Source organism: Rhyacophila brunnea, unplaced genomic scaffold (assembly GCF_057557595.1).
Source record: "Rhyacophila brunnea isolate RB1 unplaced genomic scaffold, BYU_Rbru_1.0 scaffold_6, whole genome shotgun sequence".
Lineage (NCBI taxonomy): Eukaryota > Metazoa > Arthropoda > Insecta > Trichoptera > Rhyacophilidae > Rhyacophila > Rhyacophila brunnea.
In genome coordinates, this window is record NW_028233276.1 from 14,759,072 (window position 1) to 14,903,250 (window position 144,179).

At 34.3% G+C, this 144,179-nt stretch overlaps 4 protein-coding genes across 12 annotated transcripts; 1 reads left to right on the plus strand and 3 right to left on the minus strand.

Moving 5' to 3' along the window:
* The first annotated feature begins 2,275 nt into the window (after positions 1-2,275).
* Positions 2,276-36,685, plus strand: LOC147065257 (multidrug resistance protein homolog 49-like). Of its 4 annotated transcripts, none has more exons than XM_085956357.1 (26): positions 2,276-3,331; positions 3,585-3,766; positions 6,094-6,287; positions 8,042-8,186; positions 10,296-10,396; positions 12,506-12,677; positions 14,135-14,259; positions 14,690-14,885; positions 15,679-15,903; positions 16,657-16,843; positions 18,829-18,971; positions 19,061-19,269; positions 20,582-20,826; positions 21,532-21,689; positions 22,203-22,346; positions 23,018-23,200; positions 24,072-24,155; positions 24,693-24,812; positions 25,346-25,475; positions 26,236-26,431; positions 27,458-27,620; positions 27,872-28,066; positions 29,973-30,182; positions 32,033-32,179; positions 32,733-32,841; positions 36,416-36,685. In XM_085956357.1, exons 2-26 carry the CDS (start codon positions 3,707-3,709, stop codon positions 36,535-36,537), a joined length of 3,963 nt encoding a protein of 1,320 aa, XP_085812483.1. In that variant the 5' UTR covers positions 2,276-3,331; positions 3,585-3,706; the 3' UTR covers positions 36,538-36,685. The 4 variants fall into 4 exon arrangements, with proteins under 4 accessions (XP_085812483.1, XP_085812485.1, XP_085812484.1 ...); XM_085956359.1 differs by having other exon boundaries at positions 2,276-2,402; positions 3,542-3,766; XM_085956358.1 differs by having other exon boundaries at positions 2,276-2,402; positions 3,649-3,766.
* A 4,552-nt stretch (positions 36,686-41,237) lies between these two features.
* LOC147065258 (choline/ethanolamine kinase) lies at positions 41,238-97,057 on the minus strand. Of its 3 annotated transcripts, none has more exons than XM_085956372.1 (10): positions 96,910-97,057; positions 58,279-58,400; positions 55,864-56,044; positions 52,145-52,297; positions 50,280-50,459; positions 48,697-48,826; positions 48,082-48,289; positions 46,737-47,082; positions 42,034-42,228; positions 41,238-41,490 (listed from the first exon to the last, which is right to left on the minus strand). In XM_085956372.1, exons 1-10 carry the CDS (start codon positions 96,916-96,918, stop codon positions 41,380-41,382), a joined length of 1,635 nt encoding a protein of 544 aa, XP_085812498.1. In that variant the 5' UTR covers positions 96,919-97,057; the 3' UTR covers positions 41,238-41,379. The 3 variants fall into 3 exon arrangements, with proteins under 3 accessions (XP_085812498.1, XP_085812497.1, XP_085812499.1); XM_085956371.1 differs by lacking the exon at positions 96,910-97,057 and adding an exon at positions 69,384-69,507; XM_085956373.1 differs by lacking the exons at positions 41,238-41,490; positions 42,034-42,228; positions 96,910-97,057 and adding exons at positions 45,280-45,414; positions 69,384-69,509.
* Positions 97,058-121,911: 24,854 nt separating this feature from the next.
* edl (ETS-domain lacking) lies at positions 121,912-134,484 on the minus strand. 4 transcript variants are annotated; one of them, XM_085956397.1, is made up of 3 exons: positions 128,237-128,380; positions 125,900-126,128; positions 121,912-123,127 (listed from the first exon to the last, which is right to left on the minus strand). In XM_085956397.1, the coding sequence occupies exons 2-3, from the start codon at positions 126,030-126,032 to the stop codon at positions 122,910-122,912; spliced, it is 351 nt and encodes a 116-aa protein (XP_085812523.1). In that variant the 5' UTR covers positions 126,033-126,128; positions 128,237-128,380; the 3' UTR covers positions 121,912-122,909. The 4 variants fall into 4 exon arrangements, with proteins under 4 accessions (XP_085812523.1, XP_085812522.1, XP_085812524.1 ...); XM_085956396.1 differs by lacking the exon at positions 128,237-128,380 and adding an exon at positions 134,346-134,484 and having other exon boundaries at positions 121,918-123,127; XM_085956398.1 differs by having other exon boundaries at positions 121,918-123,127; positions 128,252-128,378.
* A 5,148-nt stretch (positions 134,485-139,632) lies between these two features.
* LOC147065260 (uncharacterized) lies at positions 139,633-143,991 on the minus strand. Its single transcript, XM_085956960.1, has 2 exons — positions 142,608-143,991; positions 139,633-139,757 (listed from the first exon to the last, which is right to left on the minus strand). Exons 1-2 carry the CDS (start codon positions 143,989-143,991, stop codon positions 139,633-139,635), a joined length of 1,509 nt encoding a protein of 502 aa, XP_085813086.1.
* Positions 143,992-144,179: the final 188 nt, after the last annotated feature.

Genomic DNA, 144,179 nt, shown 5'->3' on the forward strand with positions numbered 1-144,179 from the left:
TTAATTTTTAAACGCATTTATAAAACCATTAGCATAATTTATTACGAGATAATTTTTGTAAAATATTCACGATAAAAAATTATATTGATAATCTCTGTGATCCCAAATTTTACAAGAATTAGGCATTTTATTATTCAAAAAATCGCCAAGATTAACACATTTGAAGATAATTCTAAAGATATTTATTATAAGCTATGTCTTTGACCATTCAAGTATGATAAACATCTTATGAATAATGATTGCTTTATAATAATTATTGACCTAAGAATAAGGTAGTGTTTTTTTGAAATACGCCATTTCTTTTGTCATTCCCCAGTGGTTAAGCTACAACATAAGGCCGTAGCCATAAATTGACAAAATATAATTGAAGTAGTGAGTAAAATGATATTGACGCGCGTGTTTGAACATGTACCGTTTAAAAAAAAATAAAAAAAAATTCGGTTAGGTACATGTTCAAACACGCGCGTTAACATAATTTTACTCCCTACTTTAATTATAGTTTGTCAATTTATGGCTACGGCTGTATGTTGTAGCTTAACCACTAGGGAATGACAAAAGAAATGTCGTATTTCAAAAAAACACTACCTTATTCTTAGGTCAATAATTATTATAAAGCAATCATTATTCATAAGATGTTTATCACACTTAAATGGTCAAAAACATAGCTTATAATAAGTATCTTTAGAATCATCTTCGAATGTGTTAATCTTGCCGATTTTTTGAATAATAAAATGCCTAATTCTTGTCAAATTTGGGATCACAGAGATTATCAATATAATTTTTTATCGTCAATATTTTACAAAAATTATCTCATAATAAATTATACTAATGGTTTTATAAATGTGTTTAAAAATTAATAAATGTAAAAAATCTTAACACCACTGCACAGTTATGTACCGAAATATGACTATATTCTAAAACATTAGAGCGAGAGGTTTAAAAGAATACTATTTTATGTAACAAAAATACTTTATGCAGTCATTAAATGTTTAAAATAACTATAAAGGATAATAAGGCTTCAAAATTATATAATTAGATTATCTACAACGTTTAAGGAGTGTCCAGGATCATGGTTTGAAAATACAATAAAAACTAAATTTTGACCTTCGACGAGCATGTCCCCCCTTAAAGAAAATAAGGACACTAAAAACCAAACCAGACGTCTATCGAGCCGCCAAAGAACTGTCTTGCACATTCCCAAATGTAGAAATATTATTGATTTTTTTTAACAATTCCCTTACCTATCTAATGCGTCAGATGAAAGATCGTTTTATGTTTTAAAGTGTGTAAAAAAATATTTGAGAAGTACTACGAAAGAAGAAAGATTAAATAGTATGGCCATTTTGAATATAGAGCAAGAAATTTTAAACCGAATTGCCAAAATAATTGACGAATTTGCAAGCAAGACGAAAATTTTTTTTAAAAATTTGGTTGTTTTACCTTATTTCTATTAAGTACCTTTGTTATATTTTATATTAATAAATTAATGAGAGTTTCTATGTTTAAAACTTTTTTTTCTAACTTAAATTTGGGAGGCCCGAATTTTTTACCGCTCAGGGCCTCCACTTGGGTTGATCCGCCCCTGCTCTCGGCCACCTTTGATACTGATTATTCAGTTTGTCCGTTTTTGATAATATGTAAGTGACTTGGGATAGAATAAGTGAGGTGGATTTTGGCCGAGTTTGAAACTAATTATGCAGACGGACGTATTTTTTTTTACCGAAACTTATTGGAGTAGGAATACTTTTTTTTATTATTATAAACTTGAATTAAACACGGTTAAAAATAACTTTCATTTTAATTTATTCAAACATGACAGATCTTGCAGACGATAGATGTGTTATGGCAGCCATATTAGATTTTTTATAATTTTACACCTGTGATTGGCTCGTCAATCCTTTGGCCGTTTTTGATATGCATGCACATTTTAAAAATCGATTTAGCATAGGTTCTGGCCATTTTTGATGCGCGAAAATTATGAGACTGTTAGATATATAAAGAATTTTTTGGCATTAAAATGTAAAAAACGCTGAAAAGTGCCTTTGGCCCACTTTGATACTGGGCGCCTCATTATTGTAGGTGAAATGTAGCACCTATAGGTACTTCGCACCGATGTATAATGTTATCATAATATTCAATTTACCTATCACAATGTGTAACAGATCGATTCGATTTCCAATTAAAATTATCAGTTAGTAGGTACTGGAAACTTGGCAAGAAGCAAGAAAAATCAAGCTTTCACGCTGCAAAATTATAATAATTGATACGTACAGTCAGTGTGTGTTGAACAACCGTGTGTTTCGAATCGGTGTTCGGATGTGTTCTATTTTTAAAATGATTTTTGGCGCAAATTTTGTTCTGTCAAAAAAAATCTTTATACAAACGCGTGTTTCTGGTTGAATGTAATGACAATTTTACCTTTAGCTAGCTTTTGGTATTAACTCTTAATCATTTCAGATTTTTTTAAATGTAGAGGGTAGATACATACATTCATTTTGAAGTTTATGTGATTTAGTAAAAAAAATATAATAATATATTGTACAAACAAATAAAGACACCAAATCACGGTATTTAGGTACTACCTATCTATCTACTCACTTTCAGTTAAAAATAATAGATTTAATCCTCACAGCGCTGACAGCACAACTGTTGTGTCGTCATTATATGACCATTAAATAATATAATTAGCATGTTATTTAATTGTGGTAATTAAATAGTAATTAAATCCTCCGCGGTGAAGAAAATAATATGAAGTATAAATCTAACGTTTGAAAAACGTTATGTGCACATAGATATTGTTTATTGTAATCAGTACCCTGCTGAGAAATCTCGAATCGTAAGGAGATAGCATCACAATGACTGAATCTTTCGATCCAAATTTTAATTAATTGTAAAATACATTCTTTCATGGTTGAAATATAAAACATAAATTCTGATAACTTTGCTACGGCCTTTGACAAATTTGATTTATACCGATACCATTTATAATTACCTAATACGTAATAATATTCGCATCCACGTATTGTCATTTGTTTTGGCACGAGTTGGTCTATTTTTGAAAATGTTTTGGCAAACTTTTCTCCTGTCAAAGTATGACGATATTATTTCGTCTTCGATTTCAATTTGCGATAAGTTTTATTACTATAATAATATAAATGGAAATGTATCAGATAGTCTGATAGCATGTCTGTAATAATAATTATTTGTACGTGTGTAAAATTATTTTAACAAAATGTATTCAATACGCACAGATTTCACAAACCGAAAACCACGGGCTTTAATATCTACCTGCTTCATATTTTTTGGTATTATACCAATCTATATATATACAGTATATCAGCGCTCGAAATGGAAAAATTTACGAACCGGAGCGCTCGACAGTTTTCTGAAGATTTTTACATAGTAAAGTTATCAAAGTTTATCTGTTTTTTTTCATAAAAATAAGTGTGTTAGAATTTCTATTATATGGCCTATCCAGCTCAGACGGTCAAATTATTTATTCCACGAGACGGAGCGATAATTTTACCGATTTCACGAATAGGAACGGCGCTCCGGTGCGTTCCGGTCCATTTCGAGCCCTGCAGTATATCTAAAATAGTATTATACCAATATCCAAATCATGTAATAAATACCAACAAACGTTGAAAGGAAGTGAATATCTAGTATTACTTTTCAAAATATAAAATAGAAGATTAAAATTATATAAATGACTATAAAAATGAAACTTCAAAAGCCGGGCGTTGAGTATTTTGGATACACACAATTGGTAAGTTTAAGTTTAAATTATTAATTGAGGTGCTAAACCATCTGCATGTGAACAATATTCTTCATCTACGGTGGAATATTTAAAAGAAAAACATTAACATTTGTATCAGAACATTTTAAAAGTTGGCAAAAAACGACGTTCATGTATTCAAGCACACGGTGATGTTCCGTGAGGACAGGCAGACTATGCGCCGCATATGGGCGGCAGTTATTCGAATGGCGAACAAATCGACGGCCAGATATCTTTTCGAAAAATAAATTCGGATTACTGTTGTTTAATGACCCTGTGACCCTGTTAATGACCATCCTAATGACCCTGTTAATGATATTTTAATGTATGTGCCCAACTAATATGGAGAGACATTCCCAAATCCGTAGATAACACGTATAGTTATAACTCGGACATAAATACTTTTCCCGTAAATGACAAAAAATATAACAATATAATATACTGCTATACTGCCCTTCCAAGGAAGAAGGCAGTAACTCGCGAAATTTGTGAAATTGAGTTATGAATGCCATCCGTTAGATAATTTTGAAAGCTATATATTCTGTTCACTTTAAAATCAGTATTATCACTAAAATACCGTTAAAATCATTAGTGAAAAAATAGACATATTCTAAAATAATACATTTTTTTAGCAAAAAGGCAGTAATTGCACCTATTCATTGCAGTTACTGCTTGTTTATTAATACTTTGTTTGTATTTTAACATCCTACTAATAAAAATTACCACCGTTTTTATTAATTCACAGTACTAAAGTTTGAGAAATAACACATAATGTCATTTATCTCGAAAGTGTGTGAGAGTCAGTTACTGCCTTCTTCCTTAGAAGGGCAGTATAGCTAAGACTCGACAATATATTATTAGGCGCCAATAAGAGTGTATTGAAAGACTGATTAGGGTCGGTTTCGTAAAAAAATCGGGAGGGACGGAATTTTCAAGATTTTTTATTTTTTATTTTTATGGCTTTTAAGATTGCCGAAAATAAATAATAGGTAAGTAGGTAGATACCTAACGAATTGGCGAACAGTTTGTAACTAAAAATGATAGGGGATGGTATTCTAAATCTGATTAAGGGCGGCAGTTTGCCTAAGGCCGTCACTGCCCGTTAAAAAATGTAAAAAAATGGGGGGCGGTTTAAAATGAAGATATAAAAAATGGTGCTTGCAAGCAAATGGACATGTGAAGCGACTTGTTTTAAAAGCCTCTAAAATAATTTTAGGTAGTTTTGAGAAAAATGAGAAAAACTCATATCTATTAAATCTGTGAACTTTATGTATTTATTTTTTAATTCGTATATTCTAAAGAGTATTTTGGCTTATCCATTTTAGGTGTGTTTGAAAAGCACACTCAACTATTTTAGCGGGTAATTTACCCTAATTTTTGATCATGCGTATTGACGGTTTTTGGCGTTTTTTTTAAATTCAATCTTTGGCCATCATATAGGTAACAAAAATATTAATATCTAAATACATAATAATATCTAACTCAAAAATTTTCAAAAACCGTTTTAGTGAGATTTGAAACTAGGCGCTTCATGGGTCATATCCGTGGCAGAATACAAAAAAATTAAAGACATTAAGGCTATACCTACCTCAGTTGAGGCACGGTCTAAAAAGATCGTGGCTAGGCGATGCGCGGATTGCGGGTCGCGGGTGCAAATGACGCATGCCAAACGAAATATAATTTGTCATATAAATCCAAAATGCGACCATTTAATGTTCTGTTTATTGTTCTATTAGTAACAATAATAATATATGCATTCACATGTTTTCTTTTTAAAGTAAATGGGTAACGTTTTTAGTCATCTTTGCACGATTTAAGAATTAATAGCCCCGTCGCCATCACGAAACAAATTGACGTGTTCCCAGCTCGACGTTCTCTCTCCGAATGGCAGCGAGTCCAAAATTTCGTCGCGCCTATAGTAGAAAATTATTTGCCGTTTCACTGATGTATCGCCTTAATCAAATCGCACCGTGATTGTAAGACCAACGCATTAGCAAAAGACATATTTTGGATATATTAGGGTTTGAAGTCTTCGTTTTGTTAGGAGAAATAGATTTTCTAAAAAAAAAACATAATATTTGATTTATATCTACATTATATTGCATGTTTTTTCAGTTACTTCACTTTTACATGATCAGGTTCACGACTTCTGCAGTTTTTTTGCATTTAATCTCGAAATTGAAAAATTTGCAGATACGTTGGTTTTACACTCACGGTGCGAAAAGCTATGTTTAGATCTGAATTTGTATATTTTCTCAAATACCAGATTTTAGTGTACCTGGTGCCTACCTAATAATGATTTATTTTATAAATTTTAGTTCCGCTATGCAACATGCGCAGAATTATCAGCAACATGGTTTGGCTTTGTGATGGGAGTGATTACGTCATTTGGTCTTCCCCTATCGCTGATCATCTATGGGGAATACACACAACTCATGGTGGAGAGATCCATACCTGGGGGAGAAGTCTCCAAGACTCTTATAATGAAGTACTTTGGTGCAGGAAAATACATGTGAGTACAGTGAAATGTCGTTTGTTCAACGCGTCCGTGGTACAGTGGTATCTGTACTCATGGCGTGAGACATGGAATCTTACTAAGCTTCAAAGGTCTCGGCTTTTGAGCATTGAGAATCGATGTCTCCGCCGAATCTTAGGGGTAAATTGGTACAACCGTGTTACAAACACTCGAGTTTGTGAGCAGACACAACCGCCCTCGGTGATTGAGGTAATTAGTGATTGAGGAAAAGATGCTTTACGTGGCTAGGACATGTGTTCCGGATGCCGCCAGAAGAGAGTGCGACATTTCGTACTCTTGTGGCCTTGCAGTTGGCGATGGACCGAGGAAAGTGTCGCGAACTTGTGCTCGCCCTATGCCCCAATACTAAGGCGTGACAGGGTGAAAGATGAGAAGACAATGTGATTTATTGTCCTCTCTTTAAAAATACTATATGTAGCACCGATTACAATGTTTTCTTGGTCTATGATATAAATTTAATGATACAATATAAAATGAGGAACTCAGAAGTAATTAATTTTATTAACGGGCAAATGTTTTCATACAAACGAACATCACTATCACTAGGCTATTCTAATTACTTAACACGGTAACACGTTTTCATTATTTTAACTGCTCCAAAATAACACGGATATCACTTAAAGCAATTCCACAAACAAGACAATTATCTACAATAATTGTTAACACACGACACTGTGTCTAACTTGAATCTAATCGGATGCATTTGTAATCAAGTAAGACGTGTTAACTGTGCTACTCAATGAAATTTGACAGCTAGCGGTTAACATGAGCGGCCATGTTAAAAAATATCACGCCTCCAAGGCCTGAACAAAAACGATGCGTGAGTGCGAGTGAGAAAGTATTCGGCACCCTTATAATCTCTGCGACACGCGCTAGAGGATAAAAGGTCTACATATTTTTGAGTCAGTTTCCAAAAGTATCGCTGGCAAATCGTGGTGAATCGCTTCACGTAGCATCGATAATCTGCGAGTTCGTGTTGCTAAATTTCCTATTTTTTGTGTTAAACATAAAGTCAGTGGTATATATTTTTAGTTAATTAAGTAGGAAAGGTGGTTCTGCGTGTTGTATTAAAATATGGTATCCGTACTGATAAGCAAGATGATGGTATTACGTTTCATAGGTAAGTTGATACATGTTCGTGACAATTTATTTGTATATTATTATTTATTTTAATATCAGTGACCTAGTGTTTCTTTAAAATAACTTAAATTATGGATATCTTTACCTAATGGTTGCATTTTGACCGCTTAAAAATACTATATAACGTAAAAAAATAGAAAATTATATTTTAATTCTGAGCGTCTAGTGCGAGCACTTTGGGCGAGCACTAGCGAAATGGTCTCGAGCATTTGTAGGCGAATGCATTCGCTCTCCCACAAACCAAACGCACGGCACGTAGCTTCATTTAGCAATGCAACGGGTGGCGTCTAGATGTATCTATAGTCTATGCACGCCTCAGTTAACTTCCCGGGATCATTAACTGCCTGAATACAACATAATATAATATTTTTTACTTGCTTTTTTAACAATTTTTATATTAATAAGTGATATGTTAGAATAGTCCTGCTTGTGTGACACTTTTCTTAGTGAACGATTGGTTGAAATAATAAGAGACATCATTAAATTTATCTCTTTGTGTTAATTATTATCGAACGAATATAAATAAAATGGAATGCTAAAACATTCACCAATAGGTATGTTATATATTATGTACGTATGCTTCATTGCAGAATCAATGCAACAGCAGAAGAAAATTCTAATCTGCTCGCTGATGATGCAAAGGCTTTCGGAATGGGAACATTCGCTATCGCCAGTATACAGTTCGTGGCCGGAGTCTTGAGCATACAATCCCTAAATTGGAGTGCGCATCGACAAGTAAGATATTATCATTCAATGTTTGAGCTATTCATGTCGACATATACCTCTTATTATCGGTTACATGTAAATTGTACGTAAACATTTCACAAATGACCGTATACTATACGGTCTCCAATTTTATAAGATTCAACATTAAACACCACAACATGCCATGAAGCCCAATTATAGTGGCAAAACTCCCAGGCTTGGGGAATTTACATATTACATGTAAATATTCTTTGACCTCACTGGGATCGAACCCGGAGCTCCCGGATGGAAGGCCAGCGCCTTACGCACTGCATCACGAGGGCCGGGAACTTTGCCATGAAATGTTGTAGATATCGGAAATATATGGCTTTATATTAAAAACCGTCCAACCTCTTTGGGTCGTATAATACTGACATAAAATCTAAATATAACACGGTTCTAGTCGGTTTACACTTTACAGGAAGCCAGTAGCAAATTTTTTCTGAAAATAGCCGATATTCTGGATTATTTGTTAGGTTAGGTTAGAGTAGGTTTTCATTCTTGAATTAATGAATTTTGCCAAAATCAGCTATGAAAATTGAATTAACAAAGAGAAAAAAACGTGTGTTACGGCGAACCGCATAGGTACAAGTTTCCAAACACGCTTATTATCTTATTGTCGTTCTGAAGATGAATTGAAATTATCCAGGTAGTATATTGATATGTATCAAAGATGTTGAAGAAAACCTTATTCTATAGAAAAAGACAGTAAAGATATCAAAAGGAAGCAAAAAAAGACTTCTAATCTACTAATTTTCATACAAATTCTGAAGGGAGAACAAGAAAGTTATTGTTTGTTGCATAGCAAAATGGAACTTGCTTCTTCTAATTTCTAACTTCTAACTAACTTCTTGCTTTTATACAATATACCTACATAAAATTAGAAAAATAATGTTTTAACCCATAGCTTACGGGCCGCACAAAATTGTGTTTATGGTAATTACTTTTCAAATGCAAATTAACACGTTAATTACAAAATTAATTAAAAGGGCCCGTAAGCATTGTGTTAATATTTTGGGAAAATTACCCAGCGGTTCGCTAAACGGCAAATAGGTACCCACAAATAGGTATTGCAATACCAAATGAATATTTCAATACTGGTATTCGTCAAAACATGTTATAGAAAAAAATAAGTACCTACCTATCATTAAATATACCTAGCTATTAAAATCTATTTCAAACACTATTTTATAGCAAGCTAAGTACCAATCTACATTTATTATATTGACCTTTATAAATATGTATAGATCATAAATGTAATATTTTAGAACCGCTACAATTTTTACAAAGTACAGGAAAATCTATCTCAAATTCAACATCTGTTGGGTGTTCTATCAACGCTGGATCAACAGTTATAGAATTTGGAAATATTTGCCACGAATGTTTTCTTTTTCATAGTGACAATTCTATACGTACTTACGTTTGCTTGAGGGATTTTGAGGGAGTATTTTGGATTTATGAAACCGGTATTTCGGTATCAATAAATAATTGAATACCGGTTTTGAAATACCAATATTGCAATCCCTACCTACATATTGCAAAATTTTACAATTTTTCCAAAATTATCAGTCAATTACAAACTTCAAAACAAAGTTTCACCAAATATATTATTACTTTGTACCTACACCTAAAAATGTATAATTACCTACCTATAATACGTCAACTAAAACTGAGAAAAGCAAAGGTGTACAACAGTCCTACAAACTTATCTAAAGAATGATCAAAAATGGAACTACGGACTATTCAAATGTCAGATTCTGTCCAGATTGAGTCTTGATTGGGTAGTTTCCGACTGTGGCTCCCCCATCCATTCTTTAGATAAGTTTGTAGGTCTGTACCCGTGGTCCACCGAGTGTCAGAAACTGATATTGTTTGAATGCAGGTTATTCAGAAAAAAAAATGGACTATGGTGGTACCGGTTTAATCACAAACTGGACAGTGTATTTGATTAGTTGGATATTGTTAAATGTATAATGATCCAATGACTGCGCTGAGTGGGACACATGTAAAGTATGAATAATATATAATGTGCGCGTCGACAAAATCTTTTCGTTAGCTTTACAATATAAATTAAACTAATTTTGATGTTTTTCTTTTCAGATAGCGAGAATACGACTTCTCTTCTTGAAATCGGTGCTTCGTCAAGACATGTCTTGGTATGATACTCAATCCAACCTCAACTTTGCCAGCAAAATTACAGAGTGAGTCTATTGCAATATATTTTGAAACATATTTCACTTAATAATATTGTTTTGTGTAAGAATAATAAATTATCCCTCCAGACGTTCCAATTTTGTTGGGCACTGTGGCCAATTTGGTTGGTATCGGGACATTTTGTATATAGGTGTTTCCGTCGATATAATTTTGTCAGATGACTCGATTCTCTTTAAAATGTAGCAATTTAAAATATATTTGAGGCTGGGATTTTATAGTCATAACGTTTCATCCAATCATTGTTTTGACATGAATATTAATGTTGGCAAGTAAGTAGTATCATTTCCCTCCATTTTGAAAAGTGAAAACAAACTGTCACTTTTATTTTGTTGTCTGGTTTTTCGTCTGGATTCGGGATGTGGATGTGAACAAATAACACACCGGAATTGTTTTAGAAACGGCAATGTATATTTAAGTTAATATTATATAATAGTTACATTTTTAATAATTTATTTTACGGAGGACGAAATGTATGCGTTTGCGATTTAGCTGCTGGCAGCGTTCTGCGCGCCATCTTGTGTTTTCGCTTTTCAACGAGAGCCGTTGACGAAAGAGGGCAACGTTGCAATATCTCCAACGGTCATAATTTACGGCATTGCCGGCTCGGCTCTGTTATTATTATTTATTTTCGTAATCAGCGCTTTACTATTTGTTGGGTTTGATACCGATTCGGGCCTCTCCAGATACACAGAGACATCCCCAAATGGGGTCCATACGGGGGTGCCACAGTAGGTACCCAATTTTGTTTGAAAATTTAATTATTTTTATAATGTTTGAGACATTCACAGTTGTTTGTTATCGTACCTAATAGATTTTTGGGTTGTCACTCGCGTTCTTTTTCCATTTTTCCTCGACATTTCAGGCTCGTTGCAGAGGTCATTTTTAAGAGATAAAATATTGAAATGTAATGTTAGGTGTATGAATACTCAATTGACCAATGGTGAAGGGTGGAGGTAGGCTATTAAGATCCGACGTAAATAGTACACACTAAACATTGTCAGTCATAATTAATTATTAGTTTTCACTGAACTACGAATACAAATTGCAGATCGTGCTGGTTAGTTTTTTTAAATTCATGTTACCCCTGCCTAAACTAAGCCATAAAGGATAAAAAATATTCTTCTATCTATAAAATATCTAAAATTATGTATGATTTAATGGCATAATTTTATAGCCAACACTATTTGCAATTTGTCCCTAGTGTTAGTTCAATGAAAACAATATGTATGACTGACAAATTTGCCACTGCAATGAACACTGGCCACAAATTCGACTTATACTTAGACAGAGCAATATAATAAGGATGTCCCAATACATTATAGCAGCCCCATATCTATGGGACGAAAAATCTTCCTGCTCTTTCATGTACAAATAACTTTCATGTATAACTGACCTTTGCTTCTGTCAGTTACACTCATGGCCCCCTCATCCTGAAGCGGGCCCTCTACCTATCACTAAGGTTAAAGGCGTTGTAACGCTTTATAGTAACGTTTTCCAAATGATGGTCGAGGTAAAATTAAGGATACCCAGTTTGTAAATAAATCCACTTGAATTATGGAGTTGTCAAATATCGACACATAATAATTAAAAATTGCATCGCACAACCACTATTCTCGAAGTAAAATAGCGCTAGAGACTTTTTTTACTATTACCGCAAATTTTTGATGTGTGTTTATCTCACTTATCTGGTCGACCCGTCACGTCGGGCCCCCAAGCTAGAGCCCCCTCAGCCCACCCCCTTGTTGTGGGGGCCATGTTTACATTACATACAAACCTTCTTTAGTCTGTCTATACAAGACATTGGACTATAAAAGAAGGTTTTCATCAACATAATATTATTATGTATTAATTGTATTATTTGTATTCTTACCATATTTCCAGTGGTAGGTTTTGACAACTACTAAATGTCAAACTGACAGTTAAATTCTACTATCTAATTTTTCTACAAACTAAGAATTATTATTGAATTCTATAAATGGTAAGTGTTTCAAGCATTGATATTTCAATAGGCAATATCTTTAATAAAAAACACTACCTACCAAATGATAATATTATATACCTACCTACCTACATAATTCCTCCTGTTTCCATTTCAGTGACCTTAATAAGATGAAGGAAGGCATAGGAGAGAAGATTGGAATGTTCTGCTATCTGATATTCTCATTCATCTTCTCCACTCTCATGTCCTTTGCATATGGATGGAAACTGACGACTGTCGTAATAGTATCGGCGCCTCTCATCATAATCAGTGCCGCCCTTATCGGAAAGGTATCTAATCAAATTATTTTGTTTTGATGGTAGATTGAACCAGTCACAGAAAATAATTGTATAGGTACTTTGTCGAATCACATGGTTCCTCAATGTTACAACGACCATTTCTTCCCACTACGGCTTCAAACAACTCACGATTGTACTTGGTCAAAACCAAATGCCGCCTATTCGATGCTGCATTCTGACGGTGCTGCTTCACGGTAGGGCATCATGGCACCTTAGAAAGGCTCAGAGCAACCATATATCTACTGAGCTTCGAAAACAGGTTTTTGCGACGGATACTGAGTGTGCCTATTATACTGAGGGGTGGTATGACTTTAGGAGTAATGAGTAAATAAGAGAATGCACCAAGCAGCCTCTCATCATGCTGAGAGTGAAGAGGCGACGTTGGACCTGGCTCGGCCACATGCTGAGAATGCCAGAAGAGAACTTAAGCTTGGCTTGCCTGCTCTTAAGCCGACTGGATTTCAGCGTCCTGGAAGGCCGCTAAATACTATCTGTAGAGTATATATGGCGGAGCTACAGGATGCTGGTTTGACCTGAAACGAAGTGGTCAACGAAGACTGGTAAGCGACAGGGATTATGCTCCAACTAAGGGGCGGATATGGCCAAAAAAGAAGAAGAAAGAAGACGGATTCAAATTATGCACACACGTCCTTTGCATATACATGGTTCAGTTGGTTACTAGGAATATTAAATTTCATAGCTCGGAAACAATTATTACTTACCTACCCAAGAGTTTATTGATATGTAAATTCCATGCCTCACATCTGCAAAGTTGTAGGGATTATTAAATCACATTGTACATGTCAAATTTTAAATTCCACATTGTTCAATGTCAAATTTTCCGCTTAAAACTTTTGTGTTAGCGGAGTTTTTTGTTAATTATTTTAATATAAAGAAGTTTTTAGTGAATTACTAATTTATTAGTATCTACAAAGAAAGTGTGTATTTTCAAGTGTGTATTACAAAAATACTGGAGCGATTGGCATCCCCCGATTGGATAAAATAGGAAAATGTACAAAATACGAGAAAAATAGCATTGTATCTAAAATATAGTCTTATTCAGTACATGTTATTCTTTGAGATGAAATACATAATTTTACATATAATTATGTATTGATCATTTATTTATTTGAATGTAAACTTTCAAACTGCTCTTGTGAACACATCACTAAAATAGAGATAGAACAAATCAGAGTTCAAATTCTAATGGATTCAAGCTCTGTACTATTCCAACTTAAATGGAATAGTACAGAGCTTGAATCCATTAGAATTTAAATTCAAATTCCATCAAGTACCTTCGGTCGAAAGTATTAAAATCAGAGTTCAGTTGACAATATTTCATTTTTCTAGACAGTTTCTTTGATAAGAATATGTTATCCAACATGAAATCATAAAATTAGCATAATTAATTATTATGTAAAAGAATATTGTGTTTGGCAATATTGTAGGCGCAGTCATCATTGACGGTAAAGGAATTGAAGAGCTACTGCTACGCTGGAAGTGCAGTCGAGGAAGTCCTCAGCGCTATAAGAACTGTTGTTGCGTTCGGCGGAGAAGACAGAGAAATACAAAGGTTGGTTATCATAAAAACGGTTCTAATTGAGTATCTTCCTGTGATAGATCTTGGCATGTAACCAAAAAGTTTTGATAATATTAAATTATTTCTGGAATGTTTTTAATGTAGTAGATTTAAGTAATATATTTTTATTGTAATTTTCCAGAATGGATGTTGGCTTGTTTATAGCCGCCATCTTCGTTTTGTAGGATTATGTCCACAATTAATATACAACTTAAATAGGTATTCAACTGACAATGTTACGAATAGAAAATTTTGCGATATCATTATTATTCTGGGCGGAGGCTCAATTTCTCATACCATAACTCGTAGAGTACCCGAAATTAACCAAAAATCACACTACCTAGAACTTCAATACCATGACATACAAATACATTCACATGTTTCTTTACATTGCATCGTTCTACCTGAATTTCCTTTTCTCAAGATATGCAGAGCGCCTGGAACCAGCTAACCATGCGGCGATTCATCGAGGCTTAGTGACAGGCTTGGGCGGAGGACTTATGTGGCTAATCATGTATTGGACCTTCGCTCTGGTGTTCTGGTACGGAGTGCAGCTCATTCAAGGTGATAAAGTCTTGCCGTTAGACGACAGAACTTATACACCTGGTGTTCTTGTTATTGTGAGTCTATAATTCTTCCTATTGTTGATCCGTATGTCTGATAACTAACTATCTAAGAATATGTAACTAACCTAATATTGCTAATGATTTAAATATAATTGAAGAAAAGCGACCGCTAATAATTGTAATATTTGAAAAGGGAATTGTGCATAACTCATGACTCAATCCGCCAGGAATATCAGTTCAGATTTAACTTATCAAGCAAAACATACTAAGTAGTTAACAATAAGAACAAAATATGTCAGCAACAAGCGACCGTAACACTACAACCGAAATGCTGAATGACGATAAAAATACTATGTGCCCAAAAATCGCATCTTGTAACCTTGGCTTTGCAGATGTGTCTATAAATAAAAATATATATCTGCATGTGCACCTTATTGTGCTTTCAATAATTGCCATACACTTAATTTAATATGTGAAGATAAATTGAATTTTAAATGTGAATAATTTTGAATGTCTGATGTAACTTGCGGGAAATAAAAACTGGAATAACTGGGTATTACATGTATTAAAATGAAATAGGACTGCCGAAACGTGAATTCTGGACGAGTCGTACTCTATTCATCGGATCCTTGCTCACAATCAAACACACTGACTTGCTAGAAAAAACTACATCTTAATTTTTCCCTGGTGAGGGTTTTGAACCGATAACTCATAGATTTAGAGGCAAATACTCTGCCCATAATTACCTACATATTTTTTTTATATTCTGTAACTACTTCAATAAGATCCAAATGGTTCATAATGGATGGAATGGATGGAAGATCATAATGGTTAAAATATTTTTCAGGTATTATGGGGGATAATAGGTGGTGCTCAAAACTTGGGTCTGTGCACTCCGCACACTGAAGCGTTTGCAGCGGCGAGGGGCGCAGCGCAATCGCTGTATGACCTCATAAATAGAGTACCCGACATTGACTCCCTGGCTGAAGATGGAGAGAGACCCAAAAATCTTCTGGGAAGTATTAAGCTGAATGATGTCACCTTTAAGTACCCGTCCAGACCAGATGTTAAGGTATAGCTATATTGCTTTACTATTTTATTATTAGCTGGTCCATCTATAATTTCATTCACAAAATTGGCTTTACCGTCATGTTGGTTAGAAATGAGACTTGTAAAATAGCATGACCTATTTTAATCACTATAAAAATACATGTAAAGCTCAAAGTACATCAGCAGTTTCTCAGATCGACTATCGGCCGCGATCATGAAAAGTTACGTTTGAGTCATTACAATCAGCAACTCGTAAATTAACGTCATCTCTAATAGTTTCCATTGGCATTTAAAGTGACAACATAACGGTGAAACTTTGAACATAGAATATACTTTTTGTATACCTTTATGAATATCTTGTGAATATATTTTTATTATTTTGAATGAACTAAAAAAATAGTATTTTAGAAGTTATGTGTGTTATATCCAGAGGGTTGGAGCGGACCCTTACTTGCTCCAGCTCTGCTCCAGGGTCTGCTCCACTTCGGGTAAAAAGTTTTAATAGGTATTACATAACAGCTTAAACAAAACAGCTTAAAAAGTAAATATTGTACTCTGAATGTCCGATTATTCCTTAAAAATTTGGTAGGAGCATTTCTGAAAAAATAGCCACAGAAAAGTATGATGCAAATTATATTCCATTTCAATGCCTGTCAAATTTAGAACCATAAAGTAAAGTATTCATAAAGATTTACAACTCATCCAATATATGTATGTATATATTTGGAATACGAACGCATATGATTAATTGACATAAAAAAATAATAATTTGTAGGTTTTGACAGGTCTAAGTTTGGAGATAAAAGCAGGCGAAACAGTAGCGCTTGTCGGCGCTTCTGGATGCGGAAAGTCAACAATTCTTCAGTTGGTGCAGAGGCTCTACGATCCACTCGGAGGAAACGTTCAGCTAGATGGAAAAGATCTCAAAACACTCAATGTTGCTTGGCTCAGATCACAGTTGGGTAAGAACACACCCTTATTAATACGGCACAAGTCTTTGCTAGCTCACTTCTTAGTGCACGTACCATAGGGTGGTTATAATTGTTTATATTTTTTTGAAAATTGATACAATGTAAATTAAACTCTTTGAGAAAATATTAAAATTTATTTATTTATTTTTCTTTTAGTTATAATCACGGTTTTTATCATTACAAAAGAACACATTGTTTATACATTTATTTTTTTAACTCTATATAAAACGGCGGATTATTTATTTAGAAATTGATTTTTGATACACAATTGATAATTTTACTTATTTAAATTCTATTTTGCACGCCATGAAGGAGCGTGGGTTTTATTTGAGTTTTTATTAGTTTTGTTTGAGGAGCGGAACGAACCGCCTTTTTTCGGGAGAGGGCCTCCTTTTTAAAGCCTCCTTCCCCCTCCTCAGAGGTACCACCTGATTGGCAGCGTTTTCGCGCGCATTATTCCTCAACATTTAATTTATTATAAAATCTTATTCTAATCTCTAAACAGCTAGGTAAAATTATTTAAAGCATAATTACGGAAGAAAGCTACGCAGGAAGTTAAGTATTTAAGAAGTTATTTCAATTTACAAATTATAAAAACATCGCGAAAAAAAAATGGATAGAAATCTTCCCCGCCGAAAGATTTCTTATCGTTCAAGTTTCGTATCGGTGTGAGCAGTGCACACATACTATCAAAATAGTCACCCGACGCACGCATATTATTATACAGTGATTAATAGGATACGCGCAGTGCAGTACGTGGCGTTTTATTATATTATTTTAAATTTACAGATTCTATTTAAACACATTATTATTTTAAATTATAAAATGCAGCCTCTGAATTAAATTATACAAAACTAAACTACTGAGTTTAATAGTAATCCTCTTCGGTAATTTTGCTATACATGTTATTATATTTTAATGAATGCTTACATTTATTTATCGCAATTCTCATTTTCTCCGGCATTCATCTCCTTTATAGTATATCAATTTTGCATCTTCCTCACATACCAGTATACATAATTATTATTTAGATATTTCTTTATTTAAAACTTACGTGCTAGGTACATACCATATTATTCTGAAACATAATTAAACAATTTAAATATTTACTTAATCTATTGACTCCATTCGTCACCTCGCATACTTGTTTCTTTTACCAATTTCTTAGTTACTACTACTACTTAATTTTAGTTACGAGTTTTATAAAGCCGGCGGGGTAAAGATTAGGTGACAATGTTTGGGCCATCAAATATATATATATATTATCATAGGTATTTAAGCTGTATTTTATGTTGGTGTTAGTAAGTTCACCGAATACTCTATTTTCTGTCTATCTGCTTATGGAATATGTAAGTTAAAATAAATCACTGTTTATCCTAAGCGGAACATAATATATAGGAATCTAGGGGCGGCATTGTATATGAAAGTATGGTGAAGCCAGCAAGTATGGTGAAAAAGTATGGTGAAACAGGTTGGTAATCAATTTGCGGCAAAATTTCCATGTTAACATTATATTATATGGGTACGATATAAAGATCAAAGTAAATCCTCCGTGATGCCCTGCATTTTTTTTATCGCGTCGCCATTTCTCGTGAGTTATCGGCTGTTGTCGGCATGCTTCATTGAGTTGTATGAGGAAGCCAAATCGTTGCCTATCTCTACTTTTAATACATCTATGATAGGAATCCACAGAGTAGAGGTTATATTGACAGCCAGGTTGGGCACATGGTATTTTTTGCATTCTCCGTTTTGACTCGAATGTTACGGTCTCTTGTTACTAACTTTCACTGTACATACATATTGAAAAATCACATACACAAGACTCATGGCTTCATACTTATACACAGGCACTAGGCTAATGTGAGTGCATAATAATATGGAATAATAAAGGTATTTGGAACAAAATTTGAAAGAAAATATTTATGTAAATATGTAGGTGACTACGGTGAGTTCAAATTAAGTTCTCTGTTTTCCAGGAGTGGTAGGGCAAGAGCCAGTTCTCTTTAGTGGAACAATAAGAGACAATATAGCTCATGGAAAACCGGATTGTTCTGACGATGAAATAAAAGATGCCGCTATTGCAGCCAACTGCCATGAATTTATCAAAAAACTTCCATCGGTAACTAAATCTTTATAATTAAATTTCATTATAAGATAATAAATTGTAAGGGTTACATTTTTAAATGAATATAATATTTCAAATTGCAGGGCTATGATACTGTTATTGGTGAACGCGGTACCCAATTGTCAGGGGGTCAAAAACAAAGAATAGCCATTGCCAGATCACTGGTTAGGAATCCGAAGATATTGCTGTTAGATGAAGCGACTTCAGCGCTGGATGCGACAGGCGAAAGGCAAGTTCAGGACGCTTTGGATAGAGCCAGCGTCGGCAGAACGACACTGATGGTTACACATAGGTAAATAATAATAATATCTTATTATTCTTTTCTTCTTTTGACCATGTCCGATCCTAATAGGATCATATGGGTGGTATATAAAGTGGAGGTTTGTATTAACAGATTTTTTTTCTGTTTTTACGAGAAATAGATTTTAGCCACTTGCTCAACCTATTAGGTTAAGAATCTGACTCCAAACACAAATTGAAAAACTATATGTGCATTTGCCAAAACCTGAATTTGAATGTGGATCCCATGACATTATAGGGCAACACGTAAACAGCATCAGAGCATTGACTGAACCAGCATTCAACTCGATGTGCAGTATCTGGGACCCACGACTGTACTTGTTTAAAAACAAACACTGCCTATTCGACAATTATGGTGCTGCTTTAGGGTAGCGAGTTATGTCACCTCACGGAGGCTCAGAACAACCATATACTGAGCTTCGAGAATAGATGTGTGTGGTAGTATAACTTTAGTTTAGTAGTTTTGAGTAGCGTTGAGATAAGAGAGCGGACCAAGCAACAAGAGTGAAGAGACGACGTTAGACCTGGCTCAGATTCCGGTATCCTGGAAGACTCCTAAATATCATCCATAGTGTATACAGTGAAACTACAGGTTGCTGGCATAACCTGGGATGATACAAGAAGACTGGCGAGCAACAGAGATTCTTGGAGGCGCCATGTGGTTTCCATATGAGGAGCGGATATGGTCAAAGAAGAAAAAGAAGAAAACCGGGGTTCCACTGTTTAATAATAATATTTAGGGCTATGGTTCAAAATGTCAGTTAAAATTTTTTTTTCACTTATTGCCAATAAATTGAATACGTGTATTAAATAAGGCTCTAAGTACCAAAAAGTAGTATTGCCTGTAGTTACAAAATACCGAGTCATTGCAGTAAAATTTCATGAAGCAGACCTTTTGAAAAATGTAGTTTTACAGTGTGAAGCAATCACGGCAGCTTCTATAATTTTAGGTATTAAGAACTCGCAAGTATCAACACACCATCGTCAGCTATTTTATATTGAATGCCGTTGACCACTTCAGTGCTACTTACACCATTATAAATAAAATACGCCAACAGACTTACATCGTCGACAGGTTTAATTATTTTGCTGTATTTTTTTGACTTGCTTGAGGCACTTAGACTATAGTTAAAGTTATTTGCGTTGGTATGTAGAACATTTTTCTATAAAAATGTCAGTTTTTATTATTTTGGTACTTAGCGCCTTAATTAATACACGTATTCAATTGTATTCTACATTAAAAACATTTTAACACAATCGGAGTCCCAGTGTCGGCAATTATTTATTGTTTTTATGCATCGTAGGTTGGTAACAGTGAGGAGCGCCAGCCGCATAGTCTTCATCGACCAGGGAAGGGTGGTTGAGCAAGGAACCCATAAACAGCTGATGGAACTGAAAGGACACTACTTTAAACTTGTCGAAGCAGACCCGTATCACAGTAACAAACCTGAAGAAACTAAAGACAGTATTATTGAGAAAGATTTTGATATGATACCAGAAAATGTGGAACTCGATACTCTTTCAGCAGTCAAGAAACGTAGTAGTAGAGGTGATTGTTGCTCTTTTTTATTCTGCTAATCTCACTGTAGAGGTGGGCAAACTTTTTTAAAATGACAATAGTAATATTTACCATACCATGTAAAAATTAAGAAATATTATTTACAGATGGCGGCTATAATGAATGCCGACATGTTTCAATGCACCAACTTACTTAATATTAATTTTCTGTGGCTACCAATTCTACCACACTAATAATACCACAATGTTCAGAAATCAAGGACAATACTGTAATTAACAGTATAATATAGTACAAGCTTTATTTACTCGACTCATATTCAAGTACATATGGTGGCATTTTGTTAATTATACACGAAATGGAAAAGCTAAACCTCACACAAATTCAATTGTATTCTAGTATTTTAACTTTGCTTACTAATTAATTAAAATCATCATGATTGCAGTGCCAAAACTGAGATAGGTATGTTAATAATCTTTTACTACAACTATAGCGACACTTATTTTGAGTTCACCGATAGTCGCTCTTCATTATTTTAAGGAACCACCACAACGCATGTACATATAATTTAAATAATAATTGCTTTTTCAATGAGTAATGCAAATAAGAGCAACGCCATTTTCATGTGTTTTGTTCATCTGTTATCGACTCCAAAATATGCGCAGAAGACTCATGCGCAATTTAGGTTTAATTGTTTGGAAAATGTGTAATCATAATATATTAAATAATTTTTTTTAGAAACAACCCCTCAATTGGTACAGCAGATGAGTCAGGAAAGCTTACGCTACGCTCAGAAAAGATCAAGCATCGTGTCAATCGCAAGCTTCGGAAGAACTCACGGAATTCAATCTTTCTACGACATGCAACATACAAGTGATGCCACTACTAAAAGTGAGGTTAGAAAATATTTTGATCCTAATATAACTGGGCGTCTTATGTAGGCGAAGTCGATGTGAATGCGATCGCGATGCGGTTTGAAGCGATACGATCCAAAACAATGCGAAGCGGCATCGTTGTCCTACGTGTAGCTGAGTCACCAGCTGTGACCATCGCAAATTTATACAATATGTTTATTACTTCGTCCACGTAAGACGTAAGGGAGAAAATAGTGTCAACCCTCATTTTCGTTTTTTTTAAAAATGACTACGCCATCTATGAAGATCCTCTCTAAAGTATTTGTCTAATAAAACTGATTTAATATTCGGCTGATAATAGTGTTTTCAGACTATAGTTTCTTTTTATTCGAAGATATTTCAATAAAATATCTTGAGGTAAAATAGTGTCAATGACAATGTAGGCGACTGATTTAATGTCAGACCTCAAAATGTAAGAGTTGACACTCTTGTATCGGCAGCCGTCAATGGTGCGCAATTTCCAGAATAATTTAATATGTACGGAGATTTTTTCAGGAAGTCAAGACGACAGTGAGCAGTTGGGAATTGTTGAAATTAAACCGACCAGAATGGGTTTACATTCTCTTTGGCATTATCTCATCTCTAGTTGTCGGCGGAGTGCTACCGATTTTCGCTTTGCTCTTTTCTGGAATATACGGGGTAAATAACTAATAAATTCTATTCAATAAACTTTGCGTTAATAAAATATTTCCATATAATATACATTGTGCTAGTATGTAATTATTAAGTTCCAGGATCGTGAAATTTTGACCAAAACCATTTTTATAAATTACTGTTTTTGTACCATAGTAAAAATTCAAACAAAAAAATCACATTCATGATCCCAATATAATATACTTACTTATTAATGTTTCATTAAAAACATTAAATCATCTTAATATTGACATAATATTAATTACTAAATTTTACACAAAAAGAAATATAAGCTATTTATCTTGTTTATTAGATCTAGAAACTTGGAGAGTCAACTTTTTTACTATAATTACGAAATTATAAGGACCACAGATTTTATATTTTTTTGTTTAGTAATTGAATACTTTCTAAAATTATATTTCTTTAGTCGGTGAAAATATGTTATTTTTTGCATAAATTATAATATGCAAACTAATCTCAAAATTCCGGGATTAAGATATCTTGCATGATCCTAGGATTGCAAGCCCTAGTTGGCACCTACTGCACAATAAAAGTTATCATGCTCGGTTTCAGAAATATGGGTCATGGATTCAAAGACCCATTTAAAAAGTCTGTTGATATACCTTCAAAACGTGGTAGTCCATGGAGTGAAATTAATCTGATTACTTTTATTTCAGTTGTTGTCATCGACTGACCCTGAGGAAATATCATCGGGAACTGCTTTTTATTGCATCCTGTTTGTAGTGATTGGCGTTTTGTGCGGTGTAGGAACCTTCCTGCAGAGTTACCTGTTCACACAAGCCGGAGTCAAACTCACCCAGAGACTCAGGGTTAACACCTTTGCTAATTTTTTAAGACAGGTTAGTCACCAAACGCATATACAAATGATTTCAAGCTCTCATTATTGTTGTGGCGTTCGATTTAAGTTACCACTGTGGGAGTTGTCGACGTATCGTATGCCATGGTGTTGAGGATGATGATGAAGAAGTCGAAGATGGATGCAGGAGCGAGTTTTTTTCGCGGCGTGACGGTCGGTACAATAGTATGTTATAGTAGTTATGTTACAATACTTATAATACTGTTCCGAGGTCTGATCTCGGTAGAATGAGATATTGTGCGGAGCGATTCCGAGACTGAGATACTAACAGACTAGGAACTTATATTCGAGTGACATTCCTGATGAATTATTATTCGCTATTTATACAATCAAAATAATATTAAAAAATATATGTTATTGAATTAATCGAGTCAGCTATTTATTATCTGGCGTTTGCGTCAATGGATGACTGACTAAGTGAAAAACGGATATGCGGATACTGATTATTACGGTCAGCTACTTACCGAGTTTGCTATAATTTGACACTGTGGAAAATCGATATTTAATTTGTAATTCTATATCTCTATGACAATGTTTTTTTTGGGTGTCACCACGACTTAGGTAATATTTTTTTTACTGGAATACATCTCATTATTCCAACCATGAGTGTCATTTGCTACAGTGCCTGTTTGGATGCTAGCAAACAATACCAATACAGCTGCGAATATCTTTTGCTGTGCCCATAGTGCCAATGTAGAATGATTGTACTCTACACACAACCAATTTTGTAAAATTAGTCTTTTTAGATATCGCTATTTTATTAATGTATCTATATGCTACATCTAGTGATTGAATTTTGTTACAAAAGATAAAAAATTAAATCTTGTGTTGAACAGTTTGATTGATTTTTTCAGGAAATCGGTTGGTACGATGACCAGAAAAACTCGGTTGGTGCTCTTTGCGCAAGACTCAGCGGTGACGCGGCTGCTGTCCAAGGAGTAAGTTTCCTAACGCTGTGCTTTTTAAAGTTAAAAACTTTAGAAAATTTTGCAACCTATAAATTGTGAGATAATTTAACAGTTTATATTCAGTAATTAGATTCTGATACAAACATTTCTATTACAACATGACATTGATTTCAAAATATTTTTATTACGGTAGAAAGTTTATTATTCTCCGTGTTGCCAGCATTGTTTTAAACTAACAAAGAAAAGATCTTGCCTTGATTAGAAACTTAATATAATTTTGTGTAATTGTTCATTTCACTGATTAATCGTATAAAAAAAACTTGTTAAGCATGTAAGATTTATTCAAGACATTTTTGTTTTATTGCAACCCGGGCAAATAAAACACAAAGTGTGATTGTGAGCATGCTACAAATGAAGGTACAATGCGAAACAACTTGCAGCTTATTTAATTTACTAGTCATTCTTTAGCTTAATTTTTATATATTAACAAAGTCCATCTCTTGGTGAAACGATTTTCTTCAAACCATTCTCTAAGACAGTTTTAATTAATTAAAACTTAATTTTCAGGCAACCGGAATTAGAATTGGCACAATATTTCAAGGAGCCTCGACTCTTCTCATTGGAATTGCGATGGCATTATCATTCTCTTGGAAAATGACACTCGTGTCATTGGTCACCATACCTATCGTAAGTAGTACTAAAATAAATCAATAATTCTTGTGATTAGAAGCCATTATTGTATTGAGTCTTTAGGGTTTTCAACTCTTGGGTCGTGAGGTGTTTTCTAGGGGGCTGCCGACCAAACAGTAAACTTTACTGATAATTTTTTTTAGCATGGATACAATCATGCTTTTTTCTTTTTCTTTGTTTTTATTTTTATATACGGGGAGGTTTTTTTCTTGAGGGTTAAATTTCAGAGTGTTCTTAAATAGGGAGTTGTTGATCGGGGGGCTGTCCAGAGTGTAATTGTCCCAGAACTTTGAAATTTTGAACTAATATTACCATTTTCGATAGACTGTAAAATAAAACTAGCAGTGTGTGCGTGAAACAAAATAGTTATAAAGAGCACCGTATATATTATTAGATATCCCAAAAATGCCATCAAACCAATGTGTTTTGATGACACGACAGCTCTCCACTCTCACTTGATAGCAACTTTACTAGTAAACGGCAGTATAATAATCTAAATAATAACATAATAATTAATCGATCACTGTTAGGTCCTTGGCGGGATGTATTTAGAGAGTTTAGTAACAAGCGCCTCACAAATCCAAGAAGCAAAAGCTATGGAGGGAGCATCGAAGATTGCCACCGAAGCCATCATGAACATAAGGACAGTGCATAGCTTGGGTGATTATAACTTTTAAATACTTAAGACATTTTGGTGTTATCTTGATGGCATATTATAATAGCTAGTAATATTATGTTGAGTGTTGCTACCTATAGTGAAACAACTTAACCTTGAAATTGCGCAGATTGCAATTTCTTGGATTGTGAAGGAATCACATAGGGTAAATTTAATTATCATTACCGTTATTATCTCTGAGTGCTCTTGACATGAAGCCTATTGGAACACTTTCTCTTCCTCACCGTCATATTTTCTGTCAAAATAATCGAACTTCACACTTATATAGTATGTTTATAACAATTTGGTGAATAAAATATGTCAGACATGGAAAATAATAAGCTAGTTGACAGAAAAAAATTCTATACTTTTTCAAAATCTATGAACAATTTTATTGTTTTCACAAAAACAAGGATGTTTTCCAAGCAATTTGTGCCTAAACTTGATGCTACTTGTTACATTTAACACCAATTTGCCAGATGGGTAATTTGCAAGCAGGTGGGTACCTATTCAAAAAAACTGGATCTGGCAAGAAATTTGAATACAATTCTCAAATTATTGAGGTTTGTCATAGAAGAACACCTAGTTAAGATCCATGCCCTGCTGATGCCCGAAGATAGTCTCAACCTGGACCGTCTTACCTTCAATTCAACAAGATTCTGAATCTAGTAAATACCATCCAGAACGGTGTTACGAAATGTTGAAAGATATGACACTGCGTTATTTATATATCTATAACAACTGCAATATTTTATATTTTACTAGGTGCCGAACTGATTTTTCTACAGCGCTATCATGAAGAGTTAAAAGTGGCCGCTAAGGCTGGAGGTATGAGAACTCGTTTCCGCGGAGCCGTTTATAGTATTGGAATATGTGCGCCAACCTATGGATATGGACTATCCTTGTACTACGGTGGGCTGCTAATTGCGTATGAAGGATTACCTTACAGAAATGCTCTACTGTAAGTATCACAAAATATAGAGTGACAGAGAAAGATATTTTTTGGAACTAAACCTGAACAATCTGTAGACTGTAGTAAAGATGTATGAAGATGTATGTGTCATTATGACGCTCTGTATTCTCATCTTAGAAATCAAGATTTTCATGAATATTTCTATTAAAGAGTAGGTATTGTTGTAAACATTGTCATTTTAAAATTACTAGTGGCGCTTTTTGCAGTGGACTGTATAATTTTGAAGGTGATGGTGGATGGTGGATCTAGGGGGGGGGGGGGGCGACTTAACAGGATGCCAGACACTGACCCTTTATGATATTGATGATGGCTCCGTGGTCTGGTTGCACCATCATTTGCGTGGTATTGTTTGTTTGGGTTAGCCGGTGCGTGGCACTTGACGGTACACTGTTAATGGATGATATATGAGGTTGATGAATGATAATGATTGGTTATATAAATGATGAGAGCCGGTATCACGACTGGTAGGTATTCAGAAGTATCACTTGAATGACGGTCACACTATATCAAACTAACCTAGCCGTGGCCCACAAACAACTTCTGAATCAGCCTGTATAATAATTGAATATTGCGGTAACAGGCTAACACACAGACCAGTTATCTTGAGCTGACTCACGCGCGACGGCTGTCTGGTAGTCACTGAATGTACATTGCAGTCACGGTCTACTAATGGCGCGTAATTGCTCGTCGTCTGGTCTTGTGACAATAAGAAATAAGGGTATTTGGGCAGATGGGGTATAAGGATGATGGCCACCACAATCGGTCCAACCAATTACGAATAAAGCAACATTTTGTTACAGTAAAGTGTCCGAGGATATTACACTTTTTATCATTATCTGTAAAATATAAAATAGTAAGATACTATAGCTGTATGCCAAATATGGCAAAAAAAATCTATAATTATGGAGGAATTCATAAAAACAAATGACGTAATATACTTTTGATAGCTAATAAAACACTGTACCTATTTCACAGTGATGAATATCTTGATAACATTCCATTGTATTTATTCAGAGTTACAGAGGCATTACTGTTTGGGTCCTGGATGTTGGGTCAAATACTGGCATTCGCACCTAGCTTCAACGGGGCCAAGATGTCTGGAGCCAGAATTGTTCGTCTTCTCAATCGACAACCTCTCATCCAATCAAATGAGCAAATCACCGATGACCCTTCTTGGGTAAGATGTTATAAATTTTTATAATTATCTTAAATTGGAGAGGTGCAATAGTCAATTTTAATTATATGACATTGTGTCTTAAATTGAAACCTGTATTTTTTCATAATAACATATCAAACTCTAAAACTTACATACTTATCAATCAAGTTTTGTTGTGCAATTCACAATTGATGAAATAATATGTTAACAAACGCCTTGAGTGGAGAAGCCTTAATCTACCAATCGATAATTAACTTCATTTATTATTACAGACCGCAGAAGGCACCATCAAATACTCAGAAGTGGAGTTCCGTTATCCAACAAGAAAAAGTGTAAAAGTATTACAAGGTCTAGACATGGAAGTACTTCCTGGCAAGACGGTAGCTCTGGTTGGCCACTCGGGCTGCGGGAAATCTACGGTTATACAACTTCTGCAGAGATTATACGAACCGTACCGAGGGACAGTTGTGAGTATAAAATTTAATATAATTCATCACTTGTTTCATTTCTATATCTGCCTCGCGGTGGCATAGGGCATCTGTCTCTGAAAAACATGTTGTTTTTCTTACAATACGTCTTTGATTCAAAGCAAGACTTGGGTTGGCCATCAAGAATTGTTCATATAGGTCACCTTAATTCTGTGGATGCTGTAGTGTGAAGTTGCGGTGAGGCTGCGGTTAGGTGTGAAAATGGTATATACTTTGCTTTTATAATTATTAAAATTAATTCAAATTAATATCCAATCGGGAGTAAATGTTAGAACTGAAGCTCATCGCCACATTTATCAATTGGGAAACCCAATTGGATTTTGCAGTCTTGGATATTATATTCATATATTGTGGAATAAGTACAAAATAAACTTATAAAGAAACATTTTAAAAGTGTTAATTATTTCTAAAAGATAAGTTCATTGTAGAAATTGAATGAAAAACTAACTAAGAAAATGAGCAAATTAAATATACTATAATTCTAATGGTATGTACTGCCAATGTTGATGATCAATTAGTATCAAAATATTCAAATACTCTTCAGTTCATGCCATTACTACGACATTCCACTCATTAGAGCAGTGCTCCGCAACCGGTGTGCCGTGGCAAACTGGTGTGCCGCGGCGCATTGTGTCAAAAAATGCAAATAATTTTGTATTTTATACAATACTTACTTAATGGCCAAATTTGCGTGCATGGCTGGTAATATATTTGAGCACCTGAATAAAATTAATAAAAAAACGCAAGGTCAGAATGAAAATATATTGATATGCTTCACTACCATAGGGATATTAAATAAATTCACTACCATTGAAAACAAGCAATGAATTTTGGGTCCGGCCCAAAAGCTTATAACTTTGCTGCAAAAGAAATTTCATCGTTATTTTCATACAATCAATACGACTGGATTCAAAACCCTTTTGCAACCAATGCCGGAAATTCTATAGAAGCACTATAATTATATTCGTGAGGAATTTTGTTGAATTGAGGAACGACTTGACGCTAAAAATGAATTTCGCCGATGTTCCATTGGGTATTTTCTGGATTTTGGTTAATAAAGAATATCCTCGGATTTCCAACAAGGCTATCGCAGTTCAGCTCCCATTTTATACGACATATACCTATGTGAGTAACTTTTTTCAACTCAACCTATAATTAAAAATGATAAGCAGTCATACTTGACGGGTGATAAGAACTTCGGGTTTCTCTTTCGTCAGAGCTCTAGTCTGGAGGGCCAGGTTCAGGGGGGGGCGTGAAGGGGGGGATAAACACAAATTACAAATTTTCTCTAATGATTAAACAAAAGTCGCCTACGGCGCTATATTACTACGCTGATACTAATATTTTTATATATCCAATTGGGGAATGTTTGTATTAATAAATACAAAAAATAGCTAAACATACAATGAATACCATTAATTTTACCTCAAACACCATTTGAAAAACACTACCTACTTTAGAGTATCACACTATCTTTAATCTTAGCGATAGGTAGGGGGCCCGCTTCAGCATGTGGGGTCCATATTTTGATGTATAAATTGTTTTACCTGTGGTGTGCCGCGGAATTCTGGGAATACCTTTGGTGTGCCATGGGTGAGAAAAGGTTGCGGAGCACTGCATTAAAGGATAAATAATATTACTGTATTTTTTTTTATACTGACAATAATAATGATTGTATATGGGTAGCTTTAAAGTTGAAAAAGAGCTAATGAAGATCTCATAATATGAATAACCAAGCATGGTATAACGTAGTTCCCGAAACCCAAGGAAGCGAAGAAAAGCCAGATGCATAGATTGTATTTGTTTACCGATTATGTAGATATAAAGGGTAACATAATATTCGCAGCCATTTTACAATGATTATAGTAGATCCTTCTTTTTACAGTTGCTGGATAATAAAAACGTGTGTACAGATCTAACGATTCCTCGTTTGCGCTGTCAGCTAGGACTCGTCTCCCAAGAACCGACTCTCTTTGACAGAACTATAGCGGAGAACATTGCGTACGGAGATAATACACGGCAGGTTTCCATTGATGAGATTATACAAGCGGCTATTAAGACTAATATACACGGGTTCATCAGTGGACTTCCATTGGTAAGTTGGTTTAAATAAAACTTGTTTAATTTCAATCTGCCAACCAGTGGAGCACTCAGGATTTAATGTTGGGGGGCGCCAAGGAGGAGAATATAAATTAGTCCCATAGGCTCTTTTTCTTCTTCATATAATTATTTTTACATATTTTCACAATACACGGCGGTATATTTTTACAGTTTCTCCCAGTTTTTATTAAATTTGAGGCATAGTGGCGGTAACCGTTGAGCGTGTCATCAGCGACTGGCGGATTGGAAGTGACTAACGGCGACCATGCTGGACATGTGCGCCTAGCATTCTAAAACATTAGGTACTCAAATAATATCGGCTGTGCTACCCGCTTGGTCTAGAGAGCTACAGTATTTATGCCGAATTCCACAGAAAAAAAATGTTCTTTTGATTTACACCACCACCGACTGTAGTGGGTGTAGTTTTTCTTTTCGCCGAATGTTTATCGTCGATTTTTGGTTTTTTTATCGAGGTTCCAAAATATTAATTGACAAAAAAAAGTATAATTGCATTTAACTTATACATAAACCTACTTAACACAACACAGCCAAATTTTTCGTTTATCGTTCTTTTGTCTATTGCACTCGGTGTACCTACACCATGGCCCCCACATCCTGAAACAGGCCATCAGGCTAGGATATTTGGTGGACCCCCTACCTACCGTTAAGATTAAAAGCAGTGTGAAACATTTTAACATTTTCAAATTGTGTTTTAGTTCAAAATAAGAGTATCTACTTATAGAGTGAATTATGGGCGATTTTTAATACATCTACTTTAATAATGGAGCTGTCGAGTATCGACACATAATAATCAGAAAATATATTGCACAATTATATAATTGAAAATGTTCATGGTCATGAAGTATAACAGCGCCTTTTTTTATACTAAAGCTAATATGATGTGTGTTTATCTCACTTATCTGGTCAACCCGACACGCCGGGCCCCCAGGCTAGAACCCTGTCAACCCTCCCCAGCCATGACCTACACCCCTCCGGAATTCGGGTGGACACCGAGAATTTTTTGACAGTAGGTACCATTAGGGATTGGGTTTCTAAAAAAACTTGACATTAGTGTTTCGAAATTTTTGTTTTAGAAATTAAAGGTGCTGGAGAATAATTACAAATCATTTTTTTGCCGTGTTTTTATTTGTCTAAGCCCAAGGTATAGTTTATTGCCTTTCAATTTCAATGTTTAAATCATTCTAATAATTTTCATGTTTGGGGTGCCAGGACCTCTAAACCAAACTCTTTACAGACACTTGGTCGTATTCATATACACTTCACAAATATTATCCTCTCTTATTGAGAGGTATAGAGACAATGTATTTGATATTGAAAACCTACAATATCAATAACATTGATCTCTTATATTTAGCGATGTTTGGACTATCATTTTGATAAACATGCAACACTATTTTTGCAATAAAAACATCCAATCTTGTCAACATCAGCAGGGCTATTCTAACATATCACTTAACTCCAAAATTAATAAAGAAATGATAAAATTTATCATATAAATGATATGTCATATTCAGGCAGTTAATTATCCCGGGAAGTTATCTGTCAAGCGTGATATTTTTTAACACAGCTGCGTTAATTGCGAGCTGTCAAATGTTGTTGAGTAACACAGTTAACATATCTTACTTGATTCTAATCGGATGCATTTTGAATCAAGAAAGACGCAGTGCGGTGTGTTAACAATTATTATAGATAACTGCCTTGTTTTTAGAATTGCTCCAAGTGATATCTGTGTTATTTTGGAGCAATAAAAATAACGAAAACGTATTACCGTGTTAACTATTTAGAATAGCTCTGCAGTTTATCTATTCTTGTTTCTGTCAACAGGGCTATGAAACTCCATTAGGCACAAACGGAGCTCAGCTGTCAGGTGGTCAAAAGCAAAGAATTGCCATCGCACGGGCTCTCATTCGAAACCCCAGAGTATTATTATTAGATGAAGCCACATCGGCACTGGATTCACACAGTGAAAAGGTGACTATCCAATCATATATCATTATATTAAACATGCTATATACCTAATAATGAACGATTATTGTATAATGTCTATTATTTTGTTTCCAAGATGACCTCAGAGACAACAGTATTCTATTCAGACACTGTCATCAGTGACTTCCCGTGGGGGTAGGTAGGTCATGCATTGCTTAACGGCGGCACATAGAGCAACAAATGAATTATCACATCTTTTGATGACTTCTGCAGACGATGCGGTCACTTCATTAGAAAGTGTCAACATCTGAGTTTAAAAATAATTAATGCATAAAAAATACTGACAACATAACTATTATTGTACTGTAATACATTATATTATAATGGCAGTTTATCGCACAGGCAACCAGTGTTCACAAGGGTGCCTCCAAAGCTAGCGCCACAGACCTATACGTATCTAAAACTACCATTGTTTGAGAGTGTAATAGTAAATTAAATGTGATCTGAGTAATCTCTGGAAATATTTTCTACGCAGGTATTGTAAAAATACTGTAAAAGTGCATATGAATGTTCTAAAACAAAATGTCGTTTGTTTCAGTTGGTGCAACAGGCGTTAGATACAGCGAAAGAAGGAAGGACTTGCATAACAATTGCTCATAGATTGTCCACAATTCAAAACTCTGACCTTATATGTGTCATAGATAAAGGTATATTCAGTTAATTGCAGTAATAAATATTATAAAACTATGGTCAGAAACATCCAACCCATGATTGGACAGTCTTCACGAGAGGTGTCATTGTTGTTTTGGCATATTTAATTTCCTGAAACAATACTTGATGTGATACGGGCGATGCCAGTCTAAATACAGGAGGACCTCGACCTGAAAAGGTGTGCGAATGTTGAATGTTCGAAAGTAGAGGGAAGTAAAAAAAAAAATTAAATTGTGTGTATTTTGAAATATGTATTTATCAAGTAAATATAAGATGTTTAAGAGACATGTTTTTGCGGATGTTTCCCTTAAAGAGTTATCAAGAGTTTTTAACTGTTTGCCACTCTTCTTTTTCTTATTTTAAATGGTAAATTATTAACTTTACAATATTGCTTAACTGCTGGCACGAAATGTAAAGTGAACCAATCTTTTAATATTAACGCAGTAAACCCAGTTTTTTTATCTTTATTTGATTACTGGAAGCAATTCTTTATCCTTCCATTTCAATGCCCTGGGATTTTCTGGTTGATAAATTAACATTGGCATCAATTTTAAATCACCAGCCAAGTTTCCACCAAGAAGCAATGTCAATCGGTTTTTAGAAGGTATATTAGATAAGAATGTACGACTAGGCATTTTTTCCAAAATAAACCTGTGTCATCTACATTAAATATTTGGCTAGAAGAATATTCTCCATCTTCAATAATTTTGGATAATGAGGAAATAAATTCTCCGCGAAAATCAGCCGATTCTCCAGTGAATTTAATATAAACTAATCGTTATCCTTACTTGAAACATCGTGTTAGAATCTTCTTTTAATCTAGCCTTCCAATCTTTGTGCAAACTAAGAGCCTTCGCTTGAATAATTGAAATATTCAGAGGGACATCTTTTTGATGTTGGTCGTCGATCCATGATGACAAATATTTTTCCATTTCATCCATAACTATGCCGTGTCTTTTGGAAACAACCTTTAAAGATATATTTCCACAATTTTGAACGTATTCCTTAATTTTATTTTTATTTTTCAAAATTGAACATATCGTAGTAGACTTGTTTGTATCATACGAACGTCCGATTGAAGAAAAAGATTCACCGCAATCAGAACGTCGTGTGAAGTTTATAAGTCCTTGATTTCTCTTTGTTCGTATCAACGCTGCAGTTTTTCTGTTTCTCACTCTTGTTTATAAATCTTTAGGGTGAAATATTTCAAATGAATAAAATTAGCAAAACGCACAACATAACACGCCCGCACGCGCTCCTGCGCAAGACTAAACCTATCCTAGCTAGCTCACAAGCAAAGTGACGAGTGCGAGCAGGATGCAAGTGACGCAAGAAATGCACTTGCTTGTGAGCGAGCGAGAAGGGGATATCTTAACCCCACGGCCAACGCGACGTTTTAAAAAAACGATTTTTTTTGAAATGTGCGAAATAGCGAATTGTGCGAAAGTCGAACGTTCGTAAGTCGAGGTCCGCCTGTATAAACAAAAATTGAATTATAATTAACTATTTTTTTTATTCAAACGAATAATTCACGAGATTTTAAGAATATATCATTCTGATTATTGAACATTATATAATTTAGAAAAACACTTTCTGAGAGAGTATAACCAATAGAAAAAATCTTTTTTGAAAAAAGTAAGCCACCCCACCTACTTATTAGCGTTCTTCGAAATCAAGCTACCTTGGCAATCGGTTTTTGTTTCTTAAATCAAAGTAGGTAACTATTTTACTATTACTATAGATTACTAACCGGCGCCGGTTGGGGCGTTTACCCGTAGGAGATGCAGGGTTCGATTCCCGGCCGGGTGGCTTACTTTTTTCAAAAAAGATTTTTTCTATTGGTTATAACATACTCTCTCAGAAAGTGTTTTTCTAAATTATATAATGTTCAATAATCAGAATGATATATTCTTAAAATCTCATGAATTATTCGTTTGAATAAAAAAAATACTTAATTATAAATTATTAGCAAGTGCAAGTAGTTACTTCTAAAAAAATATTGGAGAAATTCCACGACGTCGGTTAGTAATCTATAGTAATAGTAAAATAGTTACCTACTTTGATTTAAGAAACAAAAACCGATTGCCAAAGTAGCTTGATTTCGAAGAACGCTAATGAGTAGGTATTCAAATGACCAATAGTTTAAATTTGTCGCTATTAGTATGTCACACCGTAGCATATTGGATAAAATGCGCCGGTTGGGGCGTTTACCCGTAGAAGATACAGGGTTCGATTCCCGGCCGGGTGGCTTACTTTTTTCAAAAAAGAATTTTCTATTGGTTATAACATACTTTCTCAGAAAGTGTTTTTCTAAATTATATAATGTTCAAAAATTGTATTGTTTCAGTGCTTGACGTGATTGGTAATTTATAATTATTACGTATGCATAATATTTAATCATGATGTAGCAGATGAAGAAACGTTCAACTGGTGCTACACATTCAGCTGATATTTTTACTGGGATAAGTTGCATAGATGTTTTACACATCTGCGCCTTTATTCGATTGTACCCACCGGGAGTGGAACATATCACGCTGGGATTATTGAGTAACTATTATTACTTTAGTTACTCTAGGCAACCAAGTAACCAAGATAATAAATAACAATTAATGAATTATCCCAGCGTGAGACAGTCCACTTGCAGTGGGTACAATGGAATAAAGGGGCTGATCTGTATGAGAATGGTTCCAATTAACGATTAATATATTAGCTACAGGTTTCAGTGCAATCTCGGTTGCTATACATCCGTTATAGTTATTTTCATTTTTTAAGTTATACTCCTTTTGGAGCGTTTGGTAGAGTGAAATTGAGAGCTGCACGCGCAGACCGTTATGAAAGTGCGCGACTGTATGAAGTTAGCTGCGAATCAGTCAGCTCTATACAAATGCAAGTTTGATAGTAGAATTGTTCTGTTCCGCCTAGGCAACGAATTTATTATTGTCGGCCATTTGCAATTCCTTACGTAAACAAATGATTAAACGTCAGAGTAACAGTTGGTACTTTAAAAATAAAAGCAACAAGAAATAATATTATAATTTAGTAATATAAGTTAAAGTTACGCCAAAGAAGTATAACTTCTAACGCGCGTACATACGTACACACACCGATTTTTTATAAAGTAGACTATTCTGTGTTAGGATATGAGTTTTTCGTACATTGGCGACTTTACCCATTGCAGAGCCGCTTTGCCCGGACCTACTGCCTCATGTTCCTTTATGTCATCCATATTAATTAAATAAAGCAGACTTTACTCAACTATATCTTGTAAACGGATATGTACGACATGGAGCTTTGTGTCACGAATAAATATGATTATGGCGTTATCGAAACCGGGTTTAACTCAACACATTCATTTTTGTGGTTAAACCCCTGTGATCCTAAAGTGCCAAATATATTATGATGCACATCGCGTAATATTTACGTGACGTCACAGTAAGCTGCCGTTATGGGGGAAAAGTGTGTAATGTCACGTTTATTGGTGTTTAAAATGTCATCAGACTGATGCTCACATCTCGAAGCACATATTGAACCTTTAAACGAACATGTCTATATATAATATTTTATTGACAGGTCGGGTTGTGGAGAAAGGAAACCATAGTGAATTGATGGCTATGAAAGGCGTTTATGCAGACCTTCAAAAGATGCAAGCGACTGCTACAGATGCTGTCGCCAATAGAAAAAAAGAAACGTGATAAAAACTCTCGCAGTGTCATTAAGTGATAACTCTGCCTGATTAAATTATGTGATCTGATGTATTTGAATCAGGCGCGCACACAGAAAAACGGTATTGGTGGGTCCAGGTAGAAAAATATCCATAATAATTTAATATTGATTTTTTAACCCGAAACCCCACGTGTGCGCGCGCCTGATTTGCTTCTACAGTAAATCATAAATTACAAAGACAATATTCCTAGATGTAAATATATTACAATATTTTATATTTTAATAAGATACATAGTAATAATTTGTTGCTTTGCATATGGTAATAAAAATAAAATATTCTTCAGAGTAGCCGATTATTAGCGGAAAACTTTTTAATGGAAATCTTGTAAATATGTATATAGCAATATTGAAAAATATTCATTGTCTTTCAATTTGTGTATGAGTCAGAGTATGGACCTAATGGGTTGAGCAAGTGGCTGACATCCATTTCTCGTAAAAATAAAATCTGTTAATACAAACCTCCACTCTGTGAAGGCCCATATGATCCTATTAGGATTGGACATGGTCGGAAGTAAGAATATTGAAAAACAATTTTATATCTATCGCTAGATTTGTGAAATACATGAAAATAAAGTTGGAAACACACGACAAACACACTGCGAAGTGCCATGATTATACAAAAATGGTGATGTGGGATTTTAAAAGTGCCATAGAGGTACATATTTTTATTTATTTTAAATATATAAAATTATTTTAAATGATGAGTAAAACTGATTGTATTCTTACAAAATTGTATTTCCTAATTACGTTACAAATAATGATTTACCATATAGGATAGGCCTTTAGCTAAATTCTCATAGATTTGATGCATACACAATTTCTAATGCATGACATTATAGACTGGCGCATTACCGGTCGCCCATCGTGGGCAGCATTTTAGTATAGTGGTATTTTATTCACAAAAATTTCTAGTTGATGATAATTAATGACAATTATTATTTTCTTACAATATGTCATAATTAATTGCGCCTGTATACGCATGGATTTACTAGCAAAACAATTAAATTGAACTATCGCGATAATAAATGTTTACCCACAAAAGTGCTGACTGTCTCAATCTTCAAGCATAAACGAACTTGTCTGTTGTCGCTGTGTGGTGCTATTTGACAAGTTTGGATGTGTTATGAAAATCGGTGAACGTCAGAATGCTCTACGTGGTGTAGTTCGTATTTTCTTCTGTCACGTTCACCACTATATTTCTACTGCACATCACGGCTTGAAATGACTGGAGCACCATTCCTGTTCATGTAAACGGCAATTATAAATTAATTTGACCGTGTAACACTCTTATTTTTTATAAAATATACATAAAATTAGATAATTATGTTACTTATGTTTTTGGACAATTATCGAGCGTTTCAGTTTATAAATTTGTCTATTTCGAGCACCACTGGGATATCGTGCAAGTTACAAATGTCGCGTGAAAATTCAGAAGCCTTGCAATGGACATCTATGTATTAGTAAATAAGTCCAAGAAAGATACATAATATATTGGGATAACCACAGAACAGATAATAAATAGAATTCCCATGGGCTATATTCAATACGCTACATTTTGTTGCAGGGTTTTGAATGTGTGTGTCCTACGAAAATGAAACACGCATTATGCACATACAATAGTGTGTGTAATACACTAATATTAAATGAGCGTCAATGCATAAACCGAGAGCAGTTGTCAGTATTAGATGTATGATGTATTCTTGACACGTGTTTAAATTCATCCCGTATTCTTACTTACTCGAGTATCGGTTGCCTGCTTCTCCATACCCATTAGGTATCAGTTCCCATTATTTCTGAGTTCCCAGGGGTTAAATAATAATTAATAAATACAAATAAAAACTGTTTTAAAAAATAGCTTTTTATTAGAAAAATGATAATGATAATATTGTATTACTTAATTTAAGAGAGTAACATTCTTTCAGGATATTATAATAATTGTTAATTCCCTGTAATAATAATTTGTCAATCATATTACAATAAATTAGTAAAACGTAAAAGTAAATAATAATAATGATTAGGTGCACATTTATTATTTTGATCTAAAAATATTTTACACCTAAGATATGGCAGAATAAACATAATAATATTGTAGCTTTTGTTATACTTGTACATAATCATTGTAAATTTTAACATTACATAATTTAAAAATAATTAATTGCATGATTTATAAAAATTCAGAGTGCTTCGGAAACTTCAAAAGAAGTAATACATAATTCACTATTGAAGACTGAATATTATGTATAACTTATAAATAATGGCATTTTTAGAAGATATTTTATGATCATTTGGAATTAAACTGTTTTGTTAGTTATATAGTTTTAACTCTCCAAATTGTGGAATCGACAAAAAATGTTTCCAACAATTTTACAATGGAGTTCTACCCCATAAACACCACTATTGACACATAATGTTATTCAACTTTGTTAGAAGTGTTCACACTAGATTTTTTTTTTTCTTATATTATTAATGTTTTGACACAAGATATCAATAAGTGACATTTTGGTTAAAGTGAGTTCTTGAAATATTATACAGAAAGAAATAATTATTATAAAATTTAATTATCATTGAAAAAGAAAATCTTACACCATATCATAGACCAAAAGGGGACAGCAAGAATTGGAGAAGATATAATGCTGTACTGTACAGTCAGTCAGTAATGACAATTCCAGTTAGATTAATTAAGATTGGGAGAAGCGCAGGCTTGGTCATGCCCACTTGGAGTACGAATGTACAATGAGTGGTTAGAGATCAGAACCCACTCGGGTTGTTGCACTTCTGGTAATGATGTAATAATTGATCATCTTGGAACAAGAAAATGTTATTTGTTGTAAAGATGGGTAATTTAACATGATATATCACACAGAAGAAAATATTTCCATAAAACATTTACATAACATTTTTCACTATTACCGAAATAAAATAATTGATCCACGTAAATTGGCCAAGTAATCACGCAGATGTAAATTAAATCGAAAACAATTAAATACATGCAATTATATCCTAAATAGTTATTATTTTAGTTTTAGATTGTAGCCTAGCCAGTTCTGTCATTTTTACTATGACAATCTCCTTACGACTTACATACCCTACATATACAATCAGTAAAAAATTAAACAATTCATAGAAATGTCAGCACGATTCTTTGTCAACTTATCACCGAACCTTAACCCAATTATCACCACGTTTTGGAAAGCATTGCTTCTAATAATCATTAATTAATTATCACGATTGAACAATATGATTGTAGCACACGATATTCAATTAATTTTTGCTAACATCTCTCCGCAATATCAATCACCTCACGATATAATCATTAAAAATTAATTCTAAAAATAGATACACTTAAAACAAATGAAGGACCAGAGGTAACAAAGTATCAACCGCGTCTAAAATTGATTTAAGCATCTATGAGAAAAAAAACCTTTTAAATTACTGTGGTATTTTTTATCCAAAGATATTAGCGCCTGTACACGTGCATGGATTTACTTGCAACAGTGAGTAATAATAACTGTTTACACGTAAAAGTGATGACTGTCTCGCCAATCTCCATTCTTCAAGAGAAAGCAAGATGCGATGTTACCATTTTTAATAGTACTATTTGACAGGTAATCAAAATTGGTTAACCTCAAAATGAGTCTCTGCGCGGTGTAGTTTGTTTTTTTACCGGCAGGTTCGCCACTATCGTTCTACTGCGCAGACGCAGATATCGAACAAACTAATAATTGTTGCGTGAAAATTCAGAAGCTTCCGAACTTTTTTAATTCATGCATGCAATCTTGCAACTTGCATGATAATAATATATTGTAAGTAGTATACAGCAGTAAATCCATGCACGTGTAAACGGGGTATATATCGATCTATAGATTATTAAAAGTTTTCAAATGAATCAAACTAAATATCGCTGAAGCAATTTCCAGTTTGACATAACGTGTCACTTTTGGATGTAAATGAAATAGAAAAGCACTCATTATTCTCAGAGTTTGTGTGAAAATTACAGGTCCTTTTTTGTATCATTTTCATAACTTTAGATTCAATCTCTCTATAGGAGAAGGTATTCTTTACCAACTTTGGTTGACATTCTTTTATCCAAGGTCCTTCAAATTATTACATTAATATTAAACTAAACTTATTGAAAGAAAACTAGTGCTCCTTAAAAGTTATTGCAGCAAATTATGTATAATATTGAATCATTATTAAATAAATTAATATAAAAGAATACTTTAAAATACACAGTACCCAACCATAAATTAAAAAAATCTTCACCATTTTCTTAATTTTACCCATACGGATATTTTTTTAAATAATCAGATAGAAAAAAAATAGCTGTATTTTCGATAGATCATAAATCATTCAACAGCCACAGGACATACAATAACTTGAAAGTAAACTTGGAACGATTATCGTCTATCATTCGAAACACAAACACGACATATGTAGGTACATTGGTAATATATTATATTATATAACCAATATAATATATAAACAGCGATTGCGTATAAAAATATTTATACAAAGTTCTTTGGTTGAATCCTGAGGTTAAAACTAATAATGTTCGACGTACCAATGACAGTATAGGCACCAACCACGTAAAAAAAATCTCACTTTCACTGTCATTTTAGTCATAATAATTCATTCATTTGATCATCCGTCGCATCGATATAAAAATTATATTAAATTATGGACTGCAAATACATGGTGGATGGTAAATTCATAACCAACACTTCATAAAAATCCGCCAAATTGAACTTGTCGAGACGTAAAACTGTTTTTGCCGTTTCTCATCAAAGTGTAGGATTGTTGGAGAACGTTCCTCAAATGTCCACTTCACGAATTTTCCTTTTGAGCGAAGGCCCGTTTGGGTCCTTTTTGATCACCTCTTGCTTCAGTCTGCTGTACCACTCCATCCTGGATACACCGTAATCCTGGGGAAAAAATATGTTTTAATGAATTTTAATTTGAGCTACTATTAGTAGCCTTATTCTAGCAGACACGTAGAACATTACCACGAGATTCAATAGTATGGGCAAGAAAAAAGAGTGCTAAGGATGCCGAGCCAGACAAGGTTAACAATAGGCAAGATCTAAACACAGTCGGCAATAACAATCATATAAACACATTAGCCCACCCCAAAGAATATGGATTCTTGATAGTCTTATACGCATTCTGTATTAGGAACTTTGAAGGCAGTTTAATTTTCGAATCGATTATACGTGTGGTTGTATTGGTAATAAGTTCATTATTTTCTATTGGCTACCCCAAAAACATTGTTTGTTTACATAACCTACGTACGCATTTCTCAGTATTTTATGTGATTATTCATCTTAAAAATAATGGTCAATCTATTGCTTTTAGCTGCCTAATATTTTTTCGTTAATCGGAATGCTATCTTTCCAATTTTCTCTTCTTCATTAGACGTTTGCTGAAATTTCCTTTTGACCGTAATATAAGTATTATAAAATATTCACCCAATAGCCAAAGGGTATCTGGCATTTGGCCGCGTGCACGATAGCCCAGAGCGTCCAAAACAGATGACTGGCCATGGAGTATGCGTCCACTTCGTGATTGAGTCGGTTAACTTCTTCCAGAGACGGCACCGCATAGTCGGTAGTTGCTCCGCTGCCTTGTCTTACTCGGGACAGATACTGCCGCATGAAAATCTCCTGCAAGAATACATACTTTGTTCAGTATAAATATTATAATTTTTAAGCAACATTCATACAGGAATGCACATGGAAGACATTTTCATTAGTATCAAGAAATTTAAACAAATATTGTTATAAGAAAATATGAAAAACATAGGATACTTATATGAAAGTTAGAAAATTTTATTTTGTAGTTGTAACATTTTTGTTTTACAAACAATTCAAGAACATAATATAGTAATTAATTTTTAATATGTCAACTAATATAATATAAATTGTAATTAATTTATTAAATATTATAATATAATATAAACTTTTAATAAATTAGTGCTGGATACATTATTAAAATAGAATGTAGATTTTATAAAATAGCTTTTCTACAATAAATTGATCATAAAAATTACTTACTATGACAAAAATTAGGTTTTACGATTGATTGGTTTGAACAAGTATTAATGAATTTCCAAATTAATAAATTTATAATGATGAATACAAGAATGTACTTAATATTATATTCTAAACTAATTAGGAATTTAACATTTTTTTGTATGTATATATTACGCAACATCAAATAATGATGACAAAAAATTATAGACAGATTTTTTTTGATGACGACAAAATAAAAATAATATATTCTATCGACAGGCATCACCTGGTTAATATTTAATTTTGCTTTAAACAAACACTCGGTGATGTCTAAGTATGCACTACATAATCCATAATATGATTGTTTGGGTCTCTATTTTGAAATAATAATGAACAAAGAATAAGCGAACAACAAAATAAAATAAGAAAACAATATTGAACATTTTGAACAAGAAGAACAATTAGATTTTTTTTTTATTTATTTTAGCTGTGACAATTCATATTTAATCACAAACAATGTTAATTACTTTTGACAAATTTTGAATTACGAATGAATTGATCAGGAAATGTAAAATCATCACCAATTTAATAACATGTTGCTTTTTTTACTTGTGTTTAGTATGTCATTTCACATATGGCTGTTAGAAATTTGATTTATTTTTATGTGACACTTTTAATTCAGTTTTCACCCAGAAATATAAATTTAAATATTAGACAGAGGGTGTATCAATACCCTGTTATTTCTTTTGAATTTGCACACAAATTTGCTTATTTAAAATGATTTAATTCACAGGTTTCCAATTATGTCCCTTATTAATATATGAAAAATAATATTAAGTTTGTTTTCAGTCGATATGACAGTTTAATTTAATCTTGTGTATGTGCATCAAACTACAATAATTTACTGTGATTTTGAAAATTTCCAGTCGGAGCGTGTAATTTTTTTAGATATGACTTTCCCATTGCCTTCAGTGACTGTGACAGTGAAAAAAAAGCGACATGATTAAAAACCCACACAACTGTTCGACGAAATGTGATACGTGTGTGATTTACTGTTTGAGATTTTCAGTTTGGGCCACGTCCGTCGCGATTCCCCCCTCCGGCCGACCGGTCTGCCACACTTTGGCCGGCCAATGGCCCTTGTGGCCGAGAGGCAGGTGCGGCCGTCATCGTCTCATCATGCGCATCGTAGCCATCGTTCGATTAGACGTTCAGTGACAGTCGAGAGTAAACCGAGGATGCGGGGGTGTGTGAACCGAAATTTCTCTCGGCTATAAAATAACAGCAACATTGTGAGATGCAAATGCGCACGTGCGTGCGACTTCAAATAACAAACATAGCTCTCTCTCTCTCTCAAGGCGTCAACTTACTTCACTTGCAAAAAGTTCTAATCTCACCATTCAAGCCACATAACTTCCTGTCAACTTCCTTCATAACCTGTCATGTCATTCATCTATAAACAGTATAAGCTAAAATTATCACTCTCATATTCTACCCCAATCTCCTGTCTATTTAAAACCATACCATATAAATAATAAGGTTTTTTTCAAAAACATTGAGAAAAGAGACTAAATATATAAAAGTGAGGCTAAAAAAATGTTACCAAAGCTAATAATTAAATAAGCTGTAAGTCCATTTCCCATTGAAGATTCATTTATGAAAGCATTACACTTTTGCGCATGTGTACATCAATAAATTGCGAGCCTTAAACGCTGCATTAAGCGTGAAACATGTTTTTTATACAATGAACTGAATATTTATAAAATGAACAACCACAAAAAAACGAAAATAACAGTATAACATCAAAATTTTAAAGCCGCCATCTTCTTTGTGCTGCCATATATTCAATATTCCACAGCTACCAATTCAACCACACTACAAAATTTCTGAAATCATCATATAGTGGTATGATATAAAAAGTTCATATGAATCACTTAAACATATGAACAAACGTATAGTCCAAACTCTTTGGCTTCTTTCACACTTGATCTTGCAAAATCATAAATATTTACTCACCTATTCAATTAGTTTCAAAATACCATTGAAATTTTTATTGTCCAGTCAACCAAAATTCAAACATCTTTTGACTTCCGAAAACAAACACCATACAGTTACGATTTAAAAAATAAATAAACAAAAGTCTAATCAAATTTAAATACAATCAGTCTTAGTTCATTTCTCTGCACAAAAAGATACACAATGCACTGTACATTCAACCAATCAACTCTCATCACGCAATCAATTCGCTACCTTTCCAAACAATCACATCCCAGAATCATCCAGCAGCAACAATGCATTGGCCAATCAGCAGAAGCAACTGATTCATTAACCAGCTGTTTCTGAAACGTTTTATACAATATAAAGTAAACACGCTAATGAGAAATAATTCTATTTTATATAATATTGTGGAAGAAAGAACAGAACTATCACAAGTTCCGACTGATTACATGTAAATGTTATCACTTTAAATTTTGGTTCAACGAGACTCATCAGAAATACTTGGTAAAAATTGAACTCATGAACGCAAATACTTTCTCTACATCACTAGAGCTTTGAGAATCCAATAAACAATTTAGTGTGGCATGGTTTGAAAGTTTTATTCTATCTCACACCTGCTAAGTTCTATGACAGTGTTACAGGAAAAACACATAAATTTAAATGGCATGAATCAAAGTCTACTGTAGGTTACAGACTCGGCTGTAAGTGAAGAATAATTGTTTCTCATTTGCACGTTTATACTTGTAATAACTTCCAAAGCGCATGGCTGGAAAGACAGTTTCCTATGAAACACTTTAAATATTGATTAGTCTTACCAATCCAAAATGTTCACTTTGGAATCTGAAACTCATAAGTACAATGAACAAAACAAAGATGTCAGGTTTAAAAAAATAATAAAATGTTCAATGATACTATACCACGATGAGAAATAAAAAACAATGAACGGATGAATAATAAACATGGGTCCAGGGGCTTCACTTTTCCGTGAAACTTTGATTGCAATCAAAATAAATATATGGCACGATCTGGGCATAGCAATTTTCATGACATCTTCAGACGATAATAATATGTTATTTAATTAGATGACACAAATTTAAAAAAATTTAACACAATAGTCAAATACTTAAGGCCAGATGCATAGATTTCACTATAAAATCAACCGAACTGTCAATAGTTACGCTTGATCAGTTATTACATGGTTTTAGCAATCGAGAGTAAAGCGATCTTTATAATGCCGATTTTCAATAACTTTATTAAAAATTATAATATAACAATAGCGGAAATTATGAAAACTGCACAATATAAAATGTATAATTACAAATTTACAGTTGATAACATATGCTTTAACAGTTGAGTTATCTGTGGTTTACACAACGGATATAGTAAGTAAACCTTGCATTCTGAGCAAATTTCAATGACAACACTACCGCCAAACACGCTCATTATTTATATTTATAAAAGTTATTTAGAAACAAAGACATAAGACATTTAAAAACGGATAGAATGAGTTCTCGGTACTTGATACAATGATGATACGATGCATTGCTGTAAACGAATAAATTAAATACACTCTTTTCTGTGTATGATACTTGACCATGTCCGATCCTAATAAAATTGTATGGGCCTTTTGTGGGATTTTATGGGATTTTTGTTTTTACGAGAAATGGATGTTAGCCACTTGCTCAACCTATTTGGTGCAAACACACATTGAAGAACAATGTGTATTCGCTAGACCCTAGATTAAATCATGGGACCCTCGACGTTATAGACGGACACTTTTTATTTGACAGCTGTCACTTTTCAATTTCCATTATCTTTTATGGAGCTGACACTTAGTGGTCGATTTGGGCTGCCCAAAGTTAAGTGCCGCTTAAGATCAATAAAGAATTTAAGTAGGTACACGACTTTGCATCTGGATCTTATTATTCAATTATTATGCAATCAGTAACTATAAAAAAATACATGCTCAGGAATTATTAGATGCTGAAAAATAAGACTGCTATATCGTGGAATCGAAAAGCACTTAAGCTATTCTGACACCGTACACATTGCACAATCCACACGATTTGAAAACATAAAAGGACATAAGCCCATCTTAGCTATAAAAAAATAGATATTCAAATGGATTGAGATACCATGGAAAACGGAAAGACGATATTCACCTTTTGTTCGAGCGAAGGATAGCAGTTGAACTGTTCGAAGTAATAGGGGAAGTCCGGATTGGTGTAGTCGTACGCCCACTCCACAAAGTGATTGGCCAAATCGAATCCTCGGTGGTTGTATGCGCAGTATTCATAATCGATGATGACCAGTCGCGGTTCACCGTTGATGAGGGAGCCATCCGAGTCTGTTGTGTCACAGGTGTTGTCTTCAGTGTGGTCGAGGGCCATTCGGTTGAGATCTGGAGAGATGTTGGTGGTAAGATTGCGGGATGATCTCCCGTTTGATATGATTTCCGTTTGCGAAATTCCACGGCTGTCTTCCACCGATTCTGGGGACACGATTGATCTAGAAAATACAACAATAATTTTATCAGTCAGCGTTTCCCAAATGGGTTCCGTGGAGTAAAATCAAAAATTCGTACAGGACCCACATACACCTTCACGTAAACAAATTATACAATCTTTAATAAAACCACTTTTTTTATACGATGAATAAATTACAAGATTTATTCATATACATATATAGCATTAAATTTGTTAAACACATAATTTAGCACACTTCAGAAACATAACTGTTATAAATATTTTTAAAAAAATGTGTTCATGAGATCCTGACACTTTGCTGTGTAGGTCACAAAACAGATCATCAATAAAGAAAATTTGACAACACTTCAGTTGCATTTCATTGTAATTGGATAGGGCACAGATAGCTTAATTAGTAAAGCACATTGACCATAATCCAATGAGTGGATTTGTGTCCTGCCCCGTACCAATACTTTTTTTCTATTGTGGAACATTAATTTAATATTAACCTTGAACATGAATAGAAGTGACTTTTTCTGGCAGGAAAAATGTGACTACATATTGTTACAGTTACGATTGTGGACTGTATTCGCATCAACAAGATAATGCATCGCTTTCTCTCACACAGCACCCTATCGAGTGTCTAGTTTTCTCTTAAAACTATCGAAACACGCTAATGTGACCTGTTTATAATAGGTACGTTTCTGAGGTTTCTAAATTATGTATAATCATATAATAATTTATAAACTCTTGCCGCTAAACAAATTCGTGTGCACAAATATTTATTTGAAACTACTCAACACATGTCCACACCGGCAACTATTGTTTATTAAATTAAGCAAAGTTTGGATAGTTCAAATCATATAAATTTACAGGCTTTGATCCAAACAACATTCCACATGTCAGTCAAAATTTTCCTGTACAAAATATATTTGTAAACTGTTTTTATAAAATTTTTGTTTGCAGGCAGATGTAATTAGGTATGTTCATATCTACTAGGCCTCACTGTGTGTACACATTCTTAAAGTATATTTAAATATACCTGAATATTTCTCCGGAAGTGACACCAGGCACATCAGTTTTTTGTGGTGTATTTGGTGCAGATCCATTTGTGCCGTTTTGGTTGGGCCTAGCTGTCAGGAATGAATCCGAAGAGCTGTCATGGTCAATCGCAGAATAGTCAACATTCACATCATCATTGGTCTCATCGCCAACATGATGAGAGAGGTCTTCACGCAGCAGGATATTGCCTATTCAACAAAATGATAGCAGTCAATATTGTCACACATTAATACTTGAAGATTACAATTAATAATTTCCATTACGATGACATTGTATATCATATTAATGGAGAAATAGCAGAAATAACTAGTAACCAATGACGGTATATTAGTAATTTTCAAACAATAGATAATCGTTTGAAGATTATAGGAACAATAACACTTTTTGGCGTCTCTGCAAAAAAGAACCAGATGTCTCACTTGGCCTCGAAGAATGTCAGAGCATCTCCCCAGTCTCCAGTATTGAATATTAAAATTATGCCAGATAATTAAAAAAGCTTTTGTGAAAAACACTAGAATGAGTGACGGTATACTAAGGTATGAGTGTCTAATACGAACATTATGATTAGAGATGAGATTGAATTAGTTTGATTTACCTTCCTGCAAGTCGTTATGACAGAAGACGACAGGCGAGTCGATAGTGGACAGATAATTCCTAAGCCACGATACTTCCTTCTCCAAATTGTACGAACGAAGTCTGTTCACTATCTCTTGCTCGTGAACATCCTAAAAAAACAAAAAATGTAAAAGTATAATTAACAAAAATATTCATATAATTTGAGACTTAAAATTTCACAAGCCTACATTAGGGCAAAGAAACACACACAACTGCAGTTCAAGCGCATTGATTGATCTGTAAATAATTGTAGTCTTAGTTCAATAAAAACCAATACGAATGACTGACAAAGTTTATTTTCTATTTATGTTGGATCTTAACAGCCTACCTACACCCTTCGCCACTGGGGCATATACTATACACATGTCGTCGCTATAGGATTGGTTTCCCGAATATCCGTTTTTGTAGAAATCAACCTCTTAATACAGAATGTTTTTTTGTATCTAATTGGACGAGAACCATCCCTTTCTTTAAATTACTTTGTAATGGTAATGAATACATCATTCATATGCTGTAAAAGTAACAATTTAAATATCTCCATGTATTTAAATATAGGATTATGAAATTTGTTTTTACAGCGACGATGTGACAAAATGTATATTTAGTGCAAAAAATAATATTATACTATATCTGTTAATCTATTTATTTTCAGCATATTGGCAAAATCAAATACCTCTTATAAAAAAACAAGATGGTTTAATCGTCTACATTCCATACACTATAAAAAAAACAAGGAAATGCTTTTTTTGCGAATTACTCGAAAGTATAAAAAAACATACACACACCCTTCTACGTGTGCATAAGATTCAATTGAAGAGATTATACTGCAGTATGTCAGTTTCAAAGAGCTCGTAGTATAACTAGTCAATTAACAACACTTGGACATTATTCCACAACCGTATACAAAAAATAACATACTGTATGTTGGCTCTTTAAAAAAGACGTGAGTGTTTTGAAGTTTTATTACATACAATGTACGTATGACGTACCTATTGTTTACATTTTTTGTGATTGTTCATCTGAATATTACAAATATTAAAAACATGTAATGCTAATGCAAGGCGTTTTTATCTCAGGGCAGCCCTGAGAAAAAAAAGCTTTGTATTGTTTACCTATGTACGGTTTTTGTTCATCTAAATAATATTCGTTCATCGTCCAGTTTATCTTGATAATCTGGCAATGTATTAATAGTGTTGAAAAGCTTGTAGAAACGCAGGCAATAAGCGTGAAGCCTGCTAAAAATGAATCTGCAATATGAAATGACTTGTAGTTCATTTAATGATTAGTATTAGTAACCTTTTTTCAGCATTACCTTCATATCCATATTCAGACTCCATCTCTATAGAAGAAGGTTTTATTAAAATGGGGCCACCTCTTATTTTTATCCGTGTCGTCACTCAACACGTCATGTACCCGGAATTTTGTCTGATTTTTCAAGCATTTTACAGTCAATCTAATCTGACTTAATAAATATTCTTACTAGCAAAAAAATATTGTACAGAGAGAGGAAAAGATAAATGAATAAGTAATATGTACAGAGATAATATTTGAAAGAATGCTCACTTCAGAATTGTGATTTTCCAGATTTGTCAAGGCTGTAGTCAGCCATCTTCCCATCTTCTTCCAAAGCCACTGGGGCTCCTTGCAGAGAGGCACGTCCATCAGGTGGATGAGAGCCATCTTCTCCGCAATCTTCATGCTCATCGCTGGCTCCGACAGCTCACGTGTACACAGCTGGCGTGCCTGATATAAAAGGTTTACAACAACAGTTTTAAAGAAAACGAAAAATTAAATACAATGTTTTTAAATATTTCTTTTTCTGCCGTGTCCATTCAAGAGATGCGTCTGCCCTCAACTCGGCAGCGTCATTGGCATTCAACATGTCATCAATTCAGCATCAGTACAGTTTCATTTACAGTTGCCCAAGCAACACATTCATAATTGTAGGGACTATTTTTATTGGCTCTATAACCTAATATAGATCCAGTGAGGCTATGCTAACATATCACTTAACGTCCAAAAAGAGATGTGATAAATATATCACATTTATTTTATCACTTTATGTATTCAGGCAGTTAATTATTACAATAAGTTAACCATCCGAACAGTCAAAAAGTGCTATCTATTAACAGCCCCTCTCTTGGCTATGTTAACTTTTAGAGCGAAATAGAGTACGTCAAATTTACATATTGAGAATTGAGATGCAAGATCTGACTGTTTTGAAATACAATTACGTCACGGAAGCCGCCTTAATTTATAGTTCCCCGCAAGCTGTCAAATATCGAGTGGCTAGTAGTAGCTAGTAGTCACATAATATTTGTATTACTGTAATTACATTTGTGTTTCAATCGTAATGACATGACTAATAAAATTGTAGGTTATGTTGATATGTTTGACGTTTCAATACAAAATTCTTGGGTTCAGGTGTATTCGCCAGCATGAACATACCCGAATTAGACTACCAACATGTCTACCAACCTAAATTTTTGCCGTGTTACGAATTTACCAATTATTGTAGATAACCACCGATGGCCGTCAATAACTGACTTGTGTATGGAATGCTTTATAATTTGGAGCAATGAAACTGAAAATGAAGGAAACGTGCTAAAGTGCTAACTGTTGAGAATATCTGCACTGGCCACCAACTAAACAGTTTTTTTGAAGAAAAATCATTGTACAAATTGCTTAATAAATCGTCGGTCCCTATTAAAAAAGTTGGATCTGAAATTTTGTCATTTTCGGATTATTACGTAAAAGTTATTTAAACACTTTAAACATTTATACCACAATCACAGTTTTTTTTGTTTGTTTGAAAAATTTCGAGATATTCAAGTTAAAAATGACGGATCTACCGAGAGTGTCCGAATAACAATGTCGGTTCTTACCAACCGACATTGTTGGCTGGGCGTGGGTGAGCAAGATGCGTCAGATCTGAAGTTGCTGCTATGTTCACCGGACAGACGGATGTTTTTATAAACGTTTAGAAAAGTTTCTATAACCCGTATTTTTATTCATTATGGCAAGCAATAGGTCACAAAGGATATTTGATGAAACATCTTTGATTGCTCGTACTGAAAAATAGCATTTTGCAGATCCGACTTTTTTAATAGGGACCGACGATATTATGTCCATACTCTGGATCGAAAAACAACATAGATAACTATGGCATTACAAAACAATAATCAGCTATTGACCACACTGTTTCTACTTTAGAATTTTGAATAATTCTAGTTTACAACCAATAAAATCAATTATATTAATTGTTTGACTATTTAATCATTCCTAAACTAAAGTGAATGAAAAAATGGTAAAAAATTATAGAATAATCATTATAAACCAGTTTTTCAACTGCATTCAGGTCCACGGCGGTTAATTATCTATGTACAATATCACATTTTAACAATAAGTAACAATATATGATAACTCACTGGAATAAATTCCTCGATACGTCCACCAGAAAATACTCCATGCAGTTTAGGTCCCAAGCGTCTCTCAGAAAGCAGAGTAAAGATGACGGAGTCCATTATAATATTGTCCACACCGCGTTCGCTCTGTGTCTGCCCATAAATACGAACCAACACCTAAAAAAAATGAAGTATTAATAAAATCTTCTTATCTATGAATAGACAATCACTTCTGAGGATGTGATTGTCTATTCTAGTGAGCACAGCCAAATTTAATCAAGGGATTATTTATTTAGCCAGTTTGTGTGTTTCTTTTAGGACTTGCTGTCAGTTACCTCAGTCGGTCAAAAAGCAACATGTCGAAGATCCAATATAAATTCTGTGAAATTATAAAAAAATGCCATTTTGTGTCATGAAGGTAAAAAAGTCAATGAGATTACCTCGTGGAAGTACGACACAAACAATACTAATTATAAATTTGATTGGATATATAGACTGCGCTGGATCAGCCACGTGCATAGAAAGCCGGAGGATATACCAGCAGCAAGGTGGGCAATGCACGCAACCCCCGAGGGCAAGAGAAGACCTGGATGGCCGAAATTGAGATGACTGGACCGGCCGCGCTACAAGACATTTAAGAATGCTCAGTCAAAGCACTTGGAGAGTATCGGCACTGGATCGTCCAGGACAAAGGAAGTTTTTGAAGGAGGCCAAGACCCGCCAAGGATTGTAGTGCCATAAATGATGATAATATATTCCCACTGAATGATATGATATTTATCACGTGAGCAAGTCAAAATGTAAACAAAGCAGTGATTGCCTAATATTATGAAATGGGCGTATCCATTTTCAAATAATGTAGGCAGTGGCGGGAAAAAACCAAGGCACCTACATATTATTTCTTGCCTCAGATGAGCTCTCTCATTGCCGACTCAAGTAGAAAGCCGATACATTCACAACGACTGGTCCTAGTTGTTGTTGTTCTATAGAGTGCTCATACTGACGCGTCTGTCGTGTTCACACAGAGAATGGTTTGATTTGAATAAATAAGTTACATGATAAATAATACACTAGCATTAACACACTTTCTACAAACGTAATGCATAGATCAATGCTACATATTTTTTGGAAATCGATATTACCACCGGTTTTTGTGTGAAGGACTAGTCTGTCGTTGCTTGTGCAAAAAGTTATGCTCAAGCTTTATTAATCTAAAGATGGCGGTGGCTGTCTTCATCTGTTATGTATTTAATCTATTAATGCTTATAACTTATCATACAAAGCAATTGAATCTTATTTTAAGCGTACATATAATATTATGATGTCAGAACTCCTTTTAACAAATTTTAATTTATATTATGTTATTTTATACTCCTCTAATTCTCACCAAGTCACTTTTTTTCTTCGACATTGTCAGTAAAAACATGGTTAAATTATTTTATCATAGGAGATTAATTATCATACTGAGAAACTGTTGCTAATCTTAAAAGCAACAATCATAATAATCGAAACAACTATTCATCATGTAGAATATTATAGGTTACAAGTTATAATACATTGTAACAATGATTAAGATTTAGGAATGTCTGTCTGATTGTTTGTTCAAGTTTATCATCTAAACTCATTAATGCCTTATCTATAAGGCAATTAATTTATCTTCATATAATAAAACCAACTTAGCTTGAAACATTGAAGGGACCACACAACACAATAATTTTATATTCAAAGATTATTTAAAAACACATTCTGTTACAATAAAGATAAGACTATGATGTTATCATTCAGTAATTTAGAATGATTGTTATAATATGTGGGAAAACATTTACTTTCTGAATCAAGGTAAAGAATCTTCACATTCTTTATAGAATATCGACATCCTACCGTTAGTATTTGCTGTGTATATATGTTTACAACAGGAAATTTAACGTAAAAATGACTGGCTCTGATCTATCCTATTGCTCATGCTCTAGTCATTGTTAATTGCTTGCATGAACAATCACACAAGTATTTTCTACTGCAACATTCGGAGAAGGCGACATCATCTCTTCCGTGCAATTTAAATAGATATATAAAGTGGCGGTTTAAAGTACTGACGGGTATTATAGAAGCCTAATGAAAATATTGCGTATGCTATATAGCAGGGGTGGGCAAACTGCGGCCCGCGGGCCGCATGTGGCCCGCCGGGTATTTTTTTGCGGCCCGCCATCATTAATTGTACTTCTGATTACGAATAACTTTTTATAATTTTTAAAAAAATATTGACATTAGATTAAAATTTGAAGAATTTGTTGTTTCGTAAATGTATTATCTCAGTACGTCTTCATTGCGTCTCGTCTCACACTATGTAATCACTATTTTCTACGTTGAACATCGTGACACATTTAAATACTTTTAACTCCGCGTTGCAAGGAAAAAATATATGCCCATGATATGGTAAAAAGTTTCAGATTTCAATTAAAACTCAAATTATTCCTTCAACAAATATCGAATAACAACGTGGACCACTTTCCAACTTTGTAGTTGCTGAATATACCAGAATATAAATTTGAAGAATATTGTAAAATTATTAAAGAATGACGATTTTTTACAAAGATTTGGTCACTTCCGAAAAATTGAGACAAGCTTAGCAATAGTACGCGATCCATTTTCAATAGATATTGATAGTGGACCAACAGAGCTACAACTTGAGATTATTGATCTGCAGTGTGACACTGATTTAAGAGAATTGCTTCGTCGTGAAGAAATCTCCAAATTTTACAATGCCCTTAATTCAGACAAATTCGACCAACTTAAAGATTATGAAAGAAAAATGTTCGTTATTTTTGGATCAACCTATGTATGTGAACAAATATTTTCGATCATGAACCTCAATAAAAATTCTTTTCGATCAAATATCTCCGATGCCCATTTACAAGCAGTTTTGAGAATATGAACTACAAAATTATTACCTGAATTTAAAAAAATGTTAAAAAATGTTTCAGTTTCATTTTTATTATTAATTTTTTTGTAATGTATATTTTTCGTGATAATAAATAGTGTATATCTAAAAATGGTATTTTACTTGCGGCCCGCCGCTCATTTTGAACTCTTGAATTTGGCCCTCCATCCAAAAAGTTTGCCCCCCCCTGCTATATAGCTAAGGGTCGGCAAACATTTTTGCCAAACGTCAAATAGTAATTGTTTTAAGCTTGGCAGGCCAAGAGGCAAACACAAAGGTATTGATGTATATAGTAGGCCTATTTAAATAACAAGATAAAAACGAGTTTTCACCAATTTCTTTAACAAAATTGTAGTAATCATGCCACTCAGTATCACTCATAAGTGTGACACACTTTGATATGTTTTGTTTTCAAAACAAATAAAAATGGCGGAAACGATTGTCAGCAATTTTCTCAATCATAACCTTGATCAACAGTGTTTATTATGATTTATTTAATTGTAACAATGACTCTTGTAATGTATTGTATAAATAGTGAGGATAATCCATAAGTCATTACTACTTATCTCGAGTCCGTCATTCGATACAGTCACCTGCTTAACAGTAGATCGGTAGTCGTTACTACCAGATCGCAGCTCGGTCTGAGCACGAGCTCACCGCGAACATCTACATCTATCTACACTGCTGCGTTTATCACCTCATCGATCCGCAAAAAATGTAACTTTATAATAAGTCTTTACTAGAATTGTTTAATGTTAATGCTGACCTGTATTGAAATATCACATATTTACTGTTTGAAACACACCTTTTTTGGTTCTTCTAGGTTAAATGACGTCTGTCTGGTGAGAGGATCCCTCAGTAGACTTGCAAGAGTAGCTTTCTTCTCTCCTTCTTCCGGTTTGTGCTCTGGGCTGCCATTTTCTATGTCGGATCCTGTCTTTTTCTCCGGAAGGGAAACGTAGTATAGGAAATTTGATAAACCACCGCTGTAAAGATGGAAATATGACATTATGTTAGAGTTAAATCGGTTGTCACCATTGTGGGATTGGAGTTGGTGGGTGATCCAGTGAAACACGTGAGGACACATTTGATATTCGATTTATTTCAGTTAATTTATTATGTTAATTTATGAATGTTCGCATTGCAATGCGAGACAACTTGTGACTATGTTATTATTGTTATATAATTAGCAAATGGTTTTTATAATACTCTCTGAAGCACTTTCTAAATTGCGTAACTTATAAATTTGGAGTTATCCTGAAACCAGTTAGTAATTGGGTAATTATAATACTTTGATTTAAAATTCAAAAGCCGATTGCCAATAAGTAACTTCAGAGTGTATTGTAAAAACCATTAGTTTACTTCGTCGCAATTAGATAGGACAAGTATATCTTAGTGGTCAACATAACCTTTAACACATTTTCTGGTGTCCCTCAGGGCTCAAACTTAGGGCCGTTGCTGTTCACGATTTTTATAAATGACATAGCATTGGTAATAAAAAATGCTATGTTTTTGTTGTTCGCTGATGACTTGAAACTCTTTTTGGAAGTTGTCACCTTGGACGATTGTCGTCAGCTCCAACTTGATATAGATAATATATTAGATTGGGGAAGGCGTAACAAACTAGAATTCAATATTGATAAATGCAATCTTTTGTCGTTTACCAGAGCCTCAAAAGTGTTGTTTTTCCAATACTCGATGCATGGCAGAGTTCTGTCACGAATATCATCTGTAAGGGATCTTGGCATTACGTTTGAGAGTAAACTGACATTTATTAGCCATATAGTTACCATTTGTAACAAGGTGCTTAAAATGTTGGGCTTCGTCATGCGTACTTCCCGGGTCTTTTCGGATGTTACGGTATTAAAACTTTTATTTAATTCTTTAGTTCGAAGCAGACTTGAGAGTGGGTCTATTGTTTGGGCACCGCATCAGTTGAAGTATGGCCTTATGGTGGAGAGGGTTCAGAAGAAATTCTTGAGACTCCTTTATTTGAGGTTGTACGGATACTATCCGTGGCTTTATCCAACTGACTTTCTCTTAGGCATGCTTACATACTGCAGTTTGCAATTTAGAAGAAATCTTTATTTAGCTATGTATTTTTTTCGACTTATACGAGGTATAAATGAGAACTCTGCCATTCTGGGCAGTGTTGACCTGTGTGTCCCTGATAACTATCTTAGAAATAGAGAACATCAGTTGTTTATTCTCCCAAGGTGCAGAACCAACCTGCCACTGGTAATGCCAATTGGGAGGGCGATAACTATGTTCAACGAAATTGCTTCGGGTGTTGATATATTCCACCTACGTGAGGATGAGTATAGGTGGACGTTATTTTATAAATTTTTAAAATAGGGTCTGCTTAACTCATCCGGTGTATTTCCATGTACCTATATAATTAATATTTTTGTATGTACATATTTGTTTAATAAAATATTATTATCTATCTCTTTTTTTTTTTTATGTCATGTTGTGAACGTCTTAAACTTATAATTTGTAATGTCCACAATATGTAAAAATAAATAAATTGAAATTGAAATTGAAAATTCAAAATTGAAATAAGGTTCGAATCCTGCTTGATGTCATATTTTTTTCAAGAAAGATTTAATCTAGAGGTCATAATATATTTCTGAGAAGTGTTTTCAAATTATGTATGCTTAAAAAAGAATGCTACAATCTTAAATTCTTGTGAATTATTCATTGAAAAAAGAAAATAATATCAGGTATAAAATTACCTTGATTGAAAATCACAAAAGATGGTCACTAATATTCACGAAACGCCTTCGACAGATAGTTATCAGTTAATGTGAGCTTGATTCGGTATAGTGCAGATGAATTCAATGATGTTTCTAATCATGTATAGTTAATAAGTTTAATTACAAAATACTAGAAATCATCATTATTTTGTTTAATAACTTTTTTTTAATCATTTTTAAATTTCGAATTTTCATTTAAAACAAAAAGGGTTTTTACAGTCACTTGAAAATAAAGTTGTTTTGGATTTACAATAATTTGTCTAAATAATATGGCTAAACTTCATCAACTACAATCAAAAGAACCTTATAGCTTACTTTTTAACCACTTCAGTGTGTGATAATATGGTGACTTTTAGATAGTTCAGAGAGACATTTAAATAATCTGTAAATCATGTTTGATAAGGAATAATACTCATTCATTATCTTATAGAAAATGTGGAAAAATGTGTTGGTATAATTTATACCTGATTCTCCTGAAATCGAGGTCATGTGGCGAAACAGTCTTCCATGCTCCGTGCAAGAAATCCCTGCAAATCTTGGCTGCGGCTTCCCTCATGTCCGAGTCGTTACAGCACATCGGCAGATACTGAAACAAATTAACCGAACAACATAGTTATTTGCATTCCTTCAGTTTACACGAATCTCACAATCAACTATCAAATAGTTTCAAAATCATTTATATATCGAGTAGCATTTTGTAGTCCTGATATGCAACGTCATTTAAGCAGACGATCGTGGCATGAGAAGTTATCCGTAGTTAGAAATAATTGAGACAAAATTATGATTTGAATTACCTTGCACACCCATATGTGTTATAAATAAAAATATATATAAATATCCACGTCGTACAGTTGGTAATCATTGATTGCTTTATACATTCACCCAACTCAAAGATATTATTGGACAATCTTGCAAAACTCGTTAATCCTAATTTGGAAAATAATGAGATATTAATTATAGAATCCTCTAGTATTATTACGACTTGTTAATATTAATATCTACGACTGTGTATGGTTCTAGCACCCTTAACACGTCTAATCATTTCCAAAAATCAATCCACAAAAACCTCGTAACACGTCATGTCTATACAATGGAAAAATTTGCATACCTTGATTACGAGTTTGTACGTACGTACGAGTCTGTAAAATAGAAAATATAATCAGATTCACGGTATATCAGACATAGCCCATTTATATGTGCATAGATTTACTGCGACAGTATGTATTATCGCAGCCAATACAAGAAAATTCATGCGTAAACACATATTATCGTGGATGGATCAAAAAAGTTTAGCAGCTTCTGATTTTTCACGCGATATTGAAAACTTGTATGATATCTGCGCCTGCGCAGTAGAATGATAGTGGCGAACCTGCCGGAAAAAATACAAACTACATTGCGCAGAGAATTTTGACATTTCCCAATTTTCACAACCTATCAAATAGCAATATATACATATTCAAACATACAATTACATCAACTTGTGTAGCTTACGCTTGAACAATGAGATTGACGAGACAGTCAGCATTTTTGTGTATAAACCAGTGGTTCCCAAATTTGACTGGGCTCCGACCCATCTAACAAAAATTTCCAATCTTGGGACCCACCTCTTAGCTGTCTTAGAGAAAAGAGGGCATAAATAATGGTAATGCTCAGATTCCCTAGTGACGAGTCGTGGAACTACTTAATTGTTCTAATTGAAATAATAATAATAAATAAGTGTTACCAATATGAATGAAAGACTGTTGAAATAAGAAACACAACTTAAATTTAAAAAAAAATACTTAAATACCTACACCTGCAAAGATTTTTACAAAGTTATTTCAATGGGAAGGATGTATTTGTTTCTTATTTTTCTTCATTACAGTTTTAGCATCAACTTCAACTTTAGTTACTTTTAATCGCAGTGAGTTTGATATATCCAATTTATTTCGATATTTAGTTTTAATGTTAACCATAGCCGAAAATCCGACCTCACATAGATATGAGGTAGTAAAGAGGAGCAACTGAGAGCCAGAATTTCGTTAACTGTTTACGATTGAAACTATTTTTCAGTGACGTATCTTCTGATAGATCAATGAGTTCTTCACTTGCTTTTGTTGACATACTAGTTGGTAAGTCGTCTTGAAATCCGTAACTGTGCTGCCATCTGTAGTGCATTGGCTAATCAAATTATTATTTTTTTATCACAATATTTTCCGTAACTTAAGTTTATTTCAATTTTTAGGAATTATAAATAGCTGAATGAAATATGAAATTTATCACTTCCTATTTTTTTTAATTCATGTATACAGTGGCGAGGGCCCACTCAATATTCGCTCGCGACCCAGTGGTGGGTCGCGACCCATAGTTTGGGAAACCATGGTATAAACAGTTATTATAACGATTTTTTTAATTTACACACTATTAGTGCCAGTAAATCCATGCATGTGTACAGGCGCTTAAAAAACTACAATACTTGGGTTATTTTTAATTTGAATGTTTCATAAATGTTTATATTATTAGGTCAACAGATTTTGAATAATCATGAAAAAATGCATGATATACATGTTAAAAATCGTCTTGTCTATCAATCTCAATACTGTTCTGCAGATTTTTTTTTGTCAATAATCATTTCAAATCCACTTGTAATACTTGGTATTTTCAAACTTTCGATAGAAATATTCAAAACTATCAACAGAGCAAATCTTAAATCTCAATATACCAGTCTACAGAAGTACAAATTTAATAAACCTGCCAAATTGTACACAATCCCTAAAATGTATTCAGCACATATAAAAATTCTATATTTGATATTATTTTAATTTATACCCTTTTACCAAGTCACTTGATACACTATTAAATAAAGACTGTTCAAGAAAATTTTACTCTTACAATACCTAATTAAATTGTATGTAATAAATACCTTCAGTAGTAAACCCAAATTTTTATGCTAATGAGTTATTAATTATTACAAACTACTATTCAAAAGATATACAAAACAGATAGTGAATCAAGTTATTTAGCAAACAACCTTGGAAATTTTAAAATATGAAGCCAAATAATGTCAAAAGACATGCCTATATTATGTAATAATAAGTAGGTACATAACAATACTTGTCTAAAAATTATATCTTACAATCATCTTAATTGTCATGAAGACATTTAAAACAGGTAATAAAAAAATAATAGATGATTTTCACAATGAGACAATGTCAAAAGAACAGGTTACAAATAATTTTATGTAAAATAGATTAATGTCAGAGATAATTAATCTTATATCACAGTGTTTAATCAAAACAATTTTATCTTTCAGCAAACACAGATTATTTTGAAAATAAAAATGAATTCGCCAATCATAAAATCAAATGTTTTGGTTTGTTTTAGTGACAATCTTATGAAATAAGATACCATATAGGTACATCGAAAAATAGTCCTCATAAGTTGTTTTTTTTATAAGATTATTTCTCACCTAACAGACACTCAGATGGAAATATGTCAGCTTATGCGTTAGTCAGTCGATTTTGGTGTGCACGCCTTCTACCCTCACCTCACCACTCCACCGCTGCTATTTGTTTGCATATGTGAGGTAGGTGACATATCCTCAGGGTCTTTCGTGGTTTAGCTCAGTCGGCGACCCCAGATGTCAAAGATTTTATTAAGTATAACAATTAAACTTTATTTCGGTAGACTCGGGACTGTAGTGTTATAAAGGGACACGGGTGAAATAATAAGTAATTCACGGGCAATACAAATTTTTGGGCAGCTTCACTTTTATTATATTTTCTTTTTACGAGCACATTAATAAACTTCCAGACTGTCAGTGTTTAGCGGTTGAATCTTAGACGCTAACTGACTTCGACAGGGTTCACAAAACCCAGTCAAGAAAAAAATATATATCGGAAACGCGATGGGGTTCTCTTTATTCAGTAACGCGACCAAAACAATAATTTTTACAATGGTGTTGCCATTTTAATATTATTGCGTATTTAGAATTTAGACTTTACTATTAAAAACGATTCTACTGAATTTAAATTACATTCACCCATCGCGCAGTACAATTTACGTTTCATTAATTAAACATTTATTTAATACTTAACTAGAATATATTGACGGGTTATCAAGGATCTTGGTTGCATGTTTTGTTAAGCCGACGATTTTTGAGATTAGGTAACATGTTTCAGCCTTTTCTGAAGTTACAGTGTAGGCAATAGCAATAGGCTAATGTGAGAGTGTATCATAGGTATATGCTAAATGCATTAATACATGCGTTATTTTAAATATATAAATAAGAACGGCATATTTGGCATTACCTGGAGCTCTACATTCTCTTCCAATAATAATATATTTCCACATTCGTTAAACTTGATGGACTCCGATGGGTGGGCCGTGTAGCAAGAATAGACAGTGCTCAACCGCCGAGGGGAATCCTGAAGACCAGACCAAACGGTCGAAATTCGACTCGCAACAAAGATGCTAGAGTGGCCGTCGCTCAGACACCTGGAGAATACTGGTCCAGAATAGGGGTTGTTAGAAGTTAAGGCTAGGACCTCGCCTTGGATTGTTGGCCCACTTACGATGATAACCTTTTTAAATACACTATTCACAGAATATATGTTTAAATTTTCAAATCTCAAAAAAAACCTCCATATGGTAATGCATTCCAGTCACATATTATCAGCTGGTACAGCAACCGATCAGTTTGAAATCCTCATAAATATTGTTTACTCGTCAGACGTGAATAGTCTACTTATCAAGTCTGTTATTTGCAAAAAAATATGTTCTGAATGCTATTTGATTTCATATCATCTGGCAAAGATAACCAGCATAAGATAGTCAATCTGCGACATGCAATTAATCAAGATAAAACTCAATAGTGTTCAGTGAGCAATCTTTGAGAACATCGGCAAACCACATGCTTCTACGGGGTCAGTACTTATGTACTGAATCACGTTTTATCAGGAATGGAATCTTGTCTCTTCCAATTCAACTGGTTGGCTCTGATCAGCCAGTAGAAATGCAACTTTAGAAACTCAATATTTCGTGATGTAAACTATGAAGGTCACAACTATCAATCAATAATTATTTTTAATGTCCTCAGATTACAAATTGAATTGATTCAGTCAAAGATATTGCAGAAAAAAACATTCTCTAGAATTATAAAAAATATAACTATAAATAACGCCCAAGATGGCTGAGCAGTTATGTATCAGACTTATAATGTCGTGAGTTTGAATCCCGGGTCTGACAAAATTTTACATGTTGTTTTTCAATGTGTGTTTGAATCCAAAGTATGCACATAACAGGGTGAGCAAGTGGCTAACATCCATTTCTCGTAAAAACACAAAATCTGTTAAAACAACCTCCACGCTATGAAGACCCATTTATCATCTTCTTAGGAATGAATGAATCTGAAATTGTGATACGCTTACAGTTTTTGACAAAAGTTCAATACAATAATGAATCCACAATGCAAACTGACTTGTAGTTAATTCATGGCCTGATGCATGGAATGTCAATGCAACGTAAAACTAACTAATGTTAATCTATATATGCATAACAATATTTTACCGAAACATTCAATTATGTAGCAACATCCTTTTATTAACCTTCCCTTTATGATGCTAATAAATTCAGTCCGTTCCGGTGATGTTACGAGATTGACAATATTACAGTAGGTAAAAGGAAAATGCCTATTTTGGCAACATAAATAAATTTAATAAGGTTTCGTCATCATTATTTGCTTTTTGTTCTATCTATAAAATGATCAAAAAGACATCAAAACTTAATTATAATCATAAAAGTATTTCTATACATTCTTACAGCCAACAAGTAATAATACTATCTTGATCACATGTTTTATTTTCCTATCTCTTTCACACACTTGAGTATTTCCCTCTTTAGTGCATATATTTTTTAATCTATCTCTTTTGTTTGTAATGGAAAGCGACACTCTATATGCAATGTGCATTCATAATTTATGACCAGTAAATAAAATTTGATTTCCATCAATTGTAATATGTATTTACTGGATAATACTATCGATTTAGAAAATAATACCATTTTAATTAGGTGTAATATTAATGATTTTAGGTATAGCTGAAATATGAAGATGACGAAATGCATATTGCTTAACTGAAATATTTGCTGTATAATGGGATCGGTAACCTAAGGTGAAATTACAGTAACAGTGGGTCTATTCTATATACAACGCGGCTATCGATGGTAGTTTATCGTATTTACGTATTGAGGTATTATAATTGTTACAATAAGTTAGCCGTTTAAATTGTCTATCTCGCTCTAAAAGTAAACACAGCCAAGAGAGGGGCTGTTATAGGTCTCTCAGCAAGAGTTGGTGTGACACAGATACGAAAGATTGTGTGTATTGGTGAATTTCTGAAGAATACAGTATTCTTTTACAGGCTGTTTCTTTTTTGAATGAGTCTGTGTGAGTATTCGGTCGCCTCAACTCTGGTTGTGCGATCTGTAAAACATAGCACTTTTTGACAGTTTAGACAGTTAACTTATTGTAAGAATTAACCACGTCAATACAAAAATATGATAAACTACAGTCGATAGCTGTCTTGTGTATAGAATAGACCCACTGGAATGTACAGTAATGTAAATAAATAAATTATTTAATGTACAGATATTCCACGTATATGCAGTGTTTATTAATTGATACTACATAAAGAGATGAAATGTAATTAAATACACTCAAAGGTAATGTCACGTTTTTGTAATAAATAAATAGTTAATTGTACATGGCAGCTTATAACACTTATGCAGTAATTAAGAAATATTCTATCATATAATGGAGACACGGCAAAGTTAATCATTGGCTTAATAAAAGATAATAATTAATGTTGAATAAATTTGAAGATGTAGCATCTTCATTGGGTTAATTTAATCTTAAATAATTCTGCATCAATTATTGCAATCACCTTGTAAAAGCATTAAAACTGAGTACTCATATAAATATTACTATACAGGCCAATGCATAATAATAATCATAGAAATATTCCATAACATAATAAACATTCTCAATGTCAAGGATATAAATGTAATCAAGATTATGATAAATATGATTTATATGTAAATAAATTTAACCAGTTGTTACTTACTGTTACCATCATAAAAATACATCTGCAAGGCTGCTATTGGCGGCTATCAAGGGTGGTTTATCATATTTATGTAGTGAGGTATTATAATTGTTGCAATAAGTTCGCTGTCTAAAATGTCAAAACTGCCTATCTCGCTCTAAAAGTTAACACAGCCAAGAGGTGCTGTTAAAACATATCACTTATTGTAACACTTACAACTAATTTATTGTAACAATTATAATGCCTCAATACATAAATATGATAAACTACCATCAATAGCCGCTAATAGCAGCCTTGTAGATCAAGATAAATTGATCAAAACGTATCCAGTTTGATTGTAATTTGAATATTTTTCATATGATACCATCGGGAAACAAGTTTCTCTTAAAATCGATAGATGGCAATATTGCCTAAACTAAAAAGGTAGAAAGCAGCGTCTCTCTCTCTACCCACCCTCTGACCAGGCCAGACTCTTAAACCTCAAAAACATTATTGAAGATGAAGTACTATGCACCATGTTCATGTTTTAAATACTTTAAACCACCCAACACACAGCTGCACACAATAATTATTAAGGTTGTATGTCTTTCACAAGCAATTATTTATAGTTAGATTTGCATTGAACGTTTTTTTATTATCTATAAAACCAACTCTTGAGACAAATTGCTTTTTCTTCTAACGTTGTACCGTTAAGACTCAAATCATTTTCTAGCGCCATTTGTGGTAGAAGATTTTTTTTTGCGGAAACATTTTATTTATACTTAATGCTATGTGACACAGACTCACAGAAGCACTTTGTATACAACTTGAATGCATGTCATATAGACAGTAGGCAACGTACGTAGGTCCTTATTGTATTTCACAAAATTCAGTTTTTTCAAATGTTTGTTGCGCTCCTGCTCACAGCTATTAATTGCAGTCGTATATTTTACAATGTTTTTGGGTTCATTCCTTCGTTCTTAAAAATCCATTTTTAAACAAGCATTCAAATCAAGAAAACTGAGTACTGCTGTCAAATATATCCACTATATTCCTTTATCGCAGTAAGTATTATAATCTGCTACCGGAAAAATCAGACATTCTCTTGATCGTGCAAACTTAGAAATTGTCACAATATTTTCCATTGGCATTTTGTGTTTAAGCACAAGAATCATAACTAAATGAGTCCCGATCTGTGGACATTTATTAAAATTGTTTAATTGAGACAACCATTAACTTTATGAAAAAGTAATCTGATTAAAGCAATTAAAGCAAAGAATATGTAGACACTTAACGAGACAAAAGAACAGTATAATTATATGTAATTAAAATTGTAAAACCACAAATATAACTATGGGAATAACCCACATTCGCTAATAGATATTATTTTGTGTGTTATCAAATTTTCCCTTAATTAGTAAGACTACTGTACATATGTCAATTAATAATTATTAAAACCTCCGATGGGACAATTTTTATTTTTTTGTTTATTATTAGCGATTAGAGTTTAGAAAATAATTACTAAATAAATAATTAAGTACTTAAGTACATATTGCTTTTTCTCATTTAAAAAAAAAATATTAATTATTAGGTATGTATTATTTACCATACCCTACAAAATAAACAAAGTGTTCCGTTAAAATTTCAGGATTTGCGAAGTGTTCCATAGCAGGATATGTTTGGGAAACCCTGCTAGATCTTATCGACCTTTTTAACAACATTTTTTGATTTTTTTACTACTTAGGTACTTACCTACCTACTTAATATATTGTTATAAATTATACATTTTTCTAATAATCATACGAAACTAATAATCAAAACTAAATCCGGTACAAGTCGGTTATGTGGAATACAGCGGCAAACACATTTTGAAAATAGCCGATATACTGAATTATTTGTTAGGTTAACCTAACCAAAGCTAACCTAACCTAACCTAAACTAACCCAAACTAACAAATAATCCAGTATAGCGAGTATTTTCAAAATGTGTTTGCCGCTGTATTCCTCTTAACCGACTTGTACCCTAAGGCATAAAGCCCACCAACGCGGCGCTCGGTGCGCTCTCTACGAAGTAGGCCCCCTCCCACCCGCGCATTACCCTTCACCTATGTAATAAGGGGCTCAAGGAGCACAAAATCATTATTATTATCAGCGTCTCTCATAACAAAGCAATAAAAATATTATTAAATTTCTCGGGGCTTGAAATTAATACTCACAATGACATCATTATACCAGCGAAATATCGGACACGCAATAACTAAACAAACAGTTCACAGTTATTAAATAATGGCTTCTCGCCCGTGCTTTTGCTTGCCATGTTCAATGAATGGACTACGTTGTATTTTCGTTAATTCGTATCGCTGAGAAGCCAAAAAACGATGAATCATGGGGCAGGCGGGCACAATGCGTCGTCAAATCCAGTGTGCGCTGGCGTATTTGATTACGTTGTATTTTGATGATTCACATAGAATATGCACGAGCGCCCCGCAAGTCCGCTTTAGTGGACTTTATGCCTAAATCCTAATAATCGAGGTTCGGATAACCGAGATTCTACTGTATTACAATCACAACCAAATGCGTGGGACATCGAAGAGATGCCTTCATCCAGCAGTGCTTTGATCCAAGCTTACGATGAATATTATAGAAAATATTTTTATTAATCATTATTATTAGTAGAAACATATATTATTAGTAGAAACATTCACGGACTTACTGTTATAAAATATGGTAAATAATATTGGGAAGGTACATTTTAGTTGGTATTCAATCAAAATGTCAACTAATAAATGCCAACTGCATTATTACTCGAGTTAGCGTGAAGCATTCAATACTTGCAACATCTAAATATAGCTCTCTGTTGTTTCTGACAACAACGGTCCAATAACCCCTGAGAATAACAACAAACAAATAACAAAGTAAACGAAATAATTCATTGAGATGATACAAAAAATACTGACAGATCTCATGAATAATAATTAATCACAATGTTTATAAATAAATAGGCTTAAATAATTTTAGGATACTAAACAACATAATATTATTGCAATCTATCTAACCTGGATACAGTCACGAAGTTCGTGGCGCAAGTGAATAATAATAAATTATAGTAGGAAAATAATAATGTATTTTTACGTTTTGCACTTTGGACTGTTTTGGATTTGTCAAGTGACAGCTTTAAACTGCATAGGATTGCCATAGTGCAGTATATTAAAATTCCTTACAAAAATACTCATACCTGAAAAATATATTCCATAACACAAAGTAAGTCTACGACTGAACCAGGGATGTGGTATAATAGGCTAGATATTTCAAGTGTAAAACATATGGGAAAAACTTATCACGGCGTGTTACTTTTATAGTTACGTCTGTATCATAATAATGTGAAATTTGGTTTGTCGCGTTAATGTAACGTGCTTTCAATATTTGGCTTTTTTATCAGTGTTTTATGGCCGTCAGGCCGTAACTACCTTACTAATGTTGGTCCGTGGTGATGGCTTTTACATTTCTATTTATTAATCTGTGCAGTGACTGTAACCAATTAAGTACGTTTTAAGTTTAATAGATCAACAATACGACTTTTTTCCTTGCGTTTACAGATAGAATCATTTTTTTCTTCCTTAGAAAACGTAAGTAAAGGTAGTTCAATAAATTAATCATACCTACGAATTGAATATACGTCATAATATAATAATACATGAATTGTATTTATTAGTATTCTTATAAATAACAAGTACCATATTTTTATAAAAACTCAAAATACATATCGACCAGAGACTATAATTTATAATATACCAGTCTATGGTATATGCCTAAACGGAACTGCCGGGAAATTTAAAATCACACTGTAAATACGAATTTGACAGATCGATAGGTACCTACCTACCTATTACATTATTGAATTTTTCTATTGAGTTATAAGTTCGAAATAGTACTATATAATAAATATTTACCGCATTCTTTGTATATTTTAGAATAGAAGTATTACGAGATACGCATTACAATAATCCTTGCACTATGCATCATTATTATTATTAAATCACAATGAACAGAGGACATTTTATTATTATTATTATTATAGGATTTTTATTCTTAACGAAGCGGTAGAGGACCACTGTCTCGCTGCGTCATTATTATTTTTTTAATGTGAGCTTATTTTCTTTGGGTACTGCGTAGTACCAATATATACATAATTATTTATGATATTAGACTATTAGAGGGAGAAAGCTTACCTGTCAAAATGAGACAGGAAAGTAGATTTTGTAGATAATAATAAAATATGTTAGTAGAATAATATTTTGCTTCCACGCCCCATATCCGACAACCCTAACAACCCTAAGCCGACATCAACTTAATGTCGCCGATAATAATAACATACAGACCCAGTTTCGGCCAGTTCTTTTAAAATTATATAAAAAATCGTTTGTTTTATAATTAATAACATTACGATGTAACCTGCATATCTGCATCTATACATAGGTATCTAGCTACTAATAAAAAACACTGTTAACTCACGTTCAAATACATCTGTATATTTATTTATGCATCGAAACATACATCCGTAAACATGTTGATATTTTCACTAATTTGACACTTTCAACCACAATCAAATTAATGTTTTCTATTATTATTATAATATGAACTACCGACACAAATACTGGGTATTGTTGATATGAATAGGTATATTATGCTATCACTAAAGTTCTTATAATTTTAATTTGGAATAATTAATGCACATTAAGTATATCGCAAAACATTAAATTACTAAGATATGTTTTCAAGTGTGCGACAAAATAATATAATATAACGTCAAACTACGTCATAGATAGGTACATACTTCCAGATAAACTGATGCAAAATAATTTAGAGGAAATTTCGCGAACGGACGTCAGATTCTGCCAAACTAATCGATAGCGTCAGGAGCATGCGCACTTTTGCGAACACGCAAACATGTCAACTTTCGAATAAGTTTGTTTTCCGACATGTTAAAAATATGAAAGTTGACACGAAACTTGACGGAACAAAATCATTACTTTTTTCACTGTTACCATCTGACAGAACAAAACAATACGAATAGTTAAAAACGAGCTTAATAATTTTATTATTCAATATACCTTCCAACCTCTTAAAATAAATACCATATACTTCCACATATCTAAATAAATACATATTATGTAATAATATTCCAGTTTGATTTTTACCATGTCAGATCGTAAGAAGATCATACTATATGGGCCTCCACAGAGTAGAGGTTGTATTAACCACAGCGTTGGAGCGGAGATCGGAGCAGGAGCACGGAGCAGTGGACCAATGGGGTTTTACCCGGAGCAGGAGCGGAGCCGGAGCACCACTGAAAATTTGTAGTGCTTCGGATGTTTTTTTTTATTATTAAATTTTCGTCCTAAAATCCAATGAAAATATACAATGCATATTTACAATACTGGAATTATTTGAAATACGGCAACACTGACGGAAGATACAAATAATGAAAGAACATTTGCTGTCGGAATTTTGTTTAATAGAATTAATAAAAATGACGATTTTAAAACTTATTTTTTATTTTTTTTAACATTTGTATTCATATACCTAATACCCGTTTTACCCGGAGCGGAGCAGACCCTGGAGCGGAGCTGGGGGCAAGTATTAGGTCCCGGAGCGGAGCAACTCAAAAAATGGTGCGCAGATTTTTGTTTTCACGAGAAGTGGATGTTAAGCCATTTTTGCTCAGCCTATTGGGTCCATACTCTGGGTCCAAACACACATTCGAAAACATCATGTGTGAGTGCGTCCAGTAGGTAATTTTAGTACAGTAGGACTTTTTTTTACTATTACAGCAAATTTGTGGTATGTATATCTCACCTAACTAGCCACGCCGGGCCGCCCCTAAGCCCGGGTCCCCAGGCTAGAGCCCTGTCAGCCCCCCCCTTGTGGGGGCCATGTTCCTAACTATATGGCTTCGCCCTTGCCCTTGGGGGAATACGGAATGACTATTAAGGTTTATTTTTAAAGAAAACTTCTGTTTAATAAACTAAAATAATAGAGGTTGATTGTGAATCATAATTATTACATCCGCCTTGAATCGATCGCTCGTTCTGATGAGACGCCATTATAAAATGACGCGTGATTCGCTGCAGTTACACGGAAAATGCAAGGTCGCAGAAAAAAAAACCGTCAACAACAGCAAAACAAAAAGCATAATATTCCTGTTTAGTGCTTGCCACTTCGTATATTATATTTCCTCTCACCACAACGATTGCTGGCTCTGCATTGTTGAAGCGAAACCAATGTCAATGTTAGGCCATCCTCCCACGGCGCAACTTATGTCCGTCGGAACTGAAACTAAAATTCCAGCCAGTATCTAGCTAATGTATTTCAATGGCGGCTCGCTGACGGCGAGACCGGAATCTCTCAGCTTCAAAACGGTCGCGAAGAGATGCGACATGCTAGTCGCGCGGTCTCTGAAGTTTCCAGTCACCGTAAAACAGTGGTACCAACATCATTAGATTTCGGTGAAAAATCATATTTTCTTACCAAAATTGGTAGCACTTCGTAAAGCCGCTAGCGTCATATCGTAAAAACCGAAACAATCAGAGACGTCAAAACTCAAAAGTACGAGATGAGCGAAGCGAGCATGTTTGTATTTTCTTTTTGAATAGCAGGAGTGATGATCCTAACAAGCTCGAGGTAGCTTTTCTTGGACATTCTATAGAAAGCCAGAAATTTGGAATCGGTTTCTTGCAGTTCCTTTGCAGCAACAAATAGTCTGCAGTTTATGTTCCTTTCTATATAAGGATGAATCCAATATTTTCTTTTATTTTGACTCCTGTATCTGTTGTATTGATACAAAACCAAAGTCTCCTCGTCGTTTGACCCGCTCGAAGACATTGTTTGTTAAATATTAACTTAAATTAAAATAACCTAATAAGCGCGCGTGTTTTGTACAACACAGCTGATAGTCCAGTTTGACAGTTTGAGGTTATGTGATTATTATTTCAACTGAGTTTCAGTAGCGCCGTGTGCGAAGCATCACATTGGCCAGTTTATGAGATCCTTCACAAACCAGTTCTGTCAGATTTCAGTTGCGCCGTGGGAGGAGGGCCTTATTGTTATATCGACTCTATACGAAAATCAGAGACAACTCCAGTTGATTTCTTTAACCCAAACGTATGGTAATTTCATAAATAATTCGTGTTGTTTTTTATGGTAACACAGTGATAGCTGCTAAGTGCTAGTGATGAACCAAAGCTGCTTCATCATGAATTCGCCCTATTACTAGTATATACTAACAATATTGATTCTTTTACTTTCGTACCGAATGACACTTGGATATTTCTCGGATTTTCGGCTTTTCCAAATAGTTAATACCGTAACACGTGTATCTTATTTTTATTGCACCAAAATAACACTAATATCACTCGGAGCAATTCCATAAACAATACGGTATCTACAATAATTTTTAACACACTGCACTGCGTCGTACTTGATTCCAAGTGGATCCAATTAGAATCTACAATTGGACTATTTTATCCAATTATATTAGAGATTCCAATCGGATGCATTTGGAATCAAGTAAGACGTATTAACTGTGTTACTCAACGACATTTGACAACTCGCGGTCATGGGCGGCCATGTTACGTAAATATTACGCCTGACAGTTACCTTCCCGGGATAATTAACTGTCGAATACGACATAATATCATATTTATCACCTTTTTTATTGATTTTGGGGTTAATTGATATGTTAGAATAGCTGATGATGACATTGGGTGGGCGTTATTTTATCTTATATATCTTATAATAGAGTCAACTTAGCTCATTCAGATTACTTCCATGTAAGTGCTTTATAATTTTTGTATAAACATTGGGGCCCAGCCGGACAAGGGATGTCAGTCCAATAACTCCAATAGTTGATAATGAATAGTATTATACCGTTAAAAATATATTAAAAAATAAACAACAAGGAAATCTAAACAAATGGAGGAAAAGCTAAAACCAACCTATTGCATTAATTTTATTTTGAAGGAAATAAAGCTCTCAATTTTGATTTTCGACAATTTTTTTTAAAATACTGATTGACCTTGCATGATTTTTGCATAGAGGCCAATTTTTAAGTACACCACTGCTAATAATAATAAGAAAACAGGTAGTTATTGTATTAGAATTCACTAGAAATGTGTAGGTACATACTCCGGAAAATCAAAAACACCTGACACTGCATGATACACTTTCAAAAAGTGTTAATTTCATTTAAAATAATATAGATACATACGTAATGCAGTTAACTAAAAATCAGTAACAATGCGATAAAATCCGTATCCGGAAATTTGTACGTATACAGTTCACCGCAGTACGTGAAACATGAGTTCGTGTAACATTTAATCAAATGACGAGTTCTTGAACATTTCACCGTGGAGTATATTTGTACGTATGCTACAACATGTGGCGAATTTTACGAGATGTCTTTACTAGGTTAGGTTAGGTTAGGTTAGGGTTAATCTAATTGGAACAGTACTATTTACAAACTATCGCCGCATTTTGTAAGATACGTACAGATGTATTCTATATAGATAAGAACTCGTCATTTGATAAAATGTTATACGAACTCATGTTTCACGTACTGCGGCGCACGAAAGTGTCCCACGATGAACTGCATACGTACAACTTACATGTAACCGATAAAATAACGTACCCATACGACATTCGGTATGAGAGTCGAATTACATTGGATTCAAATTAAAACATTACTTACATGATGCTTACTTACTTACATAATATTTATCTGAGAGAAGATTGTTTTATAACATTAGAATTTAAAATTAGAACATTAGTTAAAAATGTTAAAACAATAATAATTTTGAGATAACGGCTCTGTTCTCGTCAAAAATAGATAAGTGCGATAATATTATGGTAACCATTGTATTACGAAATCGAAATGAACTATGTATAAAAACTTCAAATATGCGTACGGTACGGCGACCATTCGACCGTTACATTAGAGGACAGTTCTTAGTTTACTTTCAAAAACTACCTTTGGCCTCTATGTGGAAATCAATGCTTGATTTCTTGCCATAAATACCTAGTTCTGAAGTGAAAAAAAACGATTGGCTGTCAGAAAACCTCACGAGAAAATTCAGTAATTTCCACTATTTTTATCACCAGACAGCTTAAAAAATGGGCAAAGTTTCACTGTTTTTCGCCTAATTCCGGAACCCGAGATTTAAAAAATAGTAAAAGAATAGATGGAATAGAAGAGAGAGAATAACATAGAAATATAAAAGTCAGTCGCCATGGACCAATGTTCTGAACCCGGACTCCTGGACTCAGTATACTACTTTATCGTCGACATCTACGTCGACACGATGACGTCTGACCGATTTAATGTCGTATATTAGAATTATTAGATAATACGTAATTTTTGAAAATAACATATTGGAAACAATCGACGATAATTTGACGCCGGTGTTGACCATGTGATTCTGGACAATCTGTGTCAATTTGGCGTTGCATGTTCCTAGTGAAAAAAAATATTTTGAGATATTTTGTAAACTAATTTTAAAAAAAAATAACAAATAAACACTTTGTCAAAATAATATTGAAATTAAACATAATATTATGGTCATAAACAAGTTGACAGTTTTAAGTAAACTATTGTCGAATTTACTACAAAATAAATATCCAGATTTATTAGACATTTTGGTCATTTTTAAAAATCCCTTTTAAAATCTGTCCTTACTCCCCATATTTCTACACACTCAAGATCATGGCCCCCACATCCTGAACCGGGCCCCCATACTGGGATCTTTGGCGGGGGCCCCTACGTATCTCTAAGGATAAAGGCAGTGTGATGTTCTACAATAGCGTTTTCCAAATGGTGTACGCGGTAAAATATCAATGTGTATATTTAGTGTTTTGTGTTGTATATTTTAATACATCTATTTGAATTTAGGAGTTGTCGAGTGTCGATACACAATTAAAATTTTTATCGTACAACCATATAATTTTAAGTAATAACATTATTGAAGGAAAATAGCGCCGCAGCCGACTTTTTTTACTATTAATGCAAATTTGTGTTGTGTGTTTATCTTACTTATCTGGTCGAATAGCCTTGCCGGGCCCCTCCTGAGCCCGGGCCCCCAGGCTAGAGCCTTGTCAGCCCCCCCCCCCCCCCCTCTTGTGGAGGCCATGCTCAAGATATAAAACTTGCTTCCCATTAGTTTTGGGTTCTCTGGGTATCCATCCATATAATCCCTGACTAGCTACAAACGCAGCAGATGTTGATTTTAATAATATTACCTATCTTAATTTTTATAATGGCAGAAATGACACACTTTTCATAGTCATCTGATATTTGCTTCATTTTAAATTACATCGCATATAATCATTGTCAGTGACGTCCTTAGGCAAAGTGCCGCCTTTAAGCAGACTTAGAATACCGTCCAGGGCTCGAAATGGACCGGAACGCACCGGAGCGCCGTTCCGGTTCATAAAATCCACAAAATTATCGCTCCGTCGCGTGGAAATATTAATTTGACCGTCAGAGCTAGATATTTCATATAATAACAAAATAACACTTATTTTTTATAAATCACATTTACAATTAATGTAGCATAGTATAATATAGTTGATATTTTCGTAAAATTATCGAGCGCTCCGGTTCGTAAAATTTTCCATTACGAGCGCTGATACCGTCCCCTTTTATGTTTAGTTTCAAATCGTCTGCAAATTTGTTAGTTACCCACTTACCCATTTTATTATTTATTTTCGACCATTTTAAACAGACATTTACACCAAAAATCTTAAATTTACATAAACACCGTGTGCTAAGAATTACAGCATCTCCATGAAACCTACTCTCAAACAGTGCTGCATTTAGGCACGTGGATGTTTTTGGTATTGACAGGTTTGGAGGCACCCTTGTGAAGATATTGAATGTGCGATATTATCTGAAAAATTCTTGGGTACAAACCTACTTGCCGATTTTATAATTTATTTTGACCATCTTAAACGGGCAAATACACAAAAAATCTTTAAATTGACTTGCACATCATCTACTGACAATTAGAGCATTTCCACGAAACTTACTCTCAAACATTGGTGGTTTTCGGTACGTGGAGGCCTGTGGTACTGACAGGTTTGGAGGAACCATTGTGAAAATTTTAATTTTAATTTAAATACTATGTATGACAATTATTGGTACTTATTACAAAACAACAATAGTTTTGTTGTCAGCATTTTTGTGTGTCGATTATTTTTAAACTAAGATGTCAATAATTTCTAATGAAGGGAAACCCTTCATGGAAAACCAATACTTCTCTCGAAAATTGTAATATTTGTATTCGTGTCTTTATTCGTCGCCTTTTATGACGCGCGCCTCCCCTATGCAACGCACGACGTGTCTACCCCATGGTCCACACAAAAGGAGGGCTGACAACGCTCTAAATCTGGGAGCCCATGCTCAGGAGGGGCCCGGCGAGGTGAGTCAACCAGATAAGTAAGATAAACACACATCACAAATTTGCATTAATATTAAAAAAGTCGCCTGCGGCGCTTATTTCCTTAAATAATATTATTATTTAAAATTATGGGGATATTCGATAAAAATTTTAAGTGTGTATCGATACTCGACAACTACATAATTCAAATGGAGTTCAAAATAAGTATACAAAAAAAGTAAATATACCTAGTACCTAAACATTAATTTTATCGCATACACCATTTGGAAAACGCTACTGTAGAGCGTCACACTCCCTTTATCATTAGCGATAGGTAGGGGGGGCGCTAAAGATTCTAGCGTGGGGGGCCGTTTCAGGATGTGGGGGCCATGGCCTACCCACACGGGACGTCACTGACCATCGTCCTTGCGAATACGACCGATATGCGCATTGTTTACGTCTAGAAGTGTTTTTACCTATGCAAAACATATTAACATAATATGTAATTAAAATGTGCGCCAAATCTTACATAATAATAATTTCATATATTGTGCGATGCAAAAAACTGTCGATGCGACAATGAAAACAGTGAGGAAGCTAATAAATTTAAAATAGATCATGTTGGTATCTAGTCTTGGCACCGCTTTATTAGTAAGTAACACCACAACGCGTAAATATTTACTAGATCAATATTAAATCGTCTGGCACCGACGTAGTTTAGGTACCTACCTGCATTTTTATGTATTGTAATTAGTTTACTACGCACAATACAGGCGTATGTACATACTCACAAAACAATAATTATTGTGTGTCTTTTACCATTTGAGATATTTTTTTAATAATGACTGTTTAATCAACTCAACATAGGTAACGTCAGCATATCTTAGAAACCTCTCAAATCCCATCTTGGTCAAAAATATTATTTTTATTTCGACTGTAGAAAGGGAAAAGGACGTAACACTCAGTTTTTTCAAAATACGTTTTATTTGATAATAACGTTTTACACGACTAAATACACGTTGTGTCCAAAAGCTGAAAATGCCGATTGATTATCTAAATTTAGCAGGAATTTAAAAAAAAAAGAACGAAGTCTTGTGGGAAAAACGACTTAACCATTATTTTTGTTAGTTGTTCTTTAATTAATTCAATAATTAATATCAGATTAGAAATAAAAAACCTAATTATGAATAATCATGCACTTCACGGTTATGTCTATTTTGTATTTTAACTTTGATCGGAAACCATAACAAAAACGTTTTTGTTCCTCTTCCAAAATTTGATTTGTGTGGATTACGTCCTTTTTCCTTCGCTAAAGTCGATCGATACACGATAGATACACTCAAAACAATTTAGAATAAAAATATAAAACAATAATCACTCTACGTTACGTCACCCTGTTCAATCACAAGACGATCATAATATGGACCTCCACAGAGTGCAGGTTATATGAACAGACTCGACTTTCGTCCATTCTACTTTCGTACAATTCGCAATTTCTTCCATTACTTAAAATTTAGATTTATGTTGATAATGCAAGCTCTATAAAGAAAAGAATAAAACGGTGGTATCCAACTATCTCTTGACAAGTTTGTAAAGATAACACCTGATTGCTAATACGCCTGTTTGATGTTTTTTTACATGGCTTTACTTTCATCTTTCATAACAGCGGCAAACCGGGCAAACAAATTTTGAAAATAACCGATATTCTGGATTATTTGTTAGGTTAGGTTAGGTTTTCATTCTTGAATAATTCATGAATTTTGCCAAAATCGGCTATGAAAATTAACGCGATTTCCGCCTGGCTTCCTGTTTTTATCCTTTTAAGTCTCCAAAATCAAATCCGAATTTTGTTATACCTACCACACCCAGTAGGGTAAACCAGTTTCCCTGGAGGTAACCTTCCGTCCTTTATTTGAGTGCGATGTCCTTTTTAGATTTATTTTATTTTCAGAAACCCACTTTTGACCTTTATTTTGAAAACCGTACTTTATTTTCACCGTTTAAGATAAGATGTGTAATGTGGCCATTAACAATTTTATTTTTGCAAGATTTTCAGTTATTTGGCAACAAAATAATTAGCAAAAAGTGCGTAAAATATTACGTCGGTGTACAGGTATGTAGTTAACCTTCATTTTTTAAAGTATCTAAGTAGGTACCTAAATGTGTATTATTTTGTTTACTATTTTTATGTGATGCAAAATAATGTCATGATCATGAGATATCTACCTACATAGCACAGTACCTACCTACATCATAATTATCGATCAAATAACAGATTATGACTCAACCATCAACTTTACTAAATGTGTATTTTTTGCTCGATTTACCGTAATATAGGTACTTATATCTTTTCTGATGTGCATAACTACTGGGCATGAGGACGCATGTGTCAGCAATACGCTCAGCGGTTTGTATTTCTCCGCATTCATTTAAAAAATGATTAATTTTAATCTCCACTTTCTTCCTCCACCCACGAAAATACTTAACCGTTAAGTTTGACAGCGTAGCTCTCACCAGACACTCCCTCTGCAGAACGTAAAAAGAAACTATGTACCTACTAACTGTGAAAACCAACCAATTAGTCACAGAAAAACGTTTATTGTGGATTTATCAGTTTTTGAAAATAGATGCTTCAATTACAAAAATTGAAGATGCGTGGTAGCAGTGACGTCCCTAGGCCAAGTGCAACGCATAAGCAGACTCAGAATGCCATTTTTACTACGTTTTATTAGCTCGTATTATTGTTTGTCCAGTACATTTTTTTTCTTGTTTGTCCAATACAAATCTTGTTTAACTAACTTCCCGACTAGCTAGACCTTTAAAACTTTTAGAATTATATCAGAACACGACGACAATGTATTCTTTTAATACTTAATAAATGAATTGAATTCATTTTCAGTTAATTCTGTTTTGTATGGAAAGTTATTTCGGAAAAAAAATCGTGAAAAGTAAAACACTATTATTGGTTGCTAAGGGAGTCCTAGCTACTAAATTATTAATATATACGTGCGTTACTATGCAACAAAAGCACTAGCTGACACAATAAAAATAACCAACACGTTTGTTCGCCGGGAGACTCACGTGGTGACTCATAATCACGTAGCGAGGCGCCAAGCGTGCAGTGTAGCCATTGCGATAGAATAGTGTGCGTTCACTAGGATATGTCACCTAGCACGTGGCCACCAAGCAAGGCACCTGCCTATGTGGCCGAAGCCTTAAAGGTTGTAATATTTGTATTCGTTCCTTCGTTCGCCGCCCCTATGGATCGCATGATCTCCATACCGCTACGGGACGTTGACGTGAGGGTAAGCAAACTATATATACATTGCTTAGGGGTGACAAATTAATGAATAAAACCTACGATAACAATTTTTGAAAGCAGTGGCGGATTTCCATTAAGCGGACGATGTGGTCGCTTCGTTAGAAACTACCGAAATCTTAGTTAAAATAAATCACATGGGGCCCCCAAACCTGTCAGTGCCTTTGACGTCCACGTATCTAAAATCATCGCAGTTTGTGAGTAGGTTTCGTAGAAATGCTCTAATGCTCGGTAGATGATAATTATTTACCTACGTCATTTTTTGCATTTGTCAGTTTAAGATAGGTGGGTATGCACATAACAATTTTGAATAATATAATTTGATACTAGATGATTACAATATAAAAAGAACTTTTTATATACTTACAACGTTTTTTAATTTTCAGTTGAATCACATAAACTTGACCTGACTAGCTTAAACGATCAAAAAAATTGTATTTGATAGAAATAATACTGAAATGTCATTTTTACACTCATATTGATTTCCATAGTAACGCGCGTATATATTAATAATTTAGTTGTTAGGACCTAGGACCTAGCAACCAATAATAGTGGATTGGATTACGGATTTCCTCCGAAATAACTTTTCATAAAAAACAGAATTAACTGAAAATGAATTTAATTCTACTTAAAGATGGCTAAAAGTATTTTAAAAATGCATTGGCATCGTGTTCCAATATATTCCAAAAGTTTCAAATGTCTAGCTAGTCGGGAAGTTAGTTAAAAATCGATTGCAAGATTTCTACCGGACAAATAACCAACGGACAAATAAGAATACAACCTAATAAAAACGTTGTAAAATGAAAGGGGATGGTATTCTGACTCTGTCTAATGGCAGCACTTTGCCTAGGGACGTCACTGGACGTCAGTGCATGGCAGTTTAGGTAGAAAACTACTTATTCATTTTGTAATACACTCCGGAAAATGGTTAGATATCACGATTTGTGATGCAGCACGTGCCCATACAAAAAAACACAAATAATTACCTACCTAATTAAAAGAATAAATCCCAGAACATAAATTATCTGCGCACTGGATAGTCTTTGTAATATTATATTTGTCAACATAATCATACATTATCTTTCACAATTTTTTGTAGACTTAAAATCGCAGTTAAATAAGTCAATATAATCTGAGATATGAGAAGGCTCCCCTGATCAAAGTATTAACAAAATATAGATCAAAATTTCCCGTGCGATAACAAATTCAGAGTTGCCAACATAGCGTTTTTTGCCAAAACATTTTTCACGACCTGTCATCAGTGTTGCCATGTTTACTGATATTTCAGTAGATCTACTGATATTTTTTCATATTTTTGGCAATATACTGAATCTACTGATATTTCCGCGTTCCACAAAATTCCCACCATCCGGGGAAAAAGCGAGCCATCTTTGAAAATCTGGTAACTTGCGGCCAAACGAGCCAACCATGAAAAATTGGGAACCTGCGGCCACTGATATTTTGTCGAATCTACTGATTTTTTTCCTATATTCTACTGAAATTTCAAATTTTGACTTGGCAACACTGACTTTCTAACTTGCGAATATCGCATCTAGATGTTATGACGTTTAGCGTTTTTCTCGACTAAGATATATTTTGTAGCGGTTCTCGCATAGTTCTGCTCCGTCAAATAAAATAGCCGTTTGAACCCTGTGATGCAGTGATGCAGATGATATATTTATATACTACTCTATAGTAGAGTCTGGCTAGAAGCAGTAATTGCATATTACTTCAGTGGTCACATCGTTTGCAAAATTGACGCACTGACCGTCGCCCTCCTTCTGCACTCGCTGGCAATCGGAGAGCGAAAGTCGAGCAGTGAACACGTCAATTTGTTTTGTGATGGCGACGGGGGTATTAATTCTTAAATCGTGTAAAGATGACTAAAAAACGTTACCCATTTACTTGAAAAAGAAAACAAGTCAATGAATATATTATTATTGTTACTAATAGAACATTAAATTGACGCATGTTGGATTTATATGACAAATTATATTTCGTTCGACACGCGTCATTTGCACAATCCGCGCATCGCCTAGCCACGATCTTTTTAGACCATGCCTCAACTGAGGAATAGCCTTAAAAGCTAAATACTATAAAATACGGTACGTACTCAGTGAGGAGTCTTTCAAGCTAGTGAGTAATCGCATTGTAAATATTGTATTGTGGAATAGTTATTTCACCATAATTGTTAAAAATGAAGAACTCAACAGAGTGCAAACTTGTCGATTGTCGACTCGAGGAAACATTGAGAGGGGAAATCTGTTTTTTTTTTTGTTTCAAATCAAAATGCGCGCCAAAATCATTATATTATCTGCCGTCAGCACTGACGAAACTATCTACATTGGAACAGACCACAGAGCGGTGAAATGCCCTTATAAAAATGAAAATACTAATATTGTGTATTAAAATTAAATATATTATGTCTTTATTAAACAGGTATAAAAAACAAAATATTAGTAAGATTTAAGAAGAATAAAATCGTCTAATGAGTAATGTGTACTTAATTGGCTCCACAGTCCGACGTGGATATTGACCGCCTTACGAAATATTTTGTTTCACGAGAAATGGATATAAGCAGGATCATCATATGGATAGAAACACACTAAAAACAACGTGAATAGGTACGTACGGGATTCGAGCCCGAGACCCACGACCAGAGATGGGTTTCGGGAATTTCCCGACAGGAATTCTCAAGAAATTTTCGAGATTTCCCATCCCGAATCTCGAGAATTGAAATTTTTAACATTTCGGAAATCCCGGCTCTCGAGAATCTTTTCTCGGGATTCGGGATTTCTTTATTATCAAATATTAATTGAAAAAACGATATTCTATTAGAAAAAAAGTGGACATAAAACACAAAACGTTCAAAGACTGATCGGGGCATTTAACACAATTAAGCCAACGTCGACTCAAAATGAGAGCAATTTTTGCAACATCAGGGAATTTTGTGTCTCAAAAGCGTATGCGATTGTCAGACGCAGCGATTGACAGTCTGTGTTTTTTGAAATTCTATTTTAATAAGTAATGTTTTGAATTATTTTTATCTTCCTACTTCTATTTTGTTTGTCTTCTTAAATAAATAAAAAAAGTCATATTTTTTTGGAATTTGTCTGTTTTTACACTGATTTTAGGATTTTTACAGGTTTTTTTTAAATTTCCCAATATCTCGGGAATTCTCGAGAATTCTTTTCTGGAAATCCCGAATCTCGAGAATTCAAAATTTAATCATTTCGGGATATCCCGAATCTCGAGATTGAGATTTTCTCGGGAAATACCCAACTCTACCCACGACGTTTTTGCGGGCGTTTCCTGTATTTTTTTTGTTCAATGGAAAATTTACATTATTAGGCACATACATATAGAAAATCTTTTCTGTTTTGTATCGATCTGTCTTATTTACATAAAATAAAACAATTCGGAAAATAGTTAATTCTGTCATTTCACGAATAATGATGTTTTTACTGGGGCCCCAAATGTTGAAGCTCCGTTAGGCTGTCACAGGCTGTCAGCCACGTTTTGATAGTAAATTATTTTAAAATTTTATCTTGCGAATCATATTTCGAAGGCCATGTGTACATTATTAAATTATTGTCATCTAGTAAAATGGCGAATGGCACGGCAGAAATTTCATTTTATTTCTACTTTACATGCGATATTGTTTTGTCGATAATGTCGCATTGTAAAAATATTTCATAATATACATAATAGATAAGTAAGCATATTTTATTTTATACTACTACCTACATACTATAATTTCGCTTCAGTTTCGTTATTGTTATTCAGTAGGTACCATAAAACAGATTAATAAATACAAATGTGAAGAAGCCAGATTGGTAGCCATAATCTAACAATTTCAAGCGAGATTTTCCTTACGATTTAATGACAAATACAAAGCCTCCTAATGTCTTCAAACATTACCATTATTGAATGCGGGTTACTTTTGTTGTGAAAAACTTTAATCATGCATCAAATTAAATATGATAGAGACATAACTATTGAAAATAGCATATTCTTTAACACATGTCTTCACATTCCAGAAATCAACGTTGTTGCAGTCCCATCTCATTATTTGTGTGTATAATGTACCTATTCAATGCTAGCTGCTAGCAAACAATACCACTACAACTACAAGCCGCATTTGCCGTACCTTTGTTGCCACTGTAAAACGATTTACCTATACCAGTGGTGAAGCGTGGAGGTAGGTTGTTAAGATCAGCCATAAATTGTGCACACTAAACTTTGTCAGTCATACGTATTTGTTTTCACTGAAATAAGACGACAATTTACAGACGGTGTTGGTTAGTTTAAATCAATTAAACCAAGCTATAATAAATAATAGTCATAAAAATAATCGTCAATCTATAAAATATCTAAAATTATGCAATTAAATCATACATAACTTTGGATATTTTATGGATAGAATAATATTTTTTTAATAGTTTGATCTAGGCAGGGCAATGAATTCAAAATAAATTAACCAACAATAATATGTGTAATGATTTCTTAATCCAACGAAAACAAATAAGTTTGAATGAAAAAGTATACCAAAACTATTATGGTTTGGTTTAGGCAGGGTTTAATTGATTTTTTTTTTAAATTAAACAACACCGTCTGTAAATTATTGTAGTCTTAGTTCAATAATAGCAAAGTTTAGTGTGCACTATTTATGGTGGATCTTAACAGCCTACCTCCACCCTTCGGTACGGGTGTGTAACCTGATTATTCATTACAATCATTACCCACTACTAACCGCAAAATAGTATTTCGCTACGAACCTCTCAAACTCAGTAACCTACCGTTGCATCTATACATAACTTGGACATATCAACGTGGGAATGTTTAAAGTTCAATGGAAATCTATGAAATAATCTTAAAATCACCACTATCATTATCAGCCTGGCAGTGCTCGAAATGAACCGGAGCGCACCGGAGCGCCGTTCCTGTTCGTGAGATCGGTAAAATTATCGCTTCATCTCGTGGAAAAAATAATTTGCCCGTCTGAGTTAGATAGGCCATATAATAGAAAATCTAACACACTTATTTTTATGAAATTCACATAAAATTTGATAGCTATGTAAATATCTCCACAAAACTGTTGAGCGCTCCGGTTCGTAAACTTTTCGATTTCGAGCGCTGCAGCCTGGATTTACCCATTGCTGGATGAAAGACTCTCCAAGTTCATCCCATGCCTTTCAGCTATGCTCGTTGGGGTGCCGCGTACTTCCGCAGAACTGAACCATTTGTTCATAATTTTCGGACGTTGTCTACCTCTTCAGTACAATTGGATGACTAGATTTCCCTAGCGATTAGGTCTTCTTCAAGATATTCGAGCTATTAATTTATCAGCGCCAGCACTCGAAGTGGACCGGGGCGCAATTCAGTTCGTGAAATGCTCGAAATTTCTATTTCGAGCGCTGAAAGTCAGCCTATTAACATTTGAGGTTTTATAAGCACATACATACATTATTTGGTCTGTTCCCTTGATCAATCATTTCGTTTTTTGTCCTTACGCCTTATGCCCAGTACGCACCACTATCTTTCTTTTACTGAGTGATCACAATGATGATTATGGGTATCATTATATTAACTGTTCCCAATCTAATGTAATAAATTTCCATTCATCTTGATACGATGATGCACCAATATTTGGAGAGATAGCATCGGTGGAATGTGAGTAGAGGGACGCGCGCCTACTTCAAATCACTGTCAATCGTGCTGACTTAGTCGGAGATAATAACAAAATTTAATCACGACTAGGTAGGTAAAGTGGCCAGATAGCAGCTGTGAAGTGATGAGGTGAGGTGAGGTAGATCCAACCGTTGTCTATCTCATTTATTTTGAAAAATTTAAATCCATTTATTTTTTTAAAAAGTCACAATGAGCACATAACAAATTATTAATTCAAGACGTTCACAACTAAACTTAACAACTAAATTAACTAGAGAAAAACATGGTAGAGAAAAAAAACAAAGCAAAAATTATTTTATAGAAAAGAGATGAAATAAAAAAACAACAATAATTTAAAAAATATACAAATTAAACAATAAAATAGAATTTAAAAAAACAGAATAAGTACTTAATGCATCGTTAAGAATGTCTACATCTCTAGGGAGTGCATTGACCAGCCGCACAGCCTTCGCTATTGGTGCCTGGTGAGCCTAACATGAGTCTATCTCTTTATTAGGTATATGTTTACTTTTATTTCCATATTTCAGGCGAACAAAGTTTCGGACTATCGCTATTTTCCTACATTGTACTAGAGACAGAGTATTTAAATGCCTTGCTTGCCAACTTGTTTATCGATTGCATAAAAAAGATATAACCAACGACGTCATTCCACAACATTGTAATCACCTGACATATTTTTGATAAGCAGTAAAAAATATCTCAGTTGTCACTATTTAATTATTCCAATCTAGTCTCTATGTCCATAAATTATCACGGGTAATGGGTATCTCCACATATTGTGGTCCTGACGAACGAATACAAGCCATACAAGAATATTTCAAATGTGAGTTAGAATAGTTCTGCATTCAGCTGACAAGTTCACTGGTGCCACAGTTGAGTGGATTTAAAGTTATATAATAATTATAATAATCCTCTTATGCAAGTTTTCAAAGCACACATATAATTATTTATTATTTCCAAATGTTCAATGGCGTTTGGACATAATAAATCGTTTGATACCTGCAGAGCTATTCTAACATAATATCACTTATATCAAAAATCAATTTTTAAAAAGTAGTAAATATATTGTACCGTATTCAGACTCAAGTTCAGACCCATCGGGCCGTCCGACTTGGTCGCCACAAAGGCCAGTTATGTTTCGATTAAAAAAATTGCAGAGTCTTATTCATAGTTAGTTCACCGTGCTCCTCTCTACCATCGGCCCTTGTTAGAAATATATTAGTTGAAGGTATATTTTATAATATATATATATATATGTATATATTAAACCTAAACTAAAAGCAATTATGTCACTATTTAAAAAATATATGAAGCAAGTTAGTAGGCATATACTAGTTAGTTTTTTTTAATGTAGGTATATTTTAAAATTTATGCAACTGAGGTTTCTTGAGTGTAGCGTATCAAGGTAGGCCAGCTAATTTAAGATCAAATATCTAGACAAAATTGTTATCTAAAAATAGGTAGAAAAGTTTATTAATCGATAAAGATATACCTATCCAAGTAATGAGAAAAAAATAAAAAAAAGTTAAGTAAGTATTTCAAAAATACAAAGTCGGTTCATTTAGATAGTTTGCGAATAATGCATGACGCAAGTTTTATTATCAAAATGACGATAAAAAATTACATAAAGCTGTCCACTACAACATCAGGTTTCCGAAATTGGAATTAATTATATCATTATATTTTTTTTCAAATTTAAGAAACATCGATTTAGACGTTCCATAGCACGCAATTACCTAAAACCGAAACGACTCGGATTGTACGTAATAACTCAAAAAATACGCGCATTAAACAGTAGAAAATATTTTTCATTCCTTTTTAGGATAGTTATTTAAATGTTATCTTGGATTTGTGTCACAGAACAGATAAATAAATAGAATTCCGATAGGCTATTCTCCAATACATTACATTTTGACGCAGGGTTTTGAATGTGCCAGTGTCCTGTGAAAATTAACCATAAATTATAGAGGAGCAATAGTGTGATCAAATACACCAACATTGCATGAGCGTCAGTGCATAAAACGAGAGCAGTTGTTGGAACGAAATGCAACCGTATTCTTTACACGTGTTTAAGTTTATCCCATATTTTATTTTATTTCTTTTCTTATTTTATTTATTACTTATTGTATTATTAGCTCACACTTCTCTGTATTTTTATTTTTTTAAATTATTAACACTTATTTTATGTCATGTCGTGAACGCTTTGAATTTATAATTTGTTATGCTCATTATAATATGTAAAATAAATAAATTTGATTTGATTCTTCCACACTTGAGATCGGTTGCCTGTTTCTCCACACCCGTTAGGTATTTCAGTTCCCATTATTTCTGAGTTCCCTGATTTGTGTTGAATGCGAATCTTTTAGAATACATATAGATAATTAATATTGTTATCTTAGCCGCGAGGTTTTGGAATTAATTTCAACTACATTATCACTGGATACCTACACAAAATGTTTCATTCCACATTTTTCGAACATTCACCGATTCCAATATGAAAAGGTTCCCCTCTCCCGTTCTAGCAATGAATGATCTGAAAGGGATCTACGACGATTCGGCGCCGGGACAACTGGACGCCACGTAATCGAATGAAATTCGAAAATAAATAGACGTTTGTGAATTATAGGTAGGTACTTTTAAATTATTATATAATACCTACTTGGCGTGAATTTAAATATACACACATAAAAAATAATGATTTAATTGTGCATAACAACATGTTTAAGTTCTAACGAGGAGAGAGTTATTTTATTTTTATAAAGCCTCAGGCATGATAATTATCAATCCACAATAAAAAAAAAACATTATGTTAAAAGAAAAATTAATTAAAACTACTAGATAGTAGATAGAAACTGATTTAAATTCCTCGTCTACTTTCTGTATAAAATCGTAACGAACGACTATTTATTTCATTGGACAGTGCGGCGCCCAATTGTTCTGGCGTCCAGTTGTCCCATTCCCTCTGAAAGACATCATGAAAATCTTGAAAATGCTTAAAATGGGTATATACATATTTATCAAAAAGCCACGAGTTGTGGAAGCAATGGTGTGATTTGCAATTTTTAACCAAATAACAGTAGGTATAAGCTATATTAAACTTTGACATTATACTAATTTTATTTGGGCAGAATACATGCAAAAAACAAACTAAACACGAAGGAGTGTTGAACCTCGTAAATCTTGACATTGTAATTTTGCAAAAGGTTAAACTTTAACCCACAATAAAAGTGAAAGATGAAAGAAATTTCGTATTAAGGAAGCACGAACTTCTAAAATATATATTGCCTACCTACACAGAGTTTCTGAAACAGTGTGTAAATGTGTCGCAAGATATTATTGCATAAAGTAAAATTCAACTATCTGCTAAACGTCATGCGGTTCGATACATTTAACGCAATTAGGGGTACAAGTCACGGTTAGATTTAAATTGTGCGAATGTAGTCCACCGTGCCGCGAGCTGTCACCCCCGAAACAAATGACCGGCATTGAGATCAAAAATGACGCGATGTTCGTGAAGCACTTCACGGGCACCTTCTTGCTAATCTACTTTTGAATGATTTAGAATTCTATAGATATACATAAATATATAAGATAAGATGGTATTTAATGCCCACGATGGCCGAGAGGTATATAAATTGTGGGTCCTGGGTTCATACCCCGGGTCTGGCAAATTCACATGTTGTTTTTCAATGCGTGTTTGAACCCAGAGTATGGACCTAATAGGTTGGGCAAGTGGCTAACATTCATTTCTCGTAAAAAAACAAAAATAAGATCATTATGGACATTATTATGATCTTCTTAGGGTCGGAGATGGTTTTAAAAAATCGTATTTCTAATTTTCTTACCTACCTAATTGTGGGTATTCTGGTGGTTTTTGTGTATTTTTTTAAATGTTTTATGTAACATGAATTTGATTTCAATGCTATACGGCAGTCTGTTTCCTATATACAACAATCTTGAGCTGTGATACAGTGAACTGCATACGTACAGTTTTCAACAATACACGATAAGTCACATGGCGCTGCAAATTGCAGGAAAATGAAGCGAACTATGGTACCTACATAATACTAAAAATATTAAAAATTCTAGTCTTTTAAAAAAGTGATAAATACTATATAATACTATTCAGTGTGACACGAATGATTTATAAGTAGCGAAGTAGGCTGTGGCGCGAAAAAAGGTTTGGAAGCACTGTCTCACGATTTATTAGTCAGGGTTGGGTGCAATTTTGACATAGAAAATAGAGTGCGAAGTAGTCAAAATGTTGATTCAAAAAATGATAAAACAATGGCACGTGTACTAATCGACCAATTAAATAGGAAAATCTGAACTGATGGTTGTTTGTATGTTCCGTCCTAAATGAAAATTGAAGAGATACCTAATGCTAAAACCTAGGCCTTAGTATCTACGTAGACCTCAGTGGCAACGGGTCTAGGACGATTTGGCGACGGGACAACTGGACGCCACGCATTCGAAAATAAATAGACGTTAGGTACTTACACGTACTTTAAAATAAATATTTAATATTATTATTTGTATTTAAATTATTATATTATGATTTAATGTTCGTGAGAATTTAAATATGCACACGTAAATAATGATTAAATCGTGGATATGTTTAAGTTCCAACGAAAAAGCAGTTTTTTTATTTTTATATAAAGCATTAGGCATGGTAATTCCATTAAATTAAAAACATTATGTTAAGAGTAAATGAATTAAAACTACTAAGTAGTAGATAGAAACTGATTAAAATTCATCGTATACGTTATGTTTACGTGTCTACGACAGTGCGGCGTCCAGATGTGCCATTCCCGTGGCCACGGGTCGAGGAAGGCTGTTAAGATCCGACACAGGGAACTCACTCAGCTGTGGGCATCCGACATAATAGTGCACACTAAACTTTGTCAATCATACTTATTTTATTTCATTAAACTAAGAATACAATAATTTATAGTTGATGCTTGCTGGCTAGTTTTTAAAATTCATTAAACCCTGCCTAAATCGATAAATATATAAAATATCTATAAAATATCTAAAATTATGTATGGTTTAATGACTTAATTTTAGATCGTACCTATTTAACAGATAAACGAATATTTTTTTATTGTTATCTACTATGGCTTGCAATAGGCAAGGTTTAATTAAATTTTAAAAACTACACATTGTTATCGTAGTTCAATGAAAACCAATACGTTTGACTGACAAAGTTTAGTGTGCACTATTTTTATATCTGATCTTAACAATTTACCTCCACACTCCGCTACCGATAGACCCAGTAGAATCTAGTCTAATGTGTCCAAAATCTAATAGTGTTTTTTTTTATATAAGTAAGTTTATTTAAAAAAAAAAGTGATGTTTTTAGTAATTAATTCAATTTAGACGTACGTGTCTCACTCATTTAACAGAGAATAAATTAATACTTTGTGAATACGTAAAAAATATGCCATTTTAAATGTTGTACCAGATTCTAATCAGAATACCTACATAATATGTATTATTAATTATTGGAACGAAAGTGATTACAGTGTAATGTATAAAAACTGTTAGTATATTTTTTTTTGTATTTCGCCACAAATTGAAATTATACTATGCAAATAATATACTGACAAATAAGTAGGTGTAACGACGTGTGGTCTTGTAGAATGCCGTTTTCATTACAGCGCGAAAACATTTACGGTGTGGACTACAGAACAGATTAATAAATAGAATTCCGATAGGATATACCCCAATACACTACATTTTGAATATGAGTGTCCTACGAAAATGAAACACACATAGACGTGCAATAGTGTGTAGAATTCACCAATATTGAATGACCGTTAGTGCATAAACCGAGAGCAGTTGTCATAACACTCATAACGAAAGACAAGCGTATTCTTAACACGTGTTTAAGTTTATCCTATATTCTTCCACACTCAAGATCGGTTGCCTGTTACTCCACACCGTTATGTATTTTCAGTTCCTATTATTTCTGAGTTTCCTGATGTCGACTGTCCGAATTTGATATGAATATTCGCAGACGCGGGCCTCAACCAAAAAATGTTTGTGTAAGTCATGCATTTGTGTAGAGACAGGCTGGAGAGGCAAAGATTACAACCAGTTAGTTGTAAGTAAGTAAGTATGATTTGTTTGCGGAATGTGTATGTCAGTCTGTACCAGGCTTAATTTCAAGAATAATTCGGCAAAACATTTTGCAGAAACTGTTTCGCGATGCGATCAACCTAGGCCTTGAAAATTGCCGAGCTTAAAAACATGACAGAAATACATTATTCCGATAAATAAAAAAAAAATATGCACTGTCTCGTTCATCCGCAGGCTCTATTTTGAGAGACAGTATGTGCAAGACAGAGACATACCAAACCACGCCATGTAAGTATAGTATGTGATACATTACAGTGAATAGGGAACTAAAAATAACATCAAAATTCCAATCTGCAATCGATTTAGCTGTCTGAAACGTTACGAGATGATACGCCATAGCATAAGTAACTCAAGAGTCTAGAATATAATAATTAGACAAGGTAATCGTACCGTCTTAATATGTAATTAATAGGTAAGTAATAATATTTTCTTGTGCTGTGTGCCGTGAGGACGAATTTGAATGGGAAAGAATACAGGAGGGCCACGAGACATGACACTGAAAGCTGACGCAGACTGTGGTACGTCAACACAGGTTTTACTCAATTCCATATCAGGGAACTCAGAAATAATGGGAACTGAAATACCTAACGGGTATGGAGTAACAGGCAACCGATCTCGAGTGTGGGAGAAAAAATAATAAACTTAAACATGTGTAGGTAAAGAATACGCTTGTCCTTATTCTGACAACTGCTCTCGGTTTAGGTATGCGCTGACGCTCATTCAATATTGGTGTATTTGAAAGGTGGTTGTTTTGAATCTGTGGTTCATTTTCGTAGGACATTTACACATTCAAAACCTGCGTCAAAATGTAGTGTATTGGGGAGTAGCTTATCGGAATTATATTTATTAATCTGTTCTGTGTTAAATATGCATCTAAATTGGAATGTAATAGGTATAACCAATTGGAATGGGTTTGCTTGATTCTAATTTGATAAATTTACCTCTAATTTGGTTCCGGTACAAGTCGAACATGTTTCATGTGTGAAATGGTATATGTATTGTAAGTACCAAAATAATTAAGATTTAAAAAAAAACACCCATAAAATCTATTCATCAGATACCTTGTTCAAGTTGTGTTAAAACACAAGACACAAAACACAAAAACCGGTTTTCACAGACGCGGACGATAGGAGTATGAACTTTGATATACTTAGTAAATTAATCTTGGGAGCATAATGACTCGCAGCTCATTCAATCATTAGTCTTATATCCCGTTTACACGTGCATGGATTTACTGCTGACGGTACGTATTATCGCGGCCATAAAAGAAAATGCACGTGTAAACCCGTATTGTCATGCAAGTTGCAAGATTGCATGTATGAATCAAAAAAGTTTGGAAGGTTCTGAATTTTCATCAGTAGGGATTTTTGCGATCTGCGCCTGCGCAGTAGAACGATAGTGGCGAACCTGCCGGCAAAAAAATAAACTATACTCATTTTGAGGTTAACCGATTTTCACTACCTGTCAAATAGTACCAAAAAATTACAACATCACATCTCGCCTACTCTTGAAGAATGAGATTGGAGAGACAGTCAGCACTTTTACAACAGTTCTTGTCACGACAGTTTAAAATACGCACTATTGCTGTCAGTAAATACATGCATGTGTGCAGGCGCTATTAGTCTGAGTAACCAATTTTACTTTCAGATAATAATATGTGAGTAAGTATATGTAGACTTCGTATACCTATGTGTTTTTCAACGTTTTTGATAAGTTGTTTTTAGATAATGAGGTTGAAGCGTAAATTCGTAGATGTGTTACATCGATTATATTGACTATCATCAGTTTATCAGTTTTGAAACCAATAAATTATCAAAAAACAGCTGCCCCTAAGTTCGCAATATTATTATAGATTGCAAAGAGATTGTTACTCGTTATGTAAGATAAGAATGCCCGCATAATTAATAAAACGCGTAGTTACATATTATTTATTTTACTAATTACCTATCTACCCACATAATAATAAAATTATTGTATTTGAAAGAGAATGAATACCTACATAATGTCACTGTTTGAGTTTCGTTAGTCCTGAGAATGCGTATTAGGGCCAAGGCACTCAAGCTTGCAGAACCCATTTCAGCGTGCTTGCAGTTTTATGAAAATAAAATGTAAACATAATAATATGTAAGGAATAAAAACTGTGATCACTTGGAACAGCGTTCGTAAATCAATACTGAAAACAAAATCACAACTTTCGTGGAGATAGATGAGACTGTTTTCGCCTAAAGGTTTAATATTATTTGCCAGTTGATTACATGCCAGAATTTTAAGGGCTATTATCGCATTTTTTCAATTAAGGACTCTGACACAATGTGATACTGCAAGTTTGCGTGCGTTGACGAAAGTTTTACTAGATTCCAGACGTATCCGATTAAAATCTCTAATTGGATAAAAAAAAACATTAAGTAGATAATTGAACTGAACTACTTGGTGTGGTAGGACTCCATTATAAAGGTTACGTTCAGTTATTAAGTAGAATTAACAAAACCATAATTTAAAAAAATACAATTTGAGATTCAATAATCAATCTAATCGGATGAATTTGGAATCAAGTAAGACCACTCGAACTGCAGTGCCGCATATCTCCGCCTTAACTTGTGTCGGACCCAATGTACCCAATTGGAATGGTCTTGCTTGCTGTCTTGGCACTTAGGTACTTACACATACTCTGTTTGCAAAACAATTTAAGAGAGTAGTACTTGTAGTACTTGTAGGTATCTAGTAACAGACTCTTTTGCCAATGATAAATTAATACAGATTGTTAATTTATGCGCTGCCTACGCAAGGCAGTGGAACACATAGGTAATTCGCAATATTGACACTCATGTTTCTGTACAAATATAGCTGATAGTCAACCTTTCGTATCAATGCAGTTTGGCTTCGAATCTTATCTCTCGCACTCCCGGCAGTGTACATTTCACCCGATGGCGCCACTTACGCCAGCTATGTTATTTTTTTGTAAAGACAGTGAAATAAAATATTATGTATTGTGTTGATAAGACGCCCAAAATGCTCATTTGTCATTAGGGCGGTCTTTACAGTAAAGAATAAACAACCACATGACACGTAATTATAAATGACCGAAGTAGATCTATTCACTTATCTATTCACCACCTAATGACGAAAATAGTTTAGTTTATGCAAATGAAGTACCTACTATAATAGCTAACCAGTGGTGAGCTTAGGGACGTAGAGGCCCGACGATTTTAGGACCCCACGATAAAAAAAAAAATTAAAACCATAAATCACACCCTTTAACAGGTGACTAGACGTCCATGATGGCGGAGCGGCTTACGCGTCGTCTTATAATGTCGTGGGTCCCACGATCGAATCCTGGATCTGGCAAATACGCATATTGTTTTTCAATTAAAGCGTTGTAAGTCTAAAGGGTCTAAATGCCAAAAATGTGAAACTGGCATATAACAAAAAAAAAACAATAAAACCATACACAAGTACTATATGAAAACTTACATTTTTATTTTTACAAAGTTACAGAAGAACATCAGTAGATATAATATGATAAGTTTACATAATTCTAAAGATAAAATAAACAAAGAAAGAGTAAAATATTTAAAGATGAACACTACTGAAACATGCTACGTAGAACCCCGCCCATATTTCAATGTATTTACGTAACAAAAATGGTAGAGTTATGAGCTTAGACCCTTCATAATATCATTAGGCTTGGCATATAGATTGCATTGAGGTAAAAAACTTGTTATAGAATTATTTTTGGCACTTAGACCCTATAGACTTTCAACCCTTCAATTTGTGTGTGGAATCAGAGTATGGACCAAATAGTTTGAGAAAATGGCTAACATCTGTTTCTCGTAAAAACAAAAATCTGTTAAACAAACCTCTACTCTGTGGAGGCCCATATGATCATATTTGGATCGGACATGGTCACAAGAAGAAGAAGAAAACAAATTATTATTGACGATGACATACATGTCGCATTTAAGTAATATAAGTGGTTTATTTACAAGTATCTACGACCTACGTATACCTACATTTGAGTGGTTATGGTTATGTCATGGGGACTTTTCATATTAGTTTGAGATTTCGGTATATCATATGATTAGTTTGAGCTTTTTCGGGTACTTTTTTTCATTAAATCTTTTGATAAATCGATTGCGTCAACTACGTCAAAGAAAATCGCCCCTGTAGCCAACATAGACGTTGCATAGGATGTTTGAAGAAACGTGTTGAAAAAAAAATCATCTCATTGTAAATACTAACCCTGAGAATATTCTTCTTTCTTTAGCATTTTGTTTACTTTCTCCAAACGGTGAAATACCTATCTTATTATTAATTAACAAGTAAAATAAACTATCAATGCATCGATAAGTAATAATTTTAATAACCTGCAAGTTTATTCAATAAACTTCCAGTAAGATTCTCATTGGAGAGAAATATGGTATGTTGTTGATATACCTACCTATGAATAATATTTAATAATAAGTAAATACTGATAACATTGAATTATTTCTAGGAAGGAACTAGATAGGTAGGTAGGTAGGTACTGTTATTGTAAATAATAATATTGAATTCAATACTACTACTAAAAAATGTATTGTAAATGAATTATTGACTAATATAGGTATTAGTTATTTAGTTTATAGGTACCTGGTATAAACTAAATAACTAAATTAAATACTAGTTGCCCGGTAGGTACCTGCTCCCTGGAAGGAAACGTGGTGTGGTACAATAAACTATTTGTACCTATTTGACAGATAAGATAACTTTACAAGGAATTTGGTAATGTCAGGTTCAACCAAAGAGATTCAACCATATACCAAATTGCATAGTGATAAAATGAATAAGTGATGAAAGAATTCAGTAATTAGTGGGAGGTACAATAGCATTATTATCATTATACGTGCATGCTTTGCATTTTGTAAAAAACATTCGCATTTTCGCTAATTTCATGGCCAAACAATGTTTCCCTTTGAAAACATTATGTTTTCTACAAGTTTGTAACAAGGACATTATTATCATATTATATTTACATCGGTGCAACAATTCACTGTCTTATAATGGGTAAAATGCGTTATAATTAATTAATTTGCAACTTATACAGATATTATGATTATAGTGAATATTATTAAATTTGTGTACAATGTGCACGTACGTCACTTCAACACCTACTTAAATATTCAGGAAATTCCAGGATTGTGGTTACTACTGAAATATAGAGTATCGAGAATTTCTGAATTACAGTTTTTAATAATTCATCATTGAAATTATTATATTGTCAGCCACTCAGAAGATTTCCGCAAAGTTGTTATTATACCATAGATAATAATTAATAATAATTTATGACAGACCATAATAAATCAATGTTTACAAAAAAAATGTATAAAAACAGCGGTATCTCTATGTAACGAATAATGACAGTAGGAAATACCAATGTTCGAAAATGCGCAGTTTACGACGAAAAATACAATCAAATTATTACCTTTGACATTATGCTGGATCGAGACAATAACAACACACTTTAAATAGTTTATTTCACACAGTTTTCAACGCTTTTCACGGTTCAGATTATTACCGAATAACTCGGTTAAATATAAACGACTCGCGTACGCAAATATAACACGTCGACTGAGTCAGACTTTCGAGAGATTACGTTTCGAACATACCACACCACACCGACTTCGACTTGTCTTGCGCAGTCGCGGCCTCAGTTTTTCCAGCTGATTCCCACCATTTTTACATGTTTCTAACCCCACCATTCACGCCTGAAATATTATAGGCTCTGTTTTGACACTTTCAACCCTAGTGCAAACTCAATACATACAAAGTGATTTTTCAAAGTACAATTAAACTTAAAGTTCAATGTAGTCGTTCTCAAATGTAATTTGATAATATTTGTAACAATGGTAATAGGTATTTATCAATTTTAAATTCTTAAAAAACATTTTTTTTGGTTTAATTAAACCTTTACGTAACTTTACTAATTAAACATCTTGGTAGGGAAATATTGCCAACTCCTAATAAATAACCTTTAATTAGGCTAAAACAACTTGAAGCATCAACATCCAACGGGAGTACCAAAAAATGGTAATTGTGCCGCAGATGCCGTCATGAGCTTTTATATTTTTTTTCACGAAAACAGGTTACACGTGGACAATTTTAACAAATACCTTTTTCTGTCGGCGCATAGACTTTTCGATCCAATAAATTGTTAATTTAAAATTTGGATTTTTCATACATTTTGATGCATCATTATCACAAACTAAGATTATATTAGGCAATGACATTAATATGGACGAAGCATCTGGAAAAAAATGACACTCACTTTTTCGTCGGGTCTGCCGAATGTCATAATCTGTTCTAACGCCATTACAATAAAGGTGATATTGCTATAAGTTCCCGATCCTTTTTGTCGGGTCTGCCGAAAGGTTCGGTTCGAACGGGTTCGCTCAAATGAACATTGACACTAGAAACACTGTTCTAACGCCATTACAATAAAGGTGATATTGCTATAAATTCCCGATGCGTGATATCGCGTAATGGAAATTGCGTGACGTCTACCTATACATGTGCGAATGTCCGCTATGCGTGAATTTACTTGCTAGGTACTGCATTGAGTGCGTTGTCCATTAATAATGTCATTGATATTAGGTTGGGGTAGGTTTGGTTTGGTGTAAAGTCGAAAATTATAAAATCTCATGACGGCATCTGCGGCACATTTACCCAAAAAAATATAGATACTAAGTACCTAAACCTGCAGACACACGACATTGCAGTGGAGGTGCATAGACGTGCCTCGACGCATGGTCTTATTTGATTCCAATTGCAACCTATTAGAATCACAAATTAGATTTGTTTTATCCAATTGGTGATTCTAATCGGATACAATTAGAATCAAATAAGACCCTGCGTCGAGGCACGTCTACGCACGTCGACTGCAATGCCGTGTGTCTGCAGCCTTACTTACCGTTTCGGTTCATAATTTGATCCAATTAGAACCAGGCAAAATCTGCGTCACGACATCGCAGTTTGCGATAATTTGCAGCGCCCTATGGCGTGGTCCTAAGATATAATAACGATGGTGAAATGATCACATTCCAGTCAATATAGAATTGTACGAAACTATTCGTGGACATAACATGTAGAGTGTAGCCAACAGGTAGTGTGAATGGTTAACAACACCAATCCTCTCAAATTACTATTATCTAACGCCCCCCTCACAATGGTCCAAGTCAAGCAAATGTTGGCAGTCATTGATGAGTGTTTAAATACCGACATTTACTGGCCCGCGTGAAAGTCGCTTATCACAGTTTGCAAATGTACTTACAGACCTACAAACTTATCTGAAGAATGGGATGGGGGAGCCACTGTCGAAAACTACCCAATCAAGACTCGTTCGTAACTGGTCAAAATCTGACATTCGAATGAAATTTTCAAAATGGCTTCCTATGGTAATTTGTAGTTCCATTTTTGGCCATTCTACAGATATGTTTGTAGATCTGTAAGTGTGTAGGTCAGTGCTCGAAATGGAAAATTTCACGAACAGGAACGCTCGACAATTTTCCAAAAATGTGTGATATTAGATATAATAATATCTGTAACATAAAAATAACTTTTAGTTTTCCATGATGTACTTTTTTCATCATCATCTTCGCCCAATACGCTATCGGCTATAACAATTAGTGGTAACACACAAATATAGAGTCTTTTTAGTTTACGAAATCGTTTTCTTAAAAATACATTAATAATTATACAAATATAAATAACTAAACGTATATGAATCTAATTGGAGTGGGAAGCATTATTAAAATACATGAAATAATAGACAAACTAATCACAATTTCCCATTGGCTTCGTTAGCAGTTTGAATAAAAATATGCAACTAAGAGTGGATAGAAATATGAGTGAAGATACTTCGGCTTAAACAAAATACACGCGGCTTTTTTCAAAGCTCTGATTTTTCGTAAATTCGAAATATTTTGATTAAGGTAAACTATTTTTTAATCAAATTAAAATCCATCGTATACGAAAAAGCAAGGGCATGGTTTTTAATAAATTAATTTAAAAAATATGTAATACGCAAGATTTACAAATGTAGCATTCTTTATTAAATATGAATCATTTTAAACAACCTCAGAAGTGCAGGTACATATTATTAGAAAAAAAATATTTACATCATGTGGACATGTAGGATAATTTATTCTAATAAGTTTCCAATGTTATAGAAATTGTTATATACAGGGAAATTTTTCATATATTTATCCTTTTGGATTCTGATTGATTTATTTAAATATTTAACCATCAAAGACACAGTTCATTCAACCCGAAAAATATCCATATAAAATTAAAACAATAAAAATATATGAGGTAATGATTTTTTTTTTGTCACTCAATGTAAAATATTATAATAGATTACGATAAATAATTATTATCTGGCGATTCCGTAACGTTGAGTAGGTAGGTGAAACAGCGAATACGTAGATTCTGGTCACAGGGAAAAGCATGACTGTATTTACTATTTAATATGAAATATTATACCCCCTAAGAAATTATTAAACAACAATTTAAGCTATTAAGTACCTACAAAGAGTTTTTAAACGATGTCAGAGCACAAGTTTTTCGGAAATTTAAAAATTTAGCAAAGCAGCTGCAATAGTTAGGTTTTTTCATGTATGCAATAATAATTATTTAGAACCCAACCCATCAACCTTGGTCGATCCAGTGCTGAATGAAGGCCTCCCTTAATTTATTCCATCTCTCTCGGTACCTACTTAGTTTTTCACTGCAAAGTATTTCCGCTGAACTTTATCAATTCATCAATAATGTAAGAAATATAACAAATAAATTAGTGTAGAGCAGCAAAGCATGGGGGTTACCGGTTAGGTAATGGGAAACCAAAATACACAACTTAAAATGATTAAATTTGGAAAAATAAAGAGTCTAATTTTGTCGCTTCCTCTGATGAAAACGCTTATCATTGGCTGCATACAACTTAATATTGATAAACGACCAATGAACAACCCCGATTGCATTATGAAATACAAAAACTATGAACGCGTCAAAGTCATGTAAATTTCGTTAACATAATAATATGATTAATGGACAATTGGGTCAATTATGGTTGCCTCGATACAAAATTTAAAGTTTCATTACAAAAAACAATTGCCTTCTACTGCCGTATTGATCATAAACGTGCTCAAGAATTTCAACCCTCGGTAGGACAGATATAGTATACCTATCTCGGTAGATACTTAGGTAGGGCACGTAGTTTTATTCACACTATTTTTACTATGTTCTTTTTGTGCAATATTTAACAAATTAATTATGTCATTTATACAGTAAAGATAATATATGTATTTAATGTGTTTCATTTAAAAATTTAAAAGTTCCAGTGTGCATTATAACTATTACGTTATTAACTCACTATATTTAGGCATGTACCTTAACCTTAACTGTATTAAAATAATATGTATGAAATTGAAAAAAAATAGTTTCTCGTTTTATAAATTAATACTATCTACTAATCTACAAATCTACTAATCTACAGTAAATCTACATTCCAATGTAAAATAGCTTCCACCTTTCCTTACAACCATAAAAACCTTTTTTTTCAAAATAATTATTGTCCCATACTTGCGTGCGACAATGCAATAAATCTTACCCAGTGCATTTCTTTGTATACAATTTTATTGTTTTATCACCATTGACGCAAAAGGGTCTGTCTATTAATGCATTCAATGCCAAATTCGTTGAAAACAGTATTGTCTTGAAAAAGGTTAGTTCTCAAATACGTTGTCTTACATTTACTCACTATTTCAAAAAAACTTAAGGGGGGACATGCTCGTCGAAGGTCAAAATTGAGTTTTTATTGTATTTTCAAACCATGATCCTGGACACTCCTTAAACGTTGTAGATAATCTATTTATATAATTTTGAAGCCTTATTATCCTTTATAGTTATTTTAAACATTTGATGACTGCATGAAGTATTTTTGTTACATAAAATAGTATTCTTTTAAACCTCTCGCACTAATGTTTTAGAATATAGTCATATTTCGGTACAGAACTGTGCAGTGGTGTTAAGATTTTTTACATTTATTAATTTTTAAACGCATTTATAAAACCATTAGTATAATTTATTACGAGATAATTTTTGTAAAATATTCACGATAAAAAATTATTTTGATAATCTCTGTGATCCCAAATTTGACAAGAATTAGGCATTTTATTATTCAAAAAATCGGCAAGATTAACACATTTGAAGATGATTCTAAAGATATTTATTATAAGCTATGTTTTTGACCATTCAAGTGTGATAAACATCTTATGAATAATGATTGCTTTATAATAATTATTGACCTAAGAATAAGGTAGTGTTTTTTTGAAATACGCCATTTCTTTTGTCATTCCCTAGTGGTTAAGCTACAACATACGGCCGTAGCCATAAAATGACAAACTATAATTAAAGTAGGGAGTAAAATTATGTTAACGCGCGTGTTTGAACATGTACCTAACCGAATTTTTTTTTATTTTTTTTTTAAACGGTACATGTTCAAACACGCGCGTCAATATCATTTTACTCTTTACTTCAATTATAGTTTGTCAATTTATGGCTACGGCCGTATGTTGTAGCTTAACCACTGGGGAATGACAAAAGAAATGGCGTATTTCAAAAAAACACTACCTTATTCTTAGGTCAATAATTATTATAAAGCAATCATTATTCATAAGATGTTTATCACACTTGAATGGTCAAAGACATAGCTTATAATAAATATCTTTAGAATCATCTTGAAATGTGTTAATCTTGCCGATTTTTTGAATAATAAAATGCCTAATTCTTGTCAAATTTGGGATCACAGAGATTATCAATATAATTTTTTATCGTGAATATTTTACAAAAATTATCTCGTAATAAATTATGCTAATGGTTTTATAAATGCGTTTAAAAATTAATAAATGTAAAAAATCTTAACACCACTGCACAGTTATGTACCGAAATATGACTATATTCTAAAACATTAGAGCGAGAGGTTTAAAAGAATACTATTTTATGTAACAAAAATACTTCATGCAGTCATCAAATGTTTAAAATAACTATAAAGGATAATAAGGCTTCAAAAGTATATAAATAGATCATCTACAACGTTTAAGGAGTGTCCAGGATCATGGTTTGAATATACAATAAAAACTCAATTTTGACCTTCGACGAGCATGTCCCCCCTTAAGTACATTATGTACGGGTCATAGCAAATTCAGTGGCTCTAAACCAGTAAAATTATTTTTTAATAAAAAAAATATTTATGTTTTTGTACCTTTGTACCTATCAATTCATTTTCGTAAATTTTAAATCTAACCTGGAACGTAATAATATTAAGTATGACGCTTGAGGATTTTACTAGACGACTCGCTGTCCGTCGGATATTTTACGAACCGGTACGCCATTTTCGAGGTTTTAACGAACAGGAACGCCATCCTTGGAAATCCCACGAACAGGAACGGCGCTCCGGGGCGTTCCGCTCCATTCCGAGCGCTGGTGTAGGTATACCACAATGTCCACAATATCAGTTATAATACTCTAAACGCATGGATATGTTTAGACACACATAACATATATCTAATACTTTTTTTAATTCATTGTTTTATTTGTGAATCTTCGTTTTTTAATGAAAGTAAAGGGGGCGGCTTATTACCTTTCGCACAGGGGCGGCCGAGTCAGTTGAGGCGGTCCTGTGTACCATAGCTATCTTGTTTCATACGAAAACTATGACTATTACCATTACAATGAATAATATTTTACCAGCGCGGTCTGGAACAGATTAACTAACTCACTTTTATTTAAAAAATATAAATTCATTCATAATTTGTTATTGTCGACATGCAATTTTTACATATTTATATGGCCATCATATCGGTAAATGTTATACCTACTATGCTATAATAAATAATTGCATCCGGTTATTTTTTCGGTTTAAATATGTTCAATTTGTTACCCAATTTATAAGTTTGAAAAAAGTATGTATTTTTCCGCGGAAGTTTTGTTTTGTTACTACATAATATTATTATTATATTATGAGTCGTTATTGTTGCAAAATAAAATTTATTAAAATATTTTTTTTTAGCGTTGTTCTTTTTTACCACGTTTTTATTAGCTCGTATTCTTGTTTGTCCGGTACAGATTTTTTCTTGTGTGTCCAGTACAATTTTTTTTCTTGTTAATATCCAAGATTTGTATTGAATGATTGAAGATTTTTTACTAACTTCCCGACTAGCTAGATATTTGAAACTTTTAGAATATATTATCAGAACACGGCGACAATGCATTCTTTTAATACTTTTAGCCATTTTTAACCAGAATTCAATTCATTTTCAGTTAATTCTGTTTTGTATGGTAAGTTATTATTGTCGGTTGCTATGGGGAAACTAAATTATTAATATATACGTGCGTTACTATGGAAATCAATATGAAATGTCAAAATGACATTTCAATATTCTATAATATTTATTCAGTACCAATTTATTAATAAGTACCTACATAGAATTGTCAAGTTTATATTATTCAACAAAAAATTTCAAAACGTGGTAAGTACCTATATAAAAAGTTCTTTTTATCTCGTAATTATTAAAATTCAAATAGCACCAACGCCTAAGGCTGCGCGCACACGGCAAAGCGAAGTTTCGGATTCATCCGCCAAACGACGTTTGCGTTTTATTTGCGTTTTATTTGCGAGCCGATTGCGTTTTAAATGCGTTTCAAATGCGTCCATATTTCGACAATGCTGTCCAAGAGAAAACACGGTTTTCAAGGGGATTCATAAACGCCTTTTTTTGAAACTGCACCCTGCTGCGAGAGTATTTATCTTTCATTACAGTGGCGTACAAGGGTAAATAAATCAATATAAAATCAGTACGTAATATTGCATTATACCTACATTTATTTTCCCACTATTGCTTCTTTTGGAGCTGGACTGTTTTATATCGAAAGCGTTTTGAAAATTACCTATTGTTGAGCCTATTATATACCATCATCATCAATACTATCGACCGAGGGTACTTGATGGAGTTTGAATTTAAATTCTAATTGATTTAAGTTTTGTACTATTATTATTTATTAATACAATAAAAAAAGATTATAAGTTAATACACGAAGAAAGGGTAAAAACCTTATTACCTAGATACCTACTAAGTAAATGATGAAGTATAAAAACATAATATTTTGAATAATTTGAATATTTGCAGTGTTTCTAAAAAAACCCGTTGTAAATACGATTAATACATTCGGTAGGTAAGCGTATTAAAATGTCATTTCTCGTAAACAATAGTTTTCTCGTTGTGCAATATGTTGGGAGTTTAATAATATTAACTAATGAGAGATGTCACCAACTGTAACTACTCACTAAATAAATAAAAAAAACGAATAAACAATGTTAAGGTATAGTTCGTAATATGCAAATTTAAATAATTTTTGATGAATACCTATATACCTATACCGAAAATATTTATATAAGTACCTATAGATACGTATTGAATTACCCACCTACCTATTCATATTATATGAAATACATATTTAAAATAACACCATTCTTTTGGGAAGAATACAAGTAGGTATGCATTTGGTTATATTCGATATTAAATAAGTATGTATCTTTAATAGAATCATGCCTCCTTTTTAGTAGTAGAATCTTTATGTAGGTATCGAATCTATAAAATATTTTTATTAAATTTAATCTGTTTTTAAGCGTGAAGGCTCGCCATAACTATAAGGTAAACTAAACCATTATTATTTATTTTGTAGTAAGTATGTACTTCTTTAATTATTTTTTTTATTAGTTGACACTTTTATCTTCTATAGATACACTAAAATGGAAACGGGTGCCAATAATAACATATTGAAGTGAGAATAATGAATACCTTCCTACTACTATCGATAGGTATGTTCCTGTGTACTTGTGTAGGTACATGTATATTTATATTAATTATTGTTTTCGTGTTATAATATATTATTTGCGATTAATTGATAACAAAATTTAGATAATTTATCTATTCACCCGCTACAGTAAAATCTATAAAATATTTTAATTAAATTATATCTGTTGCTCTACATTGCATGAACGCCACTGAAGCAATGGAGTAATTAATTATGTCATACAATACGTGCCATGAATATACTACCTACCACATGTTCTTTTAAATCTTCCCATTTAGGCCAGGACCGAACTTTTGAAAGCTGAAATTTATGGGGGCGCGTATTAAGAAATATTACTGATTAACCACATAATTATGTTCAGAAAGGCCTAATAAATTTTATTTACCAATGACAAACTCATGACCGGATGAGTGGGTATTTTTCATTAAAAACTTGGGTATAATGTAAAGGTTTAAGCCTACGCAATCTGCACCTAGCACATTGTCATATATAATAATATGAAGAATGTTAAATCTCAGTCGGTTCCATGACAAAACAGGACAGTGACAAAACAGAACATGACAAAACAGAACACCTGGAGAAAACCTGGCTGTTCTGTTTTATCATGTTCTGTATTGTTATTGTTGTCGAAGTCATGATGAATTGTTTGCAACCAGAAAGATTCACTTGAATGATTAATGCTTATTTGGACTATGTCTGCATTTGCGTATAGCTAACAAAAATCCGCATGAAAGTAATTAAAAATAATTTCTACACTATGAAAATATCATCAAATTAAAAAACGCTTTCGATATAATATAACAGAATTCTATTCCAAATCAAGCAATAGTGGAAAAAATAAATATAGGTAAAATGGTAAAAAATAAATACTTAATAATTATGTAGGTAATGTTTACATATTATATTTTTATATTTTATTTATCTTAGTTCGCCACTGGCGACAAAAAAAGGTTTTTTTTAATTCTTCGGATAGTGCAATAAATAAATTCTTACATAATAACACTAACGGTGAAAACAAAAAGTACTAATATCCATAATAGCTATAAGTTGGCGAACACAATACGGCACATATTGTATGACATAATTTATTACTTAAAAATTAAAAAAATCTTCCTTCTTTCTTAATTAGTGTCATCAAGAATTTCACAGTGGCGTTAATGCAATGGGGAAAACAGATATAATTTAATTAAAATATTTTATAGGTTTTTTGTATATAATTTGTTAGAACAATGTAATATATTATTATACCTATTGTATCTTTTATTAAATAAACATTTAAAACATATTATTCATAAACATTTGAAATATCTCCCCTTAAAATCTGTTCATATTTCCAATAGAATATTATTGCTTAGAATTCAATACATTCTACATTCTACAGCACGTGAATCAGATAACTTAGGTTCTAGAGAGACTAGTGGGTTAAGATTGCCTCCAGAAAAATCTTACTGGGGGCAATCTTTGTTCTGTCTAAGAGAAACTGAGCATCGTGAGGAGTGGAAAGTCTTAGTCGCTCAGAAGATTAATATTATTTCATGATGGTCACGATCCTCAGCCATGAGGGAATGACCGAGAAGAGAGAGAAGAAGAGCATTACCTACATATTATAATGGGAGAAAATAAAATATAGATACCTACTTACATAGTTATTGTTTATTAATAAATAGTATTACAAGTCTTTATAAGTATTAATATTAAAATTGAATAATTTGCAATAGTTAGGTACATTGCTATCTTAATATTCAATATATATGTCTCAATTAATTTATCGATATATTTCATCCATGTTTCTTATAGTCAGTCTTTGGTAAATTTTCATAATATTAAAAGCTCAAAGCATAATGGAAGTGCATCTGATAGATCCGTTCAAAGTGGTTCATGCATCTCATCATCAAATTATATTATTGTTTCACAGAAAGTGATTGCTGCTGTGCTCGACGCTAAGCCGGTTTCAGGACTTGCCTATCAGGCGACCAAAGGCTACAGAAGATATTCCGAACAACGTAACGTCAAAATCAATACTGCAGTAGTAGTAGTTGTAATGCCATGATCCACCTGCGACGATAGTTATTCTTGCTATCTCATTTTCACGATATATCACGTGGCACAACAGCCATAAATACACATCTAGAAAAGGGTAGGTAATTATTTTGTATTAGAGGGAGGTCATTTATTATTCCTTTATAATATTCAGATTATTATATTAGATTATATTCAAATATTTAATATATAAACTGGGGTTTTCTTCTAAAATTCGTACACTACAGTGAAATTAAATACAGTGGCTAAGACTTCTTCTGTTTATTTAGAGTATTTTAGACCATACCTTAAAATAAATTTTATAATACATTATAATATTATCAGTGACATCTACTAGTATATTATCGTAACAAATCGCCCTAGAGTGTGAAGGCTTTTGATTATTAGCCTTCGAGCAAATCTGCGCCGTTAAATAATATTTAATTTGAAATATTTTGTGTCCTAATGTTTTTTGTTAATGGTTTAATTATTTTTTTAAAAACATTAGTGTACTTATACGAATTCATTAGTAGTCATATGATAAATACCTACCAACGCACTATGATCCCCATAGTCTACCTACTTGCAGAAGTCACTATTCGCCACTGGATACACCAACACCTGCAGACCCAAACACATTAAATAAGGCCTTCTGTACATAAATTGACATAGAAAAGGGTTACTAAGACTAATTATTAAATTAACTGCAAGCCATTTTGCGTTTCAGATTCATTTGTAGTAAAAATCACACTTTTGGGTGCCATTAATTACTATATATTGACCGTTTGAAAACGTGGTTGACTTTTACCGTAACCAAACCTAAAACATATAGGATCTAATGCAAAAGGTAACTGTAACTACTTGTAAATAGATTGATTCCGTAAATTATTATAGAAAAATAGGCAGGCAACCAACCAATATTTTATCGTTTACAAAGCCTCGCGAGTATTAATTTTTTTTTTTCAATATTCGATGCATGGCAGAGTTATTTTGCGAATACCATCTCTTGGCATCACGTTTAATAGTAAGCTATCATTTGTAAAAAGGAACTACAACTGTTAGGCTTCGTCTGTCGTACCTACTTCCCAGGTCTTTTCGGATGTTATGGTATTTAGAATATTTAGATTAACAATCTCAAAAATCGCGAATGACATGTACCTACAAACGATTTTAATACATTCAGCACTAGTTTTGACTCTTAATAATAACAACAACTATAGAAAGGGTTTATGAACTATTAATATCACATTAAAAGACGTGATGGAGATTCCACAACATTTTCAGTGTGGTTGAACTAGTTGCCATATAAAGTTTAAAACTAAAATAAGTTTATATCCACCGTTTTTCGCAACAACTTTGACGTTTCGGTAGTATGTTTGTAGGTACATGTCATTCGCGATTTTTGAGATTGTTAATCTAAATATTCTAAATACCATAACATCCGAAAAGACCTGGGAAGTAGGTACGACAGACGAAGCCTAACAGTTGTAGTTCCTTTTTACAAATGATAGCTTACTATTAAACGTGATGCCAAGAGATGGTATTCGCAAAATAACTCTGCCATGCATCGAATATTGAAAAAAAAAAATTAATACTCGCGAGGCTTTGTAAACGATAAAATATTGGTTGGTTGCCTGCCTATTTTTCTATAATAATTTACGGAATCAATCTATTTACAAGTAGTTACAGTTACCTTTTGCATTAGATCCTATATGTTTTAGGTTTGGTTACGGTAAAAGTCAACCACGTTTTCAAACGGTCAATATATAGTAATTAATGGCACCCAAAAGTGTGATTTTTACTACAAATGAATCTGAAACGCAAAATGGCTTGCAGTTAATTTAATAATTAGTCTTAGTAACCCTTTTCTATGTCAATTTATGTACAGAAGGCCTTATTTAATGTGTTTGGGTCTGCAGGTGTTGGTGTATCCAGTGGCGAATAGTGACTTCTGCAAGTAGGTAGACTATGGGGATCATAGTGCGTTGGTAGGTATTTATCATATGACTACTAATGAATTCGTATAAGTACACTAATGTTTTTAAAAAAATAATTAAACCATTAACAAAAAACATTAGGACACAAAATATTTCAAATTAAATATTATTTAACGGCGCAGATTTGCTCGAAGGCTAATAATCAAAAGCCTTCACACTCTAGGGCGATTTGTTACGATAATATACTAGTAGATGTCACTGATAATATTATAATGTATTATAAAATTTATTTTAAGGTATGGTCTAAAATACTCTAAATAAACAGAAGAAGTCTTAGCCACTGTATTTAATTTCACTGTAGTGTACGAATTTTAGAAGAAAACCCCAGTTTATATATTAAATATTTGAATATAATCTAATATAATAATCTGAATATTATAAAGGAATAATAAATGACCTCCCTCTAATACAAAATAATTACCTACCCTTTTCTAGATGTGTATTTATGGCTGTTGTGCCACGTGATATATCGTGAAAATGAGATAGCAAGAATAACTATCGTCGCAGGTGGATCATGGCATTACAACTACTACTACTGCAGTATTGATTTTGACGTTACGTTGTTCGGAATATCTTCTGTAGCCTTTGGTCGCCTGATAGGCAAGTCCTGAAACCGGCTTAGCGTCGAGCACAGCAGCAATCACTTTCTGTGAAACAATAATATAATTTGATGATGAGATGCATGAACCACTTTGAACGGATCTATCAGATGCACTTCCATTATGCTTTGAGCTTTTAATATTATGAAAATTTACCAAAGACTGACTATAAGAAACATGGATGAAATATATCGATAAATTAATTGAGACATATATATTGAATATTAAGATAGCAATGTACCTAACTATTGCAAATTATTCAATTTTAATATTAATACTTATAAAGACTTGTAATACTATTTATTAATAAACAATAACTATGTAAGTAGGTATCTATATTTTATTTTCTCCCATTATAATATGTAGGTAATGCTCTTCTTCTCTCTCTTCTCGGTCATTCCCTCATGGCTGAGGATCGTGACCATCATGAAATAATATTAATCTTCTGAGCGACTAAGACTTTCCACTCCTCACGATGCTCAGTTTCTCTTAGACAGAACAAAGATTGCCCCCAGTAAGATTTTTCTGGAGGCAATCTTAACCCACTAGTCTCTCTAGAACCTAAGTTATCTGATTCACGTGCTGTAGAATGTAGAATGTATTGAATTCTAAGCAATAATATTCTATTGGAAATATGAACAGATTTTAAGGGGAGATATTTCAAATGTTTATGAATAATATGTTTTAAATGTTTATTTAATAAAAGATACAATAGGTATAATAATATATTACATTGTTCTAACAAATTATATACAAAAAACCTATAAAATATTTTAATTAAATTATATCTGTTTTCCCCATTGCATTAACGCCACTGTGAAATTCTTGATGACACTAATTAAGAAAGAAGGAAGATTTTTTTAATTTTTAAGTAATAAATTATGTCATACAATATGTGCCGTATTGTGTTCGCCAACTTATAGCTATTATGGATATTAGTACTTTTTGTTTTCACCGTTAGTGTTATTATGTAAGAATTTATTTATTGCACTATCCGAAGAATTAAAAAAAACCTTTTTTTGTCGCCAGTGGCGAACTAAGATAAATAAAATATAAAAATATAATATGTAAACATTACCTACATAATTATTAAGTATTTATTTTTTACCATTTTACCTATATTTATTTTTTCCACTATTGCTTGATTTGGAATAGAATTCTGTTATATTATATCGAAAGCGTTTTTTAATTTGATGATATTTTCATAGTGTAGAAATTATTTTTAATTACTTTCATGCGGATTTTTGTTAGCTATACGCAAATGCAGACATAGTCCAAATAAGCATTAATCATTCAAGTGAATCTTTCTGGTTGCAAACAATTCATCATGACTTCGACAACAATAACAATACAGAACATGATAAAACAGAACAGCCAGGTTTTCTCCAGGTGTTCTGTTTTGTCATGTTCTGTTTTGTCACTGTCCTGTTTTGTCATGGAACCGACTGAGATTTAACATTCTTCATATTATTATATATGACAATGTGCTAGGTGCAGATTGCGTAGGCTTAAACCTTTACATTATACCCAAGTTTTTAATGAAAAATACCCACTCATCCGGTCATGAGTTTGTCATTGGTAAATAAAATTTATTAGGCCTTTCTGAACATAATTATGTGGTTAATCAGTAATATTTCTTAATACGCGCCCCCATAAATTTCAGCTTTCAAAAGTTCGGTCCTGGCCTAAATGGGAAGATTTAAAAGAACATGTGGTAGGTAGTATATTCATGGCACGTATTGTATGACATAATTAATTACTCCATTGCTTCAGTGGCGTTCATGCAATGTAGAGCAACAGATATAATTTAATTAAAATATTTTATAGATTTTACTGTAGCGGGTGAATAGATAAATTATCTAAATTTTGTTATCAATTAATCGCAAATAATATATTATAACACGAAAACAATAATTAATATAAATATACATGTACCTACACAAGTACACAGGAACATACCTATCGATAGTAGTAGGAAGGTATTCATTATTCTCACTTCAATATGTTATTATTGGCACCCGTTTCCATTTTAGTGTATCTATAGAAGATAAAAGTGTCAACTAATAAAAAAAATAATTAAAGAAGTACATACTTACTACAAAATAAATAATAATGGTTTAGTTTACCTTATAGTTATGGCGAGCCTTCACGCTTAAAAACAGATTAAATTTAATAAAAATATTTTATAGATTCGATACCTACATAAAGATTCTACTACTAAAAAGGAGGCATGATTCTATTAAAGATACATACTTATTTAATATCGAATATAACCAAATGCATACCTACTTGTATTCTTCCCAAAAGAATGGTGTTATTTTAAATATGTATTTCATATAATATGAATAGGTAGGTGGGTAATTCAATACGTATCTATAGGTACTTATATAAATATTTTCGGTATAGGTATATAGGTATTCATCAAAAATTATTTAAATTTGCATATTACGAACTATACCTTAACATTGTTTATTCGTTTTTTTTATTTATTTAGTGAGTAGTTACAGTTGGTGACATCTCTCATTAGTTAATATTATTAAACTCCCAACATATTGCACAACGAGAAAACTATTGTTTACGAGAAATGACATTTTAATACGCTTACCTACCGAATGTATTAATCGTATTTACAACGGGTTTTTTTAGAAACACTGCAAATATTCAAATTATTCAAAATATTATGTTTTTATACTTCATCATTTACTTAGTAGGTATCTAGGTAATAAGGTTTTTACCCTTTCTTCGTGTATTAACTTATAATCTTTTTTTATTGTATTAATAAATAATAATAGTACAAAACTTAAATCAATTAGAATTTAAATTCAAACTCCATCAAGTACCCTCGGTCGATAGTATTGATGATGATGGTATATAATAGGCTCAACAATAGGTAATTTTCAAAACGCTTTCGATATAAAACAGTCCAGCTCCAAAAGAAGCAATAGTGGGAAAATAAATGTAGGTATAATGCAATATTACGTACTGATTTTATATTGATTTATTTACCCTTGTACGCCACTGTAATGAAAGATAAATACTCTCGCAGCAGGGTGCAGTTTCAAAAAAAGGCGTTTATGAATCCCCTTGAAAACCGTGTTTTCTCTTGGACAGCATTGTCGAAATATGGACGCATTTGAAACGCATTTAAAACGCAATCGGCTCGCAAATAAAACGCAAATAAAACGCAAACGTCGTTTGGCGGATGAATCCGAAACTTCGCTTTGCCGTGTGCGCGCAGCCTAACGTGTTCACAATGTACCTATACAATATTTTGATACAGAACCAAATCTTATTATAATATTTCAGTATCTTGGTATATATTATAGCGCGTATTTTAACGAATTCATTGTCTGGAATGTCTGGTACGTATATATAGGTGGATATACGATTGGTGTGTATCGTACTTATAGGTAGCATGCTTACAAATGCCGACATAACTAATTATTATTCAATTATGATAATTTATTCTTATTTTTTTGGACTGTAATCTTAAATGCGTCGCAAATTTATTAAAACAGTGAACGAAAAAATACATTCAAATAATAACCACTTACATATTATATATTAATATAAGTATTTATATAAGTAAATAGGTACATGGGTCAATGAGAAATGGGACCAGTCTCAGTAAATAAAAACTAGAATTGAGATCGCAAGGAGTGCCTTTCTCAAAACGAAACGCCTCCTTAAAAATCGAGACTTTAACCTAGGTCTGAGACTGCGTATGGTTATGGTACGTTGTTATGTTCTCTCAATTCTTTTGTATGGTATGGACCAGGGAACTAATGGAAGGGATAATGGGAACTGAAATACACAACGGGCAAGGCGATAGCAGGTAACCGACTCGAGTAAGGATGAATCCGGGTTAAGCTTACACACGTGTCTAGAATACGTTTAACGTCGATTACTAAAAACTGCTCTCGGTTTATGCATTTACGCTCATTTAATGTTGGTGTATTACACACACTATTGCACGTGCATAATGCGTGCTTCATTTTCGTAGGACACTCACACATTCAAAAGCCTGCTTCACCATGCTGCGTATTGAATATAGCCTATTGGTATTATATTTATTATCTGTTCTGTGTGGTATGGACGCTAAACCAGGAGATGTTACGGAGAGTTGAAGCTTTCGAGATGTCGCTGAATAGACGCATCCTCAAATTCATTGGACTGACCGGGTGACAAAATGTTGAAGGTCTCTATCGAATGGGATAGGACCGAGAAGTTATGCGTAGTATCAAAATCAGGAAACTACAGTACCTTGGCCACGTTACGAGAGGACAAAGGTACAGCATTCCCCTACTTGTCATTCAAGGAAATTCAAACCACCAGACGTTGCGTTTGACATTACCAAACGCCTCTCAACCCTCAGTAGTCTTCAACCCTCAACCCTTCCGCTGTAATATGGGAGCCAGCCGGCGGAGTAAGGGTATGTGCAGCAGTGATTTTCTTTGGCGCAGACGTGATCGATTCATCAAAATATTTAAAAGGGGGGCTTGAAACAGTTCAAACCAATTACACCATTATCAAATCACAAATTTAGTAAAAAATAATATTACTCAAAGCATAACTAAATCCCGACAAGTAACATCAAAAGGGCTTATAACACACACGTACTTGATCATAAAAAATAAACCACAAATTTAATATTAAGTATGTGCCATAAATAATGTCATCTTCAATAATAATCGGACAGGGAATAGATACATTGTCATTTTTACTCGGTACGGGGGGGGGCTCTGAATGTGCACCTAGTGATCTATACTCTATACGAATTTCTAAAACGCACCAAAGCCATTAAAAAATATGTTTTAAATCTTATGATTAAGGGCTCCTATTTGAATCTCAAATTGGATTTTTTTTCATCCAACTAGAGATTCTAACCTGATGCATTTGGAATCAAGACCTGCGTCGACGCGATGCAACTGCAGTGCCGTGTGTCCGAGCCCTTGCGCAAACCTGGATAGATCGAATGAATTAAAAAAAGTATTAGATATAATTAAGTATGTTATGTGTGTCTAAACATATCCATGCGTTTAAAGTATTATAACTGATATTGTGGACATTGTGGTATACCTACACACTTACAGATCTACAAACTTATCTAAAGAATGGCCAAACATAGAACTACGAACTACCATAAGACGCCATTTTGAAAATATCATTCGAATGTCAGATTTTGTCCAGTTATGAGTCTTGATTTGGTAGTTTTTGACAGTGGCTCCCCCATCCCATTATTTAGATAAGTTTGTAGGTCTGTACATGGGTATTAGGAATTTTGAAAGCTGTTCGATTTTCGAATCGAAATCGAATGATTATAATTTTGTGGGGTTGTGTAGGTAACAAGCTCAATATTTCTTCTTCATAAATAGGCAATTTATAGTCTAACTCTAAAGCATGAGTGGCCAACCCGCGGCCCGCGGAGCAGCGAGAAAATATAAATAATACCAAATGCAACCGCTAGATGTGCTAATTTTGCAAATTGAGATTCGATATTGGCTCAAGTTTTAAAAAAGCACCGTGTGCTTTTTGCTGCATTTGCAACGCCATTCTCCGTAGACGTGAATTTATTACCGGGAAATTAACAAATGGAACATTGTAAAATATGTTGCGATGAACAGTTAAAGGAGAAATTCCATCAGGTTGTTTTGGAAGAGTTTTACAAAACATATTTGGACAAGGAGAAATATCCTGCATTTTACAAACATGCTCTAATGATGACTTCGCTATTTGGAAACACTTACACGTGTGAACAGCTTTTTAGTCGGATAAAGCATATCAAATCCCGAATGAGAGCACGAATCACTGATGTGCATTTGGAAAACTGTTTCCATGTAGGAACAACCTCACTCGATATCGATATTGATGCACTTAGTTCTACCACACAAAATCAAACTTCTCACTAAAATTTATTATTTTGTTTATTTTTTATTATTTAAATAAAATCTAATCTAATAAATATGTTTGATTCTCATTTATGTTTTATTTTATTAATAAGTATATATTTCTTTTTTGTTTTGTATAATAAAAAAATCGCTTGTGCGGCCCGGTAGGAAATCTCATTTTTAGAATCTGGCCCAGCTGCTGAAAAGGTTGGCTACCCATGCTCTAAAGCAACACCAAAAATAAAATGACGACTCGCATTCAGGCTTCGAGTCTGATGCTTTGTTTACATAACTACCTTACGTGTTTTTCTCAGTTAACACTAAATTTTATATTATTATGTCTGCTTTAATAATATGGTAATATGTTATACTATACTTTATGCGTGAAATGCTAAATTTGAGTCGAATTTAATTATGTAATATTATAATATCCAATCCTATGAATTTAGGCAGTTACGTCCCAAGATAAAATGCCGCCTCAATTTTTATACTTACAGTATTTTTATCATCCTTTCATGAGTCCAATATATAAGAAATGTGTTGTATGGATACATTACTAACAAAATATCAGACTAATTATTCGAAAATCTGCACTTGTCATTTCTGGTCACCAAGGACGTCGAAGGGCAACCGAAGTAAACTACATATCGCAAACCCGATAGAACCAGTGAGCTGTTGGAAAGATATTTTCGTTATTACTTAGTTTAGGTAGCTATTTCTATATATACCAAATGGTTCTCCTCGATTTGCCGCCCTCCGAGTAACTGCCGCCCTCAAGTGACGCTCAATCTACCTACCCCCACGGGAAGTCACTGAATTTAGGTATTCAAGGTTTATTTTGTAAATATCTGAATATAATCAAATAATCATATTACATAATTGTAATTAACTAATTAGGTGAATCTGAAAGTATAGTGGAATGTCATACACGTATGAAGCTCTTTCAAATGAACCTGTAATACGAATTCACTTGTAGCTAACTTAATCGGTAGACCAAAATGTAATATTTTGCTTCAATTTCATAAATTTAAGCTAGGTACATCTATATAAATATATTAATGTTTTTTTTTCAATATCTTGGGGCTTATCACCTAATATAAATGGGTACCTACATATTATATTGTTCTAATTTGAAAATAAAATACGACGGATAGTAGAAACCAACTTAAAAACCAGGGAATACAAAAATAAGGAAAATGGATTACTTCTGGGTGTGGCTGTAAGAAGGTACAATTCTCGGGTATAAATTTGTCACGTAAACGAAACGCGCATTCAATATTAGTAATATTTGAAGAAAATCGGCTGGCTTTGTATTTCTTGCGTTGTAATGCTTCAGTAACCAAAACTGTCTTGCAATATAATATATAGTATCTCTATATCATGTCGACTGGAAATAGTCAAAACACAACAGTGATTCAGTCGTGTTCCCCTAATGATAAAACAATATTATTTTGAGGCAATTCTACAGATAGTTAATGACTGATACTCAGGGCTTGAAATGGATCGGAGTGCACCGGAGCGCCGTTCCGGTTCATAAAATCATATTAACGCTCCGTCTCGTTGAAAAGTTAATTTAACCATCTGAGCTAGATAGACCATGTAACAAAAAATTGTACACACTTTATTAAATACACATAATATTGGATAACTACGTATTTATATATTTATCTATGTATTTTCGTGAAATCATTCAGCGTTCCGGTTTGTGAAATTTTCCATTTCGAACGCTGCTGATACTCAGAGGTTGGACGGTAATCTTTTTGTACTATTCCGGCGATGTTATTCTGTTTACATTACTAATTACAGCAATTACTATTAAGTAATATGTTTTCTGTGTTTTTCGACACATATTTAGCAGATTATAAAGATTATACTATGGGCACCAAGTATTATTATCGATTTATCAAACTATTAGGTAGAACGATTTCATGTGATAAACATAATAATTTAATGATAACCAACCAAACATTCTTCCTGTAAGCAACAATCATAGTTTATTCAGTCGATTTTTCACAGTTAGTTATGTATAGATATTACAGTGGCGAAGGGTGACTTTTGGAAAGAGGTAGGCTGTGGAGATCTGATAAAAAGAGCACACTTGTCAGGTATACTTAGGAGAATAGTACGATATTTACTACTAATGAATAGGTACACACTAGTAAATGACAACGACACACTAATTCAATGAAACTTCAAAAACTCATTGACGACATAAAAATGAGCGATGTGTTTAAATTACGTATTTTTCAAAACACATACCCATCAAAAATCATTAGATAAAATTTATTTTTATTTATAAAAACAATCTATACATACTTATTTATTAATATTCGATTAATCGCCGTTTTTTTAATTATCTAATTATTAATGATTTTGGACAAAGTGCGCAGTCGTGACAACATTATTATGCGCGAATGTTTTAGGCTCTGCGATAGGAGCTTACCTTATTTCGTACAAATCAGCAGACTTGCTGCGGTTACGAGACGTAAAGTCCATACGAAAAAAATTCAGAATTATTTCACACATAATCGGAGATTTATTTACGTCGAGACGTCGCGGCGTTTATTATTTATTTACGGCGCGCTGTGGTATATTTTTTAATACCTTTGTAGTTGTTTTGTAAACTGTGTAATACTGTAATACATTCCTACATATACGACATCTCTCGTTGGCAAAATAAATTATTTTTATATAACATAACATAATGAAGTGATAAGTATATAAATATGTCAATATGCAATTAAAAAATATTTTTCTTAAGAATGTAGGCTTTAAATAATCGTCTAGTATGGAGTCTTCGCCACTGGTATATTATATTCCTATTATTAAACAATCGTTTAGATTCGTATCAGTGACTTGCGATCTGTATTTCGATTGTACTACATAGTTCATTGTTAAAAATAATCTTGAACTCAATTTTGCACAAATCGCCCAAGGCCGCAACTGCACCCCCGGACACGTGGTTGGAAATCCCTGATTCAGACCAGTGATTTAAAAATCGTTAGCCCTTAGTGCAGCGGTTCTAAATGGTTTTTGATCACGAAAATATTAATTATGATTATGAATTTAATTTTGAAGGTGGAAATACTACCTATATAAGTGCATTTTTTTTTCAATTTTTTGATCGAGACTACACAGTTTACGTTAATTAGGTACTTTTTTCGTTCCTGGGGGGGGGGTCTGGACCCCAGGACCTGCTTTACTCACAAAAACAATCTAAAACAACCTTGGATGAGGGTTTTCTACTAATAATCTGGTCACCAGACCATACAAACGTAGCATGACCAGGAAATGATATTTACGAACTTGCCAGGTGCCACTCTTGCACCTTTTTACAAACAGCGCCATATTGGTAAAATAGCGTTCGAAAATGGTTTTTCGATTCATTAACTGTCTTGAAAGTTATCCCTACAAAAAAATGTTTGAAAATGATATAAAGAATGTTAAATTCTACATAAAAAAAATGCATCTTACATATTTTTGGTATCTAAGTCTATCATGGTTTGGTTCAGGCAGGGCTTTATGGATTTAAAAAAAACTAATCATCACCACCTGTAATATTATGTATTCTTAATTCCACGAAAATAGATAAGTATGACTGAAGAAGTGTGCACTATTTTTGTCGGATCGCCCATAGCATACCTAAACTATTATCGTTTGGTTTAGGGCGTTTAAGCAGTGTTTGATTGAATTTTGCCATTGACCTACACTACTAAAAACTGGGGTAGATACAGTTTGGTTATGAGGAATACAGCGGCAAACACATTTTGAAAATAGCTGATATATTGGATTATTTGTTAGATTAATCTAATCAAACCAAACCTAACCTAACCTAACCTAACCCAACCTAACCTAAACTAACCCAAACTAACAAATAATCCAGTATATCGGGTATTTTCAAAATGTGTTTTCCGCTGTATTCTTCATAACCGAACTGTACCAAAACTGGACTAGATTCACAAAGTTTAGTGTGCACTATTTATGTCGAATCTTAACAGCCTGCCTCCACCCCTCGCTAGTGATATTATTATCTCTGTATAACCTCCACTAAACATTTATTGTACCTCCCCTTCCGGATGACTTCAATACCATCTGGTGGAAGAGACTGTTTTCTCCAACATGAACATCCTTTAGAGTAGACAAAATAATGTGCTTCAGGCTTTACTGACTGTGGTGTCGCCACTTAACCGTAGTTTGTGGGGTTGATATCAGTAGGATCTCCAACCGAATACCAGTGGATGATTTGGAAATGTGCCCGTTTGCATTTAAAAAATATTTAATAAGCTGAAAGATAAATTCAGCACATATCCGGAAAACGAGCCTTATCAAGATAACGCTGTTTTTTGACAAATCGGTTTAAATTACGCGGCATACACCTATGTCACCTATGCATGCACTCACCAAATATTACTTTGATATTCTAACAAGAGGTGGCAGTAGACAGTCTAAACTCTATACTGACCACGTGTTGCACGCTGTTTATCCGTAACTGAAATGTTTAACTGCCAATATCTCTGAATGCCGTTTTCAGGATAACGCTCGTTTTCCGGATATGGGCTCAATTGTGCCATAGGTGACTATTTTTAGTATACTTGAGACAAATTGCTTTTTCTTCAAATGGTGTACCTCAGCTCATTTTCCGGTACCCTCTCATATAAAAAATTGTATGTTTCCAGAAATGCTTTATTTATTATTCTTTGACCCTGACCCGTTGACTTTTTGAAAGAATACTTTTCTGTGTTTCTGTATACAACTGTGATAAATTATTTATAAATCAGAGATTTTAAACGCCTAATAATTATAAATATTTTGCTTCGCGAGTGCAGATTTTTGTAGAAATAAAAGTTACAATGGGGCAGCTTAGAATACTACTCCATTGTTAGGTTTGTTTTGTCAAAAATAAACACTTAGCACCTTGTAGTATTAGGCTGGCGACTTCCATTTGCCGCTCTGTGGTCAGTGCCCCCCTTCGGAAGTAGGCAACGTAGTGGGTACTTAATATATTTCATGAACAGACTCGGTTTATGTAATTGAATAAAAAGTATTTAACAAAATCATTCAAAAATGCATTTATTTTAGACTTTCAACACCACCTGAATCCTGCGCACGAGTGTTTCGCTCTATGAACACCTCTGTTTGGCGCAACAATGGTAATAATACCTAGTTGTTTTTCATCATATACTAAGTAGATAATATTAATATTAACATTTTACTTATTGATTTATTCTTTTGTAAGCTCTCATGTAGTCCCTTTTTAGTGTAATAAACGAGACCACAGCTAAATGCTATAATTGATTTCTCGAACTGTGGTAAAATCGGTAGACTATAAGATCTGAGGCTGACAGGGATCTAGCCTCCATAATTCAAGTGATTTAAAAAAAATACAAGTAATCGCTAAAAATACACTGATGTTACTGTTGATCGTTACGACTGCCTGGAGCCCGTCAAAGATCCTGGCATGAGAGCCATGTGTTGGACTATAAGTAATATTGGCACTATAAACAAATTAGTTCTCTGAACCATTTTTAATAAAAAACGGTACAAGTCGGTTATGTGGAATACAGCGGCAAACACATTTTGAAAATAGCCGATATACCGGATTATTTATTAGGTTAACCTAACCAAACCTAACCTAAACTAACCCAAACTAACAAATAATCCATTAAATTGGGTATTTTCAAAATGTGTTTGTCGCTGTATTCCACATAACCGACTTGTACCTAAAAAACTAGTGAATAATATGTCATTAACCTTTTCTATGCCTCACGATATTACTATGGCAGTATCTGATAGGCCACAGATTTTTAATGACACGTTGAATGTAGAATGAAGCTTTTCCTACAGTCGCTGTAATATTGATAATTTGTAGCGTAATATTTCATAATTATTGAAACATATGTCACTGTGTGGTTAATTTTTTAGATTATGCAAATCAATCGACAGTGGCTAGTAATTTCAGTTTAAGTTTGGACGAGATAAGTCGTGAAATTTGTATGTGTGTCTTAGATAACTCGATGAAGGCATAGAACCGGTTAAATAATAAAAAGAAATCTTTAAAAAAACCAATTTTATTTTTTCTTAAGTTTTTGTCAATGTGACTAGAAAATATGACATGATTATCTTAAATATCTAATACAGACAGATGTACACAATTTACAATATTATACTTAGAGAATAAAATAACTATTTTTTTACAATACTTACAAACAAATCTACTAACCAACTTACAATAGAAACAAGAAAAATATTGTATCCTAAATTTAATACAAATATAACACAGCTGCTAGAATAACATTTTGTATTCTGTACATAATAAAATAAAATTGAACATTAAGTTGGTGTGGACTAACTAACTAACTAAACCAATTCACCAAAAAGGAATCTATGTTTATAGAAACTGCTTAGATACAATATTTATTTTGTTCAGTAAGTTAATTTGTTTTTTTTTTACAAAAATGTATATGAATTTATGAAAAGTATTACTGGATATTATCAACCAAGTCATGTAACACAAATTATTTTTATAATATTATAATATTTTTGTAAATACTACTTCCATCTATATAAGTAAACTTAAATTAAATAATCGGTAATTAATGGTAACGATGGAATCTGCAATAAACATGCCTTAGATGAGGTTCATCTCTATTATAAAATGTCGTCGCTGCACGCAAAATACCTCCAATGTGCCAATTTTGCGAAATTGAGTCTTTGATGTCAAAAAATTCCTAGATTTTTTCAATCAATGTACTATGTCGTTTTGGTTGAAAGTTATAAATCTCCAATGTGAGGTACATCTACCAAATTTTATGATGAACATAACTAACTCGATTGTGCACATTGGAGAAAATGTTTTTGCCACATTGGAGGTAAGTGGTATGCAGCGACGATGTCTGAGAATGTGACAATGCAAATTGAATGACAACATAGTGTAATTTTTTACAGTAACATACACTAATTTAACATTCAATGCTGAACAGCCTGTAGATGTAGACCATGGCCGGGGTTAATAATATCATTTCTGAAAAATATTTCAATTTCAAAAAAAATACTTTATGTCATGTGCATGGCCTTTGCTAGTCTTATTTGAAAGTCTCTATAAAGCAGCTTTCCTCCCAGCGGAACCCTGTTCAAATACATGTCGACGGTCATGAGACAAAGACCCTTCCCGTTCATGGGAAATCTGTCAGATGGTGGCGGGGCAATGCGGTGTCTTGACGCTGTAGCTGAGAGCCACCTCGCTACATCCATTCGGCTCCAGTTTCGAGGGTCTGCAAAGAGAAAAAGAAAATTACAATGATTTATAAAAAAATAAAGAAAAACATTGCTTATAGTGGCAGTGTTGAATAATTTTATTTAGCCATATTTTTCTGTATCGTAATAATGCTTTTAATTTTGTCACATAAACAAAACGTGCATTCAATATTTTTCTGATATTTAAAACATGACCCAAAACATGCTTTCGCATTTCTATCTTATTAATCTGTTTTTCGTTGTTCATTAAAAAAATTAGTTTGCTAAATTTAATATGATTAAAATAAATTAATTTATTCTGTTGTGAATTGAATTTCATTTACTTATTTTTTACTGAACATACAATTTGAAAACTACTTTTTCTAGTAGGTATAATATTATATCTGAGGTGTTTTTAAATTGTGTATGTCAATATGATTAGTGTTACATTCTCAAATCTTGTGAATTGTTATTCGTTGAATAAAAAAAAATGTTTATTAAATTATTAGAAAGTACAAATACGTACATCCTGAATTCCTCAAGTACAGCTTGAGCGCAATCCTGCACCCTATGTTTCATCTGATGACAAAGGTGTGGGAAGAAGAGCGCTGCCCAAGGGACTGGGTGAACGGTGAAATCATCACACTTCTTAAAAAAGGTGACCCTCTAAGCTGCGACAATTACCGAGGCATTACGCTACTCAGTGTTCCGGGAAAGATTTTGGCAAACATCGTTTTGATGAGAATAAGGGACCCAATAATGCACGTCCTCAGGAAAAACCAAGCCGGGTTTCTACCTGGTCGAGCGTGTGCAGACCAAATCCACAACCTTCGATGTCTTCTCCAGCAGAGCCATGAGTTGAACAGTCCGATGGCCTGCTGTTTTGTGGATTATGAGAAGGTTTTCGACAGTCCGCACCGCCCCTCCCTCTGGATGATACTGGGAGCATACGGGATCCCTCCCAAGATCATTGCCATAATCAAAAGCCTGCACGAGAATAGCGAATGCTGTGTCAGAATTGGAGACACTGTCAGGGAATGGTTCGGGGTCACGACCGGAGTCAGACAGGGTTGTGTCCTTGCACCGTTTCTCTTTATCATTCTCTTTGACTTCATACTACGGAAGTCAATACCACCCGACCGAGGCATACCTGTTACCCCCACGGTGAAGCTATGCGACCTGGAATACGCCGATGATGCTGTCCTATTCGACAACTCAATCGAGGGCATTCAAGAGACAATCGACAGGTTGCATAACAACTCCTCTCGCGTTGGTTTGAAAATCAACGCGAAGAAAACCAACGTCTTGTGCAATAGCACCTGTCCTGATCCAGATTTCCCTCTGATTAGCGATGGACAGAGCATCGAGAGCGTCGACAGCTTCAAGTACCTGGGGGTACACATCACGGGAGATGGCATTTTGCAGAAAGAGCTCGCTATCCGAATGGGAATGGCTGGAGCAACATTCAACTCGATGCGAAATGTCTGGGACTCACGATTGTACTCGGTCAAAACCAAATGCCGCCTATTCGACGCTTGCATTCTGACGGTGCTGCTTTACGGTAGCGAATCATGGCACCTTACGAAGGCTCAGAGCAACCGTATACTGAGCTTCGAAAACAGATGTTTGCGACGAATACTGGGTGTGCGGTGGTATGACTTTAGGAGCAACGAGGAGATAAGAGAACGTACCAAGCAGCCTCTCATCACGCTGAAAGTGAAGAGGCGACGTTGGACCTGGCTCGGCCACGTGCTGCGGATGCCAGAAGAGAACTTTAACCTGGCTTGCCTGTTCTTCAAGCCGACCGGATTCCGGCGTCCTGGAAGGCCGCTAAATACAATCTACAGAGTGTATACGGCGGAGCTACGGGATGCTGGTTTGACCTGGAACGAAGCAAGAAGACTGGCGAGCGACAGGGATTCTTGGAGGCGCCGCGTGGTGTCCATATGCTCCAGTTAAGGGGCGGATATGGGCAAAGAAGAAAGAAGAAGACAAATACGTTATAACTAAAATTTGGAGTGATCCAGGCATCAATCAGTAATCAATGCACTCAATTGATATTTTGATTTAAAACACAAAAACCAATAATCAAACATTACACAATATGTAAAAATTCTAGTTAATTTAGTCATAATTAGATAGGCTGCCCGTAGCTTAATTGGTAAAGCACATTGGTGCGAATCCAGTGGTCACAGGTTCAAGTCTCGTCAAGTGTATTTTGTATTTTGTTCAATTATGCATAGGTATTCAATAATATAGAGTGTTTCATTCTCAAATCTTTTGAATTATTCGTTGAATATAGGAAATAGTATATTTTTACTAGAAGTACTTAAGAATTCTTTTGAATATTAATTTTATTACTGTGAATACCCAAAGAAAAATTAATCAATATATTGTGTGTAGCTAAAAACCCAAATTAAGTTTCAAATTAATGGCAAAGTTACATTTTGAGCAGATAATATTATTATACACATTTAAAGTCACCATATAGTGACACCTACATTATGAGTCCGAAACAAAATATTGGTAACAGTGACATCTGCAACTAATGCATAAAAGTATTTATACATAAAAATATTATTAACTACCTACCATTAGGGTGAATTCTACAATAATTTGAAGGAGTGATGCCGATAGTAGTTTCTTAGTTATATGACTATGATGATATATTATGAGTATGTGAGAACTTATTACAGATTGAAGTATGTAAGTACCTACCTACAATTATCATTTATTGCTATCACTTATCAGCATTATTGGCAAAATTTCATAGCCAACATTTTGTAAATCGGTCATAGACAACAACTTACCAATGGGTAATGCTTCTTCTGCGCGATATGAAGACCTCTTTGACTGCCTGTCATACGCATCCCGCTGTGACCAATGATGTGAGCTCTCCATCCCTGGATGATCTGCTCTTCGTATTACATTTGCTGTCTCCATGATTATTTTCTTGAGTTCTTCTACCAAACCAATTCGATAATTTATCTCACAGAATAGTTTCGAAAAGTTTTCTCAACAACGGTGATCCATAAGCACCTGAAATCATAATGAAAAAAATTTTGATTAAACACCTGACTGAAATTTAAAAAATAAGTCATCAACAATCTTGCTTGGATCTTGGCCGCCTTCAAGATCTCTTCCACGTCTACCTATCCTGCCTATCCTAAGCTGTAGTTCTCCAGTTTTGGAGACTAACCGTTTCAGTTCAGATTTTTCAGTTTTTGCCTTTTCTTCCAGGTCTTTCTGGGAACTCCTGTACTAAATCAAGAATTATTGTATTATTGCATAATATCGACTTCAGGCACAAAGGTGTTGGTTTTCGGATACAAACCATCCCCAGAAACAAACAAAATACTAGGTAAATGGAAAATCAATTCTTTTTTTTTCATCAGAACCTCATGACTGAGCATCGTGATATGTATAATCTGCTGTTGAACAGCATTCCCAATGAACTGGTCCCACTCCTCTCGTTAGTCCATGACACGCAATCCTGTGACTACTGGAAGATCCAGTGCACTCATAAATTAGTGCAACTATCTGAAGCATCCTATGTTTGCTTTAATATTTAACGGCATGTCTAAACGACATGACAGCGTGGATGACACGGACAGACACTAACTATCCTAATAATAATAATAATAAGCCAAACACATCCGATAACCACCTGTGGATGCAACAGCTTACAATAACGTATGGGTAAATACCCTTAGTTATACCAGTAGGTCAGGCGTTTATTGCCAGACTCGAAGTTGTGGAGTATCCGGGTATGGGGAATGTACCTGGAAAAGTATTACCGAATTTCAATACCCATTATAATAGTGGCTTATTGCACAAGAAAAAAATTCCACAAGGGTGCCTCCAAACCTGCCATTGCCACATCTCCACACTTTCAAGCACCAAACAAATAAATAACAAAAACCACCACTGTTTGAGTTAACGAATTCTTAACGAATTTGCAGGCAATTTGAATGTAAGGGGTATTCTAGGTCTGCTTAACGGCAGCACTTTACCTAGGGACGTCACTCTAGCTGCTAGCACAATCATTGTAATTCATTAGCGAGGGGCTCAACATTAGTAAATGCGCTCCCTAAAGACTATCTATCTATCAATGATGTACTTTGCATTTTGTTTTTGAAACTGTATTTTTCTGTATAAAATTGTATGTTTTTTGTTTTCAAAAATTATATTTTTCTGTATTAAAATGTATTCAATTTTTGATTTTTTGTTATTATTATTATTATTGTTAGTATATTTTTTTTCTATATACCTATTCTCTTCTCTCTTGTGAGGGTAATGTTTGATTTATAATGTAAATCTCATGTTGTGTACGTCTTGAATTTAGATTTGTTATGTCCACAATGTTTTGTATTCTTAAATAAATAAATAAATATTTCCAGTGACGTCCCTAGGAGAAGTGGGTTAGTGGGTATTATAATATAAATTAAGATGTCATATTTTCTAATGAAGCGACCGCATCGTCTGCTTCATGGAAAACCACCACTGCTCTCAAAAATGTGTAATATTTGTATTCATTCCGTCTTCGCCGCCCTTTATAATGTGCCACCCCTATGCAACGCACGCACTAACGTCCCTAGAGGGTAGGCAAATTGAGCGTCGATTTGGGGCGGCAGTTACTTGAAGGGCGGCAAATCGAGGAGAATCATTTGAAATATATATGAATAGCTATTATTTAAATTATTATTTTTTTAAAATTCAGCTCCCTGGTTTTATTGGATTCGCGATGTCTAGTTTACTTCCGTTGCCCTTCGACGTCCTTGGTGACCAGAAACGACAAGTGCAAATTTGCGAATAATTACAGTCTGAAGTGATTAGCCAGTACGCACGGATGTTGCGTTGGTCGTCGAAATTAAAGATGCACCGTCCTCTTTATATTTCTTAGATATTATAGTCATGAAAGGATGATAAAAAATACTGTATGAAAATGGGGCGGCATTTTGTCTAGGAACGTCACTGAACGCATGACCTGCATACCCCCACAGGGCATCACTGCGTAATTCAGTGCCTGAATATAATCGGCCTTGGTATACATACATAATATTATAACACTGACGAACGCAAGTGTAGCCATATTAAAATATATTTTGCTTTATAGTACCGTACTACATTATAATGTACCTACTTACTTTCCTACAAGTTACCTTACAAGAGTAGGTAGATACAATGTCGCCCACCTAGGATGCAGAATGTAGATTGTAGGTGTTTTTTAGCGGAAATGCAGGCTCGTGTGCGGCATCCGCTGTCGCAGCGCGCACCTTCGCACGTGTCACGTGTCGCCTGTCATATCCGGCGGCCGTTTTTTGTTTTATTACAATATCGCCAATCGCCGCCCAGTTTTTAGCGGTTCTGTGATAATATCGATTGCGAACCGCGGCCGCCGGAAATGCAAGGCGACACTCGACGGGCAGTTCAATTTAAATGAATTCTTTACTCTTATCATCAAACGTCCGACTTGGCTCAACGGTCAACTAGCAATTTGATGTGCAGAATGCAGGGTTTATTTATGTCAGTTAGATCAACAAACTTATCAACTTATAATGCTGACTTTAATTATTGTAGACCTAACCTAACTACATTAATTTAAATATCTTTAAAAATCTGAACCCACGTCGACACAGCGACAAAATTTCACATTCAAGTCGAGACCTTCAATTTGTTTTGTAGCTTTTCTTACCAAAAATGTTTTTTTTTCTCTTACGATCGGCTAATCCTAAAATAAAGTATGTAGGTAGGCACCTATGTGCGGTTGTTAAAATAAAAAAAAAATTAGTAATACCAAATTGTATTTTACTTTTTTAAATGTTTGTGGGATGCTGAATGCAGTGACGTCCCGTGGGGGTAGGCAGATTGAGCATCGTTTGCGGGCAGAAGTCACTTGAAGGGTGGCAAAACGAGGGTAATCATTTCGTATATATATATATATATATATATATAAATGGCTACCTAAACTTAGTAATAATGAAAATATCATTTCATTAAAAAAAATCAGTTCACTGATTGGAAACAAAATGTTTAAATTAACATAAAAGATTTAACAGGACCGTACTTTTTGTCGGGTTCGCGATGTCTAGTTTACTACCGTTGCCCTTCGACGTGCTTGGTGACCAGAAACGACACGTGTACGGATGATAAAAAAATACTGAATAAAAAAATGGGGCGGCATTTTGTCTTGGGACGTCACTGGCTGGATGATAAAGCTTGTGGCGTGAATAATATATACGCGGTAATAGCGAAAAAGATGAGGACAGTCCAGACTCCAGAGTCCAGACCATGGCTTCGACATGGTGTGGCGGGCCTCCCTGGCCAGTGTGATGCTCAAAAGCAGTGTTCCCAAAATAGTACACCGGGGAACTTAACGGCTTGGGGATGTAAAATTAAAGGTATTCCGTGTATTTTTAGTGATATTTTGTATTTTTAAATACCTACTTTCACTTGAATTATTAAATTCTCTGCACTCGTCATCATATTATGAAGCACTGATCGCAACCTCGATTTGTGGCAGCCGAATAACATGACTCCTCGCCATATTGGATAAATAGCCATTTTTATTTGAAATTTAGTGCAATTTTGTGATGTGTGTTTATCTCACTTAGCTGTTCAAGCGCCACGTCGGGCTCCCCTATGCTAGAGCCCTGTCAGCACCTACCCTTGTGGAGGCTATGGTCCAGATTCAGTGTGGACTATACAAGATGCACAATAATTTATGGTGAAGTCTCTGATAGACACCCGCAGAGCGATACAACCCCTTGAGAAGTATTGTATACTTATATTACACTTTTCAACTTCACTTTTAACATCTATCGATTTTTTACAATAATTACGAGTCTAGGACGATTCGGCGCCGGGACAACTGGGGCTACGCAATCAAAATACTTTTACTTACTTTTAAAATATATATTTAATACTTATATAGGTATTATTATTTAATACTTAGTCAGAATTTAAATATGCACACGTAAATAATGATTTAATTATGCATATTATGTTTAAGTTACAACGAGAAGAGAGTTCTTATATTTTTATATAAAGCGTCAGGCATAATAATTCTCAATCCGCAATAAAAGCAAAATGAATTTAATCTACTAGAAACTTATTAAAATTCCTCCTCTACTTTATCAAATCGTAACGAACGTCTATTTATTTCATTCGACAGTGCGGCGTCCATTTGTCCTGGGGTCCAGATATGCCAGTGCCATAATTACCACACCTATTTAAATACAATAAAAAAGTGATACCACTTCCAAACGAGTCGACAATTATTGGTAGGTCATAAATCATAATATGCCTTATTCATATGGTAGCGGATATGTAGGAAAAAGGCTCGACAACAATGGGGAAATAGGACAACTGGCTATACAAGAAGAAAGACAAATTGCAACCGTTACAAGCATTGTGAAAAGCGCGTTCACTATTATAATTTTTTTATTCAATCGAACGGATGCGGATGTGACATATTGTGAAGGTCGCGCGATGTGTCGTTTTATATTAATTAAGTACCATTAACTGCCGGATGGATATTATTCGGCGATTAAAATATGGGTAAACTAAGTTTAGGTATATAGTATACCCAGGGCCTTAGATTAAAGAATAATACCCAGGGCTTAATAATAGCGTATCTAATAGGCCCTTGGAAGCCTAGGCAATTGCGTAGGACACGGATTTTGTAGGGTTTCGTCTGAGACAGTAGCGAAGGGTGACTTTTGGAACGAGGTAAGCTGTGGAGATCAGAGAAAAAGAACAAACTTGTCAGGTATATTTACAGGAAATAAGAAGATAATACGATATTACTGATGAATAGGGAATTAACGAATATATTCGTTTCGGGAATTTCCCGACAGGAATTCTCGAGAAATTTTCGAGATTTTCCATCCGGAATCTCGAGAATTGAAATTTTTAACATTTCGGGAAATCCCGGATCTCGAGAATCTTTTCTCGGGATTCAGGATTTCTTCATTATCAAATATTAATTGAAAAAACGATTTTCTGTATGAAAAAAGTGGACAGAAAACAAAACGTTCAAAGACTGATCGGGCATTTAACACAATGAAGCCAACCTCGACTCAAAATGAGCGCAATTTTTGCAACATCAGGGAATTTCGTGTCTCAAAAGCGTACGCGATTGTCAGACGCAGCGATTGGCAGTCTGTGTTTTTTGAAAGTCTATTTTAATAAGTTTTTGAATTATTTTTGTTTTCCTACATCTATTTTGTTTGTCTTCTTACATAAATAATAAAAAAAAAACATATTTTTTTCGAATTTGTCTGTTTTTACACTGATTTTAGGATTTTTACAGTTTTTTTCTAACTACTACTCGTGATTGAGATTTTCTCGGGAAATACCCAACTACATCTAGGTACACACCAAATCGATAAAATTTCAATAGCTCACAAACGACATAAAATTGAATGACGAGTTTAAATTATGTATTTTCCTAAACACGTCAAAAATCATTATATTAGGTATTATAATCAATATTTTTTTATTTTTAAAAACAATCTATATTTATTTATAAATAACTTGTTTTAAAATATAAATTTTTTTTATTCTCTATTAATTTTTCGTTGACTTTTGTTGATAATTCCTAGTTTTATTTTCTTTACAAGCCATGCAAGCTCATAGATTCAATGCTAATCATGGTAATATGTAATGCCTATAGGTAGATTCACAAATACAATTTGAATAGGTAGTTCGAGGCTCCTTTATTGTGGTGTATTGGGAGGGCGGATATCCGATCCGAACGCCACAATAATCAAACAGACAGCTCTAAACAAACCATTATTTTTAACAATTTTATTTAAACCAGATGGTGAATGGAACAAACGACAAAAAATAACAGAACGATGTCACTTATTTTTCATTTCCGCGGCAAACATACGCAGTGAAGTCCCGTGGGGGTAGGCAGATTGAGCGTTGCTTGGGGGCGGCAGTTACTAGAAAGGCGGCAAATCGAGGACAATCATTTAGTAGATATAGAAATAGCAGTACTGTTCTGTTATACTGAATACAGCGGAAAACGCATTTTGAAAATACCCAATATACTGGAGTATTTGTTAGTTTGGGTTAGTTTAGGTTAGGTTAGGGTGGGTTAGGTTAGGTTTGGTTAGGTTAACCTGACAAATAATCCAGTTTATCGGCTATTTTCAAAATGTGTTGTCCGCTGTATTCCGTATAACCGAACAGTACCGAAATAGCTACCTAAACTAAGTAATAACGAAAATATCTCTCCATTAAAAATTAAGCTCACTGGTTGGAAACAAAATGTATTAATAAACATCCTAAAAGGTTTAACAGGACTGTAATGTTTTTGTCGAGTTCGCGATGTCTAGCTTACTTCTGTTGCCTTTCGACGTCCATGGTGACCAGAAACGACACGTGCACGGATGATACAAAATACTGTTTAAAAAATGGGGCGACATTTTAGCGCTACCCAGGGGCGGCATTTTGTCTCGGGACGTCACTGAACATACGTCACACGATGGGCGAATTAACTACTTTGGGAAAGATAACTATTATTTTACCAGTTACCGGTTAGTAGAATTATTGTATTCCAGAAACATAGCCAAAACTAGGGAACACAAAATTAATGGGTACTGGCCCTACCTACTCTACCGTGTGTGGTTTGACGGGGTACTGATCTCAAGTGTGGAGAATTATGGGATAAACTTAAACATGACATGAAAGCTATTGTACTATTCTAACTCACATTTGAAGATTTTTTTTACAAGTGAGTTCTTTGTAACAACCTACTTCAATTATTTATTATTTATTTAAATAAATGTATGGGTACATCATAATTTGGTAGAACTGTTTATGAAAAAAATGTGGAATAAATTTGTAACTTGACTACAATGACATATTAAATGGACAAATCACTTCATACCCGGCGCGCACGAGAAATTGTGCATGAAAGTCATTCACAGATGTATAGGTAGATGTCACGTGACCATATGACGTATCCGTTTCCATTATGCGATACAAGCTTCGAGAATTTATAGTAATATAACCTTTATTGTAATAGCGTATTAGTGTCATGACTCATTGCGTTAGAAACAGATTCTCGGTTACTTGCGACTTCTCGGAGATTAGACGCAAGTGAGCCCAGCGAATCACAGGCGACTGACTGTCCAATGGTTCCTGTCATTCAATTGCATTGAATAAACATTAATCAATATCTTAAAATGGCATTTTATAAATAATAAATAATACTAACACATGAAAAGTGATATCCCATCTTTCTTGGAGTGTTTAGTAGATTTTTTTACAATTTTTAACTAGGCACATTGGCATTTTGTAACACAATAATAACGGTGGAGTCGAAACCTGACAGTCAGAAATTTTGTATGGGCAGACCCAGCGGTGTCGCCAGACCGCTTGCAAGCAGAATGTTCATTTGAGCGTAGGATACCGATATTAAAATATGAATTTCGCCATCCGGCAGACCCGACACAAAGTGAGTGTCATTTTATTTTCTAGATGCTTCGTCCATATTAATGTCATTGCTTGACTATGCCGTTTCTAAAAACTTTCAAAACATAAAAAATATTTCAAATGTCGGTTGGAATAGTTCTGCATTCAAAAATATGTTATTTGCCATAGTTACGACTGTATCGTAATATGGCATTAAAGTTTCTCACGTAAACGAAACGTGCATTCAGTATTTGAGGACAGCCGGCGCGTTATTTCAAAACCTTGATCCATGACGACTGGTTTTCACATTTTTATCTTATTAATCTGCTCTATGACTAAAATGAATCTAGTAAAATCTTTTCTAGTTTTCTCCATCGGACTCTCAAATTTTTTGGTCATAGGTAGATATAGGCAACCCAGAGGGAAGATGAAATCCTGAAATAACTTGTTGTATTTAATTCGGCGAGTGTAAGAAAGCGCAGCCTCCGGAAGGACGGACCAAATTAAGAGTTCCACGGATTCTCTAATGACACCCTGTGGATTAAGAAGGGCAGAGACGACCAAATCATCCGAATCGCGATCCTTAGTCTTGAGGCCACAACGAAGGAGTGTTTTGTACAGTTTTAAGCCGCCCGTGTGGACTCGAACCCATACATTCTTCAATGTTTGAATTTATGTAAATCGGGGTCCCACTAATGACTAATGTTAAATGATAACTAATTATCGCCACTTAATCAACTGTTTGGAAGAAAATTTACATATTTATAATGTGTATAGGTACATTAAAAACGAAATTAACCATGTTTAATGTTATGATATTAATCTTACCTTCTAGATTTTCATGAAAATCCGGTATCTCGTTTTATGTTAAACTGCATTTATTATAATAATAATCCTTCAGCCATCGTGGATACACTTTTTTAATTTCAGTAATTTCACACTAATTTAAATGTTTTCCTCAGTTCACATTCACAATTCCCTAATAAGACAAATCTATATTCAAATTTGGAACAATCAATACTTAATTCAAATGTGGGAAAATCTTCACTGCGGCCTTATTTGCTTCAAACTTCGGTAGTAATTAATTTTATACTGAATTCAATACGCGAGATTATTAAATTTTATATTATGTCTTCCGGTATTTTCTATTTTTAAACAGGTCCGCCCTATTCGCAGTTCGCGCGCTGAATGATTGCATTTTATTTGAAGACAGCTGCATTTTGAAAACAAGGGTTGTTCGTCAGTTAACGTATTGAGCGCCGAGGCTGGCGATGTGTGTATTTTTTTCTCAAATAGTAATATTAAAAATTAAATCATTTTTATGTCAGATTCATTATGTTTACCTATTTATCTTTACGCGTGGGTATTTACATATTTCAATATCAAGATAGACAGTAGAAAAAATTGTTTACAAATACTTACATAAAACATCTTATAAGTTTGATTTTTTTTGTATTCCGCCGTGCATATTTGCGAAAAAAGTAAGTACAGAAAGAAGCAACACGGTTCCGTGAATAAACAGAACGGTGACAAGCCAGACAGTGATAAATAAACAGAACAGTGACAAAAGAGAACACCGATAAACAGAACTATGACATTTCAGGAAAAATATAACATTTAATATAGAAATTGTCGTATCTCCTTATGTTGTGTAGATTTTTAATAAGCCGTGAAAAATCAAATTATATAAATTCTGCATTCCTAATCGCTGAAAAGCCTCAATTAAACGGGATTCAACTCGGTGTTGCCGGCAAGCTAGGTATATCTCGTCGTAATCAATCATCTAGTACAGTGGTTCTCATGTGTGGCCACCGGAGGATTTTGCTGCGGCCACCAGCGCTTTACAGAATAATATTTCAAAAATTTATTTATAAAATCATGTAATTGGTTGAATACACAATATGACTTGTCTTAAATTTCTTTCCACGCTCAAATGATCCATATTGTGTTTTTGTGATGAAATCATGTGTGAAATAGTCCATTTCTGGGAATAAAGTCAATTCAAAGAATTGGAAGGAATTGCTTTATTAATATTGTCATTTTTTCCTACTACTGTATACTGTGAAAGATCATTCAGTGTAATGCACTTCATAAAAACAAATATCGAAGCCAGTTGACAGAATCTGTCATCTGATCTGATGTAAACTTAGAAGCAGCCATGCGGCTCGCATTGAAAAAAGGAGTATTGAGGAATTTCCATTGGTATAATTTTTAAATAAATGGATATGTAGATACTAAAATGTTCAAATGTCTTTTATTAAATGGACTTGTCTATAAATAAATTGAACCATTTTTTTAGTAAATAAAATTTAGCTTCAATTTTTTCAATCACAACAAAAGTGAAATTTGGTGCAGCCACCAGACGTTTCCATAGAACTGCAATGTCAGTTGTGCGGCCACAGTAAAATTTCACGTGAGAACCACTGATCTAGTACCTATGTTCACAGTGCTTTGGTGACTAGGTACAACGAAATAATGAGTATAATAATTCGGTGGAGTTGTGCATGATTGTCAAAATCAAGCAGATAAAACGAGGTTTTTACGCCGAATGGCCAACATGCAGTGATTATATTATATTATATTTCTTTTATAAACTTAAGTTTTATAAATATTTAATTAATAAATAAATACATACTACAAAAATGAATGTTTTATTTTTCTTCTGGCTGTTCTGTTTTGTCACTGTTCTGTTTGTTTATGTTTGTTTAACAACAGAGCTGTTGTCCATTGCACTAAAAGGGTCAATGCTGTTAGTTTCAAAAATGGAGGGAAAACTGACAGATGACGAATGTGAGATTACCGTTCACTTCAATATCAATGATTTACGAACAGGGACAGAGACTCGTAGGTATAAATAAATAATATTATATTATATTATAATTTTACATAGGTAAGTAGGTACCTACTTAATTTAAATTATTCTTGAATAAAGCTTTTTATTGTAGTTAATGTAGTTTTTTAGTATTGTTTGTTTAATTAAAAATAACCAATTGAATTTTGTCTACCTAGGTACCTAGTAAATTTTGAGGCAATCAGATGTTCGTAGTTTGTAGCAATATAGGAAAAATAGGTACAAGTCGTTTATGGGGAAGCCAGCGGCAACAAATTTTGAAAATAGCCGATAGGTATACTGGATTATTTGTTAGATTGGTTTAGTTTAGTTTAGGTGAGATTTATATTTCGCCTTCTGCACTTCAATGGTTCAAATCCCGTCCCCGGAATGTTACATTCTCAAAATTTGAAAAGAAATGGTTTATTAAAAATTGTTACCAAGTTCAAGTAAACGTTATAACTAAAATTATTTGACGAGAGCCGGGCGTCGGTTAGTAATTAAGGTAGGTAATTAATATTCCTTGATTTAATACACAAACATAAAAAATAATAACGCAATTTGATAACCATTTAATGTATTTAATGTATGACCTACTAGTTTAAATTGTCGTCATTAGATAGGGGGCTCGTATCATAATTGGTTAATGCACGGATTGGCGCGACATCAATGGTTATACGATTTAAAATCCCGTCGAGTTTCGTATTTTTTTTCAAATATTTTTTTTTTCTGGTGGGTATACCTATATATCTGAGGTGTTTTCAAGTTATGTATGTGTTAGCCGCCCGATTCGAAATGCCCACAAGGCGTCAATGCATTTATTATTCTGGCTGTAGCTGTAGGTATAGTCAAATTACTTGGAAATTACATTAAAATTTGTCGTACATAATGTTGCTTTCTTATGTGTTAAAACTGTTAAAAGATTCTACTTCTCTGGCTAAAAGTTGATTCAACAATTCGCTGGCCATTACACAACAATACTACTACATTGTTTGATAGTAAAGCTCAAAGGTAGTAGGTACGTTCAGTCAAACACTCAAACAGGAAGAGGATAACTACTAAGAAGAGGGTAAAAACAGGAAATGCCAATGACTGGCAGCTACCCTTACAAAACTCGCGGCTCGGCATTCATTCGCTTTTATATTTTATAAATAGGCACCATTTAAAATAAATTGTGCCCGAGTTTTTATTTCACATCCGTCTGCCTATGCGACATCCTCCGCTTGCTTCTTGAGGATTTTTTTGTGACTTGTCACTTCCCGAGTTTTAACAATAATTGGCATAATTAATTGACGGGTGTGTTAGAAATATTAATAGGGGGCAACTTGCGAATTCGTCTGCGAGATGTTTTAAGATGGACTAATTAATAAGATAATTTTTGTAATTGGGCGCTGTTCTAGTAGAGATGATTCACCATGCAAGCAATAATATGCTGTGAGAATAAAATTGAGGAGAGCTTCTCCAGGTGTCGAGTAAATACTGTATTTACGAATGGCGAAGACTCCTTACTATAATTAATAGAGGAACAATGTAACCTTAAGCCTAGTACCCACGCACGTTCTTGCTCGATCGAGCATGTTGACTTGGAAGCATGCTCGTCGTTGCGTCCTCACAGTCGAGCAACTCGACACATCAAGACGCTGTGAGGCCACCGTCGCACCGCCACGACTTCGACCACGAGTGAGAGCGAGGCCACACTAGCCTATCCGGTGCGTCCTCACTCCCTCAATCAAATTACATCGCGCAAAAATTACAGACCTTCAATCTTTTTCGGATAGCGCAATTTGTTCGATGTCGAACAAAAAACCATTGAGCCAGATTGTACACACGTTGAAACATGTTGGAATCAGCGTAAAACCATCGAGCAAGAACGTGCGTGTGTATTAGACTTGCGCAGATTGCGATTTATTCTATAGATATACCATGGAACTCAGAAATAATGGGAACTGAAATATCTAACGGGTAAAGAGTAGCAGGTAATTGAACTCGAGTAAGGAAGAATCCGGGATAAACTTAAACACGTGTCAAGAATACGTCATACGTCGAATACTGTCAACTTTACTGCTCTCGGTTTATGCATTGACGCTCATTTAATATCGGTGTATTACACACACTATTTCACGTGCATAATGCGTGCTTCATTTTCGTAGGACACTCACGCATTCAAAACCCTGCATCAAAATGTAGCGTATTAATATAGCCTGTCGGAATTATATTTATTATCCGTTCTGTGAGATATACCATCATAAATCGTCAGGTGTTCGAATATAGAGCTAAGCTCATCTCAGGATAAAACGCATGAAATGATAATAAGTACTTATTTCAAATGTTAACATGTGGCGCCCCCACTCAGCGGACAACTTATACTGGTGGATTTATAGTGCGCATGGATAATTGATTACATACGCCTAACGAATTTAATTAAGTACTTAATTATTGCCGACTGCTCTTATATGAAGCCGCTCGCTCAATTATACCCTGCGTAAACCAAGCCGTAATAAATAATATGTAGTCAAAAACTATGCATATATCTATAAATAAAATATTTAAAATTATGCCATTAAATCATTCATAATTTTGGATATTTTACAGTTAGAAGAATATTTGGTTCTTGTCGGTTTACAGAAAGCCAGCGGGAAATTTTGAAAATAGCCGAATACTGGATTATTTGTTAGATTAGGTTAGGTTAGGTTAGGCTAGGTTTTCATTCTTAAATTCATGAATTTAGCCACCATCGGCTATGAAAATTAGCGCGGTTCCCCCCTGGGTTCCCCATACCGACTTGTACCGAATATTTTTATCTATTATGGTTTGGTTTATCCAGAGCTTTATGAATTTAAAAAAAGTAACCAACACCATCTGTAATATGTATTCTTTATTCAATGACAACAAATAAATAAGTATGACCGAAAGAGTGTGCACGACATATTTTTGTCGGATCGCCCATATCATACCAAAACTATTATGGTTTGGTTGGGCAAGGTTTAATTATTGATTTTAATAAACTAACCAACAATGTTTGCACCTTATAGCCTTTGTTCAATGAAAACAAATACATATTAGTGAGAAAGTTAAGTGTGCACTATTGGGGCCAAAGGTTGGTATGACTTCAGCGGGATATGCCTGATGCCAAATCAGGTGTGCTTCCATTTGAAATTTGAAAAATTTGATAGCCCTGCCAACAAATCCTACCTCTAACCTCTCCGCAGGGGGCCCTAGGCAATGCAGCATACTGTAGTGTAGCAGATAGAGGAGGGTGCAAGGCGAATCAACAGCGCCTAAAAACTAGTACATTCTGGTTACGGGAAGGAAAACCCATACAGAAAACCAGATCATGTTCACGGGTCCTAAGGTGGTAGCCCCACCAGTGAACTCGGGTGCTGTGGGATTATCACATGCCCACCCTAAATCTAAAACAACAGATTAACTCAAGTACAATACAGTATTTATGTCGGATCAGCCTACCTCCACCATTCGCCATTGAACACCTGTCTAGTATCTACGATTCTACGTCTACACATCTATTACAATAATATGCATTTCTAAATAGGTACGTGCAGTTAAATGAAGGCTGTTTGTTGCAATCTGACAGGTTTGCAACAATTTGTGAAAAGTCATAAATTAAACCTTAAAGAATTTACGACACCATCCTTCCGGTCGGTAAAGTCTAATCTACTAGTCTGATCCCTGAGTCTGATAAACAAAAACATAAATACTACGTTTGTAAAATACTTTACCCTATCCATAAAACGAAACAATAGTGTCTATGTATGTAATAACTTCTTAGCAGCAACCCTCCACATGTAGGGCCATGATGAGATGATATTATTATTGAAGTGAACAAAATATAGTTAATTAAGATAAATTTACTAGGTACCCAGCGGAGGCGAAGGGTGGAGGTTGGCTGTTAAGACGCGCCATAAATAGTGCACACTGAATTTTGTCAGTCATACATACGTATTTGTTTTCATTGAAATAAGACTACAATTTACAGTTGGTGTTGGTGAGTTTTTAAAATTCAATCAAACCCTGCGAAACCAAGCCATAATAGATAATCGTTAACATACATATATTCGTATATCTATAAAATATCTATAATTATGCAATTAAATCATACATATTATATTTGGATATTTTAAAGATAAATATTGTTTTATCTGTTATAGTTTGATTTAGGCAGGGCTTAATGGATTTAAAAAAATTAACACACAACATGTGTAATTTATGTATTCTTAATCCAACGAAAACAAATAAGAGTATGGATGAAAAAGTGTGCACAATTTTTTCGTATCGCCCATAATATGCCGGCGCGATTCCCATCGCGATTTACGCTCGAGAACCGAAGTGGCTTCCATCCAGATATGGCGTAGTTTGCGCGTTTGAAACAATTAGGTGAAGTAATTCATTTTTGAATCGGCATAAAAAAAACAAACGCTAGTGTAGAAAAAAGCACTACAACTCGATGGTGTTAGTCGGTTTCTATGAGATTTTATATTTCGCGATTACTTCCAATACCTATTCTACGCACTTTACAACCTAGATGACGTAAATTATTTGGGAGGAGCAATAAAAAGTCTCGCGTTCGAGCGCCAAGCGGTCGTATTTAATTTTGTAATGGCTGTAAACGCCGCGATTGTCCGGATGAGTCCGGCGTTTGCAGGCGATCGCTGCGCGAGAAACAAAACGCGCGAGCGCTTGTGGACAGCTGAATTGGGTCACATGTACCTAGAGAACGCGCGATTTGTCACTCGCGTGTAAAAAGGCGCCATGTGGACAGGCTCTTATGGTTTGGTTTAGGCATGGTTTAATTGATTTTTAAAAACTAACCAACACCATCTGTAAAGTGTAGTCTCAGTTCAATAAAAATAAATACGTATGACTTCTTCTTCTTCTTTCACCCTGTCACGTCCCAACATTGGGGCATAGGGCAAGCACAAGTTGGCGCCACTTCCCTCGGTCCATCGCCAACTCCTGTGCCTCCCGCCATGTCAGACCTGCAGCACGTAGGTCGCTTTTGTAGCATCGCTGCAGGGTGAGGGAGGGCCGGCCACGGCGACGGAACCCTTGAGGCTGTGCCACAAGGGTACGAAGTGCCGCACTCTTTGGCGGCATCCGGAATACATGTCCCAGCCACGTGAATCGTCTCTTCGTGATAACTTCAATCACCGAAGGCTGTTGTGTCTGCTCACGAACTCGGATATTTGTAACGCGGTCGTACCAATGTACCCCTAAGATTCTGCGGAGACATCGATTCTCAAAGCTCAAAAGCCGTGACTCTTGAAGCTTAGTAAGATGCCATGTCTCACAGCCATACAGGAGCACAGGTAGCACGCACGCGTTAAACAAACGACATTTGGTCCTCACAGAATACAGCCTTGACCTCCATGCGACTCCAAGTTGGTTGAACGCAGAGCCCGCCACACCCATGCGGATTCCAAGCTCACTAGAAATACCACCATCATCGGCAACCGTGGCACCCAAGTACTTGAATCTGGACACCAGCTCGACGGGCAGACCAGAAACCCGCAGAGGAGTGTCGGCGTCGATGCAAGCAGCACTGCACATGGATTTGGTCTTAGCGGCATTCAGATGAAGACCCACACGCATCGAGTTCGCGGCTAGCCTGTTCACGGTCACCTCCAACCTCTCGATCGTCGAGTCAAACACGACTGCGTCGTCTGCATACTCCAAGTCGCACAGTCTTTCTTCGCATAGATCGCTTGTGTCATCATGATGTAGGCGTATCCCACTGTCGGGGCAAACCGTCTTACGCATTATGAAATCCATCATGATGATAAAAAGAAAGGGCGCAAGTACACATCCTTGCTTGACTCCTGACGTGATTTCAAAGAGGTCAGAGGATGTTCCGGCTGCTCTCACGCGACACTCTGTATTGGTGTAGAGAGCACTTATCACGGCGACCAGTTTCCGTGGGACACCATATCCTAGCAGAATTTGCCACAGAGATTCACGATGAGGACTGTCAAATGCCTTTTCATAGTCCACGAAGCAGCAGGCGACAGGTATATTCATCTCTTGGTACTGTTGCAGAAGGCTTCGGAGAGTTGAAATATGCTCTGAGCAGGACTTCCCCGGGACAAATCCACTCTGCTGCGCACGCAAAACGTCCAGCATGGGACTTCTAATCCTGTACAGGAGAATCTGCGCCAACACCTTCCCGGGAACGCTGAGGAGAGTGATTCCTCTGTAATTATTACAGTCTTGTGGGTTACCCTTTTTGTGCAGAGTAACAACGGTACCATCCCTCCAGGCTTTGGGGCACTGCTCCCTTTCCCACACCTCGTGCAGAAGGTCACACAAGGACGGCAATACAGCGCTCAGTCCGCAGAGCAGAAATTCTGCATGGATGCCATCATCTCCAGGAGCTTTCCTGCGCTTCAGTCTTTTGACAGCCTCTTTAACTTCAGCAGTTGTCGGAGGATCTTCGCAGAATCCCGATGCAGTAGTGATTCCGAGGGCAGTGATCTCCGACGGAATATCAAAGGGATGCAATGGAGGTGGGCGATTCAGGACATCACTGAAATGTTGGCGCCATAGCTCCTGGACCTTTGCAGGTTCGGTGACTGTCACTCCGTCAGAGTTGCGTAATGCAGTGACCACTGGACGTTTCTTACCGCAAATTGCTCTGGTGATGCGGAAGAGAGCACTTGGATTATTCTTGCAGGCAGCAGATTCCGCATCCCGAATGAGGTCATCCAGGCGTCGGCGCTTATCGCGGCGGGCAGAACGCTTTACCACGCGGTCCATTGTCTGGTATTCCGCGCTGCGCTGTGGGTCGTATGTACCATTGTCTCGCAATTCTTTCAGGAGCTTCCTCTTCTCAATCATCTCCCATGTATGAGGTGACATCCAGTCCGGTCTGTGCGTATGCCGCTCTCCTAATGCAGTAGTTGCGGAGCTCATTATAGCATCCCGGAATAATATCCATTTTCCTTCTAAGGGATCCGAGTCGATGGAAGACGTGAGAGTTCTAGCATCATATAAGCGCTTCTGCAGCTCCAGCTCATAGGTTGCACGCACACGGGTACTTTTCAGTTTTTCCACATCGAGTCTGACCGTCCTTTTGGGTTTTGGGACTCGTTTGAGGTCTATACGGGATTTCCCGACCAAGAGTTCGTGGTCACTGTGGATGTCTGCACCTCTATATGTCCGCACGTCTAGCAGTTCATGCCGGTATTTCGCTTTGACCAAAATGTGGTCGATCTGGTTTCTTGTATTACCGTCTGGCGATGTCCATGTATATTTGTGGATGGTCTTATGAGGGAAAAGACTACCACCAATCACAAGACCATTCATTGAGGCAAAATCTACCAGACGGGAACCATTATCGTTCATTTGGCCAAGGCCATGTTTTCCCAGCACAAAGGGTCCACGCGAGGGGTCAGATCCTACTTTGGCATTAAGATCACCAAGGATAACTGCATGATCACAGCTGGGGATATTTCCAGCGGCTTCCGCCAAACTTTCGTAGAATGTATCCTTATCTGCATCGCTAGCAGCCTCTGTGGGAGCATAGCACTGCAGAAAAGTGATGGAGCCCGACTTGGTCTTGAAAGTAGCGCGGAGTAGACGTTCGGAGATAGGTTCCCAGCTGGTGAGGCACTTGCAAGCTTCCTTGGACATCAGCAATCCGACTCCACTACGTCGCAATGTGGCGTGTCCGGAGTACAATAGACGAAACCCACGAATAAACTTCTCGCCAATGCCAGTGAGTCGACACTCACTGATCCCGAGAACATCTAACTTGTATTGAGAAAGTATTTCTGTTAGATGCTCGGCCTTTCCAGGGACATTTGACTAACAAAGATTAA

Coding starts and splice junctions, on each gene's coding strand:
- LOC147065257 (XM_085956357.1), top strand. CDS start 3,707: ATGACTATAAAAATGAAACTTCAAAAGCCGGGCGTTGAGTATTTTGGA. Junction 19,270..20,581: donor ACACTGATGGTTACACATAG/GTAAATAATAAT, acceptor TATGCATCGTAG/GTTGGTAACAGTGAGGAGCG. Junction 24,813..25,345: donor CATTGGTCACCATACCTATC/GTAAGTAGTACT, acceptor GATCACTGTTAG/GTCCTTGGCGGGATGTATTT.
- LOC147065258 (XM_085956371.1), bottom strand. Junction 48,827..50,279: donor TGGAAAATCACAATTCTGAA/GTGAGCATTCTT, acceptor TTGTTTTTTTAG/GATGTTCACGAGCAAGAGAT. Junction 42,229..46,736: donor ATCCTTCGCTCGAACAAAAG/GTGAATATCGTC, acceptor GTATTCTTGCAG/GAGATTTTCATGCGGCAGTA.
- edl (XM_085956397.1), bottom strand. CDS start 126,032: ATGGAGACAGCAAATGTAATACGAAGAGCAGATCATCCAGGGATGGAG. Junction 123,128..125,899: donor AGAAGAAGCATTACCCATTG/GTAAGTTGTTGT, acceptor TTCTCTTTGCAG/ACCCTCGAAACTGGAGCCGA.
- LOC147065260 (XM_085956960.1), bottom strand. CDS start 143,991: ATGTCCAAGGAAGCTTGCAAGTGCCTCACCAGCTGGGAACCTATCTCC. Junction 139,758..142,607: donor CCCCAAAGCCTGGAGGGATG/GTACCGTTGTTA, acceptor CTGTTGTTTTAG/ATTTAGGGTGGGCATGTGAT.